A 107,464-nucleotide genomic window follows, 5' to 3' on the forward strand; every position below is an offset into this window, starting at 1 on the left:
AAAGAAACAAGTCAGGTTGTCATGCCTCCTTCGAAATCAGTACAGGTAGTCCTTAACTTACAACAGCTCATTTAGTGACAACAGCACTGAGAAAAGTGACTTATAACAATTGTCCCAAAGGTGCTTTTTCAGGAGGCAACTGGACTTTCTTATTTTTTCTTTGAAGACATTTCGCTTCTTATCCAAGAAACTTCTTCAGCTCTGACAGGTTTATTTATTTATTTAATTTATATTGCCGCCTATTCGCCCATGGCAACTCAAGGTGGCTTACACAATGTAAAACCATATTTTTAAACAAAAAATAAAAATAAAAACAATAAAAACTAACAAAAAGAATCAAATAAATTAGTAAAGGACAATAGAACAAAAGTTGGGAAAACAAAAAACAAAACAACAAAAAATCAAAAACCAACTCCCACCCCCCACCCCGACGATAGCAGATCACATTAGCCATTTGATGGGCTCCATCCCTCTCTGGGTTCCCCAGGCCCGCTGGCAAAACCAAGCCTTCATTGCCTTTCGGAAGACTATTAGTGAGGGGGCCATTCTAATCTCTGGGGGAATGATGTTCCAGAGAGACGGAGCCACCACGGAGAAGGCCCTTCTTCTGGGTCCCAACAGGTGTATCTCCCTCAGGGATGGGACCCACAGTATTCCCTGCCTCCCCGCTCTAATGGGTCGGGTGGATGTGACTGGCAAGAGATGTTTCCTTAGATAACCTGGACTCAAGCCATGAAGGGCTTTAAAGGTGACAACCAGCACCTTGAATTGCACAAGTTAGTGAAGTGCTGTCAAACTCCTGGTCCACGGGCCGGATGCATTACTTGCTGGCCATGCTCGTGCCTGATTTTTAAGGGGGGAAAGTCCTGATTTGTCATGTGACGCAGCCACGACAGTGTGAGTTTGACACTCCTGTTCTAAAAGTATGCAAATGACCAGTTGTCTGCAAGGAGTATAAATCCTTCCATTTCCCCACTATCCTATCAGAGCTGAAGAAGCTTCTTGGATGAGAAGCAAAACATCTTAAAAAACAACAAGAAAGTCCAGTTGTCTCCTGAAAAAAGCACCTTTGCGACAACCATGACCTGGATGACTAAAAATCTCTAGACTTATGACCATTGTTCACATTTATGACCGTTGCTGCACCCCCATGATCACGTGATCAAAATACAGATACTTGGCCACTGATTCATATTTATGACGGCTTCCAGGGTCGTGCAATCTCCTTTCGCAACCTTCTGACAATGAGGGAGAGAGATTCTCTTAACCTGTTGAAAGGCTTGGAAAATGCCTTTCTTCTGAGGATTCGATTTTCCTGCTGGGAGAGCAAGGATCCGGTGCAAGGATACAGACAACTGCTTGAAAGCTGGATCTTTTTATAAAAGTTTCAGGAAGGGGAGAGATAGCAAGAAGTCTGCGTTCCTGGGGCTAGCTAGCTTTGTATAATAAGCCCCTGATTTTTATACTTTTTTCTCCTTTTGTGTGTGAGTGCTTGTGTTCGTATTTCTTAATGTTTTAAATCCTGTCAGGGGTTGTCTTCATTTCCACCGGAGGGTAAACTCCGCAGGGTGGTTTGATTGGATTATCAGTTTCGTTTCGTCCTAATGTTTTCTTATATTTGTTTTGTGGCAATCTCCTGTCTGTCTCCTTTGCAATATATTTTGTGTCTTTTGTCTGTTTGTTTTGCTGATTTGGAAGGATTTTCTTTTCTTGTTTCCCTAGTTCTCTTAATTATTTGGGATTTTGTCTAAGGGGCTTCTTTACTACCTTTTATTTGATTCCTTTTCCTATGCAAGTTTGTTCTATGGCTGGCTTGATGTTCCCTTTGGGCTTTTCCTGCTTGGGTGACACCACTGTCCTCGTTAACTTTCCTTTCCACAAACCACGTTACTAATTTAATAACTGCGGTGATTCACTTAACAACCGTGGCAAGAAAGGTCATAAAACGGGGACAAAATTCACTTAACAAATGTCTAAACTTAGCAACGGAAATGTTGGGGCTCAAGTGTGGTCGCAAGTCAAGGACCACCTATAGCCAAAGCAACGGGCCGTACAATCGTTAACCAGCCTGTCATTTTTGCACCCTTCTTATTTGACATTGAACTGGAAATCCCTCTTCCGGTCAGGAGGACGACCGGACCGAAAAGGGCAAAGCTCATCCGATTTATTGGCCTGCAAAAGCGAGATCATTCTCTCTCTCTCTCTCTCTCTCTAACTCGCCCACGCTTCTCTTCGCCGACCAAGCCGCTTTGAAGCACTTCGCTAGGGAAGAGGCCGGGAGGAGGGAATGCGCACGCGCACATTCTACCGGCAAGGGGGGTTGGGATTTACCCCCCGTCTCTTTTTTGGGGGGGTTTGTTGTTTCCTCCCTCCGCAGTATTATGAGGTCAGCGCGAAGGGGGCGGCGTGCCCTATGACGTCACCCTCCATACCTCCCCGCTTCCTCCAATCCAGACCTATGGAAGGAGCGGAGCAAAGGTAGAGAAGCAGCTGTTGGTTTCTTCTCCTACGAAAAGGGGGAGTGGAGGGAGAGTGCGGCGGGGGGTGGGGGTGGGGAGAGAGGCTGGCGGCGGAAGGGAAAGAAGGAAAGACCCGGATGCCGCCGCCGCGAAAGAGACTCGGTGGGGGTCAGAGAAGGAGGGAGTTGTGCGCGCGGCGGCGGCGGCTTTTGGCCTCGCCGGCTGAGGGCGGAGCGGGGAGGGGAAGGCAGCGCCGAGTTTGGCGTCCTGACTTGAGCGCGGGGTGGGGAAGGGGGGGCGGTGGTTTTCCGCAGGTCGTCGTCGTCGTCAAGATGGAGGAGGCGGGGATGGCCTGGCCGCTGCCGGATACGGCGTAAAAAGGTGGGCTGTCGGGGGGAAACCGGCGCGTTTGGTCGAGGCAGCGAAGGGCGCCCGAGGCGAGGCGATGCTGTCGGTCTATGGCATATTGCTGTCAGCTCTGCTGGGCTCCTTCCTCACGCTGCTCGCCCAGCTCCTGCTCTTTTTCCGGAGGCAGCCCGAAGCCATCACCGGAGTGTCCCGGCTTCGCAGCTCCCACTTCTTTGTTACCAGGGTAATGCCGGACTCGACCCTCAAGGAGTATTTAACCGGCATCCTCATCTTGGGGCAGGAAGCGTTTTTCCCCGGATCTTTTGTCAGCCAGCCTTCTTCCAAAAGCGAGCAAAGCCTCAAGGCCCCCGGCCAGGAATCGCCCTCTTTGGTGGAGTGCACGGAGGAGACCCTCTACTGGCTCAATGCCATCTGCCTCTTTCTCTTCAGGGAACTCAAGGACACCTCCTTGATCCGCCACTGGGTCACCAGGAAAATCAAGGTGGAATTCGAGGAGCTTTTGCAGACCAAGGTGACTGGCAAAGTGTTGGAGGGGCTCAGCTTGCGGGATGTCTCCTTTGGCAACGTCATCCCCCTCTTTAAAAACATCAAGATATTGCGGCCGGTGACCTGTAACGAGGAAGGCTGTCCAGAAGAGCTGGACTTTGAAGTTGACCTGGAGTACGATGGGGGCTTCCACTTAGCCATTGATGCGGACCTGGTTTTTGGCAAGTCGGCGTATCTGTTCGCCAAAATCTCTAAAATTGTGGGTCGGGTGAGGCTGGTCTTCACCCGTATACCCTTCACGCACTGGTCTTTTGCTTTTGTCGAGGAGCCTTTGATCGACCTTGAGGTCAAGTCACAGTTTGAAGGAAGACCCTTGCCCCAACTGACTTCCATCATTGTCAATCAGTTCAAGAAAGTGATCAAGCGCAAGCATACCTTACCTCACTATAAAATCAGGTAAGTTGTTTCGGGATGAGGAGGTCGAGTTAATGTCGTGCTTGTATAAAATGGGTGGGAATGGAAGAAGAATATACTTCAGTTGGGGTATTAATCTGAAGAAATTGGTTAGGACAGTGTGAAGTATAACAGAAATGTCTTCTGGAACAGTGATAAATGAAGAAATTGAACAAACTTGGCTATCAATGTATATTCACCGTAAACCATGCACGTTTCCTGAAGAAAGCTCAAATCTCACATTATTATAGAGGATGCTTAATTTTTTATATCCACATTACGCATTACACTACTCCCTTTCTTGGGAAACAGAATTAGGAAGGGATAATAAAAGGAGTAAGAAACAATAAGCCAAAGAAATTAATGCATTAATTAAAAAATGTACTGTACCTAAATCTAGTTTTCACCATACTAATAATTGGGCTTTTCTGTACATCTCTGCTTGGCAAAGCCTTATTTCACTCGATAATCCTTGCATTTTGTTTTTTGTTTTTAATTATATACAGGTAGTCCTCAGCTTACGACAATTGAGACCAAAATTTATGTTGCTAAGTGAGACATGTGCTAAGTGAGGTTTGCCCCATTGTATGACCTTGTCCCAGTTAAGTGAATCGCTGCAGTTAAGTTCGTAACACGATTGTTAAACGGACTTGGCTTGCATCATTGACTTTGCTTGTGAGAAGGTTACAAAAGGTGATCACAGAACACTGGACACTGTAACTGTCATAAATAGTCAGTTGCTGAGCATCTGAATTTTGATCATGTGACCATGGGGACACTATAATGGTTGTAAATGTGAAAAACAATCATTTTTTCAGTGCCATTGTGACTATTCTAATTTCATATGGTCACTATAAATGAACTGCTGTAAGTCGAGGATTACCTGTAATTGTTTTTCAGAATTTCCGCAACTCTATACAAGTACAACTTTCATAGTCTTTTTCTTGATTCATTTACTCTTCATAAATTTGTTTTGAAATGTTATCTTTATTCCTTCCCTTCACATCAACAAAATACATCAAAGTTATCAATTCATATTGGTCACTGCTATCAGATTCCTGCCTTGAGCAGAGGATTGGACGATGTCTAAGGTCCCTTCCAGCCCTTGGTTCTATATTCACCCCACATTTATACATCATCTGCCCATTCAGCTGAGAACGATAGCATTTATTTCACTTAATCTGTGAGCTTTGGCAAAGGCAGGATGAGGCTTGTGTGACCATCTGGTTCTCCTTCGTATTGATTATGAAGTTTTTCTGGATTGCTAGAGAACTTGGGAATGGAGGTGCAGTGTTTCAATGGTTTTCCTTCTTTTGACATAGCTGGTTTTTACATATGCTCTGTCTTTGCGGGGTGCCTCAGCACTTGACTCTCTTTCCTCCTGTTTAACATTTATGTGAACCATCTGGGTAGTGTCATTTGTTGAAACATCAGTATGATGATAGACAGCTTAGCCTTGGTTGAGTGAGTAATGAGGTTGAGATTTTGTGCCTAAAGATTATTGGAGTCTGGATGGGGTAGCTACCCCAATAGCTATGGTTCCTGGTTCTTTAAATGCCGGACTTTCTCCAGTTAAATAATGTTGCACTTCCCTAGACAGAACTGGTATACAATTCTGGGTTCTCAAAGAGCAGGTGACAGTTGTGATCTGGAAGTTAAGCTGGTGCACCAATTATACTCTTTTATGGACTGAATATCTTCTCGCAGTTATTTATATCTCAGTCATCTTACCTGGATTGTGGATTGTTGCAATGGGCCTCCTGGGAGACCATTCAGAAGCTAAAATTGGTGCAGAATGCAGCAACACAAACAATTATGAACATACTTCAGTATAACCATGCAATACTGCTAGTGAGCATTCAGATAAAATTCAAAGTATAAAACCTTAATGCAATAAGGTGTGGCTTTCTGAGGAACCATCTCACTCCCATGCTCTTTACCTGTCCTGTAACATCTGGCAGAGTAATGTATTTCCCATCCATTAACCATTGTCCTCTAATGGGACTTAAGTGTGACTTCTATGTTATTTGGAATAGCATTTCCTGGAGGTTTGAACTAAACTAGGCGTTCAATTTAAACAATTTTAAAAACCCCTCTCCCCCAGCTCTGGGTTAGTTCAGGGATCCGAGTCTTTTTCTGTTTCAGTTAATGTTGCATGCTTGTTTCTGTTATGCTTGTTATCTTTTGCTTGATTTTAGATCACGTGCTTGGTTGTTTTTAGTTGTACACTATCCACAGTCAGCATTGAATTGGATATAAATAAAATCAGTATATAAAATAGGCAGCTCTCTCATATGATGGACTTATGGATCTGAAGTATTACTTTAAGAACCTTGTGCTAATATTAAGAAAGGGTTCAATCTTCAGTATAAAGTCTGACTAGTGTCACAGTGGCTACCTTGAAAAGTGCTAGGAGAAGTTTGATCTCTGTCTTGTACGTGACATTGAACTGTGGCATACTACTTTTAGCAACCTAAATCTTACTGCTCGGAATGCTGTTTTTTGGTTGCTGCACGTGCATTTTGAAATAACCTTCCCCCACAAATTTGATCTGCCCCCTTTGGCTTTCCATAAGTCAACATCAGCTGGGAAATAATTTTGATTTTGCAGATCCTTGAAAGGGTCTTGTGGACCTCGAGGGGTCCTACAACCACACTTTTAAAAACACTGCTGTAAACTATTAAAAACTGAGCTTTTTCAGAAAGCTTTATTTGTTCTTGTTTTATTATTTTTGTTATTGATAGATGTAAACAAATAGTCTCTTTGAATGAAGGTGGGAGGATATATCCAATAAATACACGCATCTCTGAAAAAACCATTAAAACTCATGAGTTACTGATGTCGCTTTGACAAAAGTAAAGCTTACTTTTCATCCCTCTATGGTGGGAGTTCTTTTCTGTATGCAGTTATAGATTGCTAGACAAGTTAAAAAGAGTTTGTAACACTCTTGAGCAGGAAAAGGCTTTAGAATATTACATTTTAATTGGACCAGTGTAAAATTTTCTGTTTTTGAATCAGGACTAACATAGCAAAGTTAGCATTTGTCTTCGCTCTAATATGTTTGCACGTGTCTTGTGAATTCTTTTCATTATGTTAAAAGTATTCCTGCATTTTTCTTCTTCTAAAGATGGATGCTTTAACCCAGAATCAGATATTGTATTTTCAAACCTGATTAATCCTCACTTGAATAGCATTTGTGGTGATTGCACAATTTCAATAAATACAAGGAAGTCCTCTTCTAATAATAGATATGTAGGTTTTACAAATATTGTATGTATAGGTAAAAGAGGAAGAAAAACTGCTTGATTAATTATAGACAATTATTTATTTCTCATACAAATCTATATGGCTGCCCAACTCATGGACAGATGGCTAATATTAAAAGTCTACTCCTTCCCCCAAGTTATGCTCTTTATTCCTTTCCCTTAGAAGATCAGACAGCCAGGCATAAAAGCAGGATGGTTTCATGGCTGACCTAATCCTATGGAACAGATTCCCCCTCCCCAGATTAAAATTTCTCCCTTCCTAATATCTTTCAGAAGGAGATTAAGACCATGCACTAGATATTTTGGTGCCTAAGGGATTGGTTATGAATACTGTACATATACTGTACTATAGCGTATTGTTGGTTTAAAGCTTTTATGATTCATTAATTGAGCTGCCTGTCATACAAATGTTCTTAAGTAAGTGGGACTGGATAACATCTAGGTTTTCTGAGTAGAAGATTTTTACAGTATTTTTACAGCAGTACAATAACAACTGAAAACTAGAATACATTAAAGAACACATTAAAGTGGGAAACTTGTCATACTCCAGATGTTGAATTACAGTGTTCCAGACTCATGCTAGGCATGAATGATGATGAGGGGAATAATAGAAGCTGTAGTTTAGTAACATCTGCAGAATTACCTGTTCTGAATCTCTGGATTTAAGAACAGTTATGTGTAATAAATGTATGAGAGAGGGAATAGGTAGTCCCCCTACAAATTAATAAAAGAAAATTGGGAGTTACTTCATTTTAATTAAGTTTGTTTTAATCAATAAATTTAGCAACTTAAATGCCACATCAGTCATCAGAGTAATTCTCGGTAGCTTATATATTTGGGCTAAAATAATAGCATAAAATAATAAGCATAGCGACCAACTAGCCTTAAGAACTATGTAGCTCTGGAGAAAAGTCATCACAATCAAATACTAAAATATGCTATCAGATCAGCCCACAGTACCTCACAGTAGGTTTTGCAAAGGTTCAGGAGAGTCAGGCTTTAAAGACTTCAGGGAAAATGCTATGCCAAGTATTTGCTATAAGGCAGATAGAGCTACAGTGATGCTGTGTGTCTGCAGGGTCCTTGGTGTTCTCCAAGCTTGGTTGTTTTCTTGCAAACATTCATTACCAAATGAGGTAACATCATTAGTGCTAGTAGGGAGTGAGGTTTGCTCTCATTTTATAGAATAAGAGATGGTGGGCCTCTTAAATGGCAATGCTTTAAAGCTAGGACTTAGAGCTTGCCATCTGTACTGTACCAAAACTTACTGTTTTGAGAGATGAATTAGGGGAAAGATGGTTTTAAAGTTAACTAGGTCCTAAAGAGGTTGAAGGTGATAATCAACGCTTTGAATTGCACTTGGACATTAATGTAACTTGTGCAGCTTGCAGAATAGAGGTGTTACATTGGTGAAGTAGGAAATGCCTATAAGTGCTCATGGAACTCCCCAAAAATGCTTTTTTTTTCAAGAAGCAACTGGACTTTCTGGTTTTTCTTTGAAGGCGTTTCGTTTCATATCCAAGAAGCTTCTTCATCTCAGAAGAAAGTCAGTGACCAGAAAACCAGAAAGTCCAGTTGCCTCCTGGGGAAAAAAAGCACCTATGGGACAACCATGACCTGGATGCATGAGAATCTCCATAGACATTTGCTCATGGAATCAGTGCTCTGGATTCAGTTGTAGCAAATTATCTGGGTAATTTTTGTTATACTGGATTTACAAAGAGGCTTGTTAAAGCTCTGAAGAATCTTATCAAAAGAAATCAAGTTCTACATTATTTGACTGACTAAAGGTTAAGATTATTTTTAAAAAGGAAGAAATATAAGGGTTATCAAGGTTAAAATAAGATATGTTATGTTGTTAATAGACTTTCAGCTGATACCAGGACTGAAAAGATTATGCAGGTAATCCTCAATTTACAACCACAATTGACACTGGAACTTTCATCACTAAGCAATGTGGTTGTTAAATGAGTTGTGCCTGCTTTTTTTTTTTGCTGCAGTCGTTAAACAATTCACTGCAGTCATTAAGCAAACCCAGTTTCTTCCATTGACTTTACTTGTGAGAAGCACCCCTGGAAAGATCACAACTGGCAAATATGTGACCTTGAGATGCTGCAGCCATTGTTAAATGCTGGTTGCCACAGCTTCCAAATTTTGATCATGTCACTGCAGGGCTGCTGTAACAGTCATATGTGCAAGGTGCAGTCATAACTCGCTTTTTTCAGATCCATGTTAACTTGGAATGGTTCTTAAATGAATGGGTCATAAATGAAGGACTACCAGTAGATAAGAGATGGGATATGGGATGAATTGGTTGCAAACTAAAAGGGAGTGAAGAGTTACTAAAATTATTTATCCTTGTTGTGAACATTGGGAGTCATTTCTTTATATATATTTTTCTTTCTGTTTTCTACTCTCTTGTTTTTGTTTGTACCTTTCATTTTTTCTATTCTTTTAGTTTAAATTAGATTTTACTATTGTAATTAAAATCCTTAATAAAATTATATTTTAAAAAGTTGGCATGTATATATCCTCAGTGTATCAAGTTAGATGTTCATTTTATGCCCATTTTTGTATGCACTTTAAATGTTAACCAATAATTTATGTTTTTGTATATAATTATTCCTTTTTTTCTGCGTAACATCCTCAAGGATGCTACTTCCTTATAGATGCTACTTTTCTTACACTTATGACAGATGACATTGGATTCTGTTACTATCTATTTATTTTACATTCCTAAAACTCTGCAGCACTTCTGTGTATGTGTGTTTAGAAGGAAGGGTCACTATATGGATTCACAACATTTATAATCGTGATATGAGAATGAGATCTTGTAGTCCTCATAATTACTTGATCAGAACAGTTTCTTTTTAATTATCTGTTAGAACAGGTATTAATGTACCTGATAATCTGATGTGATGCACAATTGGCAAACCTATTTGTTATTTCAGTTAACATTATTTGAATATGCATATATTCTTTGGTGGATACAGGATGTTCTTAAGTTTTGCCTAAAGAATACTATTTTTATTTCCAGTGTACATGTGACTTTTTTGGAAAGGGCATGGAGAATTCTAGAGTTGTGATGCTGAGTCTTTAAAACAAATCTTCATTGAAAAAACAAATAACTCTTTTGAGAATTAGTTGGAACTTTATTTTACAGTTTCAGTAAACTGATTATATGCTAACAAATAGTAATGCAAATAAGGGAAATTTCTTATAGTACAGTAAACACGTAGAATATAATTGTCTACATATACAATTTATTTAATGTGTAATATAATGCAAATATATAATTGATTATCTTCTATCGGATTCTCAACATGATGTTAACTCTCAAAACCATCATCTCTCTAAGATTTCACTAAGCAAATTTAGCATGGTTATCAGGGTGTTTTTGTATATTTTGTAAATTATTTTTCTTTTTTCTCTTTCATTTCCTATGGTATATTTTACCCAAGCAGAACAGGACCAAATTCTCATAGGGCTCTGATTTTGATTGGGTAAAAGTGATGGCCAGGGAATACTGGCACATAAGCCTGTTCCTTATCCAATTTGGCATGCAGGAATTGTAAGGCTGTGCCACTCTGGTGTGAGCAGTCGTTGACATCAGGCTAGCGTGAGTGAGCATAAAAAGGTAACTTCCCATTTTTGCTTTTGCCTTGGGGAAACTTTATATAGAACAGCATTGTGGTAAATATGTAATCTACATATTTTCTCATACATGTGGATATACATGTTTTGGTCTGCATGAGGTGTTGGCATTGTGTTGCAAAGCAGTGGCAGTGTCTGACTTAAATTAGGATAGTGACATGCAACTTTCTTATTGTTAAGGAACCTAAGAACTCTATTCACCACTGGACAGATTCTGTTTTCTAGATATGTAAAGTATGATATTCTCTTATTAAGAAGAACATTTGCAAGGTAAATTAGCATAGTTAGTTTGTCATCTTTACAATTTGGAAAATTATCTTCATAATTTCTCTAAAAGGTAAAATGTACTTTGTAATTACTAATCTCTACCTAGGACGAACTAGGCAATCCTTATGCAAAAGAATAATGGAATACAAAAACAAAAATGGAAATAATTTAACCCATAAGGGAACATTTTGATTTTTCAGAACATTGCATAATAACAGACAGTCCTTAAAGTGCTGGGATTACTGTTGTTGAGCAAAGCAGTCACGTGATGTCTTATTTAATGGCCACCTTACTCAATTACTGAGTACTTATACTGCTAATGTAAAAATCACTACTGAAAATGTGCCAAGAAAACTGCTGGGACTTGTCTAGGCAGTCACAAGAAGTCAAGATTCATTTGAAGACACGCCCTTTAAAAAAAACAAACCATAAAAACATCCAGCTAGTGGCAGCATCTAACATTGATTATCAAAAAAAGCCAGGTTGGACTTGGGTAATACTTGGCTGGCATTGTGCAGGAAAAAATTCTCCATAATTATGATCATCTATATACCCTCATCATATGAAACACAAATTATTGTTATGACACCAGAGGCTACAGAAGCAAACCTAAAAAGAGTGAAGACGAAACCCTCTGCATAGAGTTTACCTTAGAATATATTTACGATTGTATACAGCAAAGTAATTGTTTGGATATAGCAAGATATACTGGGTTTAGAGAGGTAAAAATGAGATGGAGTCTATGAAGTAGAAGGATAAAAACAGTGTTATGGTAATTTTGAAAAAGATAGTATTCTCATGATTTCTTTCTAGATGGTTACTTGCTTCCTAGAACCTATGTTTATGTCCTAATATTTTATGCCGACAGGGTTTATTACTTCTCAAGTACCTGGGAAGATAATTTTGGAAGTGCGGTGTTAGCTTCTCCTAAATAACACCTTATTTTCTCCTACAATAGCACCATGAACATCTTGGGGAATACAATGGGGAACCATTTCCATGTCCATTAAGTCATCAGGAGTAATATTCAACTTAAAGGAAACTTTAACATGAAAATGATATTAATTGTAGAAATTGTAGCACCCTCGTAGTGAGTAACCTGAAATAATTTGGCCTTCCGAAACCAGTGCATGAAACAAAATTCAATCAGTTATTTGTACAATTCTTTTTAAAATTAGAATATAATTAAATTCAGTAGTGTTGGCAAGCTCTTGCTCCTTTCATCAGAATGAAGAAAATCTGTTGTGCCATCATGCAACAATCATTATCCTTTTGGGCATGTATTTGTTTAAAAAGGGTAAAACTTGAATTGCAATACTGCTTTTGTCAGTATGATATATCCTGCCTGCTCCTGTGGAGGTTGCCATTTAAGTTTTCCATATTTTTCACTTATGGATTTATCATAAGTGTTATAGACTACATGTTCTTGAATAAATGTTTATAATTTCCTATCATAAAAGTAAACACATGGATATTTTTTCAAGTCTTTTGGGAAATAAAACCTTCAATGTGATCACAAATAGTACTACTGGAAAATGTGAAATAATTTCAAGCACTTTCGGATGCAACAACTGCAATACATACTCCATACCTGGCCATGATGATAGTGATTATTTCATTTCTAGGGCTATATATAGTTTCTGTCAAAATCTTGTGGCAACAGAATGAATTGCTATAATCACAGCTCTAAATAAATAATATGTGCTTATCTTTTGATTAGGTTCAAACCATTTTTTCCATTTCAAGTTGTGCCACCTGAAGAATATAGAGACCAGAGCCTCAGTATACAAGGTTTCTCACTAACGGAAGGAAGACTGAAAGTTTCTTTAATAGAATGCTCAAGGTATGTTCTTGGCACTTCTTGTGATACTGATTTTATTTGTATCTTAAAGTCAAGTGACTGGGTAAGCAGGATTAAGAAAGAGTTAAGGTTAGAATCACGATTCTTCAAGTTAAGGATTTGTATCCCAGTTTATTTTAGTGTAAAAGTTTTCATTAGCAAACAGGACAGAGTTCCTGTGATAGTTATACTTTAGATAAGAGGGAACACTGAAGATTTAGGTGCATTTGAGCAGTAGGCAGAAATGAACAGAATAAAATTTCACAAGGAATAATGTAAAGTTCAGCATCTAGGTAGGAAATATGTATAGCACAAATATTGACTGGTGATTGACTGGTTTGGCAGTACCATAGTGTATGGGAAAAGAAACTGTGTGTCTTCGTCAGCAACTTGTTAAACACAAACTAGCAGTGTGTTGCAGCTCAAAAAAGACTGATGCTGCTTTGGGTATATTAACCTCAAAGCACAGAGCTCATTTAAGAGATCAGAATTGCTCCATCTGTCCAGTTCTGGGCACCACAGTTCAAAAAGCATAGTGAGAAAACAGACCAAGTTCAAGAAGAGCCACCAAGATAATGAAAGCTTTGGAAACCTATCTTTATGAGAAATGTTTAAAGGATCTGCACATAAAATTCAAGCGAGTGGAGCTATGATAACAGTATCAAATATCTGAATGGTTGTCATAGAAAAGGGTGTGGATGTATTATCTGTGCCCCAGAGAGCAAATCAAAACCCAAAAATTAAAAAAGTACAAGGAAGTTCACTATAATCATCGTGACTAATTTCCTGGTAGTACAAACTGTCAACTTGTGAAACAGGCTGCCATATGATGTAGAGAGTTTGAAGATTAAAAACAGCTGAACATATCTTTGAGGGATTCTATAATGGATCAACTCTGGAGCTAAGATAGTCCACGGTAGGTATAATGCTATGTCCTGTGTTTTAGCTAAGGACTGATACCAATATGTATGAATTTCTCAGAAAAAATGATAGAATATTAACCTGGCAATATATAAATATAACAAAACTAAAATAAGACATTGGTCACATCTCCTTTAAGCCGGATAGATTCTCAGTGCGGCCTGCAAAGCAATAAGTCAAAGCTGAAAATCATAAAGGAGAGGAAGGAAAAGAAAACAAGAATGTTTGGGAAATAATATACAATTTATTACTGATATTAGAATGACCAGCTAGAATGCAAAAATAATTCAGTAATAACTATAAAATAACCAGAAGCTGCTGCTCTTATCAAAACCAATTGCCATTGGAAATGGCTAAGAGAAGAAGATTTCACATTTCTGGTCTCTTTAGTAGCTGAAGTAATGGTATAGTTCTGCTTCCTGTTTTTCCCTCTTGTATAACTTGGTGGAATTACTGCTGAGTCATTAGTGGGAAGGTAACAGTTGATAATGGTAGTAAACAGTCCTGTTTAAGTAGGTTATGAGGGTGATAGGCAAGACAGAGACTTTTCTCTCTTTGTCAAAATGATGTATCTTGAGCTAACTTATCAGATGCAAGATAAAAAGCTCAGGAAACTGAAGAACAACTGGATGTACTTTGGGTAGTGATAGCTAAGAATGCAAATGATTTGCAAGCTCTAGTAATGAAAGTCAAGGAACACAATGAAAAAAATAGTGATTAGAGTAAACCAAAGAAGACCAAACTAATGAAAGCAGGTGCAACAACCAACTTTAGAGCTGTCAGTGAAGATATTGGAACAGTGGATAACTTCTGCCTTTTAGAATCAGCTGTCACATTAAAAAGTACCTGGCAATTAACTTGATGCAAATTAACACTTGGTAAAATAGCAAGAACTAGAAGAAGAAGAAGAAATACTCAGATGCAATGATGTGCCCACACCTACAAAGATCAAAATTATGCAGGCAGTAAATGAAAGTGGGACTTTGAAGAAGCAGGAATAAAGTTTTGACATTTTTGAACTTTGTTCTTCAAAATCCCGAGAATATTTTGGATAGCCAAGATAACAAACCAAGGGATCATCAAACAAATCAACTCATAGTTCTTACCTGAGGCAACACATAACCAGGTTCAAATTATTCTACTTTGAATATGAAGGTTTAATATGAAGACCTAAGTCTCTGGAGAAGTGTCCTACCACTGGAAAAGTGGAAGGAAGGAGAACAACCTCTCGGAATAGATGGTCAGTTTACACTAGCCATAGGTGTTCCTTCCATTGGAAGAAATGTAGAACCAGATTAGAGACAAATCATCATGGAGAAAGTCTGTCTTTGTAGTCACTGAGTCAATACTGACTTGATAGCACATAAGTAATCAAACCTGTTGGTTAATACAGAAAAACTAGCCAACATAGACAGGTTGTAATATTTTCTTATGTATAATTCAGAAAAAGTAATAGAGAAGACCAGTAAGACTTCCTTGATCTGTAATCTAATCTATTTTTCTTATTTTATTTGGCAGTTAAGCTATTGAATAACAGTTGACTAGAACTACAAATATTCCTATAAAATGCAGAATCTTCACACACAAGCTATACTGAATATATATTAAAATTTAAAAGGCTACTCCAATTAGGTGACAGGTACATTTCATAATGCACATATTTTCAGAAAGTACTTAAAAGTTATGGTGACAGATACCTGTTTGTCCTGTCAGAAAAGAATATTTTCCCTTTAGAATAATTTCACTAATATATAGTTAATTAAAATTAGCGTTCAGTCACAGTTTTTATGATTACTTACTTTGCAATGATGCGCAGTTTACACTTGTTACTTATTTCAGTGCATATATTACTGTATATGAAAAATGTTAAAATTGTGTCTTTGCTTTCATTTGCTACCTGTTTCCACTAGAGGGTGCAAATTCTTTTTTTTAACTTCTGGTATCCTGAAATAGCAATAAATTGCTAAAGAAAATATAGCAGCTGTAAGCAATTAATGGTAATCTAATAATTATATCTTTGAATTTCAGATTATTTATTTTTGGATCCTATGAGAGAGAAGTAAATATTCACTGCACAATTGAATTGAGTGACAAAGTTTGGGAAGACAAAGAAAGGACTTTCATCAAGACAGTAAGCCATATTTTCCACAATTTCAGTTTCATACAGCTGCGATATTTGGTATATTGTATGTAATATACCTAATATGCTATATAATATGTAACATACTATATTTCATACATAATCTTACAGTATGAACTTTAAATGTTTCCAGTATAAATTTTGGCTCATTATCTCATGGACCAGTCACCTCCTAGAAAGAAGATTCCTTATATTCTTTCTGTACATTTAGGTACCTTTTGTGTACCTATTGGAATCAGAGTCAACTATTGTCTCTCAGCCCAGCCTACCTCACAGGATTGCTATGGAGAAAGTAGGAGGAGAGAACATTAGGTATGCTGCCTTGATGTAAAAAAAATAAAGGTGTGGTATAAATTAAATTACTTTACTTGAACAATGGGCAGTATCCCGGTGTGGGGATGAGGAAAGCAGTGGTTTTCCATTATGTTTAATGGCTGTTCCAAACTTTCTTAAGGTTTTTTTTTGGGGGGGTATATAAGTTTTATAATTTACAACTTATTTTTGTCTTCACTGTGATCCCAATCTGAGAATGTTTTTTTTCTTAGTTGCTACCACTGATGGCATAAGATTGGCAATACTCACTCTGAGAGTAAGATGGGTGGTACCTAAATGTTAGAAATAAATAAAGGCATGACACTCTTTCTTTTTGAGAAGCATAACTTGATGTGGCATTTTCTTTTCCTCAGCCCATGTAATAATTGCATACTTTTGAACAGTAGGTGGCAGTATTGCTATTTTTAATGCATTATTGAATTAAAGTAGTGGAAGGTAAGATTATATTTTTAAACTTATTCTTAGTATATATTCCACAATATCACTGCACTTGACAGAAAACACCAATTGGACCCCCTATTTTATCCTGTCACTTAGCTGAGATTTCTGTTCATATAAGCAAAATTAAGTAAGTAATTTAAATTGGATACCTATTGTATGATAAACAAGGTTTTTAAGAGGAAGCCTTAATGTTGCCATCACTTTCACTGGGACAAGGAATATTGAACTGGTCATGAGTTGAAACCCCAGTTGTATCAAAGATGTCTGTTCTTGATTCTTCTCCCCTTTTTAGATTTACATGAATCTTACAACTTTCAGGTGATTCCTACTTAATCTCAGAAAGATCAATTTGGAGCAAGGTTCTTAAACTATTCTCATCAGAGAAAGGTTTTTTTTTTCTCCATAACCTTTTTGATATGCTCCCCATATACTGTAAATATTTGATATTTTTGCAAATAAACCTTCTGAAGGAATAAAAGGAGAATGGTGATCCTCTTATGCTAAAGGGCATTCAGACATATTTCCTACATGATCCAAACTAAACTGTAAGTCCTTTTTCAGAAATGTTTATTTGATTATTCTAAAGTGAACAACTTTATCATGTTAAAAATAATGCAAACATCAAATATGGCTTTTAGAATGTTAAACCTTGCCCAAAGCATTTATTTCTCTCTTCAAGGTGAATGGTCCTTTAATCACATTTCTGCAATTAGAAAATTGTGCAATGAATCATGTAGAGATCATAATGATTGCCACCTGGAATCTATTTTAAAACAACATTTTATACTGCTGCAAAGCTTATGTTGCTTTCTTCATCCTTGTAAGATGGCATCTTAGAGTTCAACAATACAACTCCCAAAAAGTGTTCAGTGGAAATTATTTCTTGCACAGGGCTTTGATGGTCAGTGCAGGATTTAAAAATAATTCAACTGATATTATACAGTAGGATTGAAAGCATTGACACTGCAAAGCATTTAAGGTCAACATTTTGGAAAAAATAAATTTTGTTTTCCATACTTTCAGGCTTCACTGGGCATTTATCCTTGCTTTGGCCAGTAACTGGATTAAGAAATTTCAGAAATCAGTTTTTCTTTACATTCAACAGTTATTATTAAACCTTGAAATTGTAGTAGGGAGTACTTCCTTAAAAGGGTTTCATTAAACCAGACGCCAGGACATATTACATTGAAGAATAAATTGCTTTATTGACACCAGAGGAGGCAAAGATCAGCCTAAAGAAGGGAAGAGTTATAGTCTCCTTTTGTAGATTTTACAGACAATAGAATGCATGTGATTGGCTAGAGTAGCCAAACATTTCATTGGATATAAATACATCATGTGCCTGATGAGGTCACTGAGATCATTAGAGTATGAGGTAATGGAGCAGGACTAAGACAATGGAATTTTGAACAAACAACGAAGCAGTTATTCCATGAATGGAGTTTCTTTCTAAGGCAATACTTCCTTTTGCTTTGCCAGAGCTCTGTTCTCTCCTCAGTAACTTTTCCCAGGTTATCAGCATTCCTTTTACTTCTGAAAATCTTACATTGTAGCATAATACCTTTAGTTAAAAATTCTTGGTAAATCTATTTATTGGGTAAATTGAGCCTTTCATAATATTCCTTAGGATCAATTCAGTCTTGAGATTTTTGTTTGAAAACATTTTGTAAAATTAAAAATGAATTCTATTTATTTCCAGAATAATTTTTAGAAGTTTATTTAATACAAGCATTTCTAATTAGTTCTATTTTTCCATATTCCCTTGATATTTCTGATATTCTATGACTGGATGTTATTATAGAGCACAGATATCAAACTCGATTGGGTCATGTGACATATTGCAATGTTTTTGCCTTTGTGGAGCTGTGGTGGGCGTGGCCTGTACGTGACACATCTGGCCCACGAGCCGCCAGTTTGACAGGCCTGGTATAGAGGAACAGACTGTGGCTTCTATGCAAGTATTTTTTTGTTAAAGAAATTGAAGGACATTAATACTTTTTTTATTTTACCTCTGGAGTAATAAGTTTGAATGTCCTATTCTGATAAAAGAATGGAAGGTTGCTTTAAATAACATGAAATTAATTTCCTATGGTCTGAAAATGAGATTAAACAAAAACATGTTTCATGTACGTTGGGTACCTTTGTGAATGTTTAATAATATTGGTTGTTATCACCAAGATACAGCTTGAAAATTAACTCATGGTTTGGATGTTCTATTATTGCCACATATGGGGGTGATATCAGTAAGATTGTTAATAAGCCTGAGTATGATCCTCTTGGCTATGTCTCTAATATTTGGAATCTGTCAAGAACTGGAATTTTCAGACATAGAGGCTGGCTAAGGAGTTATATAATATAGAACTCCCCACTAAATTACAGTGATAGATTGTTAATGTGTATCATTCATTGTTTGAATTAGTTTTGTATGCTTTTTTATTTTTCTGTATAATAATTTTTTTTTCTTTTCTTCTCCTCTTATGTTTATTTTAAGACTACATTATATTGTTAACATCGTTATAATTCAAAATATGTTAATTAGTTCAATTTTTTTTTTTAAAAAAAAATGAAAATTAAGGGGGGAAATTCCAAGAAAGAAAATGGTAGATGAAAGTAATTCTGGATGTTAGGTTAGAACTTACTCTTCAAATATATCTTGTATAAAGATGCTTCTTTCAGCAAATCAGTTTTTTTTCCAGCTAGAAAGTCCTCTCCAGAGTCAAAGAACCATCCTCCTCCACCCTTAGACAAATTCACAAGTTTGCCAAAGCATAATCTCTACATTTTCTGGTAATCCTTTCACAACATCCTTTTCCAGCCTCTACTGAAAACGAATGAATCCTTGAAATAATGGAAAAAAGCATAGTAAAATGTCACTTCCTACATACCTTTAATCTAATAGAAATTAAAGACCCAGTTTGAGCATTTGAATGTAGTGAAAGCCACTGATTACTTAGTTCTGGTACAATTTATTGAAAAAACCCAATGAAGAAACATCATATTTTTTTGCTCTGCTAAAAATGAACTATATATTTTGAAAAAAAAAAATGGTTCTCTGATAACTGAAGAACTGGTATTGATGGGAATTTCACCCCTCAGATTTGCTAATGGTTTAATCCAAAAGTTTTTGGCTACAATAAAATGCTCCTATATTATTTTCAACAACCATTATTACCAAGTTGAATTTTATATTTCATGCTGATCAGGCAGGCATCTTTATGATACTGTTAATTTTAATCATATATTTCCCTGGTTATTGTATTTCCCTGTTTATTTGACCCTTTATTATTGACTTTTAGCATTTGCTGCTGAAAAAAAATTGATGTACGGTATTTGAGAGAGAGCAAGATTTAAAGCCTGCAGTTTGAGAATATCTGATGAATATCATATTGAGGTGGGGAAATCCTATCTTCACCATATTGGTGAAACCTCTAATGGTGACAGGTCTTTCAGGAATTCTAAACTTTAAGCTGCATGTCTAAAATATTCACGTATTGTTTAATTCATTGAAATCAATAAATTGTAGTCAAGGTAATATTAGTGGCAAACCCTCAGTCGAAATACCTTTTGTTAGATATCAATTTTTAAAAAAATATCTGGATCTATTCAGTAATTTTGTGTAAAGATTTAAATACGTTTAGAGATATAGAAACAACTGTAATCTTGTGCATCCAAGCTTTTTGAGAAAAATACAAGCCCACTTTGGGTTGGCATTTTCATTTTTTATTTTATTAGTGAAGATAAGTTAGACAGCTTAGTTACCGCAATGAACAATGGTGACATTTTAATCTTATCATATCACCTACAGTATATTGGTACATAATTGATTATAAAAGGAGATTCAGGATTATTAACCTATCCAATATATTGCTTCAAATGTCAGTTGATAGTGTGGAATATTTATTTCAGGCACATTTGTAATTTTCTGTCCATGGTTCAATATGATAAACTGGTGATATTTTTGGCTACAATGGTTGCTATATAATTTAAGTATGCTTTCCCCCCTTCATGGCTATGTTTTGTCTAGATCAGAAGCTATATACACTATCCCATTTTTACAAGGATTCTGCATTTCTTTTCCTCTAATGCTTGTAACTTCTATTAGTAACAAAGTCACTGGAAGGAAATGAGGGCAAAGCCTCTTTGCTTCCCTCTCCTGACAGAAAGTAGTTGGGTCTTCCAGTGAGTCCATAAGATTAATTTTAAACATAAAATCAGAGAACTTCCCGTGGCCACTGTGTTAGTGAACTTAATCTACACTGATTGGCAACTAACTATTTTCCAGATTTCAGACGAGAGTATTTCCCAAATCATCTTGACGATGATAACAATGATGATATCCATTCAGTCGTGTCCAACTCTTCGCAATTCTATAGGCCAGATCTCTCCACATCTTTTGATCTTACACTACTTCTTTGAGTTTTTCTATGCTCTGGCTGATGTCAGCTTTGATGGTGTCCAGCCATCATGTTTTTTGGTGATCTTGTTTCCTTTTACCTCTAACTCTTCCAAGCATAATTGCTTTCTCAAGCGGTCCTCTATATACAAAGCAAATGATATGGGAACTCAGCAGAAAATATTGGAGATGCTCCCTACCTTTGTTATAGATATTCCATTTCTATTTTGTATTTTTATTTTTATACAGTAATTGGTTTGAAAGTAACAACATGGATTTAATAAACCAGGGTTGTTAAACTGCAAATAAATCTAGTACCTGCATGCTGTCATTTTCCTTTATTTCATATTGGATTTGAAGACTTAAGGGATTGTACCCAAATATGCAAACTGTACACACTCATTTTAATAATCAAAGCTAGACCCTGTACAGTTATGATTAAGATGTTAGATTAAGATGCTGAACAAGTTCAGATTCCTTCTCCATTGTTTACTTTGGGCCAGATCTCTCAAATTTATTTTGAAAATAAAATGAAGAACTTTGTGAAACAGTAGGCTGCCTAGAAAATGACTTTGCAAAACAAAAAGCAAAAAACCACCCTAATCAGAATTGTCTATATACTCAGATGTTACCTTAACAGCTCTTAGGTCCTTGCTTAGGACTTGAACTATTTTACTAGTCCCAGACTGAATCAAATTCAAGATTAATCATAACAATAATAATATATAAAATACTGAAAAATTTTGTAGGAAAAAATATCAGTGGTTGAACTACACAATTAAAATCACTTGCACTTTGCTGCTTCATGCCTCATGAGAAGAAAATGCATAGTTTCCTAGGTTATTCCTAGAGCTTAACCACTAATTTATAAAAATTCTGATGAAATGTCATTTTTTCAAAAGATGTTAATTTCATTCTTAAAAGACCTTCAATTTTCACATGCGATACTAATGTTAAGTTTATCCGTGTCTTAGAAACAAATACATGACATCTTGTCTCATTTGAAGTATGATGAATTAATAATGTTTGAGCCTTCGTTAAATGCCTCATATGGTTAGCAATTTACTGTGCTTACTAAAGTCTGCCATTTCACTTGTTAATCCTGTCAAACGAGAACTGAGATTAAGAGGGAGAAACTTTTAAAATGTCACTTTTTACCAAAAAAAAACTTGTAAATGTCAATATTTGTAAACATTCTGGGGGAAAGTTTTAGACTTGGGGGTTATGCAACATTATATAATCCAGGGGTGTCAAACGCGATTTCATTGAGGGCCGCATCAGGGTTGTGTTTGACCTTGGGAGGCTGGGGTGGGTTGTGGCCAGCTCGATGTCCCTCATGTTGGGGGTGCCTGTGGCAGCCTCAGCACTCTGCCAGTGAAACGGGATCCCAAGCTCCATTTCCAGCTGTGACAACCTCCTGCAACCCTCTGCCAATGAAAATAAAAGTTGATAGGGCCACACGCGGTCCTTCCAAACTCTGCTTTCACTGGCAGAGGCATCACGGGCTAGTCCCTTGCTGTTTCCAGGGTGGCCCCACAGGCCAGATCTAAACACCCTATGGGCCGGATGCAGCCCACGGGCCTTGAGTTTGACACCCCTGATATAACCTTTATATAAATTTAAAGTTGATCTGTTTTTTCAGTCTGTATTAAATGTTTAATTTGTTTTGTCATCTTGACTCCAAAGATTGTAGTAGTTGTGTTCTGTTATACATAGATTTTCTGCCACAACAACAGTATATGCTAGACAATCCATGCCCCATTGGTTCATCTTTTCAGAGATATTTCTTTGCCTAACAGAGAAACAGAATGACTTAGTGGGGGGAAAAGCACTGGGAGCTGGAGGAATTTCTAATTTCCTGCTGGTTTTCCCATTAAGTTTCCTTGTGGGAACTGATGGAGAGCCATCAGCAATCTCTTCCTTTCCTCCCTCCCTTTCTCTCTTCCTTAACATATATTGCCTGCCTGCTTAACATCTACATGAAACCTCTGGGTGATGTCATCTGCAAGTGTGAGTATGCTGCCATAGGTATGCTGAAGATACCCAGTTATATCTTTTGACCTCAGGCTAGCCAAGGTTCTGTCCCAATACTTGGAGGCTTTGTATGACTGATCGGGGAGAAACCAACTCTTAGTCAATCCTAATAAGATTTAATAGTTGTGGCAGTAAAGACCACCCAGATGTAGGAATTATCTTTACTTCTCTGGATGAGTTACTTCTACAGTCTGAAGAGTGTGCAACTTGGGAATTCTCTTGAACTTGCAGCTCTTGCTTGAAAGACAAGTGGCAGCTATGGCCAAGAAGACCTTTACACAGTTTCTACTGGAACACCAGTTATGGTCTTTCCTGCTTCAGTTGACACTCACTCTAAACAGTTGCTGGTTCTCTTGTCACATTGTGACTCGATTATTGCAATTTGCTTTACATGAGGTTGTCCTTGAAGACCACTTGGAAGCTTCCACAGTTCCAGAATGCGACAACACAAGCAGCAGTGGGCATGCTTCTGAATGCCCATATGACTCATCTACTTTGTAAGTTGCATTGATTGACAGTCTGCCTTCTGGGTGTGTTTCAAGGTGCTGGTATAAACTCCTATCTAGCATAGAGCGCAACTATTTGATGGAGCACCTTTCTTCCACTGTTTTTGCCTGTCCAGGATGATCTAACTGAATAAATGCACTTTCCTTCTCCTTGATTAAGCAATGTTACATTTCAAGGTCCAGGAAGCATACCTTCTCTGTAGCAATGCTTGCCGCAACTCTGGAATGAGGTCCCTTTGAGATCCATACAGCTTCCCCCTTATTATGATCTGGAAAGCCTTGAAAACATTAGTATAGGATGGATTTATGCTTGTTTGGTTTTGCTGGAAGTCATGTGATCACTGGGCTATAATCTCTTCCTATAAATATTTTGTGTAGGATTTTTTAAATCTAGACAACTTTATCTAAAGAGGTATAACATTGGACAATTTGTTAGAGGAAAGTTTTGTCAGGGTAGGAATATCATCTGATCTCCAGATGACTCTTACTTTAAAAGATGTATGCATGTCTCAGAGCTGAGCAGAATAAAAGTTGATTAACTATGAAGCTAGTTGTTCAGTTAGAAAATAATTAAATTAGGCTTGATCTAGAGTCATAAAGTAATTGATGGTTCACTTTGCATGATACAATTGACAGCCGTAAAAGTCAGAAGCTGCAATGTATTTGGAGGCAGAGATGTTATATTTGATAACTGCTGCTTGAGACAATTACAGATACAAATTTAACTTCAAAAGGATTGTCTGTATTGTTTTTTGTATAAAACAAATATTCATTCTCACCTGAGAACAGGAATTTATTTATTTGGTATTCTGCAGATACAGAAAAGACTGGAGATTAATCTTTAAGAATTACATGGTAGCATGGGCAAAGCCAAACCACCTCATATTTTTGTCTTAAAAATATTGAGCGTGAAAGAGTCTAAGGTAAAGGTAAAAGTTCCCCTCGCACACAAGTGCTAGTCATTCCCAACTCTAGGGGGTGGTGTTCATCTCCGTTACACAGCCGAAGAACCAGCATTGTCTGAAGACGTCTCCATGGTCATGTGGCCAGCATGACTAAACGCCAAAGGCACATGGAACGCTGTTACCTTCCCACCAAAGTGGTCCCTATTTTTCTACTTATATTTTTACATTCTTTCAAACTGCTAGATTGGCAGAAGCTGGGACAAGTAATGGGAGCTCATTCCATTATGCGGTGCTAGGGATTCGAACTGCTGACCTTTCTGATTGACAAGCTCAGTGTCTTAGCCACTGAGCCACCGAGCCACCGCGTACCTATAGAGAGTCTAGTGATAGTTTAATTTAAAATCCTATCTAATACATAAGCCTACACTTGGCACTTCCCTGTATTTGCCCACAATCCTGGGCAAAACCTTTTTCTCTTTGTGCCTTTATATCCTTGTATATCATCCATGTTCCTGCCATGTTTGTGTATCAATTCATACAGTGCCTTTTATTCACACATACAAAATAATTATTAGATAAAATGAATTGCCCTCTGAAATGATAGTGTATTTCAAAAAGTAATTGGTTCTCATCTGTATAATCCTATTTATTCTCTCTCTTATACATGTCACTCTCACAGGCATAAATGCAAAAGTCAACTTCTTACTGCTTCCTGTTCTGGTATATTGTAAGCCTCCCAGACTTGGGACAGTGAGATTGGTGGCATATAAATTTAATAAACAAGTAAGCAGATGTTTCTGCAAGATAAGAAAATGAAAAGAAAAAGATTAGGATAGATATGGGGCGAAAAAAGAAAAAAAGAAGAGAAAAGGTGGAATAAAACATGCAAATGAGAGGAAATGCAGTAGCTAGGAAACAAAAAAAGAGAAGCCCTGCAGAGGTTAAGATACAGAAGGGTAAATTTACCAGGTAAACAGCCTCTCCCAGCAACAGCTATTCTTCAGGTTTTCAACATCCCTGCTCTACAGAACCAGCGTCAACAGCCATTTATGCCTATTGACCACTCCAAGAGCTTTTTCAAATAAGCCCTAACAAATAACAAATATTTGCCTTTTGCCTAGAGATTTTTTTTTAGATGCTAAAAATTTGGGCACATTTAATTTTATACATATGTTTCTAGAGGTAACTACATCACCACCTACTTATTATCAACTTCTAATTTCCTCAGCTAATTGAAGGAACAGGTTATCAATTCAGGGGAAAAAGTAAAAGCTGAATAAAGCATGAAGCTAAGATTTGAAAAGAGGTGTGAAGATATTTGGGGAGAGAAGTCTATATATTAAAAAAAAAAAAAAACCAAAACATTAATATAAAATATCTAGCGAGATCAGTACAGTAGTCCTTGACTTACAACAGTTCATTTAGTGACCGTTCAAAGTTAAAGACACAGAAAAAAGTAACTTATGACCATTTTTCACATAACCATTGCAGCTTCCTCATGGTCACGTGATTAAGCTTTAGACCAGGGGTGTCCAACCTTGGCAACTTTAAGACTTGTGGACTTCAACTCCCAGAATTCCTCAGCCAGCTTTGCTGGCTGAGGAATTCTGGGAGTTGAAGTCCACAAGTCTTAAAGTTGCCAAGGTTGGACACCCCTGCTTTAGACGCTTGGCTAATATTCAGACTCATATATATGATGGTTGCAGTGCTCTGGAGTCAAGTGATCACCTTTTGTGATCTTCTAACATGCAAAGTCAATGAGGAAGCCAGATTTTCGCTTAATAACTGTGTTACTAACTTAACAACTGCAGTGATTCATTTAACAATAGTGATTCATTTACCAATAATTGCAAGAGAGGTCAAAAAAGGAGACAAAATTCACTTAGTAACTGTTTTGGGCTCAATTGTTGTGAGTTGAGGACTACCTGTAATTCATTGTTTCATTCATCATAATCCAGGGGTGTCAAACTCACGTCGTCATGGAGGCATCATCGGAACTTTTTTTTCACTTCGCTAAACCGGGCATGGGCGTGTGACGTATCTGGCCCATGGGCTGGGAGTTTGACAGCCCTGTCATAAGTCATAAAGTATGAACTTGCAGTTTATACATTGAGGGGTATTTCCTCTCATATTGGTTTGGATCAGTTTAAGCAAAAGCAAATCACTTTATGGATTTTTTACAATGTGTAAAGACCAAAGAACCTTACTTTCCATTTTATATTGTTTTCTATGCAAAGTTTTTGAAGCATCTAGCATACCCATTCAGCGTGCCTAGAAAAAGAAGTAAGAGGGAGAGAGTTGTTTTGTTCCTGCCAAATGGCAAGCTATCAAGTAGGAGGATTAATGCAATTTTAAAATGCCCAGTTATTTAACAGAGTCTCATCAATTCCAATTCTCTACTATAATATATAACCATCCTTGAAGAGAATTTATCATATAAACAAATTCATAAATTAAAGTTGTTTTGAAAAATAAGTCTCTAATCCACATTGCCTGATTTTAACAGGTCAGAAACCTAAATCAATCTCTTTTTGTTTGTCAAATAATTTAAATGCCAACACATTGTAGAATCTTTTCACTTTTAATTATTTTACTACTATGCTGTTTAGAGGATATTAAAAAATATAGGTCACAGGATATGAACAGCAAGAATTCAGTGATGAAAAAAGAGCTTTATTTTTCATGAATTTCTGCTGACATTTGAAGATTAACAAGTTTCTTCAGTAGGAAATAGGTTTCTTATACATACTGTGTAACTAACCCAACTGAGTGATCTTGAAATGATAAAGTAGCACAGAACTCTTTCAGTTTGTAAGCAAGAAATAAAATAGGCCATGTTTCCAAATGCTAACAATGACCTTAATCCTTGCAGTTTTTCTGTAATTTTGGGAAAGCTCACATGAAAGATACATCACTGTAAAAGCAAATGTTTCCTATCATATTTAAATGTCATTTTTTTTACATATTTAAATGCCAAAATTTTTACCTATACTGCAGCAAACTCTTTAACTTCTATTAGTTAAATGTCCACAAGAGGTTGAACAGATTGTACTCTATCCTTGGACTGTGCAGAAAAAACAATCCCTTCTGCCATTGCCTCTGCCAGTCCACTAAGCCAAAAGGGTCGGAGACCATTGTTCAAGTGTTCCAAATGTTCTTGCGAAACACACACATACAGAAACACTCAATTGCAACCTTACTTTCCATAACTTGATTCCAGTATTCCATGACATCATTATTCTGTATGGGAAGAAGTATTTTAAGAGTGATGTTCCTGTTTCCTGCCCCCTTCTTCTTTTCTTAAGGTTAAATAACTGCATCTTCTTCAGCTACTCTTCAGAGGATTTATAAGCTCTCTAATCATTTTTAACTAGTGTTTTCTGAACTTCTGGTGGGTTGTTTTTTTTTTTTGTTTTTTTTTGGGGGAACAGTCTAAAAATGTGCCTTGAGAAAGGCTGTGATTCAGGCATGGTAAGGTAGAAATTCCATTATTCAACCAAGAGAGGCCAAACTTGCAGATAAAAACAGTTTTTTGAGAAAAGGAAAATGCAGGAAAGAAGGGGAAGCAGAAACTTCCAAATAGTAATCAGCCTAGCTAAATTAGTTGCTTCTTACCATGTTGAATGAGCTCCTAGGATTCCAGATGTGTTCAGAGTTCATTAGAGAAAGTGTCTGGAGAGAAATTGTCCCAGTAAATGCCAATCAGCATACAAACTTCCCAAATACTTATCATCTGCATCATAGACCTGTTTTTGTCTGTCTCTGTTCTATCATATGTTGTTCAAGAAATATTTTGTGCTTCCTTATAGTTCCCTATGTCATTTCATTGAGTTGTTGTAGTACATGTAGCCCTTGTTATTGAAAGCCTCATTATCAGTGGTTTTGTGTATCCCCAGTGGGAATAGATTAGACTTGTTGTCCAAGTAAATGATAAATGGATTTTTGCTCATGTATAAAATAAATTTTCTCATGGCCTTGTTAATTACAACTGTTTACCTGGAAAAGAAGCCCCACAAAGAATGAGGAATAATAGCCAACCTTCTTGTGGTACAAATATAGTGAGATATATGGATACAGTTTTAAAAACACAGCTTTGCTTTTACCTCAACTACAGTGAAAATTGTTTTAGTCATTCTTCTTGGTAGCAAAGTATATATCTTTACCGTGCATGAACTTAGTTCCCAAAATAGCCATACTATTAAGGAAACACACATGGTAGATGAAAGAGAAATAATTTTCACCCATGACAATTGTAGTCCAGTCTGGGCTTGTGATGAAGCTGTCAAGTTGTTAATGTGTTATTTCATTCCATCTAAGTTCTGCTCTAGTGTCATAACAAGTCTCTTCTTTTTTTGAACTTGTAGTGCCCTCATCTGAAGGGATCTTCCTTTTGTCCATTTTGCATATACAAAGACAAACAAGTACTGCATCACTTCCTTCACCCGGGACCCAAGATATATAGTTGAGTAGCATCACCATATTGGTGATACCTCATTCAGTGATGACAGATGTTCTCACTGAGAGGTTTCGTGTAGAGGTTAAAATGATGTGGAGAGAACAACCAAGCCCTGGGGCACTCCACAAAGGAGGAGGGGTCATGAATTGGACCTCTCACTCCTTATTCACCAATTAGGACAGTCATTGGAGGAAGGAGGTGAACCAGAAGAAAACTGCCTCCTGTCAATGTCCACCCCTATTTCAACTACTTGAAATCTGAATAACGATGATCTAGTTCAGGGGTGTCCAACCTTGGCAACTTTAAGACTTGTGGACTTCAACTCCCAGAAAAGCTGGCTGAGGAATTCTGGGAGTTGAAGTCCACAAGTCTTAAAGTTGCCAAGGTTGGACACCCCTGAACTAGTTGTATTAAATTAAATTATTAAATATTCCTCATAACAAAATAGGTTCTTTCAGCAATATTATAAAATAACTAAATTTTAATAAACAATTTGTTTTTCCTTAAAGGCTGTATTTAATTAATATCTGCTATCTGAGAAATCAAACAGGTTAGTTTTCAGAATTTTCTCTGCTCAAATGCCAAATTAGAGGATTTTTTTTGTCAGTGTATATAAAAAGGGTGAAAATTGTAAAAATAATTTTCTTCTAGGTCTGAGATAGCATCCCAGCTACAATTAGCAAAGATAAAGTCAGAAAATAAGACATATTCAGCAGGAATCACACTGGCTATATTGTTCTCTTTGATGAAACAGCTCTGTACACAGAATTGTGTAAAAAGCTTACACTCTTTTTTAAAAAGCCGACCTAATACACATAGCCTCTTAAATTGCTTTTGCAGTTTGTATCTTCTCTTTTCTGGTTTGGTAATTGCAGCTTACTTGGAATACCTGGGCAATTTGTGCTAATTGCTGATAGGTTTACTTGCTAGCCATAGAAACTGATTATTTCTGCACTTTTATTTATTTATATTTCATGTTTCTAGATCCCCTTCAAGGAGGGGCTCAGGGCAGTTCAGATGTTTGTTATGACAAGTATGCTGAAATAATTAGGAGAAAATCAGGGCCATTTGTTAAAAGTTAAATCGGATTCTGACACTAGGATTTTACATAAACGTTTCTAAAATGTTAAAGAAATATACAGAGTTAAAATTGAACATCTGTTTTCCAACTGGAAAAGATTCTAGAAATTATCAGAGAAAAGATTTTTCCACCTGTGCTGTCTAGATAATCATTGATTGAGGTTCCAGTAATGAATTTTAGGTCACTTGTATAGAATACATGTGTTTGCTTTCAAGACAATTTTAAAAACTTTAAAATCTTTTATAGTTGACAAGTGAATTGCTAATCAAAAGAGATGATTTTACAAGCAGTACTGATCCCCATATTTTATAATATCAGTTGATAGAACTGTTTATATTATAGACCCTAATATTAACAGTGAAAATTATTTTTCCTTTGTTTCCCCTACAGGCAGAACTCATAAAAGGAAATTCGCCAAGTATTGGACTCACTCTGCGTCAAACACAAGCTAAAGAAGGAGAAACAGGTCGTGTTGTTATTGAAACTGTTACACCAAACTCTGCTGCTGCTGCTGCTGACCTTCAGAGGGGTGACAGGGTATTATTTATTGGAGGTATGCAGTGAAACTACATGGACTACGCTCAATAAGATCTGCTTAGCTGCATGTAACTGGGGAAGTGCTCAGAAGGGATAAAAATTAAGTGGCATTATGGGGAATGTATTAAAAAGAGTTTCATCATCCTTTATCAGTCACAACCAAGCAGGATCAAAAAAAGTTTTGTTATATTGAGGGCATTAGTGCCAGGGGTGGGACGCTACCGGTTCTGCCCTGTTCTATAGAACCGATAGCTCTGAAGAGCAGCACACACCGAACCGGTTCTGTGTTTGCTGCTGTTTGGCCCACCCAACCACCCGGGCTCTTACCTGTCCTTGATTTCCTGCTTTTTCAACCTCAGGTGCTTTGCGCGGCACAGCTGAGGTTGAAAAAGCAGGGGAAAAAAAGAGGCTTTTCAAATGCTGCGCACCTATGTGCAGCGCTTTTCAGCTGTCCGGGCGGCACAGCTGATGTTTTTTTTACACACGCGCGCAAAACGTCACCGAACTGGTAGTAACACCGGTTGAATCCCACCCCTGATTGGTGCCCTAATGAAACAATGCCATAACTTGTTTTCTCAGGAATGCCATAATTATATTTTAGTGTAGGTTTTAGATATATTTTTCTCAACATTGAAGGGGCATTATGTTTGGGGAATAGAAAACACATAAATATTTCAGAAAAACTCAAATCAGTATTTGGTGTCAACTTTGGTAGCTGTTGAGGAAATGATTTTCATTCAGTAGAAGAGATACAAACGTGTGCCTAGGTAACTCTTTATGTAAGATTGTTCTTGGTACAGAAGAGTTCACTATATATGATGTTTGTGTAGAGAATAGCAAACGTGAAATTTTAATTCTCTAAACCTTTATTATCTTGAACAGTGTTGTTTTGTGTTAATATTGCACGTGTTTTCTTTAAAGAGGGATATATTTTATGTATGTGTTGCATTTTAAATTTGTCCTTTTCTCTTCATCATCTTGGGAGATAAAATGGGGTAAGGAAGAATGACTGTCCCAAAGTCAGCCTGTGAGTTCTGGGGTGGAGGAAAGATCTCCCTGTTTTTTCCTTTCTTAGGACATTGCACCTATTGTATCCTTGGGGATATGATGATTATTGTCATTATTATTTACCCCTCTATCAGATGATTGGTTTGCTTTGTGCTTTCCTGGCAACTGCCTAGACAAAATTCCTTCAGTTTTCTTGGCAACGTTTTTGGAAACAGTTTGCCATTGCCTCCTTACTAAGACTGAGAATGAGTTACTCATTTGGCTTTGTGCCTGTGGTGACTAGAACTCATATCTCCCAGTTTCTAGCCTTAACCACTACACCAGTACTGATTCTCCTTCCATCAACAGTCTTAGTGTAAATAGGGTTTCTTTGTTGTTATAATGCAAATGGTAATTGCTTTACTTCTTATTTACATTACTACCTGTATTAATAACATTGATGAGGAATTAATTTATAAGACAGTCCCAATTTGTGTGTGGAAGGGAAAGGGACTCCATGGCTTCTCCTTGACTGGGTAGAATTCTCAGTTTAGGTACTTTATCAGTTGCTGCAGCAAAGATTAATCATTATTGTTTTCCTGTTTTTTAATAGGAGTCAGGATTACATCAACAGTACAAGTGTTAAAACTTATCAAACAGGCCGGTGAAAGAGTCACCATATATTATGAGAGACCAGTTGGCTATAGTCAGCAGACGTTAGTCCAAGACAATCTTTCTCAGATGGAAGAGGCAACATTTTCAGATGACTATTTGCTGAATGAAATAGATAACAAAGAATTAGATACAGAATTTGAAGACTTGGCAAATGTACTAAAGTCAAGTGAATTCAAAGATGATTCTTCAAGCAGTCCCAAGCACATACCAGTTTCACTTGCTGGTAAACCACCTGGAACGCAATCTCCAGTATTAAATCGCAAGTTGCACCTAGGAAGTTATCAGCCATCTCCAAGGGTACTTTTCAAGGAGACATCCAGACCAGCAATACACAAAACTCCTGAGAATTTGGATATAAGTCAACAGACAAACAAACAGTCACCGTTAAATGTAACCAAACCACCTGTCCCACCCAGACCACAGATTAAAGTGCCAGCAGTTTCTAGTGAAGTTCAAAATAAATTAGAAACTGGCGACTTATCTTCTGAGAAATTGGACAAACTGCCCCTTCCTGCTAATAATGGAGACAAGGATTCAGAAAAGATAATCAGAATTATTGATCTAGGAGAAGAATCTACAGGATCCAAACCAATTTCTAAGGAGTCTTCAGAAAGTTCACAGAGTTTAAAAATAATTGCAAATAAATCAGAAACATTAAAAGAAAGTACAGAATCTCAACAGAATATTAAAGCACCTATCAATAAAACTATTTCAAGCAAATCAGAATTATATAAGGACCTATCAGAGAATTCACATAGTTCACTGAATGCTAAGGCAGTAGAAAACCATCATTCGTGGGAATCACCAGAAATTCCTTACCGTAATCGAGCAGGTAAATGGGCAAGGACAAAAGGCTCTTCCTATATCTTTGAAGTAGGAAAAGAACACACTTACCTAAATATTGGTGTTTGGTGTAGAGACCCTTTCAAATTAGGTGGGCTTGTTTGTTTGGGATATGAAAGTGTGAAACTTGAAGATGTGGCTTTAGATTGTATAGCTACATCTTCCATGGAATTCATTAGACCATTTCGATTAAATCCTCCTGCACCCAAAGCTGCAGTAACTAGAACAGCATTGCGCAGTTTGATCTCACACAAAGGTTTCAATGAAAATTTTTGCTACGGTGATGTCACTGTACACTTTAAATATTTAAAAGAGGGTGAACCTGAAGACTCAACTTTTCTGTTGGAAAAAGATAAAGAAAATATTTCAGAAGAAGCAGCAGCTCCTGATCTTTCAAAAGAGGATCCTTATTTCGGACAAATTACTTATACTGAAAATAGGCATAATTTCCAAGATACTCAGTTTCAAAATCCAACTTGGTGTGACTACTGCAAAAAAAAAGTTTGGACAAAAGCAGCTTCACAGTGTGTGGTTTGTGCATACGTTTGCCACAAAAAATGTCAAGAAAAGTGTCTGACTGATGCTCCCTTCTGTTTAGGAGCCACAAGACGGCTTGAACGAGTTTTACACCCTTTTAAATTTGAAAACCAAGATTCCACACCAGGACCTCGTGTAGATTCAGAATTAAAAACTGCAAATAAAGCAACAGGCCTAACAAGACACCTTCTTAATACAAGCAGCCGGTTCTTAAACCTCCGTCAAGTTCCTAAAGTTCGTATTAATGAGCAAGGACCTGAAGTGGTAGAACCTTCGCCAAAGCAGACACCACATCCTTCTGATAATGAAGGCAGTGATACAGATACTGGTGGCCCTAGCAGTCCTTCCAAGCAAGTAACCACTCCGGGGATTAAATTAGCAAGGAAGGAAGGAGGACTTGATGATAGTGTTTTCATTGCAGTGAAAGAAATTGGCCGAGACCTTTATAGAAGTTTACCTACAGAAGAAAGAATCCAGAAATTAGAGATTATGTTAGAAAAACTTCAATGCGAAATAGACCAGGAACTGGAGAGCAACAATTCCTTAATTAGAGAAAAGAAAGAAGCATCAGATATAAGGAAAAAAAGGCAATTGGCTGCTGCGCTGGCTAAATCAGGCGAAAGGTTACAAGCCCTGACGCTCCTTATGATCCATTATAAAGCGGGCATTGAGGATATAGAAGCTTTAGAAAATAATGCTTTAGAACTTGGATCTACAAAAGAGGATAAAGAGGAAGAAGACAACTTAGTGGAAGAAACAGATAATGAAGATGAGGCTGTTTTAGTAATGGCACCAGTACTTGAAACCCTGCTCAAAGAAGAAGAGAGACTTGAATCCCAGAATGCATCTGTAGACTGATATTGCACAGTTGGTCTTGCAAATGATAAACTGGGAAATACTTTGCACTTAATCAAACTACATCAGATTTCAAAATTGTAATTAAACACTGAGATAATATATATAAGCTGCTTCTCCATTATTTTCAAAACCCATGTAAGGAAATGACTTTTATTTCCAGGTACAATATGGTTTTATTTTGTTGAACCATGTTATGTTTAAATAACATTTTGGGACTTTATACTAGATGATTTTTAATTTATTTGAACTTTTTTCTAAAATGTATTTCTAAAATATATCAGGGTAAATTGCAAAAAACAAACAAACATTCAGACAGATGTTTTGTTGGAATGAATGAAGCAGCCACTTCCTCCATGAGACCCAACACCTTTTTTGAGGGCTTTCTCCAGTCATCTCCACAGACATGTTCACATATAACCTGCTTTCTGGTAATCTCAATGGAAATGTTGTCTTCTGAAGGGCACAGCTGCCTCTCTGTTTCAAGAAAGATCCCTTTGCTCACACCAACACCCTTCCTGAATTGCCTTTGAAATGCTTTCCAGAGTTTCTGTTCTCGTTTTTTTTTTTGTTGTTTGTTCCTTTCGCTGTTCAGTTTTAAAACTTTGCATTTTAATTTTGTGCTCAAATTAGAACTACTGTAGCAGCTGCTGAGGGGCCGGTTTTGAAAAAAAATGTTATACTTTGCCATTTGCTTATTCAGTATATTTTGGAAAGGGGATTGTGACTTTCAGGGTTGTTTTTTTTGCCAATGATGCATTATAGATAACATGCCTTTATTTTCAATTATTTGGTAACATTAGTATTCCATTGTCTGATTTGTTGGATTTTCTTTCACAGAGAAGTCTTTTAATTTTTTTGAAAAGGCAATTTACATTTTACTCTTTCCTTCTATGAATTTATTAGAATCTTTAGCAGGAAAGACCTTTAAAGCACATATCATTGAAACATTATCAGGTTCTATTTTCCCTGCTCAAAAGCATCCATAGGCATTCCTTTTTGCCTATGCACATGCTATACCAATATTTTATAGAAATATATTGAGAATGTACCACAGGTTTTATTTGTTCCTGTAACTACATGGAATCTTCGTAAAACATACTCTTCTATGATGTAATAATGTTAAGTGCCCATGAAAAAAATTAATGGTAACTTTACCAGTTTTATTTTTTTGAAAGAATCTAAATATTAAGAATTAATACGTAAAAGGATTTTAAACATTAACACTAATTTGATTTATTTTCTGGTGGTTCTGTTGATAGAAAAACAAATAAATTACTTGCTCAAGAACTTAAAATTCTCCCTGTAGCCCTCACCCACCCATTGAATCCTGATTCCAGCAACACTAAAATAAACTTTGGCCTCATTTCTGGGGGGGAAATATCAACTGATCTGAGATGGGGATTGTTAGATTGGTGTTTCACACACATATTAATGTTTTGTTTTTATGTGCTTAATTATCATTTTTGGCATTGCGTTATAAAATACTTTTGTAAAACTAAATAAAAAGATAGCATCCTGCATTACTCCTACTTGACTAAAAGCAACCACTTATGCTACTGCATAGAAACTTCTTGCTGTTATAATGGGAACAAACAACGTCCTAACATTTTTAACTTTACAATTTACCCTTACAATAAAAAATTAAATGGTTCAACTGAATAGTTGCCAAATTAACATAATCCATATTTTTTAAAAAGATAAAACAATTTTAAGTATTTTCCCAAATGAACCAAAAATATTCAATCAACACTATATTTAAGAAATATTATCTTTCAAAAATCATCAGCATAACAAAAGTTTGCATAAATTGGGACATTTTCCCTTTAGTTTTTGTCTAGATACTAACTTGAAAATGAGAATACAAAGACAGAAATATTAGATATTAGGTATACTAATCTAATATCTTATAATGGTTACCTGTTTATGAAAGAGGCATGAAAAGTTGGATATCAGTACTCTACTATGACGATTGTATAATGTAAGATAAATATAGTGCAATATTCTAACCGTTGCGTGAGAATGGCAGCAAAATAATAGTATGTAGCATCAAGGAAAACATAGAATTATAATAAATGCTGTTTTTAAGAAGAACTATTGATACATTCCTTTTATATATTTTGCTTCTCTGCTTTACTATACACAGTTGAAAATAATAAATACCACTAGATGCAGGAATATCTTGATGTGGTGGTATGTTATTACTTGACACTAGCATATATTTATGGAAATCTGCCTGAGATGATTGTCAGAAGATTTTATCATGAAAACAAGCTTTAATAAAAGTTTTTAAATAAATTCTGTTTCTTTGTTATGAGCTGTTAAATATTTAAATATTTGGCACATAATTAAAGGTTTCTTTTTTATTTATTCCACACTATGTTATTTTCTAGAACAACGACTTCCAACTTTTCCAGCATTTGTATATTCAGTAAAACTGGTAGAAGGAGTTGTGGATGAAAGGCCTGTGTATCTGTAATGATGCTACGGCCATTCTTTGATAGGCCTAGGTAGAGTTACGAATTCCCCACAATGGAATCTTCTGTGGACCCTTCCCCATCCTGATTCCTGCCCAATGTTTTTTATTTCAATTCTCATCAAGAGTCAGCTAGCCTTGTGTGTAATCAGGAACTAGGCTTTACATTGGTAAAAGGCTAGATAGGATAGAGATTGAGATTGCCCACTTTCGTACAATATGTACTTGACCTTCTTTCTAATAACACATTTTCTAAGGAGCTTCTCCACATTTGCAATACTTTCTGCTAGAAAAGATTTAAGATTGTGAAATACTTATTCTTTGATTGAATTATCCAATTCTTGATAAATCTGAGGAACTTAAAATCATAAATTAAAACATTGTCTTGGGAAGATTAAATGTTTGTTTTCATAAACATTTTTGTATTAAACTTCTAATAACAGAATTCTTAAAACATACTGTGTGATGCAACTCCTTGAGGTTATAGCAATCTAAGACCAAATATACTACTAGGGATTATATTCAATAACAGTTCTGAATGCTTGTATTTGTCCTCTAAGATTATCAGTATGACTTTTCACAGAGAAGCTGTTATCTGAAAACATGTTACCTAACATACCTATTAGAGTGAAAAAAATAATTTATATTTTTTAAAAATGAAAAATCAAGTATCTGTTTTGAAAAAAATGTACAAGAAAAAATAAAATACCAGTAAGTAGATATAAATAAAAAATAATTTTGTAGAGGAATTGGTAAATTCAGCACAATACATTTAGACATGCAAGGTAACTTTTGAAACAATATGCTGCATTGAAGCCAAATACAGATTAAGGTAAATACTTTTCTCTGTAATAAAGGTAGCACTAAAATAAATGTGGTACAATTTGTTGATTTGATTTGATTCAATTCTTACAGCCATGTGCCAAAAGTAAAATGGATTAGAACAAATTAATTGAAATCACACCTCAGCCTCTTAGTTTATTATCCAGTGGCAATGTTTATAGCAAGAAGAAGAAAACAGAGTAATTCAAATCTGTCTCATAATGTTCTTATTCAGAAATCTCCAGCACCACTTCCTGTCTATTGTGCTATCATAAGAAGGGTAACTGAAGGAAGAATAATGTCTGACACTCTCCTCTTTTCACAGTGGGGTTTTCTTGTTTAAACTTCCTACCCATAATTTAGGGAGTCTGTTGAGTTGTGAATTCAGAGCATCTGTTTGTCTGTCCAACATTTGAGTTTAGAGGAAGAATTCTGCAAATCGGTGAGAGATTGGGGGATGTAATTGTCATCTAAGATAAGATTTTTGAATTCTTATATGAGGGCAACTGTTTACTCTTCAATGTATAGAACAATTTAAAAAGACTGTTTTCTTTGCACCGTAGTTCACAGGGGCCAACAACTGAATTTAAAGCATTTTTTCTGAAATTCAGCATAGTCATTTTGAGAACTGTCATAGCAGTGGAGAAAGGAGATGAAGACTTGGTGTCTTACCTTTCTGAACTAATTGGCACATTAACAGTACTGAAATACCACATTGTTGCCTTTTATTTCTTTCACAAAATAACATTCCATTCTTATTTTCTGTATAACAGAACAATAACAATTCATCTAAAGCATTTCCAAAACTTGACCAAAATATATGTTTTATACATGGAAATGACACATAAACACACATTTTACAAAACTAGAAAGTATCTGTTTTAAATACAAACTATCTGCTGATACATTAGAAAAGGCACAGAGATCAAGTTTACAAATAGGGTGTTATGTGTACCACACTACATAAATGTTTGATACTTACATGGTCTCAACATTTGTTGTTTTTTTATTTTCACAACTAAGGCCATAACCCATGGGCTCATTTCAACACTGAGAGAACACTGTTACAGGAGTTGATAGGTTGCAATATAGGCCATTATATATTAAGAACCATCATGTTACCTGCCTCCCATTTGTCAAGCTAGTCAGTCCTGAAATCTCTAATCCTTCTTTGCATATTCTTCAAAAGCACAATATGTTGTAGACTCTCACTCAAGGAAAGATGTTAATCCATTTCTATCTGCTGATGTCCAGAGCATACTTGCAAACAAAGTCCATGAATAGACTTGGTATGAATTTCATTTTGTGCAGACACCTAAAAATCTGAGATTAAAAGGCAGGTGTGTCCTATAATTTTGTAATTTGCAAAAACAAAGCAAACTTTAGAAAAATAAAGCTTTTTAACATGAAGTGTCTGTCAGATATTTTACTTATTCTAGTACAAGTCTACTAGGGAATATATCTACCTGGTCTTTAGTGCTGATAGTTTTGTTTCTAGTTTAAATAGGCACAGATTAGAACAGATTTATCCAGAAGTATATAGAGATTAAAATGCAGCATGAGGATTCATCTTAACTTCAGAAACAGCTCATCTGCTATAGCCATTCCATTTTGATCTTTGAATCTGAAGCAAGATTTGAAATAACATGGGAAAAACTGGATTAATTATCCTTATTTTTTCATTGAATGGGAAAACAGCAGACAAACTAAATGCTTCATGAAGAGATAAAGCATGCCAAACTGCAGAAATTGGTATAGAGATTTTGGGGCTATGTTCCTTGAAAAAAAATTTTTTTTTAATGTCCCAGTACTGGATGTTGTTTTGTGACATGTTCAAATTTGTAGCATCAGTAGCTTCCTTGGAAAGAATCATCCAAACTGAATTTTGAATAGGTAGAGAATATAAATCAAAGAACTTCTTGTAAATAATTTTCTTTTTATATGGAGAGGTTCATCGCTTGGAAATTGGGTAGGTCAGTTACTTGACATGAAGAAAATATTAAACCATAAACCATGCAGCAGCCTAGGATGAAAGACTGAATAACAATGAGGCACAGCTCATAGAGTATGCGATATAACTAAAGGTACTTCTTCAGAATTCCCAAAGCTATAATTGGGTTCTGTAGTCCAGGATCATGGAAACAACAATTCCTTTCATGTAAATGACAAAAAGGTTTCCTGCATCATCATTGTTTGCAGCATGTTGAAGCTCCAGATCAAGACTTGACTTTCCATCCCAGGGAAATAACAAATCTGTTCTGAATTATCACATTTCAATCTGGGGGTTGTCTCAACCTCATACACACTCTATTTCAAACTCACATAAGCAGGAATCATATAGTAGGTTTTTTTTTCTTTCTGTACAATTTTGAATGTGATGAATGGTCATTTGAAGCTATTGCAAAGCTATCTGAAGTTTACATATTTAGATAATGCAGTAGACAATGTTTATATGAGGATAAGACATCAGATTTGGGCAAGTTAGATGAGATTAAAAAGCAATGTTCAGTGGAAGGTTATTAGTAGCAATGCAAAATTAAGATGAACCTATTAAATACTGTATATCAAACTTCTCTTTCCCAAATGCCACATACTTTACAATGAAATTGATTCTCTATTAGCCATATAAAGTTTTGTTCACTCTACATCATTCTGAATTAGGTTAAGTGTAAGAATAGTTTGAAGTAAAGTTAATTTGAAAAGTGCAAAGTATTATATAAATATCTTTAAATTGACAATCTGAAAATTTATAATTGCTAGTTTCAGGCACTCATTGCTGCAATGAATTAAATGAAAATGTATAATAAGGGAAACATTTGAATTAATATTGGATCTAGATGGAGATGTATACATTTACAAAATGCATAATGTTAAGCAACAAGTTTTAACAACAGAATCTTCTAATATATATTTTTTCATAAGGCAATGGGTAATCTTGATCCAGGGCAATAAATAACTGTACCTTTGGTTTTGTTTTGTTTTACAAGTTCACAATTAAAAGAGCAATACAATTAAAACTTTTTGATGAGATGGGTCATTGAATTACCAATACCAGCTTTTAAATATTATTCATCACTCTCACATTCTTCTTCATCATCATTTAATGGATCTGGTTGGATGCTATTCTGGGTATACATTTTGGTTTTTAAATGACAGTTTTGATCCATAAGTATTGCCTACAAAAGAACATAACTATTATATTTCCAAAGCATATCATTGTTTGTGTAACAACAGAAGTCTTATCACTTAAGTATATAGCACATAAGATTAATTTTCAAAAGTTTAATCTATTTACCTGTTTTATAACTAGTGTTTAGCTTTAAATATAAAACACTTAAGATAGCTGTCCTGTTCAATAAATATAATAATACAAAACAGATTAAGTCAATGGTTTGTGAATTAATTCAAACTAAAACTGGAACTAAAAAGTATTTTATCTATAATTTTAAAAAATGTATCTTATTTAAGATACTATTTCAGCCATCTGGATAACATACTGCTATCTAAATATGAGTCCAAAATATTGCAGTTTCAGTCAACTACCAGAGAACAGCAGTTGAACTGTCCAGAGTCATGCAACCAGCTTTCATGCCTGGCAGGACTAGAATGCAACAGTCTCCTAATTAAAGATATATTTTAGAGAAAACCTTTGTTAGTGTATTTAAAAGCAGTCATGATTATTTTGTTGCAGAAAATGTGGACATGGAAGACATGCTACAAAATTGTTCTATACTGACTCCAGAGAAGAACAAGAGACAGCTCTGTGCTTACCACTTTTTCTTCCTTGGCAGGTGGACTGCGAAGAAACAAACACAGGGGAGCAAAGAGGATATCAATAAGTCCTATAATTGTCATGAGCCATGGAAATCCAATTGACTTTGCAATAGCACCACCAACAGATGGACCTTGGGAAATACAAATTGTGTAACCAAAAGAAAAAGCTGAGCACCATCAATGAGAAAAAAATAAGACATGATCTAAAACATTGGGCCACTTCATGTCTAACCCTAAGTCAAGGAGTAGACAAATAGGCCAATTCAAACTGCCTGGCTAGTCTCAATTGGCTCCTCTTACAAAAATGATAAGGCAGTTACCCATGTTTCTATTTCTGGGGTTATATACAAACCTGGATGACAGGTTTCATCTACCATGCTGCAAACTGAAGCCAGGCTTGTTGGGAATCCCACAAGATCCCAAAAAAGCCATAGATTGGTTCCAAAGTTTAGCCACTCTGAACAGAAAGAGGACATGTACAGGAATGATTGACAATACATTTGCTCATAAGGTGCATTGATAGACAGAATACTCTGAGAGCATGGTTAGATATTTAAAATATGAACATTATACTAAATGTTCCGATTACTGCCAATTGAAATGCTTAGAATAATGTCTTTGCTTCATTGCCATGGTTCTCATAATTTCAAGAAATTTAAGAGTGAAAAGGGGAAATCGGCTTGTTTTTGCCCTAACCCATCATTCTTGCAATTGGGCTATTTTTCTGTAACTTTATTTATTTATTTATTTGGTTTGTCAATTGCTTACAAGATAAAAGGTATAAGTAAAAACAGTTATGAATACATGGATACATATAAGAAAAATAAAAGAAACAATAGGACAGGGATGGTAGGCACGTTGGTGCGCTTATGCACACCCCCTACAGACCTCTTAGGAAAGGGGTGAAGTCAATAGTAGAAAGTCTAAGGTTAAAGTTTTTGGGGTTTGGGGAAGAAACCACAGAATCAGGTAGAGTATTCCAGACATCGATCACTCTGTTGCTGAAGTCATATTTCCTGCAATCAAGTTTGGTGCGATTAACCTTGAGTTTGTATCTATTGTTTGCTCTTGTATTGTTATGGTTTGTTTCAGAAAGTTTAAACAGCATAAGTGGAGATCCGAAGGCCCCAGAGTGTCCCTCTTGACTTTCATGCAGGCCTTGAGACTTCTCCCAATAACTAAAAATAGATACTATGGTTTCCTAGCATTCTGCAGTAGGAAAGGCAAGAAGAAGAACGGCTTGGGTAAGACCTATAATAAGCTTTAAATATCTCTTCAGCTGGAAATGAAATACCCTTCAATTGCAAACTCTCCCCAATCCCAAATCCTGGGAGATGGATTTATAGAGGTGGAGGGGGTTTAATACAGAATAGTGCAAAGATCTTCTGCACCATGTTTTAATGTTATATGCATTTCAAATAAACAGATTTACATCCTTACCTAAAGCAAAACCCATACAAAAGGCAACATCTGCAATTGCATAAACGCTCCCATAGACAGAAACATGGCGCAGATCAACAAGGTAACCCATAATAGGCATCAGTGAAGAATCCACCATCCCTGATTATAAGACAGAAACAAGGTATTTGAAAAAGTATTTTTTAAAATATTTTAAATACAAAAAGTATTTTAAGTTTTATTTTTAATACTTTAAAAAGTATTAATCAGTTTCTCTCCAAATATCTACATACAAAATGGCTGGAAATAATTTCTGAAGGAAGTATGTATGTGGACAAGGGCCCAGTTTTACTGAATTTACTGCAGAATTTTTAAATCAAGAGGCATTTCAACAATGACAAAATCATACTCCTTTCAACACAATGCAATCAAAATTTGAAATAGGCTGTGCTTTGTTCACCAGAGTTGAAACAATGACATCAAAAAAAATTGCAAGATCTTAATAAGAAATTTTGCTTCAAATGTCACATTTGCTTTATTATGCATGTGTTTGCCCTTCTAAATTGGGATTCCTGTTCATTAGAGAGGAACAGTTCACTTCTGCCTAGCCTATAAAAGCATCTTATAGCCCTTACAATCTTTCTTATGGCATCAAGCATAAAATCAACAGGTTATGATAATCAGTTATGGTATTTCAGGTCTGAAATTATGAAATCTTTTTTAATAATAATCATGAATCCCATCTACCTTATTATTCCAATATCAAAGTTCAACAATGTATATTTGAGCACTAGATATATAAGTTTAGATTTCATATACTTATGTATCCTGCTATGATACAAAATTTAAATTGTCTTAATACAAGTATATTATCTTCAGCTGAATGATTTTACTCAGCATCTTAATGTATTCTACTAATATGCAGTTTTATCCTGCCATAAACTGTCCTTAAATCTCCTTATAGATTTAACTGGGCAGGCAGACAGACACATCAAGCCAGTAGAAGAGATATTCCACTCTGTAGGTATAATAGCTGTGCTGCTAGAAATTAATCAAACCTTCTGCCATAATATATAAATACAGCATTTCAAAAAAAGAACTCTCCTGTTGCTGATAAAGCTAGTGCTAATATAAAGAAACATTCACCTTCATCTGCAAAAGCTGTATATGAAAGGCAAGGGCAATTATCTGTGAAAGATTCATCAAGGTTTAGCCCTTTCTATGTTTATTGGTAAAATGTTCACAAAATATTTTCTGCTACCTTGTGATAGTATGCAAAAAGGGGAGCTTTGACTAAATTTAAAACTGATAAATTATATGCTAGAATTAGGTATCCACGAGCTACTTCTATTATAACTAAAGGTAATTTATTAGAATATACTCAATCTAGTTTTGTTTACTCATGTCAAAATATTGTACATGTTCTCTATCCCGTAAAGATTCTTTATATTCTGTAGAATAACATATGTATATCTAATTATTCTACCATCTGTCATATCTGTTATGATACAATAAAATATGTTTAATTTTCTTGCTGGCAGCATAGTCTACCAACATTGCATTGAGACAGAATAGGTTCTCTTATTTGTCTTATGTACTGATAATCACTGCTGACTGTACTTCTTTTGTAGATTGTAAAATATTTGCTTTTTGAAAGGAAGCAGCAATAAAGCATTATCTTTTCCTACGATGCACATTAATTAACTCTATTGGCAATGTTTTTAATGTGTATATTTTCAGAAACAACAGCCAAGCCACAGGTTTCCACATATTACAATAGCTAATTACTGCATACAATCTTTTAAAAATGTTGGACTCTTAACTGTTACTAATTGTTGTTAGTAATGAAAATGGGATAAAGTTTATGTTAAAGCCATCATATTTAAAAAATATACATGCATCTCTTGAATTCAGAGTCCAGGCAGGCAGGAGATATAAATTACGTAATTGATGCCATATGTTGCAACTTAATTAAAATATGAGGTATAAAGTAGTCTATCTGGGATCATGAATCGATCCCATAAATCCAGGTGAGCTATTTTCTATGTTACTGCTTCTACCACTCTCCAACCGAAACATAAAATGTATCTCAAGCACCTCCTCTTCTTTCACAGAATTGTACACATGAATAGTCTGGATGCATCTCTTCACAGGAAAATATTATCCCCTTTCAAATTCATTGAAGGTCATTGTGATAGAAATCAGAATCTACAGTGTATAACTTATATTTCTCAACCGAAAGTTATGTAAAAGAGAAGATTCTATGTACACATAAAATAACAGAAAGTAGCATTGCAATATCCAAAACCGGCTGGTTGGTGAATTCTGGGAGTTGAAGTTCACACAGCTTCAAGTGGCCAAGGTTGAGAAACATTTCTCTAAATCAAATGTTCAGCCATTTTTTTTCCTTACCAATGGCAAAGCCAACTCCAAAATTGGGTACTATAAGTCCATATATGTTTTTAGCAAATGGTACCTGGAAGTAAAAGAAACAAAATGAAGTATCAAAGTTTTTCATTAGATGAGCAGACAATTTCCATCAGTTTGAGGGCTATGCTAGGTTTGCGTGGCACATGCCTCTTTACATTTCCAAACACAACTTTTTGGCACCACCTGCTTGGTAAAGTCCCAAAAAGAAAGGGGGTGAGACATACTTCCTAGATCCTTGCATTAAATTTATTAAGATTAAATGTACCCATATGTTTGATATAAGATTCAAATAGTATGTGAATATTTTAATTTTAAAGACTGTGTACAAAGTTTAGTGACACCAGTTATACATAAAAAGTCTTCAGTTATGATAATTGGAGCATGAATAAATGGAATTTATTCAATAGAGTTCAAGTCTAACTGGTTGTGTTTATACATGAGAAAGCAACATCATTTTAAAAATTGGTAGCATTACATTAAAAGATAGGGAAATACTAAGGCTCAGAAAAACGCAAACTAAAAATATTAATGAAGGCAAGATTTCTAAGTGTTGCTGAAGCAAGAGACTCAAGAGACTCAAGAGGGCATAGCTCATTTTTAAAATTATTTTTCTCCTGAATGTGGGGAAGAGAACGAAATGGGTGCAATTTGAGATGTAAATGAATATATCACTGGAAATGCTGTAATCATTTGTTTGCCCAGATAAAAAATGCATGACAAAAAGATATAGTAATGAATACATGAAAATAGAAGTTTTTTATATATTTTAAAGATTATTTATTTAAATGGGTTTACAACCAGGAATGTGCATTTTAAAAATGTGTACTGTTATGTATATTTGAGGAAAATATTCCAGTTTGTTTTAAAAAACCCATAAACATAATTTTTGAACCACAATTTTACAGGTTATAAAATTAGTGAATCAAGCTGCTATAATTTGTTCAATAATACATGTTTTAAAAAAATCACACTTAAAAGTAAGAAGCTAAGTTAAATTCAAATTTTCAAGGTGCCCCCCCCCATTTTAATGAGCTACAGGTAGTCCTCGACTTACAACAGTTTATTTAGTGACCATTTGAAGTTACAATGGCATTGAAAAAAGTGACATGACCATTTTTCACATTTTTGACCATTGCATTATCTCCATGGCCACGTGATTAAAATTCAAACTGCCTGGCAACTGACTCTTATTTATGACAGTTGCAGTGTCCTGGGGTCATGTGATCACCTTTTGTGACCTTCTGACAAGCAAAGTCAAAGGGGAATCCAGATTTATTTAACAAATGTGTTATTAAGTGAACAACTGCAGTGATTCACTTAACAAGCGTGGCAGGAAAGGTCATAAAAGGGGGCAAAACTCACTTAACAACAGTCTCACTTAGAATGGAATGGCTCAATTGTGATCGTAAATCAAGGACTACCTGTATTTAGATCAGACTAAATACAGGATGTTGTTTCCTACTTCACTGTTACACACCATAAAAGGACAAAGCAGAACAAAATTGAATTTTTTTGCAGTAACAACTTTTACTCACACACAAAATGCTTATTCCCACTATTATCATTCCAGTTAGGGCACAAAGCCACCTATGAAAGAAGGAACAGTATCTTTTAGCCATCCAGAAACACAGAAACCAAATCTATTTCCCTGAAATAATACATGGTAGATAACAGCACTATATGACTTTAAAATAAAATCACTTATTATTATGAATGCATTAGGATGCTTTCACTAAGAATTAAGAAACACCAAGCATTTTAGAAAATGTTGTCCGTGAATTCAGAGTATAAACGTAACCTACCTTCCCATTTTGTGTGCAAGCCTCCCAAAAAGATTTGTTCCAATCAGATAAGAGATACTAGCTGGAATGAAAGCAATGCCTGAAAAATATGAATGTGTGTCTTATCAACATTGCTTTCAGTGAAGCATAGGAAAAACTAATACCTTCAGACACAGCCCATTTTATTAGAACATATTTAATGAAGGTCCACGGTCTGAACCAAATAAAATAAAATACCCTTTAATATCCGGGTTACCTCAAGCCTTTTATAATCTCAAACAAGACAATCTATCAGATTTAAACTATAATTATATTTTCAAAAGCGTTCTCATAAATTTGTGTTTCTGTGTAGGTGAAGGAGTATATACAGCTCTAGAACAAAGAAATAAGACATATTAAGAAATGTCAATACATTTTGTTAAAAGGTGAATTAAATTGAAAAGTAACAAATAGTAATAACTGATTTTTTTTTCTCTAGAATTAGGTCATAAATTACATTTAGAGATCCAAGCTTATAAAATACAAAATAATTTATGGAGAATATTGATATATAAAAATCAGAACACCAAATACAAGTTGGGCATAAACAATCTTGTAGACAACCCTCACTCTGTCAAGGACCTAGGAGTACTCATCTCAAACGATCTAAGCCCCAGAGATCACTGTAACAGCATTGCCAAAAAGGCATTAAGAGTTGTTAACCTTATTTTGCAAAACTTCTTGTCCGGGAACATTGAATTGCTAACTAGGGCATACAAAACCTTTGCCAGACCAATTCTTGAATACAGCTCATCTGCCTGGAACCCACACTGTATGTCAGACATTAATACGATTGAGTGGGTTCAGAGGTATTTCTTGAGAAGAGTACTCCTCCTCTAGTCACAATAGAATCCTTTATGCCACCAGGCTTGAAATTTTGGGCTTGGACAATCTGGAACTGCACCTGTGATCTGATCTAAGCATAGTACACAAAATTATCAGCTACAACGTCTTGCCTGTCAACAATTTCTTCAGCTTCAACCACAATAACACACGGGTAAATAATCAATACAAACTCAAGGTAAACCGCTTCAAACTCAATTGCAGAAAATATGACTTCAGCAACAGAGTGGTCAATGCCTGAAATGCTCTACCCATTGTTACAGGCTCAAACACTCACAGCTTCAATCTCAAACTGTCTACTGTGGACCTCACCCCATTCTTAAGAGATCCTTTGTTTTTGTTTTTAAAATACAAGCAAAATATCAATAATAAATTTAAACCAGTATAATAAACTTAAACTGAACAATCTATACAAATAAAAATGATAAAAACAAAAAAGGGGGGAAAGGAGGGGGGAAGAAAATGAACATATTCCACTTTATATATTACAGTTAGTCACTGGTTGCAAATTTACCATATGGTATTATAATCAGATACAAAATATTATTGCAATAACATTTATGCCAAAAAAGGAACACCTTGCTTCATCTTTAGGATAACCAATATTGACTTTTCAAGAATGGATATGAAGCAAACCCTTGGTATCTGGAATATTAGCACTTTTTCAATTTCTCAATATTATTCTTTTAGTCACCTAAAAGTCACCTGCATAGTCATAGAATTCCTCACATCAAGAATTCACTGGACCATACTATATGGTCAATTACTCAGTTAAGATGTAGAATGTTTGCAGCAGTTTTGAAAAAGTCAAATCATTTTTATAATGATGCCTAGCGTAGAATTGCTTTTTGTTGCATGCAGTTAACATCTTAATTGAGCAATTAATTAAGGAGAGACCTGTGACCCTACAAACTTTTTCTCTTACAGATATCTATTCTACACTTAAATTGACTCAGATTTGTTCTTTGCATTCCTCATATTTCTGAAATTGGAAAGAGCACTTTGACATCTGATCTATTGTCCACCTGCCAGTTCTGTCCTTAAGGCTAATGGTTCCAAATACCTGGAATTCCCATTTTGGAAAAGCCAAATTGTGAATGTGTTTAGTTTTGGGCAAGGGATAGATTGAAAGACTTTGGTTCTAAGTTGACCTTTATATTAAGCTATCTTCTGTGACCCTGAGAACTACAGTCAATTCATATTCTATCTGTGTATCTAAGGGTTCTGGAGTTCCAAGGTGCATCATTTCATATATGTCTATGAAGACTCTCAATCATCCAGGTCTTGGTTGTCCCAAAGTGCTTTTTCCAAAATGCAATTGGACTTTCCTGACTTTTTCTTTGAAAATGTTTTGCTTCTCATCACAAATATGTCTGTTCCTCCTTCAGTTTCTGTTCCTCCTTCTTCACAACTGAAGAACTGAAGAACTGGGGTCCTAATTTTCCTGACTTTTGAAGGATGGAAGGCTGAGTCAACCTTGAATCAGTCAGGATTGAACTTCCGGCTGTGGGCAGAGTTAGCCTGCAATACTGTATTCTAAGCATTGGACTACCAAACGGACTATAGTCTCTATTTGTCGGTATAACCTTTTGAACACTGAACAAACTAGAACCATGTTTGATGTAAATGAGAATCCAGGGGGAAAAAAAAGATTGAGTAGGAAAATAGGCTAGTTCAGGTGAGAGGGAAGTCCAAAGAAAATCCATCCAGTTATTTCCTATGGGAGAAGCACTTAGGCAGCAACTTGGAATGTTGCTGATTATTCTATTCCAAACCATTTTATATAAATATTAAAAAATGGCAAATATAATTAAATGTTATCTACTTCTAATGGGACATTCCAATGCTCAGAAAACCTCCAGTGAGTAAAGCTTTTGTGCAGGTGTAGTATACAGTACATTATGTAGCATCTCTACTGTTCTCTTTAGAAGGAATGTGTACAGTACATCATGGACAATCTGCCAATGTTAGGCTCTTGCCTCAGCGAAACATATTGCATTCCCTCATATAGGGAAGGCCTTCATTTCTGTGGATCATAAACAGCAACTCAGTCACCAAAATGAAGTAGTCTCCTTGCCTAAGCATGGAATTGCAAAGCACTGTAAAAGGCACTGCTTTTACTCACAAATTTATCCACAAGTATCTACTTTCATTAGGCATCTGATGAACCAAGGTAATCCTTTGAAATTCTGCTCAGTCTCATGCTTTCCAATGCATAATGCATAAGGTACTATATCAGATAATCATTCTATTAGCTAAATACAGATTTCAAAAATAAAAACCGAACATCCATGATTAGCAATTTTGAGAAGGCAATCACATACGCTTAGGATCAAAAATAAAATAGCTAAGATTTTGTTGCAATTTACCCAGTTGCCATTTGCTTGAACACATTGTCTCCATCATCCAAATGGGTAAAGCTGGTTCCAGCATGGCAATTGCCATATTTGCAAAACATATTGCTCCTTGAAAAGAGATGAAAAGTAGATTTTTGGAATTATTTCACTTAAATTCTAATCAATAGCTAGAAAGAGCTATACTGACATGAAAATATGCAGTTTGAAATATTGCTTGTCAAATATACAACAATAATTATATTTCAATTGCCAGGATGGGGAAAAAACATTCAATCCTGTAATTTCATAAAAGTTCCACATTTCCAAAAATGAGACAATAAGCAGTACACTGTGTCAAAGACATGGAGTGCAATGTGTTATGACGCTTAGAAATGGTTTTAAATCTAGCAGAGGCAATGCACAACTTTTAATGCAAATAATTTTTTGTATACCCAACTCAGTGATAACATGCATATTTTGTTTTAATAAAATGTGAATTTGTATGTAATATTTTCAATTTTCATATTGAAATTGTATTTGATACAACACTTGAGAATGAGCACAAGAAGGAAACCAAAGAAATAAAGTCTTCTGGATTACTTATCACAAAATAAAACAGTGGCCACATTCCCTACAAGTAGATTCAAATATACCAAGTGTGTTCGTATTTCTGTTAGAATTTCTCTTACAGCACATTATGGAGTAATATGGAGTAATTATGGAGTTTTTACATGAAAATCTTCAGATTCTGTAACTCAATCTTATACTACTCTGCACTGAATGACTTATAAAGCAGTTTAAGTTTAATAACAATAAAAACTTAACTGCAAACTCAACTTGTGCTGACTTTTAAGCTTTTACATTTCATCTAGTATTTCTTAGCTATATAGAAATGATTTTGCCCGGCAGGCATCTGACTTCATGGCAAAGCGGTGCAGATGAGCAGCAGCTCCGCGAAGTCCCTTTCTTCAAGCCCAGAGGCTTTACGGGGCCGAAAGTCACCCTGTAGGGGTGATGTAGGTAAAGGGGATGCTTCAGTGGTCACAAGGAGAGCGCAGTCTCCTTGACTGACCTGAAGAAAGCCCCTTGAACCGGCAGAAGAGAAGATGGCCATTATGGCTGAACCGAAGCCAGGAAGACAGCTGAGATGGACGTGAACAAAGGAAAGGTCTTGTAACAGTGTTTGGAGACAGACTGTGAAGAATCTTGAGGGTTATAATTATATTGGACAGTATGTGAGTGTGAAACAGCTTGGAGTTATGAAACAGAGTGCAGACTGTTGAGGGACTAATTAATGGAGTGATTGTCTGAATTGCTCTAATACTGGCTATCTGGGTGCGACATAACTGAGACATTGGGATTTTGACACATTACTGAGCAAAATGTTAAATTTATTAAAATAAGGTAAAATGGGACTGCAAGGGTAAATAAATGTCTTACTAAAAGAAATATTATTGACCCTCCAAGGTACACAGGAAATGATGACAAGGAACCATAGGGAGATAGAAGAATTGATACATGATGTAGTTATGAGACCAGAAAACTATGGCCAAAAGACATTAAACAACAAACAGGAAGCTCAGGAAACAGAAAATAAAATAGAAAGAGCAGAAGAAAGGACAGGGGAGTGAAAATGACAAATGATACAAAAAAAAAAGAAGAGACAGTCAAAGCTGAAACAGGAATGATGAATTACACTTTGAGTGATCAAAAGTTAGAAGGGAATATACAGAAAGACACCCCTGAAGTGAGAAAAAGACCATTGAAAGGTGTGTTGAAGGTTCAAAAGAGTGAAGAAGTGATAGAGATAGAAGAAATACTTAGATTAAACACGAATGAGATAAGAAGATACAAGATCTCATGAAGGGAATATGAGAGATGTGCCAAGAAGTCAACAAGAGTTGAGATATGAAAATGAACTAGAGATGAGGGATAAATGTAGAATACTATTTAACACAGGAACTATACCGTCAAGAATTAGTAGAAAGATAGAAATTAGAAATGGGGAGATTACCTTTTTGATTTGGGAATTATTCTATTAACTGGTAGAAAATAGTAGCAGAAGTTAGAAATCTAGATATGTAAACAACGATATCTAATGGACATTGAATAATTAAGATAAGTAAACTTTAGGATTATTTGGAGGTTAATTGGTTATAAATATGATGTCTATTTGATGTTTATAGATGTTTGATATTATTAATGGATTACAGATAAAATTGAACAGAGGGCCTAGATAAACAATGTAAAATTCATAACAAGGATAAACAAAGATGAAGATGAATAGATATTGAGAATAATAGTTGTAACTAGTGCGTGTGTTAGGGTTTTGGAAATTAACCCCTAGCAGAGTATTGCAGCAGTAGTCAAGCCAGGCAACCAAAGGAGAGCGGAGGGGCCCCAGAGTATACACACACTGAACACAAACACTGTTTGTAGTTTAAATAGTTTTTAATCCAGTTAGAGTTTAAGCATTGTCATTCAGTCCATTAAGTCATTCACAGTATTTCCATCCAGTAAGACTCACTAGTATAGTCCAAGTTAAGAGTCCTTGCAATATCTTTATCAGCCGATAAAGATATCTTCTCCTCCTCCGGTTTCACTCTCCAGAGAAACAAACGCTGGGATATTCAGCAAACAGTAGCAAACAATAACAGTTAATCTCAGTTAGTCGCAGCAGCACACAGTTACAGTAGCACACAGTTACAGCCAGTAAGTAACAGACAGACAGTAAACTCACAGCTTCTAATGCTTCCTTATATTGTAACTTCTAACCGCACCCTTAATCGGCTAATTGCCTGCTGCATTTTGCTTAAAGTGATAAGCACTTAAACCATGATATCTAAGTTATATATATTTATTCACCCAAACCATATTTGGTATCAATGTTATACCTAACATACTCCCCTTTTGGGTGAAATAAATATATAATTCCTTTACAATCTTATCCCATATTTTTCACAACTCTCCTGGTGCTTACTGGCACCTTGGGCTTTAGTAAAATTATCAGCTAAATTGTCCTCCGACATACAGTACTCTAGCTGAATCATCTTACTTCTTACAGATTGTCTCACGTTTAGATATCTTAGATCTGTATGTTTGCTCCTTGTTTTTACTCCAATATTTGTGGCCATTTGAATTGCTGCCTGATTATCTTCATGTATAATTATAGGATAATCTACTGTTATACCTATATCAATTAACATTTGTTTATACATTATTAACTCTGTACATAACAATGATAAACAGGAGAATTCTGCCTCCATAGTAGACAAACTTATATGCTGTTGTCTTATTGACTTCCAGCCTATTAATGTATTACCCAGCATTATGGCTGTTCCTGAAGTCGACTTTCTAGTGTCTCTTTCTGATGCAAAGCTAGCATCTGCATAAGCACACAAAATTAAATCACCCTTTGGTTCTAAATACAATGAATAATTCATTGTCTTTTTAAGATATCTTAATATCCTCTTAGCTGCATTCCAGTGTCTTTCACATGGTGCAGAATTGAATCTAGCCAACTGATTCACGCAGATACGATATATCTGGTCTAGACCAATTACTAATATAACTCAAACTACCAATTAAAGATTGATAAATCACCTTATCAAACTCAGGGCTTTGTACATCAGTGTTGCTAAACTCCTGACTCATTGGAGTCTTAGCTGGCTTACAAAGCTCCATCTTGTAATCTTTTAGCAATTTGCTTATCTTATCTTCCTGAGATATCTTAAAACCTTTCCTTGTTTTCTTTATATTCAAACCGAGATACTTCTTTATCTCCCCTAATTGCTTGATCTTTATTCTCTTTCCTAATGATGTTATTATTTTATTTGCTTCATCATTAGTTTCAGTTATCAAAGCAATATCATCTGTGAATAGTAATAATAATGATACTTTCCCATTTGTCTCCCTCTTAAACAGACATGGATCGCTAAACCAGCTTTAAATCCTATATTGTCTAGTTCCTTTACAATATACTGGTTCCATTCATAGCCTGATTGTTTAAGACCATAGAGACTTTTCTTTAACAACCAACAATCATTATTATCCTTATTATCACTTTTAATACCAACAGGTTTTTTCATATAAATAATATGTTTTAATGGGGCGTGCAAGTAAGCAGTTTCCACATCTAAATGGTTAACTATATAGTTTTTACTAGCTGCCCACACTAAAGCTATCCTTTTCTAATTTCTCCCATCCTTCATGTTCTAGAAATTGGGCACTAGCACTACATAACACTTTAGATGTGCCTTTCTCCCAAAATCTATATGCCCTATGGTTTGCCTGATAACCAACGAAGAAAAATCTTTTAGCTCTATGTTGCCCTTTTTTCCTGAGTTGTGCAGGAATATGCACCCATGCTGGTGCACCAAATGTGTGCAGGTAACTTAGATCAGGTTTCCTGCCATGCCACCTGGTAAATGGAATTTCACCTGTCGTTATTAACAACGTTGTTCAATATGTTATTAGCACACATTGTAGCCTCCCCACAAAGAATCAGGTAACCCAGAATCATTTAACATTGTTCTAACCATTGCCTGTAGTGTTTGGCCTCTTCTTTCAATAAAAGCGTTATGTTCTGGCCTGTATGGAGCAGACTTCTTATGCTCTATTCCAGCTACCTTAAGTCTGTTCTGGAATTTGTTATTAATAAATTCCGCACCATTATCTGTCACCAGGGTTATCAGTTGTCGTTTAGACTTTCTTTCAGCAAACCTAAGCCAATTGAAAAATGTTGATATGTTTCAGTTTTGCTTTTCATTAAATAGCAAAACCCATATATCTAGAATAATGGTCCATAATGCTCAGTATATATCTAGCACCCCCATACTGGGTTTCTTTGGACCTATTATGTCTGCAAATACTACTTCTAAAGGTTCTTTTGTTTTGAAACCATTTAGCCTATTTGCAGGCAATACCTTGCTCTTATCTTCACAGCAAACATTACAACGCAAATATTTATCACAAGGTTTTAACCTTATTCCTTCAGATAACTCAACTGTACGTTTTAGCATTTTAAAATTTACATGCCCCAAACGCCTATGCAATAAATGGATACATTCATCATGAGGCTTTATATTATTAAATACAGTTTGAGCCTCCCCTTTCTTACTATTATCTAATATATATAATGTTCCATTTAAAGCTGCAGTTACCCTTTTGTTATCTTTTTCAATTATGCAATTATTATCCTTAAAAGTAATTACATAACCTAATTTATCTAATACCCTTACTGAAAGCAAATTAAACTTTAGTTGCGGTACATACAACATTTTTATATCCTGGTTTATGTACGGACAACGTGCAAAACCTTCACCTTTTGCTTTCAGGTTCCAGCCATTTGCAAGTGATATATGTTGAGAACTTGTAGACATTTTTATAAATTTTGTCTTATCTCTTGTGATGCAGTGGGATGCGCCACTGTCAACCACCCATAAATTATTCTTCACATCAGAGTTGCTAAACATGGCTAGTTCAAATGCTTTCTTTGGCTTTTTACATTCTGGCTTTTTCTCTTTTTGCAGAATCTTGCCAAATGTCCTCTGCCTCCACAATTAAAACACTTTTTAATTGTGTATGCCGTCGAAGATAAATTCTCTTTTTCCAGGTGCTGTTTTTCTTTGCTTTGCTGGTTTCTTTCAAGCTTTGAAGATAATTTCACTTCTTTCTTATCTTCTCTCAGCTCGTCACGCTCACGCCTTCTTCTGGCTTCTTCTAGTAGCCTGCCTGTAATCTCGGTTAATGAGAGGCTTTCTTTTGGCAATACCTCTAACGAAGTCACATAATCATCATAGCTTTGATCTAATGAAGATAATATTATGTAGACTTGTTGCAGTTCATTAAATATAAGCTCTTTTTCTTGCAAATCTTGAAAAATGCTCTTCATACAGTTTAAATGAACTAACATATCTCCATTCCTCTGAAGATGCGTTCGAAAAAGCTTCCGTGTAAGATTTATATGTGCTCCTACACTGTCCCGAACATAAATCTTCCTGAGGTTCTCCCAGCAGTTTGCAGCATTTTCTTCTCCACGAATATGGACAAGCTGCTGATCACAGAGAGTCAGTCCTATGATGCATAAAGCCTGCTCATTCTTCAGTTTAAAGTCCTGTAACTTTTCTTTATCATCATCATTAGCAGGATCCCAGCTACTCACATCTGGTGGGTTTGCTATAATGTCCCACAAACCTTCTCTGCGTAGAAGTAAACTACATTTCATTGACCATGAAACATAGTTTGTTCCATCCAGCCTGGATATCATGGACAGTTGTGACAAATTTACTTGTGCCATTGCTCTTCAGATATTTTAACTATTTTAAACTAATTAAAACAGTTTGTTTTTACAGTAATGTGCAACTCACACCAACTCTCTCTGCTATATCCTGGTTAGTTAGACTATGCTGCTGGGCCCATAACCAATGTTAGGGTTTTGGAAATTAACCCCTAGCAGAGTATTGCAGCAGTAGTCAAGCCAGGCAACCAAAGGAGAGCGGAAGGGCCCCAGAGTATACACACACTGAACACAAACACTGTTTGTAGTTTAAATAGTTTTTAATCCAGTTAGAGTTTAAGCATTGTCATTCAGTCCATTAAGTCATTCACAGTATTTCCATCCAGTAAGACTCACTAGTATAGTCCAAGTTAAGAGTCCTTGCAATATCTTTATCAGCCGATAAAGATATCTCCTCCTCCTCCGGTTTCACTCTCCAGAGAAACAAACGCTGGATATTCAGCAAACAGTAGCAAACAATAACAGTTAATCTCAGTTAGTCGCAGCAGCACACAGTTACAGTAGCACACAGTTACAGCCAGTAAGTAACAGACAGACAGTAAACTCACAGCTTCTAATGCTTCCTTATATTGTAACTTCTAACCGCACCCTTAATCGGCTAATTGCCTGCTGCATTTTGCTTAAAGTGATAAGCACTTAAACCATGATATCTAAGTTATATATATTTATTCACCCAAACCATATTTGGTATCAATGTTATACCTAACAGCGTGTATAAGATTTATTATCAGTATTCAATAGAAAATGTAGAGAATGTATCCAGTTGGTTTACTGTTATTGTGAATATAGAAATTCTATACAAACTAAGAAAATTGTACAATAAAAAGTAATAAAAAAAGAAAAGAAATTATTTTGCCCAAGAAAAGGCTCTCTTATCACACAGTTCAGCAATAAAATGACCACTGCTGTCATTCTTTGTTCAAATATGCCAAATTGTATTAGGCTGTATTAAACTTGATGTGCTCTCACCTATTTGCCTAAGGGCAAAGAACAAGAATCCAATTCTTTTCTTGCAAAGATGATGATGTTGTACCAAAGATATTAGAATTTGGAAAAAAAAAATGCCTTTTCAAGTTCTGATATCTTCTTGCAGAAAAATAGCACTGCCCAATGAGACTACGAAACTCACAAGATTTTATAATGTAAGACTTCAATAGCCATTTTTGTTTTCATAAATTTGTTTAAAACAATGTCAATGTAAAATAATGTGGATGACAAGTTCTCTGGCACTGTGTTATATCATAAGGCAAGGGTGGCGAATGACCATTGCCACATTTAAGAGTCCTCAATTTTCTCCTTTTCTAGTACTTTTATTTGCTTTTATAACTTATAAAAGTCAACATAAATTTTAATATAAATATGTAGGAAGCTATTGTATCATTGACTCCATCATAGGAGCATTAATTGAGAATCAATTCTAAAGAAAAGTATTTGACGTAAACACAGCTGCAAACCTCCAAAGCTCTGCAAATGTAATTTAAAATGCTATACATTAAATATTATACATGGACATACTAAGCACATTTTTGTGGAGGGGAAATGAAGCATCATCTGGGATACCATAGTCTCTCCAATTAATTTAATTCAATGTCTGACAAGGTTCTGTTCTGTATGTATGTATGTATGTATGTATGTGTGGTATTCAGCTTTGTTCGGGTATTTTCCCACGTCAATGTAGTTGTGCTTTTAAAGTTGTAGCAATGTTTCGGCAGAATCTCATCTGCCATCATCAGGCAGACAAACACAATACAGAAGCCTGATGATATGCATTTTCAATCAGATTGCATTAGATTCACTAATGTAGATTGATTATAAGCAACTTGATAAATAGCCAATATAGCGAGGATTAATCCCTGAGTACATCCCTGAAGAATTTTCATTTCATAATATTTTGTTATCTCTGAATATTTATCTATCTGAGCTATCCAGTTCTCTCACACTATTCTGTTTCTTTCTATAAAGATAAAGCTGTTCAAGAGAAAATAACACTATTGCCCAGTCTAAATTAGATAAAAATTGAAAATCAAACTTGATGATTAACGTACAATAATGTACAACTAGAATGAAACCTTTTCCACTTGGGAAAAGGTTTCATTCTAGTCTCACCCATTAGTTTCCACAGAACAGGAGAAACAGAATCTAGTTTTCCTAGAATAACTATGGTTTAAGAGGAATGTAGTTTGCTAAACAAACCCAAAACAGTCTACAGGTGGCGGTTTCCTTGATTTAGCAATCAACTTTGAAGCAAAATGCTTCACTCATAATCAAATTAGAAAGCTACTAAAAAGAGAACCAATCCCCAGGAAGAGAGGATTGTGACATTGCCCTCATGCTTCAATTATTTACAGCTTGGTCTTAAATAGTTACATTTTTGACACCTAATTATTATTTAAAATAAGTCTTAAGAGTAATTTTTACTGTGCAATATAATTCCCCTCCCAGGGATTACCACCCAAAAGTTCAGGAAAGAATCAATTAGTTGGTCCTGGACAAATAAGGTAGGACTGCTTCTTTGAGTTAATGATCAGGAAACAGAAACTCACATACTTTAGCTAATATTTGTGTGAGAAGTTTGAAGGAAAGGACATCACTGGAAGGCTCTTGGAAGAGTTATGAATTATTACTAGGGGTAGTAGTCATCAGTTCATCTACTCAACCAGAGGTTTAACCCATCTCAGTGGTACTTATATAATGGAATTCCACATAACAAATATGCTAAAAGAGGGTATATTTTTAAGTTTAATACAAAGGGAAAATAAGAACAGTTTAGGTTACAATTAAAATTAATGAATATTCCTTCCAAAAGAAGCATGTTCTTTTACTTTCAATTATATTTAAGCATGACTAATCATCTCTCCCATTTTTTTAAGTTCCCCACTTTTGTAATTTTCTAGCCTAGCTTTTCTAACACCAAAGAGCAGTTGTCAAGAGGCCAGCTGCATGTAAATCAACACTGAGAAGCATTGATTCAACAACTTTTCAGTAGTATTTGACAAACACAGTGATATACAATTTTAGTTTAGTATACTTTGAAAAGACACAATTGTGTATTGTATCATGGCTGTAGTTGTGAGACCTTTTCTAATTATTTAGTAAGAGGTACAATGGTTTTGGATGTCCTATTGCTCAAGTGGCCTAGCAATTTAGATGCAAATTCTGTGCAACAAGAGAATGTTGTTGTTTTCATTCATTCCACTTACAACGTACAAGTGTACTGTACAGCTGCAAAAAATCTCCAGAAAAAACTAAGGGCAGACAATTGGGACAAGTGACTAATTACTTCTTCAGATTACCTTGAAGAAAACTGCACAATAGCAACAACAACGTGAAAACAAAAAGCATAGACCAAAAAGGATAATTGTAAAGAAATAATGGGTTCTGGGGATATCGAGCTGAAGAGACCCAAAGATAGTATAGATCTGGGGGCAAAGGAGGGCTTAAAAATTAAAAATGCCAGAAGAATATAACCAGGGCTTGCTTTTGGAAGAGAAAAATCAGAAGCCAGGTAATTAAGGAAATCGGTGTCCAGATGTGGGCTACTGGGAGTTCGCAGGGGTTCGGGAGAACCCCTAGCTAAGATTCTGTGCAGTTCGGAGAACCCCCAAATCCCACTCCTGGATGGCCACGTCCACCCCGCCCCACCCCTCCCAGGAGTCTCCATGCGGCCCATTTTGGATGCAGGTAAGTGCGCACGGAGGCTCAGGAAGGACAAAAAATGGGCCTCCTGGAAGTTTGGGAAGGAATGAAATGGGCCCATTTCTGGCTTTCAGAGAGCCTCCTGAGCCAAGGGAGGCCATTTTCGCCCTCCTGGAGGCTCGAGGAAAGCCTCCGGAGCCCGTGGAGGGCAAACACCACCACCCCGCCGTTGTGCAGGAGGCTGACTAGGCCACACCCACCCAGCTTTGTTAAAAAAATTGAAGCCCACCTCTGACAGTATCACTAAACTTCTCATTAAGGAACTCTTAAGAAATACCAGAGAAAAAATAATGCTATACTGAATCTGACAACCATATACAGAAAATCACGAACGGTTCTATAAAGCTTTGTTGCATAAATTTTGCTACCTGGGATGTGGAATTTCCTTTGTGATGTCTAATTAGAAATCACATGAATAATTTTCTTGCCACTCACCAAATGTCCTGAACCCAATTCCACCTGAGATAATTTTACTTTTTTAAGCAAAAAAAGGGAAAAAGCTGGTAATAGCACTAACTCTTCAAAAGTAAAAAATAATGATTAGCTGCAACCCAGAACTTATTCATGGAGGAGGAGGAAGAGGGAGGAGGAGAAGGAGGAAGGAAAGAAGGAATAGCACTGAAGATAATAGAAAGTATCTGGTTTTGAATGCTGAAATATTTTTTTATTTCATTTTTCAAGTGACTTGTCAAATTCAGAAAACCACCATATATTTTAAAAATGCAATCCAAAAATACCTGCAGCAATAAGAATGTATGGGTCTCTCAAGAGGGTCAGTAATGATGCTCCTTTTTGACTCTGTTAAAATAACAATTAAAAATAAATAGTTTTATAAAAAGGATGAAATTAGCATTCTTTTAAGAAATCATCCTAAGTACTTACTTCTGGCTGTATCTTAGATGGCTGTAATATTAGCAATTGTATTGCTGCAAACAAAATAAAAAAGAGTTATTTTACTCCATAAGTTGTAATTAAATTATAACACTATATATGAAACCATAAGTATTACAGGTAGTCCTCAAGTTACAACAGTTACAACAGTGACCAAAGTTACAATAGCACTGAAAAAAGTGATTTATGACTGCTTTTCACATTTATGACCATTGCAGCATCCCCATAGTCACGTGATCAAAATTCAGACGCTTGGCAATTGGTTCATATTTATGATGGGGTCATGTGATCACCTTTTGCAACTGTCTGATAAGCAAAGTCAAGACCCGATTCACTTAACAACCATGTCACTAACTTAACAATTACGATGAGCCACTTAACAGCTGTGGCAAGAAAAGTCGTAAAATGGTGTAAAACTCACTTAACAAGTATCTCAGTTAGCAACAGAAATTTTGAGCTCAGCTGTAGTCCTAAATTGAGGATTACCTGTTTTTTGACTTACCTCCATCAAAAAGAGTCAATGCTGCTAACACCAGGAATGGGGCTGCCTTCCCAACAAATTCATATAAGATACTTCCAAAAGGTGGACCCACTACGAAAAAAACACACTTAAGTCACTTTTCTTAGTAAATATTTAGATTCTAGTAAGATATATGGGCAAATATCAACAATGATGAAAGGCAATTCTATAAGTAGGTAAATATTGTGTCTGCCATTTAGATTAAAACCTCATTTTTAATGGGGAAAGTTTTAACCTAAAACAAAGCAGAGAAAACATGCAAGGCCATGGCATCAGGAATTCTTCCCAACTGCTCAAAATAGTTGTGCTCTGGCTCATATGATGACAGAATAGAGGAAGGGGCTTGAATGGAACAGCCAGCTGCATTCAGAGCCACTGCCCAACTAGCTCTCATAAAGCGATTCAAAGGAGAATATTCTTGATTTTTTTTCTCCTACAGCCATCAGTCCAACTTGGTCCATTTTCAAACTTGATTATTCTTCTACCTGCTTCTCCCCAATACCCAATTTGGTCCATTCCATTCTATTTTTAGATAATTATCCTTCCATCTGACAGTTCTTAATCCATAATTTCTTTTCAATATTGAAAGGAATAAAAAAAGATAATTTTACTGAAACATTGTAGTAGCTGTTCACAGAAATGCTTGTCTTACTGAGTGTATGGTTGCCCATACTCCATACATTTTTCAATTATATATCAAATATAGCAGAATATGATAAAAATTCAAGAATATCTAGGCAACTATTGCTTTGCTACTTATATATCTAAAACTATCTAAAACTACAAAACTATCTAAAACTACAAAACGGAAGGGAGGCACAATTACATATTCAGTGTATTGGCAATTCAGAGTCAGTTTTGTGTAATAATTGAGGCCCGAGTCTAGAGACTGTGAGTTCTAGTCCCACCTTAGGCACAAAGTTAGTTAGGCAACTTTGGGCCAGTCGCTTCTTCTCTGCCTGAGAAAAAGGCAATGGCAAATTACTTCTGAAAATGTTCTAAGTGACTTGTCAAAACTTCCAGTGTGATTTCCAATAAAAAAAATATTCTGGTCTATGGTCTAATTTGGATCCCAACATTTCCTCCAACCACTTCCCCATCCTATGCCAAAACTCTTACACTTTTTTGCAACTCCACCAAGCGTGACAGTATGTACCCCATTCCATTGAACATTTCCAACATTTTTGGGATTGGCTTTTATACATCTTAGCCAAACTGGCTGGTGGGAGATGCCATCGATAAAACATTTTAAGTAAACTCTCCTTATGTGTAATGGCCAGAGTAATCTTTTTATTCCTTTCCCATAATATTTGCCATTGATCCAATTTGATATTATACCCAAAGTCTCCGGCCCACATCACCATTGTCTCTTTTACCTGTTCTTCCTCTAATTTATAGGCTAATAAAAATTTGTAAATTTTCCTTATTAATTTGTCCTCTGGTCCCAATAAGATTTTGTCTAATACTGTTTCTTGCATGTTGATCCCCCATTCTTTTTTATACTTTTTATACCTCGATTGTATCTGTAAATATTCCCACCAATCTAAATTCATCCCTTGTTGCTTTAAGTCCTGTCTAGTTTTTAAATCTCCATCTTCATTTATGGCATCTTTATAGGTAATAGCTTTCCCTTGTTTTAACAAATTTGGATGTGTTATCACCTCCAATATTAATACCCAATTTGGCATTTCTCTATATATCTGATTTTTGGTTTTATCCCAAATCTTAAATAGCGCTTGCCTAATTCTATGTTGTTGAAAATGTCAGTGTAAACCTGGCTTGTCAGGCCATAAAACACATGCAATCCTTGTTGCAAGTTGTGACCTTCTATCTTCTCTCTGTGTGTGTACATAGTATGTACAACTAAATTATTTGACAAGCCAACAAAATAATTCTGAGTCAAATAATTTATTTAATAGTCTATTCCTGTGTAGTTTTACTCAGACATTAGTATTTATGTGTTAGTGGGAAAAAAAATTCATAGCCTGAAGGACTAATTACATATGCATTTAGTTGGGAATAAGAAGAACTGGCTATAAAGTAGCACTGTTGATTGAAAAAGCAGCATATGAAATTTCTAAAATTGTATACAGGTAGTCCTCAACTTACAATATTTCATTTAGTGATAGTTCAAAGTGACAACAGCAGGGATGGCATTCTACCGGTTTGGACTGGTTCTATAGAACCAGTTGTTATGATTCTGTGCAGTTCGGAGAACCGGCAAATTGTGCCCCTGGCTGGCCCCGCCCTCTCCACCCGCCTCTCCCCTCTCTGCCCAGTCAGTCCTTATCACGCATGCACAACTTCACTTGCATGCACAACATCGCTGACTGTGTTCTCCTGCCCAGTCACTCCTTAAGGTATTTCTTCTTTTTCCCCTCCTGATGATCAGCTGTTCTGATGATCAGCTGTGCCAGGATCCCCCTCACTGTCTTACTGCTTCATCCGGGAGGCTTCCCTGAGGCCCAGGAGGCAAAAAGGGGTGCACGGGGGTGGTGTCAGGGGGGCTATATGCCTCCCCTCACTCCATTTTTTGCCTTCCTGGGCCCCAGGGAAGTCTTCTGGGAGCAAAAATGCCCCCCAGGATGCTTCTCTGAGGCCCAGAAGGCAAAAAATGGGGAGTGGAGTGTGTGCTGCAAAAAAAGAAGAAGCCACGCCCACCCAGTCACATGGCCATGCCCAACTAGCCATGACTACTTAGCCACATTAAAAAATTTGAATCTTACCCTTGGATAACAGCACGAAAAAAGTGAGTTATGACAGCTTTTCACAGTTACAACCATTGTAGCACCCCCTGGTCACATGATCAAAATTCAGATGCTTGGCAAATGGTTCATATTTATGTCCTGGGGTCATGTGATCACCGTTTGTGACCTTCTGACAAGCAAACTCAATGGGAAAATCCAGATTCACTTAACAATCATGTTAGTAATTTAATAAATACAATGATTCACTTAACAACTGTGGCAAGAAGAATCGTAAACCTGGGGCAAACTCACTTGTCGAATGTTTCATTTAGCAACATCAATACTGGGCTCAATTGTGGTCGTAACTCGAGGACTACCTGTATTCTGATCCAAGGAACATTGTCATACTGACCTAATACCCCCAAGGCCAAGCCTCCCAAGGCAGTTCCCATTGCATTGCCTCTTTCTTCATCATCAGTATAGACACTGGCTAGCATACCCATCCCTGCATAAAAAGAAAAGCAAAGTAAAAAACACTAGACTTGTCTTTGGCAGACAGGAAATTACACAAAGATATGAACAATCACCTGTGAAACATTTATCTTCACACATCCAATAAAGTGTCCTTTGGAAAATCTCTTAAGATCAGGGAGGGAGGGGTAAGAATTCTCTCCAACTGTGACTCTTTAAGGCAATGGGGCCTTTAATACAAAGGAAAGAGATGCCTTTTTTTTCTTTAACTTACTCTTTTCTTTGCAACCTTTTACCAGAAAGTGGTATGCAGGAAAGGAGAATGAATATAACCTGGAATTCTAAAAAATATGAAGAATTCTAGGAATCTAGAATGACGACAACAAACTACACATTCTAAATGACACAGTACATATTAAATCTACCTAATCTGAAAAATGATTTTAAAGACTTTAAAAGCAGAAGAAAATATCATAAACATTCTTAAGAAATTCAAAATTGTTTATAATTAGACACCTCATCTAATTATATAAAGATAATAACAATAAAATGGTTTGCAATTTGACCAAACCCTTAGTAAAGAAAAGAATAAACAGCTGTAGCCTCCATGATGATGATGTACATGTTAGAAACCTACCAGCTACAGACGAACAAGATGAACCAACACCTTGGAGAGCTCTTGCAATTAGAAGCAATTTATAGCTTTCTGAAAAGGCAAACACTGGGGGGGAAAGTAGGAGAAAACATTAAAAAACAAAGGATTCCACTCTATCTAAATTTAAGCTTTTTATATTACCCTATTATTAACATTCATTTAATCTGAATTCTCTGTGACTATCATGTGAATTTCAATCTGTATTATTTTCTCTTATTTCATTTAGAGTTATCATTGCTGAAATGTTTAGCCTCTTGGTGACACAACATTAAAAAAAATGTAGGAAGCCCTTTTCCAATATTTCACAATACCTTCCCATAGCCAAGATACAATTTAACTGGTTTTGGAGTCCCCCCCCCTCCCCCTGAAAATGGATAAGCAATTTCCAAGCCTCTGTGTGGAATACGTGTTGCTATATAATACATAAAATAATTCAATTGAAGGAGCCACTCTAATGAACAAGAGACATTCAAGGGCATTCCTCTTTCCAACTGGCAAGCAAGAAAAGGCAAGATTAAAGTGCCTTATTTTTCTATCCATTCTGTCCCTTCTTGTTCAACAATGTGGATTGTATAAGAAAACATTTCAACTCAAAGCATACCCTAAGCAACAGTGGCAAAGGGAATGGTTATGTGAATACTACATTATTATGGCACTGTAACAATCTGTGGAACAAAGTCTTGCCTTCATTGATGTTTTACCCAACAATTCTCTAGTGAAAGCTTCATATAGTCTTAGAACCAAAAGATATCCAGATCTGACAATGTAAAACCATGTTTTGTTCCCATCTCTCTTTCTCTTCTGTAATACTTGGGGACATAGGAGAAAAAAAACACTTACTTATTGTTGAAATAAACATGATGCAGAAACCAGCAAACATGGGGACCTGATAGCCTATCCTGGAAGACAAAATCAATACCAAGTTTTGACTTTATACAGGTTTTTCTGTATCTACAACCAATGTTTCATTTCTTTAGGAAACTGAAAATAATATTTAATAACAGAGTTAGGCAACTTTTTTGAAGTTCAGAGAAGAATTTTGAGGTGGCAAGCATCTGTGAGGAGATGTTGCTCATGTAAAATGAGTGGAACCACACAAAAAAATCAGATTTTTGCCAGACTACAAGCTTTGTTTATTTAGGCAAGGATGAAATATATTCTGGTTCTTACCTTAAATTAACTCTGTCTGTAAAACATTACAAATCAATAATTACATTCAAGAAATTGGTTCAGTGAGAAAACACAACATACAGCACAAAACTTTTAATATCGAAACAAAGCTGATAATACTGTAGCCAATGGTGGGGTTTTCCCCAAAGCCAACAAGATGGTTGACATTTATGAGAGCATTGTGATGCAAACCCATGACTTCTGCATAGGCCCAAATGATATCAGCAATCTCTTTATAGATCTCTACAGATTATAAATCATTTATTTCAAAACTCACAATTAATTTTATGAACTTAGTGTACAGAATCACATATTGATAATGTATTAGTACCATTAGAGAAATACAGAAATAGAAGGACTACAGAGATGTACACACAAATTCTCTGATGTTCCAGGAGATGTTTCTGCATGAGATGCTAAAACAAGTAAGGCTCGAGGCCATTTTCTATTAATTCTTCATCAAAACATCAGATCAGCACCAGATGATATAAATACAACTTACTATGATTTTGCACCCAATGAAAATAAAATAGGGAAACTTAAAATAGGGAAACTGCGCTACAGTTGCCCTACTCTTTTCTAATCTGTTCCGATCACAGCATTGTTGGCTTTGCTGGGAACTATTAAAAAGGGGGAAAGGTAAACCATCTTGGTAATAGTATGAAGGAAACTACATAGCTAAAATCATTCTGAGTTGTAGCTAAACTAAGGAGGGAACTATACTTTTATAAAAGCCTAGAAACCCTTCATGATTTTTTTTGCTGAAAATGAATAAACATGAACTAATGATTTCAATATTCATTGATTAAAAAGGTTTGTAAAGGAAAGAAGCAAACAATGATATACTGTATAATTTGGAAGGGAGAGAGAGATGTCAATTATTATGCTTATAATTGCCAAAAAGAAAACCAGAAGTGCTTCTTTACATTTCTTTTTCTTTTGTCATCTTTCTTTCTTTCTTTTTTTTGATCTTTTGTATATACTCTTACTACTTTTTCTTTTATGTTTCTGTAGTTTCTTAAACCGTTCTTCGAATAAAAACCCTTTTTTTAAAAAGGAGTTGAGCTGAACTCAAGGGCATCTCATATTTTTACTAGAAATTCAAATGAATATTGCAGTTGCATCTAAAATACCTACATAAATTAGATCTAACCATTCCAGGATCTATATGTTTATATCAGGTTGTTCGATCCATATATCATAAGCCCATTCAGCATGTAAGCCATGCTTCCTATGTTACTCTAAATACAAATTAATCCTAGGTTTCTGCCCTCTAACACAACAGTAATACTTAGCAGATTTTAATATTCAAAGTGCAATGTAAATATTACCCTGCTCTCCTGCTATTTAATCTAAAACAACTATTTTATTTACTTTACATTAAATATCGGAAAGGAATAGATTCAGGGTTCATTCTATCACAGAATTTTTTATTTCCTAATATTTTAAACTTTTCAGTTTAGAATTTAGCTAATGGAATTGCTATTGCTTTTGATGTTTTACTGTTTTATGTCCTTTGGTTTTATTTCTTATAGAAGTATGTGGGACATCACATATAACATATACTATATAAACATAATTAATATTAATAACCATAATGGTTTTTTAAAAACTGTTTTACATTACATAAAATAGTGTCTTATGGGTGAACACAAATTTGTGTTTATTTGTTTGCTGTGCTATGCTTCTCCAATCCAGAGAGATTCTGAATGGCTTCTCCTCTATTCTTTCAATAAGTCTAAAATAACACACACACACACACAGTCACAATCTGATAACTAAGAGTAGCCAAGAAAATTAGAAAGAGAACTATGGTTACCAAGGTAACATTCAGACACAAACCAGAATGTGAGCTCTACCTCATACCAGATCTCTTCCTGGGGCTTTATAAAACAGTTTTACAGCTTTATCAAAACCCAGTAAGTTGGGATTAGTCTGATCTCTAGAAATACAAATGCTTCAAAGAAGAAGGAATAACTGAGAAAGCTCTTGGCCTATGTAGACTGAATGACTCAAGAAAAGTATACCTCATTTCATCTGAATCAGGAGTGTCGAACTCGCAACAACAGGTTGTGACGCATTGCAACTTTTTTCCTCTTCACTAAGTGGGGGTCGCCACTAAACCAGAGGTGGGTGCAGAGTGTGATGCATCTGGCCTGCGGGCCACAAGTATGACACCACTGATCTGAATGGACAGGTAAAACCATTTGGAGGAGGCAGTGCTGTAGATATTAAACTTCTGAACCACAAAGTCTTTAAAGATAATATGTGCCAATTCCAAAATTGCACCTGAAAGCAAACTGGCATCCAGTTCACTCTCAAGCTAGAGGTGTTATATGGAAGGAATGTAGCAGTTATATTGCTACTTGTATTCTGTAGAATAAATTACAATAATTCCATGGGAGATGACTAAATCAAGAATGATTGTAGGATTTTTCAGTTCAGAAATATTCATAATTTCCACAATGGATATAACTCTACAAAATAACTGTCGTCTTCTCTTTAGACAGGAGCCATGAGTCCAAAATAATTTTGAAATTACGAATCAGTTCTCCACAATGAAATATAAACCTATCCAGAAGATAACATCTCTTGAATCAGAAGGTTTATGTGCCCATAATCACTGTGTCATGCTAATAATATGCTGTTTTATAGCGGTTTTTTAGTCATGCTTTAATAGCGTCTATCAATATGATTATACTAACTTTTTTCCTATAGCTTTATTGTATGTGGTACAATATGGTATTGTATGTGGTATTGCTGGAAAAGTATGAAATTGTGATGATATATTAAAACCGTGGTGCCACTCTAATGCTTCTAATCACAGCCTATCACAGAACAATATGAGCCTGCCTGAATTTTTATCTTTTCAGGAGGAATGTCAACCATATTTGATCAACAAACTGAACAACAAATCCATCCTACAGTCATTTCTGTCTCTGGTTTCATCAACTCTTACTTGAAGGCATTTATAGTAACAATAGCAATAGTACTTAGACTTATATAATGCTCCATATGCTTTACAGCATTCTCTGACTGATTTATCAAGTCATCCCCCAACAATCTGGGTCCTCATTTTACTGACTTCAGAAGGATGGAAGGTTGAGTCAATTTTCAACCCTGGCAGGATCGAACTCCTGGCTATGGGAAGAATTGGCCTGCAGTACTGCATTCTAACCACTGCAAAACCAAGTGCACAACAAGCTACCTTAGGAGGATGTTCTTTGAAAAGTAACATATAATTAAATATGTTTATAATTAAAAAATGTATTTGAACGCTTGGCTGGAAGGAAGTGCATAATTCCCACTCACCACTCCCATATTATTAATGAAGAGATTGCAACAAGTGTACTACATAAGCTACCATACCGTATTTCATTTCTAGTTCTCATTATCTGATATCTGCACTAGCTAAAAAAAAAGTTCACTTCTTCTACAAAGACATCTATCTATGGGTGCCAGTCAAAAAGCAGAAAGGAACAAGTTGAAAATTATTTAAAATAAAATAGATGGTAAATAGAAGGCTGATTTATTTAGAGATGATATAGTGCAGATTTATTAGCAATTCATTTTAATAATATGTATCAGTGAAAGCAATCAATAAACTACATAAGAAATAAGACACACAATAAAGCAAATATTTCTCTAAAAAATAAATACACATAGAATAGAACAATAGAATACAATAGAACAAATGAAGTATGTTTTATTACATAAGGGGGGGAAAGAAAACATACCTGTTTGTCATTGGTCCTATAAAAGGGTTAGTAAGGAACTGGACAGTTGCTTTGGAAGCAAAAAGCAAACCAACTTCTACATTTTCATTCACCAATTCTTTGTCTTTCTTTGGACAGTCTGAGGAGGATGGAGTGGTCTTAGTCATATTTACCACCATTTGCTCTGTCTGAGCATAATAATAATCTTCTGGCCTTGTTCTTTCAGAATTATTTCCAGTAACTATAGTTGAATTGTCATAATAAGAAAAGATGCTTTGCAATCTGTTCGAGTTGACAGAAGGAGTCTCTGGTCTAATGGTTTGGACATCCGTTACATTTTTGGGGTGTCTAAGGCTATACAAATAACTTGGTATTATTGGCACTGAAAAAGCAAAGAGAAAAATTGTCACATAAAGGCATATACACATGTCATAATTAAACACAACAAAAATAAGCACAAGCCTGCACTATTTCTTTCGTAAAGTATATGAATGAAAAAATAGCTAGTTTTCAGAACTTTTCATCATGAAGAAATGATTATGTTTGGTTTTATCAAACTAATTTTATTTCAACAGAAGAGCTAGGAAAAGCAGTTTAAATCTGATCAAATTTTGTACTCTGATACATGTATCCAGGCTTTTCATTGTTCTTCATATTTAATCTTACTGTATAAGAAAGACAAACCCACAAGTTCGTCCATAAAATGATTGGAATTCAAGCAGTCACTCATTCTTTTCTCCATGGAATGAAAAAATATCTGATAAGACTTATCAATATTCAGTCCAACATCAAATTTCAATTAAAAAAGATTAATAGAATTACGGGAAAATATATTTAAGTCTTCCCCAATTTTCTCAGAATTCTGCAAAAGTATTCCTCATATGGTTGAAATAGGGAGTTGAATTTTAAAATGCAAAAACATCTAGAAAATTGATATTAAAACTATGTGTAAGATGATTTTTGTGTTCCCCAGCATTAATATGATTCAAATAAAATACTTCCAATCCTTTAAAAGCTAAAGATTAAAATCGTATGCTTGTTATGCCCTTATTCATTTATATGCCCTTTACCAATAGCAGTTGTTTGCAGTGCATGGTATAAACTTCAAAAAAGCATCCTAATTAGATCAAACACAATAAACATTAAATGTAGAAGTAAAAAGGCTGCAATGACAAATCACCCTCTATAAAGTTCACCTGGAAACAAAATACTAGTCATATAAAAATAAAAGTAACCTGGTATGTAAATACATGCAATATTGATACCAATTAGTTGTCCAGGAAACACCATAGAAAAAGGATGAGTTCTCCTCTTCATAATGGTATTCAAGGAATTACTATTGTATCTTTTATATTTTTAGTTATTTCAGTAAAAGAAGATTCTTTTTTTTTTTTTTTTTGCAAAACTGCTAAATAAAATATAAACAAGTAAATAAACAAAAATAATACTTTTAGTCTTGACTTTCTTAATTGGAACACAAGGTAATAATTATCTACAACTGGTTGCATTTGATATTTCTTCAAGAATTTTGAAAGTAAAATTATTTTTGTATTCAGCCTATAAAATAGTCTACTTGATCTCTGAAGAACAGGAATCAAGAATAGTTATTTAGGATTGGATTTAGACTGTTAATCTTCATTAACCTGAAGAGATTTTAGATTAACTAATATTCCACATTAACTTCAATTAATGTGCACTTCTGGTTTTATAAATAACTCAGTAATTAACTTCCTATTTTTGTCACGAACATCTAAGGTTCCAAGTAGCTCTGGAAAAGACTCAGATCTAATATTCTGAACAGTAGTTGCAATTAACAAAGACAATATTAAGGTAGATAATCTCCTTAATACATTCTTTACAAATGTACATAATAGGTGTTTTCCAGATAAAGAAATATGATACAGTTTAATAAATTACACACAGGCTAATGGTCCTGTGTAAAATCCTAGATAAGTCCTGTGTAAATTTCAAGTCAATGTACTTCAAATGAGATAGTAATTATTTTAGGAAATTAAGGAAACAGAAAGAACATGAGTAAATATGGCAATCTGTAAATGGTTGAAATTCCTAGCAGCATCCTAAATATATAAATGTGTGAGAAAGAAAATGAGGACTTTTAAAATAAGAGATAGGAAAAACTACTTGGCAGGGGATATTAATGACAAAATTATCAATTGTTTAGAATAGATGAATCGTGTTTTGCAAATGTCTGAATCTAATTACTGTGTAAATAATCCTATTTATTCAGGAAACCTTCGAGTTGAGATAAATGAATGGCCTTCAGCAAGTACATAATTGAAAAACTAGTGATATGGAAATAATTTACAAAGGGATATTTCCATACCTTAAAACAAAAATATAATTTTGACATGAATGTAACATCAAACACATAAAAATGTTAATATGTCAGAGCATAACCAATTTTCTCAGGAATTGTTGCTGTTAAAGGAAACCTAGTGGACAGGAGAGCCATAAATGGCTATTATTTATATAGCTGTTCAAATAACCACGCTTGCTAGGTGGGAAAACTATGCAGAAAAAGGCATATTCCACCAGAAAGAGCAAGTGAAAATGGAATAGGTGGGAAGACTTGATAAGAAAAATAGGGAAGATGTGATGATGCTAAGTTGCAAAACTACTTATTCCAATTTATGATCTCAAATTTAATTTTACAAATTACACTGCAAAAACAACATCTAGTGAAGATTTACTTACTTGATATCAGAGCAAATTTAAATTGCCATAATAAAGTCAAATTTCAACAAGTGGTTTAAAATATGTTATGAAAATATTTTTATATATTTCCTCAATAAACATGTATACCATTTGACAGCTACAAACAATTTCATATGTGAATAACTTTTCCCCATATGTCTCCTCAGAGTCAGTTTCATTTAAATCAATGGACATATTTCCTGGTATATTGGTGCAGGATTGCTAAATTAAACCATGTTACTTTATATTGAACCAAACAATGACAATGCTGAAATAGCTATCTTTTTTATGGGAATGGAGTTAGAATGGGGGGAAAAACAAGAATTGGTCATGCTTATGCATAATTCAACAGTTTTCAGAGATAATTGACAAACTACATTTAGGATATTAGTCAACCTGAAGAGTCTGTTGGACTATAAGCATTTGGGGGATATTAAAATCTGAAAAGCCCCTGATGAATAACACTTGTTATTATTTTGGAGTCTGTAGTTGGAATTCTGTGTTGTTTTTAATTTTGTCTTGATAATTGTATAGAAACTCTAGTAAAGAAATGGAAATAAAATAATTAAACTTGTGGAAAGACAAAAAAACAAGTACAGAGTTCTAAATGATGGTTATGTTGTTTTAAATATGGAAATTCAAACTGGTTAGAGCAAACATAATTATACACTATGAATCCACTCAATTCATTTGACCAAGAGATGATAAGAAATGACATAAAAGTTTTAAAAGATGATTTCATTTTAATGTAAGATGCATTTTCATGAAAAAGTAATATTATAATATACACAAAACCATGATTTACATTATAGAAATGCTAAAGTATTAACATAACTTGACATTTATTTAAATTTCTATATACAAAACAGATTTCAAAATTATTCAATTGTACTCATTCTGATTTAAATACATATTTGAATCATCAAATCTGGGGCATAAAGTGGAGTACATTTCTGTGATAAAAGTTTTTGTTTGTTTGTTAATTCTGTGAATGGTTTTTCATCTTCATAATTTTTTTATTGAAGAAATGCCCCCTGTGCAATGGTATGTGACAATGACCTCGAGAGTCAGGGCAAAGAAATGCTGTGCAGAGAATGTCCAGAAAGTCCATTTGCCTCTTTAAAAAAACCCACCTTTAGGACAACCATGACCTAGATGACTGAGAATCTCCATAGACATGCTCAGAGAATGGTCAGATAACAAAAGGCATAGTCTACAGCTCCTCTGCACAATGAGAAGAGAAAGAGGCTCAGGAGGGAGCATCCCTTGTTTCTCAAACTGAAAAGGAGATGGTGAGAGATTTGTACTTTCAGACTTGCAAGAATTTATTAATGTAACCTTGCAATAAAGTAGAATTAACTCTTCTAGTTGTGTTTCCTGTCTGGTATATACCTGAAAAGTCTGATACCTGTTTTGTAAGAGTTACTGCCTTGCCAATTGCTATATGAGCAATAAACAAAGCAGTTCATCACCACTGAATAAAAACAGAAGCTTTGTGTTACCTGAAAACAAATCTTGCTTCAAACTGTTTTATTGCTTATAGCAATAAAAGAAGATACCAAATGTAAGATTTGCCTCCAGTAGATGTGAAGCCAATCCTTTACAGTAATCCTTTTAGAATAAAATATTTCTTCCTTTGATAAGAACACAGTGTTTAATTCTCTGATCAATGTTCATACATACAAGCCATCATGCAAGCTAATTTAATTTCTTGCTGTTTCCATAATGGCTAATTGTTGTAACACTGAAAACCTAAACCATAAAAAAATGTAAGGGTGAAAGAGACAAAGTCTCTTTCATCGGACATGCCATGCCAACTTTTTATCTTTCCTGTCATTTTGTTTTACAAAAACCACAAAGGAAGGAAATGAATGTAGATACACACATACACAGACACACACATGCACAGACATACACACTTCATGCAGGAGTTTAAGGCTACCCAGAAGCAAAGCAGTTAAATATTTATAGTATCAGGAACTTTTTACATACCAACTACAGTTAGCAGCATGTTGTCCAAGAGCAGAGCAATGAAGACAATCATCAAGATTAATTTCCGAGACTGCCGACTCTCTCGGAGCCAATTCAGCACACTGAATTCATGCCAAGCCATGGTTTAGTTCTCTCAAATTATGGCTTATAAAATAAACATTAAAAAACAATATTTTAATACAAACTAGAATGTAAAAGCTTTTTTTTTTTTTTTTGCTTTCATGGCACTCTTTTTAAGGAAGAACATAATTCCATAATCTGCCACCTCTATGGCTACATTTCTTTCCCTTCATTTTCATGGGTGTCTGTCATTGCTGCTTCTGCTTGACTATTTCCTTATGTTATCTAGCTAAGTATTTTTTTCTTATCAAGAATAAAACCATGATGACTAACATTGCTGTCAATATTTCAACACCAAGTTATTATACAGAAGTTTTGTCTTTTGTTAGAGCTGGCTACCCACATGTAAAAATAGAGTGTGCAAAATCTAATTAATCACCGTTTATAGAGAACAAAAATAATCTAAAAATAAAACCAGATAGACTAGTCCACTAACATACAAAAAGATATAAAGTTGCTCATGAACCAACAGAAATTCTTGATATCTTAAACTGGCTTTGTTTACTGTGCATACTTTTGTTAATTAATCTGCTCGGCTTCACTCTAGGCGAAGAGCTTCAGGCACTTATGCCTTTATTTAAAATAATCCAAGTTTTTCAACCAGTGCAATATAGACACGTATCCAGAAAATTACCCTTGATTATAGTTTGTTTTCACCCAATATCCATCTCTAAATATCTCTAGTTTTAATTTCTCATTGTTTAACATAATGTGGCAATTTTGCCTAAATAACAAACAACAAATATTAACAATAAATGTAAAAAGGGGAATTACTAACATTTGATATCTCAGAACCTTGCTTGTTTTGATACTCCAGATGCATGCATCCACCAAGGACCCGAACTTTAATTCTACAACTTGGGTTTCATTTCAAGAAAGAGTAAATGGGAAGCTGGCTCAAATATTCCTTTTTTTAATAGGGAGGTCCCAGGAAGAAACAAACTTATGTACAATGGATTTCCCCATACAGAAATAAACCCTAAAACAAATTCACCCCAACTAATATTCATATTCTGCACTAACTGACAAACAGCATCATCGCAATGATTTTTTCTTCAATATCCCTGTGAAGATTCATAAGTTGAGTTATAAGAGGTGGTACCGGTAACATTGCATGAATTTTGATCATTGTCGCTAATCACAGTATAATATAAAACTACAAGTATACAAATTGAATTTCACACATACTGTTTCATCCTACATTTTAAAGAGCTCACTATATTTGCATTCCTAGTTTTTCACTATTACTCAATTGTTAAAACTGATGTATCAAGAATCAGATGAGAAAATGTCTCTTCCTGGTCTGTATTTCAATACTGAAAACAGATGTCAAGGATGAACCCCAATTGTTTCTGCCATTCCTTCCCAATTGTGTCTAAAAACACATACATCCACAGTGCTCTGTCTCCAGATTAATCCCTTGTTTCTGAACTGACAGTTTTAATTAATTCGAAAGTTCAGATAACGTTAAATAGAGGAAGGGAGGGAGGGAGGGAGAGAGATTCTAGAATTGCCACAATTTTTATGGCACCAGCCTTGATGGAGTTTTGTCCCCTTTATGAGATGCACTAGATGAGACAGGAGTGCCATCCCTGGGTACATCTCCAGATATTTCTCTAAGCAGGTGATGAAATCTTGTCCACAAAAATTAATCCACTAGTTTGTAAAGTGCGATTAAGATACCTCATCCGTTTGGCTGCAGTCAAAAACCGATGAAGTTTGGGGGAGAGGGGAGAATCGAAGGATAGTACAAAGTGAGTGGGATGCGCCCTTTCAGTCCTTTTTTTTTTTTTTTTTAATGCTTCGTCCGGCTCCGAAAACCAATCTTTGTACCGGTCTCTCCCATCATTCTGGAGAGACGAGGCGAGAGAGAGAGCGATGCTGGAGCGCCCCAGCATCGCTCCCTCGCCTCATTCCCACCAGTTGCCTCCCCACCCACCCATCCATCCACCCACCCTTCCGCCCTTTGCCGCCGCTTCTCTTCCCGCCTCAGCCGCTCTTTTGACCCGCCGCCTCACTCTGCCCGAGCGTCTCCCGGTTGTCGCCTCTCCAGCTCTAGGTCCAGAAGCGCACCGCCAGGTTTCCTTCACTCACCCCACGCTCCCGACTTCCCGCGTCCTTCGCCCGCTCTTTTCCTTTCGCCACGCGCAAAAGGCTCCACGCACCCTTCCCAGACGCAGCCCTGAGCTTCGACTCGCTCGCTCACTGCCGGAGCGCCAATGCCACGCCAAAGAGCCCCGGTGCCTCAGAGCAGCTCCGCGAACCAAGCTCTTCCTTGACGTCACGCCCGATCCTTATCTCTCTCCTCATGACTCCCTTCGATGTTGCTGGCTGATGGATGCCAGCACGCCAACCAAAGCGTTGCCTGTTCACCCCCCCACACACACCCGTCCCCACCCCCAAAATAAATTATAGGTAGTCCTCCCTGCTTGGGGGCATCTTGTTTCCTCCCCCCGCCGCCCCTTCTCCTCGTTCAGTCTCAAAAGTAAGCGGGTTCCTCGTGCCTGGAAGAAGGAAGATAGAAGTTGCCTTGTGGAAAACCTCTGCAGAGCCTGAGGTGCTTTTTGCAAGCGTCTGGCTTTAGAAGCCCGAGAAGAAATAACCCTGGCTTGCAGTGCAGATGGCTTCTCCGCCACGCTCCTCGGGCAGCTGCTGCGCGAGCGGCGGTAAATATTAGGAAGACAGTGTGCCCAGAGCTCATTTAAGCCAGCTGGCTTTACTGGCGTCTCCATCTTCGGACGCCGCGCATAGGAGACTGATCTGCTTTGTCTAATGTTAAAAGCACTGAAATATACTTGAATAAAAAGCACTGTTTGCCTTTGGGGCTTTTTCCTCACTTGCGCTTTCCATCAGCACCAGATTGCCCTAGCAATCTCCAAGATGCCCCCTTCGGCCACAGGCGCAGGCCTCGTCGTGTTCCTGGCAGAGAAGTTAATTCATTTATACCTTTCTCTTTGATCTCCACGGTAGCGGACACAACATCCTTTAGAGAAAAACAGGTCCTGCTACATCACGAAAGGAAGGTGAGGTGTTGCAAAGTGCAACCAGACGTGTGTCTTGGCAGAGCAAGGAAGTGTGCCCAGGCCACCTTACCTTAGGCTACTAGTCAGTAAGGTGTACCATCCATGGGATTGACCAGAAATTGGTCTGAAAGTACTGGTAGCCAACTTGAGAAGGCATCTGATTAGCAAGGCAGCCTGGGCTTTGGAGGGTTCTGGACAGAGAGCTCTGATGTCATTTTTGGGATTTATGAGCTACTCACAGTTCTGAGTCTCCTACCACAGCCGAGACCACTTTGGCCTTTACTTTCCATATTGCAGATGAACAGTTGGAAGGGACGTTGTAGGTCACCTAGTCCAACCTCCCCCCTGCCCAAGCAGGAGACCCTACACCATTTCTGACAAATGGCAGTCCAATCTCTTCTTGAAAGTCTCAAGTGATGAAGCTGCCACAACTTCTGAAGGCAAACTATTCCATTGATTGATTGTTCTCACTGTCAGAAAAGTTCTCCTTATTTCTAGGCTGAATCACTCCTTGATCAGTTTCCATCCATTATTCCTTGTCTGGCCTTCAGGTGCCTTGGAAAATAGCTTGACCCCTTCCTCTCTGTGGCAGCCCCTCAAAAATTGGAACACTGCTTTAGTGAACTTCTCACTTTTAGTTGACGTTACACTCATTGTTAAGCACGAGATTTTTACTACCTGTCTCTGCCCTGGGTGTTCTGTCCCTTATCTTTCTAGTTTGGATCTCCCAGTCGACGCTGGCTTATTTTTAAAGATCAAGATCTATAGAGACCTTCTTTCACACCTCGTTTGCACCTGGCCAGGGCTCTCATGAGCAAGTTTGAACTCCACTTTTCTTTTTAAAGACAACTTTTACTGTTTAACGTGTCCCCATGGAGAACATGGCCCTAATCGTACCAGTTCCAGATAGAAACTCCTATGCCTGTTTCCAAATATAACACTAACCTTACCTATTTCTCAGTCCTTAAGGAGTTTCACATATTTTCTTCTTTAGCCAAAAGTATTTTACTATCTGCTGGGGGCTCAGGACCCAACCTACATTTGCTTGTTTCCCCCAGATAATCCCACCTGTATTGTGGTTCCTCAATTATATATTTTGCCATTTTTCAATGCACAAATTTATCATTCTGTTCTTACTTAAACTTTTAATCCAGGGGAGTAGGTTTTCCTCACTCCACTGGCTCAATAACTACTCTAAAGGGTATTTTCACGCCCTTACATGTTAGAGTCACCCCTAAGGGTTCGCTCTACCTCATGCAGCAAGAAAGTTAGCTGCAACAACTACAAGAATTCCCCATTCTTGTCGATATTCCCTAACCTGTGTAACTGCCCCTCCTATAACCTTGCCTTCCCCGGCTTCCTCCCAGGGGTCTTCGGAGGCCCCTCTGAAAATGCCCTCCTCTTCCACCTGGTCCCTCTTCCTTATTCCTTTCAGGACATTCACCCTTCCAATGTCCTTCCTTTTTATAAAGGGCGCATTGGTTGCGTCCTAACCCTGACCTGTTGCCCCTAGCCGAACCAACTCCCCTTTCCTTGGGGGTCCACATCATAGCAGCTGCCATTAATTCAGCCTTTCGTTTCATCTTTTGGTCTTTCTTTCGCTCCTCCTCCTTTTCCCTATTCACAAAGGCTTTCCTTTCCACTTCCATGAGCTCACTCATGGGTTTACCTAAGGCCCCCTCAAGTCGTTGCAACTTACGACGTATATCTGGGGCACTCTGCAAGTTGAATGCCATGGTTAGCATTCGAGTGTTTGCTGGGTCAGTGGGATCAATGGGAGTATACATATGGTAAGCGTCAATAAGACAGGTAAAAAAAAAGCTTCGGGGCTTTCAGTGTGCCTATGGGAGGCCACCCCAACCCAAATGTTGGCCACTCTCCCTCACAGAACACCTGCAGTTTATGCCTGCTCCACTCAAGGCCATAATCCTGAGATTCATATGCTTCCTTGAAATGTTTTAACATGGACCCCAGTGGAGTCAGGGGCTTACTCTCACCTCCAACCATGAGCCACCCGGGTCATCAAACAAGACAATTGGGAAAAGGGATTGGAGAGGAGGGTATGGGGTCCCTCCTCCTCCGAAAACACCAGGGATTTGCACACACTCCCATCCGACCCAGGGAGCCGGATGCGCACGGTCTCCAATGGGAACGGCGGACACCACTCGCTTTCTACTGGCCCACGGCGCTGGACACTCACAGTCACCAATGGGAACCACAGTAGCCACTCACCTCAACCATTCCTGACAATTCCTCCCACCTTTGTCTAAGAGAGGGTGATCAGTCCTCTCCTCCGTCCCTGCTTACTCCAGGGAAGGATTATTCCCAAATCCAATACTTGCCTGCAGGCGTCTTCCTTCTCCACCGTCCGGCTGGAAGATGTCCTGGTCTCCTCACCTTTCACCTGTGGTTCTTGGAGGTGTCTACCGCCGCCGCAAGAACAGGGTAGTCTCGGGAAGTCCCTCGGATTCAAAGGACCGATGGCGCCTGGGATGTTCCCTTCAACTCACCCAGTCACTGGCACCCAGGGTGGACCCTCCAGCGGGCCTCAGGGCTCCTTGTGTCCCGGCGGAGTCGCCATAAATGTTGCAGCAGATCCTGTTTCCAAATCAGGACACAAGACCACGAAAGGTTGGAGAATACAGGTTTTTATTTGTGCACAAGGTTCAGAGCATTAGAATGGCAAATTCTAAACCCCTGGCACTTCCTGAGGCGTCACTTTTATACATGTCATGACCTCAGCTTAGCCCAGGGCGTTACTTTTATTAAACTATACCACCAAAGGAGAATAACATATATACCAAGAAAAGAGAAGTACATATAATTACTCATTTTATCTTACACCATCTGTCATTTTCCATATCCACCCTCGTTTACTGTACTATGGTTAGTTCCTTGGTTCAGTATCCTTGAGGTTTTATACAACATTGTACTAAGCAAAGCCTTGGGGAACTGGGGGACCCCTGCCAAATACAAAGTGCTTTATGTGTAATTTCCCCACTGCTTCACTATCATGTCTCTCTTGGTCCTTTTCTTCACTAGACTATAACTAGACTTGGTCCTTTTCTTCACTAGACTTCACTAGACTATAACCATTCTTCATATGTTTTACTCTCCAGTCCCCTAATCATCTTGATTTCTCTTCTCTGCACTCTTTCTAGAGTCTTGATATCTTTTTTATAGTGTGGTGACCATGTTGTCTAGTAGTTCCTCCCTCAGGCCCTGGAACTTCTCTAGCTTATACGCCTTCTTTCTGACGTTGCTGTCACTGGGCACAAATATCAGCATTGCTGTCTTGTGTTTTTACCCTCATTTGGGGCATACATTTCCAATACCAAAGTCTTAGATCCATGCAGATTGATTTCCACTCCCTTCTACCCCTCAACAAGTCTGCTATGCTTATTAGTCAAAACAAATTTTGGCTTTATATTTAAAACAATTCTATTTCTTTTTTTAGTGAAATAAATTCCACACCCAAAATTTTATAAATCAAATTTTCTCTTGTTTTCTAATACATGTTTTGTCAGTAAATTATATCTTGTTTTAATTTTTTCAAACAATGAAAATTTTTTCTCTTTTGATGAGCATTTATATTCCACATTAAAGCATTTGTAATCCATAATCAATAAAAAAAAATAGAAAAATTGATACTCGTGCTTTCTAGTTCAGCATCATCCCTTTCAGGTCCCTGTTGAAGCTTTTGTGCACTTCCCCCTTACAACTCCATTTGAATCTTCCCCTCAATTCTTTACATTTTCTAGAAATTTCCTTGCCTTCTGGGCAGAATTCAGTTGAAATTCCTAATTTTTAAAAGTAAAAATCACAGTTTCCAATCTGTCCCATTGAAATGGAATCTTTTTTTGTTTTAATCATTCAGTCAAAAAATAATATTTTCTTCTCTTATGCAAGATTCTAAAAGGAATCTCTTTGCATCTTTATTATGTTGCATCTGTTGTGAGAATTCAGTGACTACACACTAGTAGTATTGTCTGTGGACAATCTACATCAACATCCATTTTTAAAAGTTATTCTGATCAGTTCTTAGAACTAGTTATTTCTGGAATTATCACAGCAAGGGTAACAGTCTTGACATATTGCTCCATTATCTATCTCCATACATTTCTCTATTATCATTATACCATCTTCATAACATCATCCAGATATCCCTGAATCTTGCCCTCATAAACACTATTTTCACACAATGGATAGGTGGTTCTAGAACAATTTTTCTCAACCTCAGCCACTTTAAGGTGCATGGCCTTAAATTTCTAGAATACTCCAGCCAGCACATGCTGATTGGGAAATTCTGGGAGTTGAAATATACACATTTTAAAATTACTGAGGTTAAGAAACATGCTGTACAAGGTATTATACATCCTTCTGTCCGATTTGTTCTGATAATGAGTGCCAGAATTTTGGGGCAATAAAATAGAAGGAGACTATTTCACCCATGCAATATTCACAGTTGTCTAGTGAACCATGAAGCAGGGATTCTTCTGTTGCTGCTCACCCTCTTCTTAAATAACCATCTCGGCTATCCCTAACTACAGATTTGCTAATCACATCATGACAAATCCTCTCTTCCGTCTACATTTTTCTTAACTTTTTTTAATCATGCTGAACAACTGAAAGCTTGCTTGCTATTTTACAACATTTCGATTGGTCCTAATAAAACTATTTCTTGAGTTACATGAAGAAATAAAAAATATTGTAAATCAATATATAATCTCTTTCTCTCCCTCTCTCCATTCTTTCTGCTACCCTCTTTATACACACATCTTTCAATTTTCCAATAGAAAGCCAAAGGTGTATGTGTTGTGATTGTAAACAGATATTTACTGAAATTTAAATTGGAATCCAATTTAAATCCACAACAAAGAGGAAAGAAAACCCTTATTTAGTCAAAGCTACATTACTGTCCTTTTATAAAATATCAGTAGCATTGGGAGGAAAGGGATAATTTATACATTAGCAATACTTCAAAGAAAAAAATAAGTCTTTGGCTGCAATGCAGTCAGATTTTCAAAGAGAATTCCACATATGTTGTGCATTAGGAGAGAAGAAAGAGATTTCCTTATGACAGGATATATTGTAAACATCTTGCCATAAAAAGATTTCCTCTCTAGCCTGTAACTGTTTATTCTGTTCCTTCTATCACCTTTTCCTCAGTGCAGTGCATGGTGATGATGGCTATTTAGTACTGCTCAAGTTTGAATCATTGGTTTTTCTAGTCTCTCAAGCTCTTTCTGCCTCCAAGGAGCTGACATTCTCACTGCCAGATACAAAAGCCGATATATATTAAAAGGGATCTTGCCAGCACCTTTAGAACAAGTGGCTGAAATTGTTTCTGAGAGTACTTATTTGTGCACAGATATATTATTAATACTTACATGGTGGTAACATCTAAAGGTTATTGTGCTGGATTTTCACTGTACATTCAATGGAAACTCAATTATATTTAGTCAGTCTATTTTTCCATGGGTGTGACTGAAAAATTGATGCCCTTGTTAATTTGATTATTGTATGGTTTGGATCATGTTCACAAGTTCACTCAATGAGTGAAAACTGGTTTGAACCAGTACGTTATTTTGCCCTCAAGAATTTGCAAAGCAGTTAGCCAATTTCTAGCAATTTCGACATACGTGGATATTTTTAAATATGCTATTCATTGCAATGACTTAGTGTGTTTCCAACCAAGATGGATCTATGACATCAGCAAGTATTACGGGCCCAACTGGCAAACGAAAGTTCAGGGACCATATTGGTTGGAAACATGTGCAAGAGACCTTCATCCTGCCGTGGATAGACAGTGGCTAGAATGAAAGTGCAGGTAATCAAATGACATTTTTGTGAAATCAACAGAATATTATTGTGATTTTTAACTTTTGATTAATTAAGATCTATTAACATTGCTTCAATAATAATATTAAAATAATATTGCTGTGTTCAAAGTTCAAACACATGTTAGTTGAGAACACACCATATAGCTTTTACACACTAAATCATTAACACTACTATGCATAGTCATTCCAGTGTAGAAACGCACTCCTGCACACAGTTGCTCATACTTTAGTCACCTCCTGAGTGGACTACTGCAAAGCACTACACTGAGTGCACTCTAGATTGCCCTGAAAATCTTCCAGAAGGTACAGCTGGTAAAGAATCTAATAAGATGGAAGTTATGAATGCATCTCAGTGTCCACTGGTTACCTTGTCAGATGCATTAGTATCTAGTGTATTTTAGGATGTAAGGCAAGATAAAGGTACCATCTATATAGCCTTTCATGGTCTAGGGCAGAGGTGGTATTCAGAAGGTTCTGACCAGTTCTGGAGAACCGGTAGTGGAAATTTTGAGTAGTTCAGAGAACCGGTGGTAACATTCCCCCTGGAGTGGGGAGGGAATGGAGATTTTATAGTATCCTTCCCCTGCCACACCCACCAAGTCACACCCACCAAGCCACGCCCACAGAACTGGTAGTAAATTTTTTTGAATCCCACCACTGATCTAGGGCAAGATAATTTGTAGGACCAACTCTTCCCTGATGTTTCTTAACACCCAATTAAGTCTATCAGAAGAGACATGCAAGGAATTTTGTTGCCAGGATAGAAAGATAGGGGACATATATAAATATGGGGATATAAAACTTTTAAAAAATCGAAACCAAAATTTCACAGCACAGCATAGAAAGTTATTTAACAGGAGCAGAAATTTCTTATTCCAGGTTATCACATTCTGATATCTATCCAGAATATTATAACTGAGTTTCTTCAATAACAGGTGAATTTGCACAATCTCACATGCATAATATTTGCACAATTTCATATATGAGAGCCAATTTGGTCTAGTAGTTAAGGTACCAGGCTAGAAGGCGGGAGTGGGAATTCAAATCTGCTTTAGCCATGAAAGCCAGCTCAGTCATTCTCTCTCAACCCAGCCCACTTCATAGGGTTGATGTTGTGGGGAAAATAAGAGAAGGAAGATGTATTGGATACATTTGTCAACTTGAGTTATTTGTAAAAATAGTAAAGGTGGGATACAAATAAATAAATATCATTTGTTGTATCTAACCTCCATCACAGTGCAAATCACAACATAGGTAGTATTCAGGTTATGGCCACCCATTAAGCTACCATAGATTCCATATTCCATAGTGCTGTTCTGACCCAGGCTTCCTGAGCAGTAACAATCACATGCTGTTTCTAAAAACCATTTTTTTTATTTCAATGGCTGTGAATTATATGCATTCACAGCCCGTAATGAGTCCCAAACAGTTTATGAATAGTCCAACAGACGTCTTCCACAGTCTTTTGGGATAAGGTTGATAAGCACCCACCTTTATCTCCCTTGAAATGCTGACAATGACTAAATTGTCAGTTAGCTGTACAAGGCCAAATGGAGCACAAAGTCAACACGGAGCTTCAGATTTTAAACCAACCAGAATGAACAATGTTGCTCCCTGCAAAGGCTCATGTCCATTTGCTCCTCCTTTATGGGAGGGGCCAATCATCTCCAAGCCTTACTCCTGAGTCACCCCTTTTGTCTTAACTGTTCTTGCCTTCTGGCAGTTCTGTGCAAGCGCGCACTGGGAACAGGCTCCCCCTGTTCCTCTGCCTCACTGATGTCAAATTCTGCTGCCAGTTCTGCAGGCTGGCGGCAGACTACAACAAGTGGCAACCCACTCTCTCACACACTGGTATGCTTGCCTGGGATGTGGTTTCAGCATCTGTTCCTAGATTGTGGACATGTGAGGTTCACACTTAGCAACCCACAAAGTCATCACTTAACAATGACACCAGGATTGGTTCTCATATATGAGATTGGGCAAATTCACAGTGCTATTGTTTTTACTGATTATTGCATTCCTTATCAATGACTTAACAGTTCCTTATTTTTATTTTGCACCATATAGCTTTGAAGACAGATTTTTTTAATTAGAGAGAGAGAGAAAGAATGCTAAGTATCCCAGCAGATAATTCAAATTCTAGCATCTTACCTGGAGATATTCTGTAGCAGATTACAAAGATCCAGCATTCAGGGTTGCTTGTATTATCTTCATTATAAGCAATTTCCTTTTTGTACTCAAACTAAAGAATAGTCATTTTATTTCTCCTGTCTAAAAAAAAAAGAGTGAGGGATTTAGCCTCTGAGGACATGTTCCTTTGATTATATGACGAGATGTATAATGGATGCCATGAGGTTGCTCCTGTATTTTCCTGTCCCCTCATATCTCCAGCACATCCTGGCACTAACATTAAATGCCATGGCCCCCGGCCATTTCATGTGCCTTCAACTAACAGTGTAGTCCTTTGAATATTATTTACAGAATGGGAAATGATTGTCAGTAGAGAGAAGATTTGTGAGTTCCCCTCCCACTTTGAACATTAATCAGCATAAAACTCCCTCTTTTAGAAGGTTCACATCTGTGAGTTGGTTTACTGATAACAACCTCAAGTAGTTATTTGGCTGAAAAGTTCAAATAAACTCAATGGTTACAAGATAGTTTCATAGAAGAGCCAGGGATTGGTTTGTCTACAAGAAAAGCATGGTATGCATTATATGTTAGATGTAAACCAGTGTGCTTCCCTCCTCTGTCATGGATTGGCTAAGCGTTGTATCAATCAAATGGATTGGGGGTTAACTTTCCCATGGATTGGGGGTTAACCATCATGATCCTGATTCATAAAAATATAGTGTATTCAAGAAATTATAATCAATGTAATTATAGTGTTCCATAGGAAATTCTATCACAATGGTCATCATCTACTCTGTTATATTGAATTTCAGGTGAAGTCTTACCAGAGATGTAGATGAAACAACAATAAAAACACCACTACATCCCACAAATTTATTTCAAACCACTTTGGATCCACCACAGTTACAGAAACAAAACCTGAAGTGTTTTCATTACTTCTGGTTTGGTCAAAATGAAATTTAGAAGGTTCCCACTATATTTTATAGATCATGTAGGCAAGGTTGATATATGTTATCCCCTGTCTTCCTCCTCCCCGTGGCCTGCAAGTAAGCCTGCCTATTTCCTGTTATCCTACTATCTATCTATCTATCTATCTATCTATCTATCTATCTATCTATCATCTATCTATCATCTATCTTTCTTTCTTTCTTTGTTCCTTTCTTCCTTTGCCACTGTATATTGCCTAGATATGTGGAAAACATATTTAGCAATTTGCCCATGCTAATCTTTCCAGTACCTTCCCTCCCCGCCCTGCACTCTCTCAGCTACCAAAGTCCCAACATGTCATATCCCATCAATTTTGTGTTGCTTCTAGAAGAGATCACCAAATCATCATTCAAATTCTGATCCAGCGATAAGCAAATTGGGCTTAGTATTTTAGTTGGTAAAGGCAAATATATGATGTTATTTCTGCTTTGTTTCATATAGATTCCAACATGGCTTTTCTGTACTGTATTGTACTGGTTATAAAGATGATCAATTGATTTCCTCTTCCTCGTAGGCTCAGCTGTACCCAAGTCTACTTCTAATTGCTATCATTTGAAATATTTGAAATTGTCCTTCTCTTGAATAATATCAAGAACAAACACAACTATACTGGAATTAAAGCATGTCATGTTTAAAATGTTTTTTTTTTCAGATAGAACTTTAGATGGTACTGTAAGCATTAATTATTGATGTTTTCAGTGACAGCTATCACTCTAAATAATCATTTTGTACCAGGCAGAAAAGAGAGAATATCATATTGCCTTAACTTGGTATTTTAACAAGGACAGAACAGCTGTCAAGGAAAATAAAAGCTGATTAATAACCAGGTGAAATCACAGGTTGCTTTATTTGTCTTTCCCTGCTAAGTGTTCTCTTAACGCTTGACACCGCCTTGCAGGCAAACTTTGCCTTGGCTTCCTAATCAATAAGAAGAGACACTGAGTGCCGTGTTACAAACCTAATTATTTTTTTCCTCTGGACATTTATCTCTAACTAAAAGGCATCTGACAAATAATCTTCCCCATCCCTTGAGGTTAAAGGAATCCAGTCATTACATGCAAATTGTGTTTATATTGACTGTTTATGCTGCTCTTTGAAACCTTTTGACATTTAAGCAACTAAACACCCAGCTGTAAATACCATCTTCCAGGCACTGCGGAAGTTCAGAATGATGTCAAGTAGAGATCTCAGTTTCAAATGTGATTACAGTCTGCTTTGCATGTTGACCCACATTTAAGTATAAATAAATAGCAATGAACTGTATGGGTTACATCTGTGGGCCCTCATCTGGGCTCACTTGTCAGGCACATAGTTTAACAAGGTATAGGTCAAGGTAAGACAAGGAAACAAGCACTGGTTCCCCTCTGGGCCCTGCACTCTGAAGAGAAAATATCACAACTTCCCTTTGGCACAATACTCAGCAGGAGCATGGAAGATATAAAGCAAAGATTTTCTAAAAAATGCACAGAAAGTGCAATGGAAGCTTAAAGTTGAATTGATTTACTATGACATGAACTTTCACACAGAAGAGGCAACTTAGTCATAGGTCCAGAATGGTTGAGAAATGAGCGCATTCAGGTCCATGTAGATTTAAGGAATAGAGATGGAGAAATAAAGGCCCAAAGTTTAAAGCCAAAGTTCAGTGAAAGCAGCAACAGAAGGCTCAGGAAAGAAGTGGCTTGGATCTCTGAGCTGGGATTTGTAAAGTCTGGGTCCAACAATAAAAAGGCCCCTACTCTCTGAGCCAGTCAACCATGACTTTGGAAGACAAAGTATGGCCTCTGATCATGATCTTAAATACTCAAGTAAGCTCATGCTGGAGAAAGTAATCTATAAATGGTTTTTACCTTCTACATAATATTGGTTTCCTTTTATCCCCAATGAGAATAAATCAGCCTATAGCAGAGGATCTCCAAATTTGGCAACTTTAAGACTTGTGGACTTCAACTCCCAGAGTTGAAGTCCACAAGTCTTAAAGTTGCCAAGTTTGGAGACCTCTGGCCTATAGCAAAAAAAACACCTAACTCAACTCACCCAGAATCAAGCATTCATTCAGTTTCTCGGTCACATTTGGAAAGATTGTTTGGAATGTTTATTAGGGCTGTGCAGCATATTGGACTGAATTAAACAAGTGTTTATAATGTAGAGAGGCACAAAGGTAGCACTTGTCTGTAACACTTTAAATTGCCTGTGTTTTGCCATGGGGTCCTGTGGCTGCTCTGTATATTTATCTCATGATTTTGAGATGCGGCTGCTCTGAAAAGCTCCATAAACATTCTGTATTCATGCCCCCAGAATAGGAAACATTGCACAGCCATATACTTACATCATTAAATCATTATTTCTTTGGTTATTCAAAAGTGAATATAATTCTATAATCTAGGAAAATGCATGCTTTTCGGATCATTGAATGCCACTTTGCATGGTCAACTGCGTCTCCAAGGTGAAAGCCCACAGCTTGCATGTCTTTGTTGATGGTGTCTTTCCATCTTTGTTTTGACGCCCACAAGGTTGTCGGCCATTGACTTCTAATTGATAGGCAGTCTTGGCCATGGTGGAAGAGGCTGCTCTTTGGACGTGTCCATACCAGCGCAGTCAGTCTTCTCTCATCTTCTCTATAATTGGTGCCACACCAAAATGTTGTCGAATGGTGTCATTTGTGATGTGGTCAAGAAGGGAGATGCCTGATATCCATTTGTTCTGCACTGTAGGACAATAATATGTGGCCTCCTGCTATGGGAGTCCTTACAAAAGGAGCATCAGAACAACTAAACATAAGCCCTGCCTTTTTAAATATGACATCACGTATTCATATATAAGGGACAGAACGTGCATAACAACTTTTCCACCTGGTCATCAGCATTTTGACAAAGCTATTGGATTCTGCAGGTACATCTGTCTCCAGTTGTGGGTGGCGACTCCCATCATCCCTTGTTGCTCCTTTTGGCTAGGGTTTATGTGAATTAGAATTCAATAACACCTGGAAAAACTGTATATTCCCTATCAGAGGTGATATTCAGCAGGTTCTGACCAGTTCTGGAGAACTGGTAGTGGAAATTTTGAGTAGTTTGGAGAACTGGCATATACCACCTCTGACTAGAGATTTTACAGTATCCTTCCCCTGCCATGCGCACCAAGCCACACCCACAGAACCGGTAGTAAAAAAAATTGAATCCTACCATTGTTCCCTATCCTTGTTGTATTGTAAACACTGAAATCAAGAAGAGTTCCACGCATTGTCTTTTTGGGGGGTTTGTGTCTGCCGTGTGTATTCATCACGGCAATCTGTTTTGACATGGTACTTTGACCCTTTCACTTCAAATACCTCCTATACATTTTGAATAGAAATAAAAATTTGATCTGGGAATAAAAGGAACTGTAAGATGCTGATTCATGAACAGACATGTGTGAGGTGATATTCTAATAAAGCATAAATGTCTGTGTTCTGTTGTATTCATCAATGTTTCTGCAATGCCCTGAAGGACAATAAATTAGTGCTAATGGAACATTGTCCCCGGCATGTACTAGTAATTTTCCCTGTCCAGACAGTTTTAGATTACGTTTAAATTGATTTTAGGAAATCCTAAACATGTTTCCCAAAAGTAAAAGGAAAGCTGTTTAGGACAAACAACAGCTGTTTAGAGAGGTAGACAAGGAGAAGGTGGGCCACAGTATTCCATTTATTTACACATCCACTACAAAAAGGCTGAATAGTGATCAATCCGATGATCCAGATTTTGAAAGGTAGGTAGATATTTATTGCCAAAAACAAGAATTAGAAAACGGGCCGGGGGGAATAGCAATAGCACTTAGACTTACATACTGCTTTAAAATGCTTTACAGCCCTTTCTAAACAGTTTACAGAGTCAGCAGTTTGCCCCCAACAGTCTGGGTCCTCATTTTACTCACCTCAGAAGGATGGAAGGCTGAATCAACCTTGAACCTGGTGCGATTCTAACTGCCAAATTGTAGGCAGCCAGCAGTAAAGCAGAAGTAGCCTGCAGTACTGCATTCTAACCACTGTGCCACCATAGAATTATTAATAATAGGTTAAATTAGTAGAATGCAGCACATTTAAAATTAAAATTGAAAATTATTAATAGGTCAATAATAGTCCTCTGAATTTAGCGGGACTTAGTAATTCTTCATTGGATTGAAAGATCATAATAAAACTTCATATCTGCCATCACAGCTTCTTCCTGAAACACAAATGGTAACTATCACTTTGTGTGGGTGTTCCAAATCTGGTGAATTTTGATAAAACAATATCTTTTACATCACAGATGTACAGTTTAGCTAGTGATCTCACTAGTGCAGCCGAATGAAACCTAATGTGGTTTGCCATTTTAAATTCTTAAGTATTTCTGAGAGCAAACAGCATTTTAGCTTTGGCTGCAATGCATTGCTAACGAAGAAAGAAACGAAGACATTACGAACATGAGGTTTAATTTGGATCAAAGATGAGGTCTAGAACCAGTTTTTATCATTTGAATTTATAATATAAATCATAAGAGAGGACCCTTTAGTAAGTACATCATTGATTTCTCTCACTTTAAGAAAGTATAGTACTTAACATAGCTGAGTGGTAAGGTTGAGAATTGAGCAAGGAAAAAAAGATGTTTCCTCAAATGTTATTTTGTTTTAGCTTCTCCAGTTCCAGGAAACTGAATACTTCCAAGTCTATGTAACTGTTCAGAAGATTCATATGACATTTATATGTAATAAACTTGTAGTATCCACTGGTGGGATTCAATTTTTTTTTACTACCGGTTCTGTGGGCGTGGCTTGGTGGGCATGGCTAGGTGGGCATGGCCATGTGACTGGGTGGACGTGGCTTTTTTTTCTTTTGCAGCAACCCCCTCCTCCGTTTTCTGGGCGTTCTGGACCTCAGGCAACCTCCTGGGTTTTTGCTCCCAGAAGGCTTCCCAGGAAGAAAAAAAATGGAGCCTGGAGGGGGCACACAGCACCCCTCCATGCTTCATTTTTGGACCTTCTGTGCCTCAAGGAAGCCTCTTGGGGGAGGGGTTTGCTCTCAGGAAGTTTCCCTGGGGCCCAGGAAGGCAAAAAATGGAGTGCAGGGAGGGGGGCTGTGCCTCCTGGGCCTCAGGGAACCCTCCTGGGTGAAGCAGTAAGTAAGCAAAGGGAATCCCGGCACAGCTGATCGTAGGAAAAGCTGGTTGTTGGGAGGGGGGGAAAAAGAAATACCTTAAGGTGTGACTGGATGGGATGAGTGTCAGGCGGGTGGGGTGAGTGAGCATCGGGCAGGTGGGGCAAGTGAGCGACCAGCAACCAGGTCAGGGGCATGGCCAGCCAGAAGTTACTACCAGGTCAGCGACCCATGCCAAATCCTTGCTACTGGTTCATATGAACCAGTGCGAATCAGCTGAATACCACCATCTCTATTTCTCAATCCTCTATGAAGAGGGCCCAGGGAGTTCAGCTAAGGAAGCTAAACTCATAATAAGAAGTACACTTATGGTCAAGACATCTTGGACTGTCATCTGCTTGAACCTGGGCCCCTGAAAGACTAGAAAACTGTAATTGCCACAATGCAGCCTTTTGCGTGCTGATTGAGGCAGGACTCACAATATAGTATATTTGTATTGTGCATTGGCTACCAGTAGGCTTGTGGGTACCATTCAAAGTGCTGCTTTGTATAGTCCCTGTAGGACTTGGTGTCAATGTACATTTGGGACCCCAAGTTGAATCTTCCTGGCTACTTCAGGCCACGCAGATAGACATGCTACAGATTCCTTCATCCTGGGAAGGCTGAAGGGAGTAATCAGATCTTCTGGAATATCTTTTCCCTGGAGTTTCAGTCACCCTTGTGCCTGTTATAGACAAGAAGACAGTCAAGTCGTGGCTCTTCCACCGAGCTGCTATGACATTTTACATTTCAGTTTGCATTTCAATACTTCTGAATTTTTATGGATTTTATTCTAATTATGCTTAATTATGCTTTTAAAACAGCAGTTTCAAGGTTTTAAGATATTGTGATTTATTGTGAATGAACTAAAGGGGGGGAAAGGATACAAATGAAAAAAAAACAAATAAAAAGACAGGACTCAAATGGTAGGAAGGAAGCGAGCTTTTAGTAGGAATTCAGATTCAACAAGGGCATCTTTCTATTTTAGACAAAAAAGATTATGTAAATTGCATTGAAACTCAAAATATCTATAATCATATAAACATTTTCCCAGCCATAACTGGGATCTTTTGCATAGGTTTACCAAAGGCAGGTAGATAATGAAATAGAAATAACAACGGAAGACTTAAGAATTCACCACTGAAATCAGAGGAGCTTACTGAAAAACTTACTGGATACAGTTATGCAATTATCTTTTGTTAATTTCATTGGATGCTGCTCTTGCAATCAAGCAACAGTAATTTATTGGTTTTCTCCATTGCTAGTTATGGAATTGTTTATTAGTCACAAACAGGATATAGGTGTTGTCTTGTGTTTTGTTTCTCAGATCCAACATTGGCAGAGTGTGCCAATTCTATGACATTTTGCCCATTTTTTTGTTTTTATTTTATAATACTTTATGTTTGTAAATAAACAATGATACAAAAAATAAATAAATAACAGAAGGTGGAGGGAATAACAAGTCTTCTCAAAGCAGGAAAGTGAGAAAAATGACCTGACCAAAATAATTTTAAAAGACCAGTTGGATTTAAAGTATTAATAGATGGTACAGTGGTAGAATGAGCTGTTCTCTCTTTAACAATTTACCCTGACTGATGTCATTCCTCAAGCAGAATAGTAATGCAATTTGACTAAATTTATTATTTATTGTTTATCTTTATTATTATGGTGGAAATATCAACATATAAAAATCTCATTCATTTATTCAATTTCTATAGCAAGTGACTTATATAAACTGAAACAACTTGAAGGTATCTAAGAGTCTAAAAAAATGCTCAGGTAATGGTGCCTCAGGCCTACAACAGTTCATTTAGTGACCATTTGAAGTTGTAACGGCACAGAAAAAAGTGACTTATTTTTCACACTTACGACCACTGCAGTATTCCCATGGTCACGGGATCAAAATTCAAACACTCGGCACCTGATTCATTTTTATGATGGTTGCAGTTTCCCAGGATCAGATGATCTCCTTTTGCAACCTTCTGACCAGGAATAGGGAAGCCAGATTCACTTAACAACCATGCTACTAACTTAATAATTGCAGTGGTTCACTTAACAACTATGGCAACTGTGAAATTTTAGCTCATAAAATGGGGCAAAACTTAGTTAATGTCTCACTGAGCAACCTAAAGTTTGGGTTCAATTCTGGTTGTCAGTCAAGGGTAATCTGTACAAAGGGACATAACACTTTACTCTTAATTGGATACTTTAAATCATGCAGACCAACAGGTAATGTCCTTCAATTTAAAATAAGACAGTACAGAAGAGTATGACTCATGAATCTGCTCACACATCCTCAGAAGGCAGAGAGCTTGCTCAAACAGAACATTCTGCTATCTGCCCATCATGAATGCTAAAAGTAGAGCATTAAATCAAGCTAACATAAAAGCTGTGTAATATATCAGCATAGATAGTTGGGGGCTGTAGAGTCAAAATTATTATTAGCCAATCCTCCACATATATGATTAGAAACTGAACTCCTTGTAAATCCATATGAGCTATCTGAATACTGCTAGTTGTCAGCCTTCAAGATCTTCCCCCTTTCCTTTGCTTCTTTCTGGCTGTCATGAGTAACGGGGGTGGTGGAAGGGGGAAATGTATGGGACGTGAGCTGAAAGTGTTACTAACTGATATTGTATAAACTGGAGAGGGTTTCTAATTCCTGCTTAGCTTTCTCTTCTCTGCGCAACTGCAAACCTTTATCTGAGTAAGCCATGGTCAACTAATCATCACCACCTGGAGATGTCCACATGATGAAGTTCACAACTTTTAATTGCAAGAACCGTTTGAACTATTGCGGGTGGGAATATTTCACTCCCTTGATATATGTGATATACGTGCCTATTTCCCCAGATTCAGAATTTTCTTGTTGCTACCACTTAACTTCCAGTAAAAGATATCTTTTCTCTAATTACAAGAGTCTAAGTATTTCTTTCTTGGATTTTGAACAGAGCACCAGCTGACACTAGTGTTCTTTCTTCACGGTTCTCTTCCTCATTATTTGGAATGATTCTTCTACAATTAAAACAGCAAGTTAGCCATTGCAAAGAAGACTTTTAGCCAAAGACTTAAGAAGAACCAAAATTTTCCTTCAATGTAAACTAGTTTTATCTCCAAGTTAAATTCAGCCACAGACCACTATGGCTTGTGTAACGAACTATACTTAGAATGAGGCACAACTCATAATGAGTAAGGCGCCCTAATAGGAGAGAATATCTGTAGTTTAGGGTTGAACTATGGGGTGCTTGGTGCTCTCTGAATTTGGTTGTTTGCTTGCAGACCTTTCATTACCCAAGCTAGGAAACATCTTAAAGATGAGGAAAAATTATTTTCTTGCATAAAATACACCTCCTTCGTCTCAGATCTCATTCAACTACTATAGCAGAGGTCCCCAACCCACCAGACCAGCTGGAAGTGAGAGGCGGGCAGGTGAGCGAGCAAAACCAAAACCATCCTCCCACCCCAATCCAAAATTGGTTTTCCACAAAACCAGTCCCTGGTGCCAAAAATGTTGGGGGAGGGGGAGGGGGCATTGTACTATCGCTATCAACTCTGAGCACTGTAGTTTCAGGTGGCTGATAGTTGCTTAATTTTGACCATCTTGCTCTTATCCTATCTGAATGACACAATGGCAGCAGAGAGACATAGAAGCCCCTTATCTCATTGCTGCTATCTATCTGCTTGGCAATCCCTAATAGCATTCACAGTTACGATCCTGAAAAAAAAGAAAAGAAAAGAAAAGTTCCCTCATGACAGGAGTATGAGAAACAGAAGTATTTTTTCTGACTCATGGCGGAAAGAACAGGAGATAAAGTCCAACGGAAAAGGGTGAAGTGTTTGGCAAGAAGAGGAAAGCAATACGTGCAATGCCAGGAATGGGCATGGATTCACTTCTGAAGGAAAGGTTTTATTTATTTATTTATTTATTTGATTTGCCAATTGTTTACAAGATAATAAGTATAAATGTATACATAGTTGTGAATACATGAAATGGGTACATATAAGAAAAATAAAAGAATAAGAGAAACAATAGGACAGGGATGGTAGGCACGTTAGTGCGCTTATGCACGCCCCCTACATGCCCAATACTTCTCACTTCAATCAACATCGCTGATGTTTAGTTTCCACAAGTCACTTTTAAAAGTGATTGACAGCTGGACATTGTTATTATTTTTCCCTCACACATGAAAAGAGATAAAGATTCTTAGTATATGTTCAATATCCTTCTCTGACCAAAGATCTCTTCTGACAAGTCATAGATATAGAAGTGTTTACATCAGTTTTTAGATCTCTCTTGAAAAATAAAAATATTTGTTTCATACTCATGTAATGTATATAGAGTATCTAAGACCACAATTTCCATGTATCTTTCAAATTCCTTGATTCTGTTTATGATAACAAATAATGACCTTTTTAAATATGCCAGATTTAGCTTTCTCGGACTGGGGATAAAAGCTTGAAAAGGAACAGGGAAAGCTGCTTTCCTTGTCTACCTTCTAAATTTGTATTAGCATAAAGTTTCTGCTTGTAAGAGACAAAGGCCAACTCACAAAGGCTAAATTAGAGATAAAAGAAATAATTTGCAAACCTTGCATCAAGCCATCTCTTTGTTCCTCTGACAAAATTCGCTTTACAGTTTGAATCAGAACACAGAATCATTTCAACATCTGTAGCAGCCATTAAATTGTACATCCCTAGAGCGATTTCAAAGCACAAGTTTTCAAAGAGGGGCTGATGCATCTCTTAATGATGTTAGTGACCCAGTTTGTGTTCTCTTCCATCTGACATAAAGATAGAATGACATATTCTTTAGAAAGATACACGATGAACAACACTATTTAAATGTTGCTGCTTACTTTCATTCATGGATTATGATAACTATACTTTCATGCCAGATTATGGGTTGAGAAATTTTAGAATAAAATCAGATATATCAGAACTACTAAGTTGCCAATAGAGGTTAAAAATTGCCTTTCCATGAAGATTTCCAATATTTCTGTCTCCCAGGGCCATCAGTCTCCATTTCCACCAGTTGTTTACCCATTTTTTTAAAAAAAGAAAAAAAATATTTTCATCTGAGTATCAAGGTGCCGAAAAGATTGTTTCCTTCTAGACCAGGGATGGGAAACTGTATGGCCCTTTTATGACTTGTGGACTTCAACTCCCAGAATTCCTGAGCCAGCCATGGCTTAGGAATTCTGGGAGTTGAAGTCAAGTCTTAAAGGGGCCATAGTTCCCCTCCTCTTTTCTAGATAGTATACATTTACCCCAAATTCTGAGCTGATTTTCTGGAATTGTCTTCTTAAGGTCCCTCTAACAAAAGCAAAATGAGAGACTAAGTGAAATTAAGGGTCTTTCTAATTCTGGCTACAGAATGCTTTTCTTATGAGACATCTATTTTACTTGGATTTTCAGCACAATAGTAGATACAATTTTGGATTTTCCAAGCATTTAAGAATGAGGTTTTTTCTACTGTTTATTCTTTGATATCGATTTATTCTCTACTTCTGGCTTTAGTTTATACTGCTTTGTTATCATTTTACTCTGTTCTTACATTTTTTAAATACCGGGCCAAATGTATCCCCTGATTTCCTGACAATAAGAAGAGGCTTGAATATGTGAATCAATGTCCAGGCTGATTTGTATTTCTGTTCATGGTGGATTTGAGCTTATTTTATTATTGGAGATTGGTCACTGGCACTGGTGTCATAGTTGTTTCTGTTACACATCTCTTCCTTGTTTGTTAACTAGACCCGTGAAAAGGCTCGAATGGGCATACAGCTTCAACTAAGACTTCAGAGAAGTGTTCCTTAGATAATGCTAGTGTACAGGTACGGAAAAAAAATCTACCTAAGTAATACAGCCAAGGGATCAGCCTACCCTGACACTCATGTTTCGAGAACATCACAGTAGAATTTCATTTTTTTTTTCATGTGAAGCAGACTGTTTCAGGGACTGTAATTAAAGTTTCTCCGTGAACAATAGAGTTTAGCTTCAAATACCCATACTGGAAATCTTCTTGGAGGGTTTGCCTTCCTGGGCCCAAAAAGTTGCTAAAAATAGATCCCTTGGGACATAATGGAAACAAGATAATCTGGAAAAGTTGCTGATTAGTGAAGAAGTGAGTGTGAGGGATAATATTCCTATAGCAACAAAGCATCCAGAAGCTGAGCATGGCTGGCATGTTCTGTTTCAGGCATGAGCAACCTGTGGCTAGAGAGGCTTAACTGTGTATCATATTTTTAGCCTTGATTCTAGAGAAGCTGGAAGATGTAATTCAGTGTATCTGTCACGGCACTGGTTATTCAGTTCTGGCTTCGTGTAATCTTGGAAGACATAACTATAGGCTACATTGGATATTTGTCTTCTTTTCCTGCTTCTTGCATTCTGGTTAAAACAATAGCTTGTACATAGAGTCTTCTATTATCATACATTATTTCAAGGTTGCTATGTTTAAGGACTAGGCAGCAGTTCTCCTTCTGGTCCGCCGCCTGCGCGGGAGCGCCGATCGCTCCCATTGGCTGATGCCGTTTGACAGCCGGCTATAAAAGGGAGCTGTCAAATGGCATCAGCTGTTGCCGCCAGCTGGCTGTCAGATTGCCTCGGCAGCCGTGGCGACCCTTTATTCGATGGAATAAAGATTGTTAGCTTAGACCTGGCTCCGTCTCTCTCTGTAACCGCCGCTCTACAACACTGGTGATGAGGGCGGGATACAGTAAAGACGACCAGGCGAGACAATTGAGCTGAAGTCACTATAAGAAAGAGCTGAAGCCGCTAAGAGCTGATTGAGTCACCGCCGCCGACGCTCTCCAAAAGAGCGCGAACTTTAAAGCTCCACAGCTGAGGAGCCAAACGCCGCTGACAGGCACAATCAGAAACGCTTTTTTAAAAGCAAGATCTCTAGAATTTTCTCACTTAGGAAACCGACCCTGCCACTCCAATGGCCTCAACTCCGACATTCCCGCATTTCCAGCCTGGAGCAGAGACTTGGGAATCTTACATGAACAGATTCGAATGCTTTTTGAATGCAATTGATTTGTCTGAAGCTACAAACCTGAGAAAAAGGTCTTATTTTTTAAGCTTCTGTGGGGCTACTGTTTTTGACACAGCCTCTGCGCTGGTGTCCCCACGGTCTATTAAGGCTATCCCCTGGGATGAGTTGAGGGAAATCTTGTCAAACCACTATTTCCCCAGGCCCTCTCAAATAGTTAGGAGGCTAGCCTTTAGAAGGAGGGTTCAAGCTGAAGGGGAAACTGTGAGTCAGTACATGGCAGCATTAAGATCAGCTGCCATACACTGCGGGTTTAGGGATTACCTTGAGGATATGCTGCTTGACCAAATTGTGGGAGGAGTTAGGGACCTAAAACTTCAGAGGAGGTTACTGGCAAAAAAAGATTTGACCTTATCCTTAGCTATTGAGGAAGCTCAGGCTGCTGAGTTATCAGAACTATCTGCAGCTGAGATTCATGGAAGCACCTCAAAACAAGGGCAGGCTACAATTCATTATGATGAGGTCTCCCAAGAAGAAGAAGAAGAACCATTAGAAGTAAACCGCCTCACACGTCCCAGAACATCCTTAGGCCCACCAAGGAAAAACAATAGCCAGACCACCAAACAGCAACCCCATTGTATGAGCTGCGGGGGCAACCACCTTAGATCAACTTGCAGGTTCAGAAACGTTATCTGTCTGAACTGCCAGAAGAGAGGGCACATAGCCAGGGTTTGCCAAGCGGAGCAGGCCCCTTCTCAAAGACCTCAAGTTTCTGCCTCCTACCAAAGGCAAGTGGAAAACTGCTACACATGTTATCACGCGGGCAATACCGCCCATAACTCTAACAAAATAAGCATTTCTCTTTTCATAGAAGGTAAGCCCTGCCGGATGGAGGTAGACACCGGGTCAACCCTCTCCATCATGTCGTGGACCACCTTGAAGAAGATACTGCCTTCGCTCTTGAGGAAGAAGCTGATCAACTGCCACCTGACTCTTTGGGACTACCAGGGGAAAACCATCCCAGTCCTGGGTAAGGGAAAATTCCTCATTCAATTCCAGAACTTTAGAGGTTACTTGCCACTGGTAGTTGTAGATGGTGCCCTGCCTACCTTGCTAGGACTAGATTGGTTCCCTGCCCTAGGCCTGAACATTACAGGGATTCACTCTGTGGTTAATTCTGAAGTTGATGCCCTTTTTAAGGACTACTCTGACGTTTTCAGCAGTGAACTAGGGTGTTATTCAGGCACCCCCATATCTTTCGATGTTGGTCCACAAGCCACCCCAATCCATTTGAAACCTTGAAGGGTTCCCTTCGCCATTAGGCCCAAATTAGACGCTGAATTAGACAAACTCATTAGACAAGGAGTTTTGGAACAGGTAGATTTTGCAAAGTGGGAAACACCCATAGTTACCCCCTTAAAAAGGATGGCAGCGTGAGAATTTGCGCTGACTATAAGACGTCCCTCAACCGTTTCCTCCAAATTAGCGCATACCCAGTACCTGTAATCCAACACCCGCTCCACTCATTTGAGCCAGGCATAATTTTTGCAAAGTTAGACATGTCCCAGGCATACCAACAATTTCCTGTGGACCAGCACACTGCTGACCTACAAACCATAGTAACACACAGGGGCGCCTTTAGATGTAAACGCTTACAGTTTGGAGTCAGCATAGCCCCTCGCATTTTTCAATCACTCATGGAAAGAATCCTCCAGGGTCTACCCGGGGTGGTCCCATACTTCGATGACATTTTAGTCTCTGCCACCAACAAGGCACAACTGCTACTCAGAGTAAGATCTGTCCTTGACAGGTTTAGGCTAAACGGGCTCAAATTGAAAAAAGACAAGTGCACCATTGCTACCAATCAAGTAGACTTCCTTGGTTATCGAATTGATGCCTCCGGAATTCACCCCATTGAAAGTAAAGTTAGAGCCATTCACGAGGCACCCACTCCCTCTAACAAAACTGAATTACAGGCCTTTTTAGGGCTCCTAAATTTTTATGCATCTTTTCTGCCTCACAAGGCCTCCGTAGCTGAACCCCTACATAGGCTCCTAGATAAGAAGGCCCCCTGGCACTGGGGACAGAAAGAAGCCAACACTTTCCAGGCAGTAAAGTCTCTTTTAACTTCAAATGCAGTGTTAGTTCAATTTAACAAGGACTTGCCCCTGGTGTTGGCCTCTGATGCCTCACCTTTTGGTATAGGAGCAGTATTAAGCCATAGGCTTTCAAATGGATCTGAGGCACCCATTGCCTATTTTTCAAGGACTTTCTCTGCTGCAGAGAGAAATTATAGTCAGATCGATAAGGAGGCCCTAGCAGTTGTGGCTGCTGTAAAAAAATTCCACGAGTTTCTCTATGGCCATTCTTTTGAGCTAGTAACGGATCATAAACCTCTATTGGGACTGTTAGCCGGTGACAAGCAAACCCCACAGGTGCTATCCCCAAGAATGACCAGATGGACTTTGTTTCTGGCCGCTTATTCATATACTTTGGTACATCGCCCTGGAATAAACCTGAGCCATGCAGATGCCCTCAGCAGATGCCCCCTGCCAACACCAGTCGAGGACCCAGCTCCCATCCACGCAATCTTCGACTGCAATTAACTTGACCTGCCAGTCTCAGCTGGGGATATTGCTGCACACTCCAAAAAAGATCCTGTGATTTCCCAAGTCCTGGACTGGGTGGGGAGGGGGTGGCCTGATATTCAATTCACATCTGCATTCATGCCATTTAAGACCCGCAGGCAGGAGTTGTCTTCACTACAGGGCTGTCTGTTATGGGGGGTCTAGGGTGGTCATTCCACCCACCTTGCAAGAACCAGTTTTAAGGGCACTGCACGAGGGTCATCCGGGCATTGTAAGGATGAAGGCCTTGGCCTGCAGCTACGTCTGGTGGCCAGGACTGGATGCCCAAATTGCCAACTGGGTTAATGCATGCCAAGCCTGCCAGGCAACAAGGGCAGCCCCACCCACAGCTGCACCAACCAGATGGGAGGATACAGGGGCACCCTGGGCCAGGCTGCATATTGACCTGGCTGGTCCCATGCTGGGGAGAACATTCCTGGTTGTTGTAGACTCATTTTCCAAATGGACAGAAGTGGCCTTGTTACCTTCCACCACAACACGAGCAGTCATAAGGGTTTTGACCAGACTATTTGTTACACATGGACTGCCTGACACCTTGGTCTCAGATAATGGGCCCCAATTCAGTTCTAACGAGTTTGCCATCTTCACAGCCAACCTGGGCATCAGACACGCCCTCACAGCCCCCTTTCACCCCGCGAGCAACGGGATGGCAGAGAGGGCTGTTAGATCAGTCAAAGAAGTTTTGGCCAAGCTGGGCCAAGCGGACTGGCACTCCAAGCTGTCCACTTACCTACTCACGCAACACGCCAGTCCATGCCCATCCACCAACAAGTCACCTGCTGAACTTTTGATGGCAGACGCCTCAGGACCACCCTGGACAGGTTGCACCCCCACTACGCTCCCAGCTCACCCCTGGCTTCTGACAGCCATGCCAGGGAATTCACCCTGCAAGACCTGGTTTATGCCAGGAACTATGCAGGGCACCCATTATGGCTGCCAGGGCAGATAGTTTCTGTTACAGGACCCAGGTCTTACAGAGTCCTCCTAGAAGATGGTCGAGTCTGGAGAAGACACGTGGACCAACTTAGGAGGTGCTGGACCAAGCCTGCCACCGAAATCCCGGTCAACCAGCCGCCGAACGACCCGGTCTACCCGCCGCCTGTAGCAGCCAACCCGCTGAAGGACCCGGTCTACCAGCCGCCCGACGACCCAGCCGACCGACCACCGCGAGGAGACTCACCCGAGCAGCAGCCCGATAGCCAGTCCAGGATGGCCGACGACCCTCCGCAGACTCCTGACACCGCCCGGGAAGAACAGGACTGGGCAGCAGCCGACAAGCCTCAGGAACCGCGAAGATCAGGCCGCGAGCGAAAGCCGCCATCCTGGCTACGAGACTATGCATGCTCGCGGCCAGGGGGAAGGAGTGCTATGTTTAAGGACTAGGCAGCAGTTCTCCTTCTGGTCCGCCACCTGCGTGGGAGCGCCGATCGCTCCCATTGGCTGATGCCGTTTGACAGCCGGCTATAAAAGGGAGCTGTCAAACGGCATCAGCTGTCGCCGCCAGCTGGTTGTCAGATTGCCTTGGCAGCTGCGGCGACGCTTTATTCGATGGAATAAAGATTGTTAGCTTAGACCTGGCTCCGTCTCTCTCTGTAACCACCGCTCTACAACAAAGGTCATCATACAGGTGCTGCCACCTGCTGTGAGATACAGACATACAAGCACACACAGATCTCAGGCTTTCAGAAGAAAAATAAGCAGCATGTGCTTCTCACACATGCAAAATCACAGATGTTTTCACCCATTCTTGGTTTTCTTGAGCATTTACAGCAGGAAGAGTTTAATGAGCACAGTAGTATTTAAAGGGGAGGGAAGGCTATTGTCATGCAATAATTAGGCCTTTGTGTAACAGCTGACATTTTACATGTTTACATCTCAGTTTGTCTAGTGCTGCTAAAATCAGCCACCCAATCTGAACAATGCAATATGTGTCACTGGCTTAGGCAAAGTACAAACTGGTAAAAAACACAGGGCTTCAATTCGGCAGCCAATAAATCAAGAGATTCACTACTGATAGACAAATCTTTATCAAAAGATTAAGCATTGTGCGATCCTATCACTTGTTGACAAAATGTAGGCTGACAGACTTGATTTGAATCCTGGGTTATGGTAGGATCACAGAACAGGGAAAACATTTTGGAGTAACACTTTAAGATAATTTTCTCATTAAACTAGAAGGCATTGCTAGGTTATTCTCTCTGCTTGTTGATTTTTGTCTTAACAAGATACCAGCTACTGGCTAAAGCCTATGTATGTCCTCTGAGAAGTAAATTTAATTAAAGAGCTAAAAAGACATAGTCGTGGTATTTTTAAACTAGGCTACAATTTTATGCATATTTACCTGAGCTGAAATCAGTGCAGATTGTTTCCCAGATACACACCTAGGATTGGATGTTATGATTGCAAATAGAAATACTTAAAAGATTCAGATCAAAGCAGTAATTTAACTGTTGCAGGAAATTACGAGACTCAGACCTTGGAATCCAAAAATAATTTGGTTTTATTTGCGCAAACATGTTCAGAGTATTTTAGTGAAAGTCACCTCTGAACAAATTTCTTATAGAACAGCACATGCCTATATACTTCTTCAGAAGGGGCAACACACAGAAATATAACTTGTCAGTCATTCATTGGTTACTTGAAACACAACTTTCCCCCTCCCCTGTTGCTAGGCTAGGATGGCCTGGATGTCACAAACCCATCTTGCTAAACTCCCTAGCTTGTGGTTTTGTTACAAGCTACACTAGGTTTCTTGGCAAATGTGACCAATAGATGATCCTTGTGGTTTGGCTTTTCACACTTCTTTGTTCTTTCTCTTGCTAATACCACATATTTCACTATCTATAAAACTTGTATCATTATTTCTCTAAAATTAATATATTTTTATGTCCTGCCTTATTCACCCCTTTGAGACTTTATTTAACAATTAAGTCTCACTTTTATGATGTCTTAGATTAGCCCTTGCGCATATGTTAGGCATGACAAGATTAATGCTTTTGCAAAAGTAGGCAATTGCAAATCCTTCTCAGATGAGTCGAAGTTGGAAAAACGAAGAACTTTCTTTAAACAATACAATTTATGCACTTCACTACTAGTCACATTTTTAATTAGAACTTCGCTCAGTCCAGTCCCATTGAGCAAAACACAATAGCCACCCACAATCCAAATTTGTTGGATTCCATTAACCTCCCATATTTGATTCCACGCACACTTACGCAAAACACACAAATGTCTTGTTGAACACATTTTAGACAATTTCTTCCTCCCTTCTTCCTGTTGCACGGCATTAAGGTTCTTTCGACACCTAGCTGACTTGCAGTAAGTTTTATATATACAAAACTTTACATACATACATACATACATACATACATACATACATACATACATACATACATACATATATATCTGCAAAAAATGCTGTAATAAGTTGCCTAGAGAGCTTATATTTCTACCAGTTATATTTTAAGCTCATCATTTTTCCTAAATTCTTATCTTTTGCTTTACAAATTAATATTCATCTCCCAACTCTAGCTATTGATGCTGGAGTTAGGTTTTCCCATTTATTAGGGGCTAGTTGCAATCACACTTTTGGTCTTGGTTTTGGTCGTGTTGCTTTTTCAAGGTTCCTAAATTGTTCATGTGTTCTTAGGCCACTTTGGTCCCATAAAAGTTTTATACAAAGTTTCTCTCCTTCCTTTCTACTGAAAGCCCTCGCTCAATGTAATTTCCCAACTCCCACCATCCAAACATTCAGTATTTACACCAGTCTCAAGACAATTATAAGATCAGCACATCAGGTAAATTTAGCAGTGGGATTTGTTCTATGGTTGTTATTTTATGTTGGGGAAATAGCATCGGCAACCACTCAGTCCTAAATAGAAAAGGAATGTACAGTTTCTTCCTTCCAGGATTTTATCAAAACCCACTGTCCTGCCTTAAATTTATGTACAACAAAGTCCAAGGTGGTATTTGTGCAAGTATCCCTTTTTGTCTTAAAAGAAAGATTGGGAGAATTCAAGAATATATTTTCTCACAATTTTGTCTGTTAACTCAGCTCTAGGCAAACCCTCCTTCCCACAGTATGGGATCCCCAACAACATCTCATCTCTCCTTCCACTACTTTGGCACTTCCATCAATAAAGTAGTGCTACACAATCATGTTGGTCTCCTTTGCTTATTCCCTTTCTCATCAATAATTAAGCAAGGTTCACATGATTGCTTATGGAGAGTACCAAATTAAGGTCTTCTATGAGGATTCCCTCAGACTTTAGGATACAAGAATTGGTTAACCATCTCTGAGCTTGTTGAGGCAGGATGTTCCTGATCTGATGTTGGGTTGTAACCACCAAAGCCCCCTCCCTAAATGTGAGGTTTCTTTTCTTTTCTTTTCTTTTCTTTTCTTTTCTTTTCTTTTCTTTTCTTTTCTTTTCTTTTCTTTTCTTTTCTTTTCTTTTCTTTCTTTCTTTCTTTCTTTCTTTCTTTCTTTCTTTCTTTCTTTCTTTCTTTCTTTCTTTCTTTCTTTCTTTCTTTCTTTCTTCTTTTTGGTACTAAGAGAGCTGTGGCGGCAATAGCTTGAATACATATTGGCCATCCCAGTATTACAGGGTCCATTAATTTGGATAGGAAGGCTACTGGTTTTAAGAGACTTCCCCATATTTTTTTGAGCTAAGAATCCTTTTTGCTACTCCATCACAGACTGTTACAAATAAGTGGAAAGGTTCCCCCCCAATCAGGTAATAAGAGAACTGGAGCTGTTTTAAGTGCTGTTTTCAATTTTTTGACAATTGCCTAACAGTCCCTAAAACTCTCTTAGATCCTCAATTCTAGCAGGAGTTATTTTTCTACTCCCTTCACTAATCAAGTGTCCAAGATATTTGATCTCTCTGTCTACATACTATAATTTTAAATTTGATGTGGCATGGGTTGATTTTTATTTCTTGATTTTGAAATTTGAATTCTGGCTAATGTGGCATCCCAGAGGGATTATGCTTCAAGATGTCCAGTATGCCCCAGTATCCACTAAAAATTTAATTTCACAATTTCTTGGTCCTACTTGCAATTTTATCCAGTGTTCTTGGTGGAACCTCAGATGCAATGACTCCTGACATATTTTATTTTTCTATCATCTAATTTTCTCTGTTCCTCCCTCTCTCTCTAGCTTTAGTAAATCACACATGTTTCTCCATGAGAGCTTTCTCATTTCCTCGTACATGCAATTTCTTTATATGAAAGTATTCTCCTTTTAATCTGGGATGGGGGTCAACACACAGACATTTACACCAATGTTTTTTCTTCTTCATCAACATACTCACACATTTATACTGTAATCAGACTGCTTGCATAACCAATTTCTCACACAAAAAGTTCATTTCATTCTTTCATTCTTTCTCCAAGCAAATCAATCATTACTTAAAATTCTTTTCTGAGA

At 37.2% G+C, this 107,464-nt stretch overlaps 3 protein-coding genes across 4 annotated transcripts; 2 read left to right on the top strand and 1 right to left on the bottom strand.

Annotated features, from left to right (window-relative positions):
* Positions 1 to 2,555: 2,555 nt before the first annotated feature.
* On the top strand, positions 2,556 to 36,736 carry PDZD8 (PDZ domain containing 8). Its single transcript, XM_026670121.2, has 5 exons — positions 2,556 to 3,770; positions 12,675 to 12,797; positions 15,744 to 15,846; positions 30,395 to 30,557; positions 32,142 to 36,736. Exons 1-5 carry the CDS (start codon positions 2,905 to 2,907, stop codon positions 34,439 to 34,441), a joined length of 3,555 nt encoding a protein of 1,184 aa, XP_026525906.1. The 5' UTR covers positions 2,556 to 2,904; the 3' UTR covers positions 34,442 to 36,736.
* Positions 36,737 to 38,729: 1,993 nt separating this feature from the next.
* SLC18A2 (solute carrier family 18 member A2) lies at positions 38,730 to 75,287 on the bottom strand. Its single transcript, XM_026670135.2, has 15 exons — positions 75,149 to 75,287; positions 70,463 to 70,823; positions 66,396 to 66,454; positions 65,538 to 65,621; positions 64,842 to 64,934; positions 61,725 to 61,814; positions 61,214 to 61,257; positions 61,069 to 61,129; positions 50,371 to 50,466; positions 47,141 to 47,219; positions 46,874 to 46,925; positions 45,321 to 45,384; positions 42,951 to 43,070; positions 41,508 to 41,641; positions 38,730 to 40,912 (listed from the first exon to the last, which is right to left on the bottom strand). Exons 1-15 carry the CDS (start codon positions 75,267 to 75,269, stop codon positions 40,802 to 40,804), a joined length of 1,569 nt encoding a protein of 522 aa, XP_026525920.1. The 5' UTR covers positions 75,270 to 75,287; the 3' UTR covers positions 38,730 to 40,801.
* Positions 75,288 to 99,337: 24,050 nt separating this feature from the next.
* On the top strand, positions 99,338 to 101,494 carry LOC148130870 (uncharacterized). Of its 2 annotated transcripts, none has more exons than XM_087964464.1 (2): positions 99,338 to 99,943; positions 100,260 to 101,494. In XM_087964464.1, exons 1-2 carry the CDS (start codon positions 99,338 to 99,340, stop codon positions 100,284 to 100,286), a joined length of 633 nt encoding a protein of 210 aa, XP_087820590.1. In that variant the 3' UTR covers positions 100,287 to 101,494. The 2 variants fall into 2 exon arrangements, 1 of the variants encoding a protein (XP_087820590.1); XR_015749398.1 differs by lacking the exon at positions 99,338 to 99,943 and adding an exon at positions 99,959 to 100,176.
* The last annotated feature ends 5,970 nt before the right edge of the window (positions 101,495 to 107,464 follow it).

This window comes from Notechis scutatus, chromosome 4 (genome assembly GCF_049901735.1).
Source record: "Notechis scutatus isolate UNSWTSFEM ecotype Mainland chromosome 4, rNotScu1.2, whole genome shotgun sequence".
Taxonomy (NCBI): Eukaryota; Metazoa; Chordata; class Lepidosauria; order Squamata; family Elapidae; genus Notechis; species Notechis scutatus.

Excerpts from the sequence above, each read along its gene's own strand:
- PDZD8 (XM_026670121.2), top strand. The coding sequence starts at position 2,905 with ATGCTGTCGGTCTATGGCATATTGCTGTCAGCTCTGCTGGGCTCCTTC. Across the intron at positions 3,771-12,674 it reads TTACCTCACTATAAAATCAG|GTTCAAACCATTTTTTCCAT; the intron begins GTAAGTTGTTTC and ends TCTTTTGATTAG. Across the intron at positions 30,558-32,141 it reads CAGGGTATTATTTATTGGAG|GAGTCAGGATTACATCAACA; the intron begins GTATGCAGTGAA and ends GTTTTTTAATAG.
- SLC18A2 (XM_026670135.2), bottom strand. The coding sequence starts at position 75,269 with ATGGCTTGGCATGAATTCAGTGTGCTGAATTGGCTCCGAGAGAGTCGG. Across the intron at positions 50,467-61,068 it reads ATACATTCTTATTGCTGCAG|GAGCAATATGTTTTGCAAAT; the intron begins GTATTTTTGGAT and ends TCTCTTTTCAAG. Across the intron at positions 41,642-42,950 it reads TTGTATGGGTTTTGCTTTAG|GTCCATCTGTTGGTGGTGCT; the intron begins GTAAGGATGTAA and ends GTATTTCCCAAG.
- LOC148130870 (XM_087964464.1), top strand. The coding sequence starts at position 99,338 with ATGGCCTCAACTCCGACATTCCCGCATTTCCAGCCTGGAGCAGAGACT. Across the intron at positions 99,944-100,259 it reads AAGAAGAAGAACCATTAGAA|AAGGTAAGCCCTGCCGGATG; the intron begins GTAAACCGCCTC and ends CTCTTTTCATAG.